This window comes from Heloderma suspectum, chromosome 15 (genome assembly GCF_057233095.1).
Source record: "Heloderma suspectum isolate Gila_16-S chromosome 15, 16-S_ref, whole genome shotgun sequence".
In the NCBI taxonomy this organism is placed as follows: Eukaryota; Metazoa; Chordata; class Lepidosauria; order Squamata; family Helodermatidae; genus Heloderma; species Heloderma suspectum.
In genome coordinates, this window is record NC_139472.1 from 18,665,413 (window position 1) to 18,779,837 (window position 114,425).

General features: G+C 47.3%; 5 protein-coding genes and 1 non-coding gene across 7 annotated transcripts; 2 read left to right on the forward strand and 4 right to left on the reverse strand.

Moving 5' to 3' along the window:
- Window positions 1–1,800: 1,800 nt before the first annotated feature.
- LOC146335441 (U1 spliceosomal RNA) lies at window positions 1,801–1,964 on the reverse strand. Its single transcript, XR_014786089.1, has one exon. It is a non-coding gene; the product is annotated as a U1 spliceosomal RNA (small nuclear RNA).
- An 856-nt stretch (window positions 1,965–2,820) lies between these two features.
- Window positions 2,821–26,333, reverse strand: LOC146335442 (group IIF secretory phospholipase A2-like). Of its 2 annotated transcripts, none has more exons than XM_084821894.1 (6): window positions 26,131–26,333; window positions 22,123–22,200; window positions 16,183–16,327; window positions 7,195–7,301; window positions 5,416–5,595; window positions 2,821–3,369 (listed from the first exon to the last, which is right to left on the reverse strand). In XM_084821894.1, exons 1-6 carry the CDS (start codon window positions 26,189–26,191, stop codon window positions 3,089–3,091), a joined length of 852 nt encoding a protein of 283 aa, XP_084678020.1. In that variant the 5' UTR covers window positions 26,192–26,333; the 3' UTR covers window positions 2,821–3,088. The 2 variants fall into 2 exon arrangements, with proteins under 2 accessions (XP_084678020.1, XP_084678019.1); XM_084821893.1 differs by having other exon boundaries at window positions 22,123–22,224; window positions 26,131–26,253.
- A 4,834-nt stretch (window positions 26,334–31,167) lies between these two features.
- Window positions 31,168–62,101, forward strand: LOC146335443 (uncharacterized). The gene is made up of 11 exons (XM_084821679.1): window positions 31,168–31,233; window positions 34,193–34,249; window positions 39,728–39,872; window positions 41,364–41,470; window positions 44,508–44,663; window positions 49,450–49,513; window positions 51,110–51,290; window positions 53,745–53,793; window positions 56,144–56,288; window positions 59,437–59,537; window positions 60,674–62,101. Exons 2-11 carry the CDS (start codon window positions 34,210–34,212, stop codon window positions 60,814–60,816), a joined length of 1,131 nt encoding a protein of 376 aa, XP_084677805.1. The 5' UTR covers window positions 31,168–31,233; window positions 34,193–34,209; the 3' UTR covers window positions 60,817–62,101.
- A 7,682-nt stretch (window positions 62,102–69,783) lies between these two features.
- Window positions 69,784–80,865, forward strand: LOC146335444 (basic phospholipase A2 homolog 2-like). The gene is made up of 4 exons (XM_084822329.1): window positions 69,784–69,923; window positions 70,685–70,832; window positions 73,836–73,942; window positions 80,320–80,865. The coding sequence occupies exons 1-4, from the start codon at window positions 69,884–69,886 to the stop codon at window positions 80,481–80,483; spliced, it is 459 nt and encodes a 152-aa protein (XP_084678455.1). The 5' UTR covers window positions 69,784–69,883; the 3' UTR covers window positions 80,484–80,865.
- A 2,485-nt stretch (window positions 80,866–83,350) lies between these two features.
- LOC146335445 (acidic phospholipase A2 BlatPLA2-like) lies at window positions 83,351–86,237 on the reverse strand. Its single transcript, XM_084821680.1, has 3 exons — window positions 86,216–86,237; window positions 84,194–84,326; window positions 83,351–83,465 (listed from the first exon to the last, which is right to left on the reverse strand). The coding sequence occupies exons 1-3, from the start codon at window positions 86,235–86,237 to the stop codon at window positions 83,351–83,353; spliced, it is 270 nt and encodes an 89-aa protein (XP_084677806.1).
- A 4,920-nt stretch (window positions 86,238–91,157) lies between these two features.
- OTUD3 (OTU deubiquitinase 3) lies at window positions 91,158–111,501 on the reverse strand. Its single transcript, XM_084822330.1, has 8 exons — window positions 111,255–111,501; window positions 104,869–105,017; window positions 103,487–103,599; window positions 102,340–102,462; window positions 99,462–99,596; window positions 97,606–97,702; window positions 95,973–96,151; window positions 91,158–93,379 (listed from the first exon to the last, which is right to left on the reverse strand). Exons 1-8 carry the CDS (start codon window positions 111,440–111,442, stop codon window positions 93,203–93,205), a joined length of 1,161 nt encoding a protein of 386 aa, XP_084678456.1. The 5' UTR covers window positions 111,443–111,501; the 3' UTR covers window positions 91,158–93,202.
- Window positions 111,502–114,425: the final 2,924 nt, after the last annotated feature.

Consider the following 114,425-nt stretch of genomic DNA (forward strand, 5'->3'; position numbering starts at 1 on the left):
TTACTTGCTTGCTTATTTATTTACTTATTACATTTCTGTGCAGCCCTGCAGCCGGAGCTATTTATTTGTTATTTACAGTTATTTTTACTTGCTTGCTTATTTATTTACTTATTACATTTCTGTGCAGCCCTGCAGCCGGAGCTATTTATTTGTTATTTACAGTTATTTTTACTTGCTTGCTTATTTATTTACTTATTACATTTCTGTGCAGCCCTGCAGCCGGAGCTATTTATTTGTTATTTACAGTTATTTTTACTTGCTTGCTTATTTACTTATTACATTTCTGTGCAGCCCTGCAGCCGAAGCTATTTATTTGTTATTTACATTTATTTTTACTTGCTTATTTATTTACTTATTACATTTCTGTGCAGCCCTGCAGCCGAAGCTATTTATTTGTTATTTACATTTATTTTTACTTGCTTATTTATTTACTTATTACATTTCTGTGCAGCCCTGCAGCCGAAGCTATTTATTTGTTATTTACATTTATTTTTACTTGCTTATTTATTTACTTATTACATTTCTGTGCAGCCCTGCAGCCGAAGCTATTTATTTGTTATTTACATTTATTTTTACTTGCTTATTTATTTACTTATTACATTTCTGTGCAGCCCTGCAGCCGAAGCTATTTATTTATTATTTACATTTATTTTTACTTGCTTATTTATTTACTTATTACATTTCTGTGCAGCCCTGCAGCCGAAGCTATTTATTTGTTATTTACATTTATTTTTACTTGCTTATTTATTTACTTATTACATTTCTGTGCAGCCCTGCAGCCGAAGCTATTTATTTGTTATTTACATTTATTTTTACTTGCTTATTTATTTACTTATTACATTTCTGTGCAGCCTTGCAGCCGAAGCTATTTATTTGTTATTTACATTTATTTTTACTTGCTTATTTATTTACTTATTACATTTCTATGCAGCCCTGCAGCCGAAGCTATTCATTCATTCATTCATTCATTTATTTATTACATTTCTATACAGCCCAATAGCCAAAGTTATTTATTTACTTATTTATTTACTTACTTATTTACTTATTTATTTATTTACTTACTTATTTATTTACACACATGCTCGCGCAGAAAAGTGTGTCTCTGAGCACATGCAAATTGTGATTTGCTTTTTAAACCAGCCCTGTGCTTGCACAGTAATCCACGCCTGGTCCAGCAGCCTTATTTAGGGGGTTGGCGGCTGTGAATCCACTCTGAGTTTCGGACGGAACCAGACAGAACTCTAAAGTTCAAAAGCAGAAAAGGAACTTCATTTTTCAGTTACAGGTTGCCATTCATGTGGTCCATTAACTTCTTTTTTTGCTACGGTAAGTGGCTTTCATTTTTTGTTCTGGCCGTACACGCTACAGCGAAAACGCAGCATGGGCTAATCGGGCTGCGATTTCCCCATCTTCTCTCTGAGGAACTGGGCTATAACTTGCCAAAACGTATGTGAAGTCATTCATGTCTTTAAGACTTTCGGCTAAATGCAGACCCCATGGCAGCCGACCCACAACCTGGGACAGCAGCTCCCAGCATTCCTAACTCCTGGCCTTAATAATGGCCTGGAGCTGATGAGGGCTGGAAGTCCAAAACCTCTGGGGAAGCTCCCTGGTTATTACAATATCGGTCACTTTCCTCCCTGCTCCCCTGCTGTTGTGCACTCCCTAGGTGGTTTGATTACAACATGGAGCTTGCACACAAGGTAGTTTTCTGTTGGGTTGGTTGCTGCAGAGAAGAACATCTACTTGATTCCCAAGAAAAAGAATATAATGTAGGTTCTGCCTTTGCCGCAAAATGCTCCAGGGAAAGTGCAAATGTAATCCCCCGCTGCCATAAATTATGCAGTTGAGCGTCCAGCATTTGGGGGAATTGCAGGGGTCAGCACACCGGGAGTACAACGGATGAGCCTCACCCTGGGACAACCACCTTCACGATCATGATGTCCTCCCTGCCAGGTAAGTATGAGTTGGAACCACACTGGCACCTCCTTAACCCTTGCTGGCCCTGCTATCCATGTCATGGTGACCACGCTCCAGCACTTCTCCTTTGCCCAGGGCGGCACAGCGGCCATGCATCCACGCTCCATTCGGCTGGCTGGGGTCTCGGGGTGCCCTGCAAGGCCCAAGCCTCAATCTGCGCTCCGGCTTGGGGCTCTCATAATGCTCCCATGTGCGAATATTTACATGTGCGCCTCCACCCCGCTGGCTTCCCATGGTGTCTGTCTTCCATCTCCCCTGCCCATCTCAGGCAGTGAAAATATCCCATTGTGGTCCATAGATTCCCTCGTTCCATCACAATTTCGCTCACCTTCTTGAACGGCTGTGATGCTCAGTGGATGTCTGAGTGGTAAAACCCTCCTTTCTTCCCAGACATAAACAAGCCAATACATATAGTATAGTGGCAGAAAAATACATGGAAACAGAAATGTCAAAATTAACCCTGCCCGACACTCACATCTGTCTTGCTTGACCATACAGAGCCAGTGTGGTGTAGTGGCTGGAGTGTTGGACTGGGAGTTGGGAGATCTGGGTTCCAGTCCCCACTTGGCTATGGAAGCTCACTGGGTGACTTTGGGCCCACAGACTCTCAGCCCAACCTACCTTACAGGGTTGTTGTGAGGATAAAATGGAGGAGGAAGAAGATAATGTAAGCTGCCTTGGGTTCCTTGCAAAAGGAAAAAAGGCAGGATATAAATGCAATAATAAATACATACAATAATACTGGAGACTCAATTATTTTTGCTTCCCAAGGTTTGAACGTCTGTTTGGGTTAGCCAGTTTGAGTGTCTCCTAGATAGTAAGATGGAGTAAAAATGTTTTAGATAAATAAATAAATGTTTATTTTACACGCGCACGCGCGCACACACACACAGAGTTTTGATCATGGATGATCATGGATTTAGTGATTGCAATGGGGAGAAACCCAAAGAACGTATTAATTTGGCAAATCGCTACTTCACCTGTAGTTGCTTCTTCCTTTTGATAAAAGTATCGCTTCAAGGACAACAGTGAAAACTTGAATTTTGAACAGCTTTAAAATTCAAACTGTTCAAACATTCATGAGGAAAAACGTGGCCAAATTTGGAATTCATGCAAAATCTCCTTTCAGCCGTAGCGTATTCCTAGACTTCTTTTCTGCTTGGGACCCCGCAAGCTCTCCTTCACTTAAGGGTTTTCTTGTTTGCTTGCTTGACAATCTGTTGTGCGGCTTTTTGTCTTGTGAGCATTTGGGAGTGGCTTCCTTGCACAAGACGGCAGGGTAATGATGGAGTTTTTTGTTGTATGTTTTGGCTCGTTTTCTGAAACACAGGGACACCTGCCGGTCGCATTCACACGCCAACATGGCACAGACTGACTTGTTTCTGTACTCTGCAGAAACAAAAAGTTTTTCTTAGAATAGCAGAATGAAAAGCAACATCCCCTGGTCATTCACTCTCATATAACTCCCTATTCTGCCCCGCCCCCTCATTATAATGTTGGGATTTTTCTTACTGCTAACTTTATTTTTCATACGACTTGGAGAATTCCAAATCTGGCTGTTCAATAGCAGGTGCTTTCACAGGAGGAAGAGGATTTTACACCACTTAAGCAGAGACTTTATTCTTTGAGGGATGTTCCCCTCCAACTACTAGGTAAAGCTATCCAATTTGGCTTCTTTTGACTCTTTTTTTAAAAACCTAGCACAGCATCTAAATTTATCTCCAGCTTCGTTACTATAAAGACTGCATAGTTGATCTAGATTTCTGTTTTCCAGTGACCAAGGGACCTGTCCAATTTGCCCAATGAAACAGTTTTTAGTTAACAACTTGTCACCCTCTAGATGTTTTGGCCCCCAATTCCCTACCCATACATTAGTATCAACATCTGAGGTCCTCCTCCGAGGGAGGGTCAGAATCATAGAATCATAGAAGGGTTGGAAGGGGCCTACAAGGCCATCGAGTCCAACCCCCTGCACTCTGGGATGATGGAGAAGAGATCCTGGCCTTCTTCTCTGTGATGACCTTTCAAGTCCTTGAAGAGCGCTCTCCTATCTCCCCTCAGTCTTCTCTTCTCAAGGCTAAACATGCCCAGTTCTTTCAGTCTCTCCTCACAGGGCTTTGTTTCCAGTCCCCTGATCATCTTCGTCGCCCTCCTCTGAACCCTCTCCAGCTTGTCTGCATCCTTCTTCAAGTGTGGTGCCCAGAACTGGACACAGTACTCCAGATGAGGCCTAACCAGTGCTGAGTAGAGGGGAACTATTTATTTATTTATTTATTTATTGCATTTATATCCCACCTTTTTTCCTCCAAGGAACTCAAGGCAGCGTACATGATCCTCCTCCTTCCTCCATTTTATCCTCACAACAACAACCCTGTGAGGTGGGTTGGGCTGAGAGTCTGTGACTGGCCCAAAGTCACCCAGTGAGCTTCCATGGCCGAGTGGGGACTAGAACCCGGATCTCCCGATTCCCAGTCCAGCACTCTAGCCACTACACCAAGGGTGAGGGCCTTCTCAGTGGTGGCCTCCTGACTGTGGAATGCTCTCTCCAGAGAGGCCCTCCTGGCACCAACATTGTCATCTTTTTGGCGCCAGGTTAAGACTTTCCTCTACTCCCAGGCATTTGATGGCATAGAACCAGGCTTTTGATCTAGTGAATTTACTGGGTCCTGGTTATTTTAATTGCTTTAAAACTTTGTATGTTTTAACCCTTGCTGTAAGAGACTTTGAGTCTTTCGGGGAGCAAGGTGGCTAATAAATGAAATAAAATGATCCCTCACCATTAGCTAGAGCTGATGGGAGTTGTCGTCCAAAACATCTGGAGGGCCACAAGTTGCCCACTCTGGCTCAATAGGTTTGGCTCCAGCCTCAGCCACAAGATCACTGGACAGGACAGCATGCCCGACTTCCTGAGATTTTCTCTTGTTTCTTTGTTTAAAAACTTTCATACTCTACCTCATGTCCAAGGAGTTCTAGGCAGCTTACAACATTAATTTTTCATTGATAAATTACCATTCATACATGAAAAACCTCCTTCCAATTCACAACATGAGCACAAAAACAGTGACCAACAAGGCAAAAGCAATCAAAATATTGAAAAAATAGAGACCGATTAAGGCATGAAATTATAATTATATAGTGGCAAGAGAACCGAGGGCCACGGGGGGCTGCACTTCCTGCCTCCCAGGATGAACATCGGTGCAGGGGGGAGACCAACCTGGTCCTATACTTCAGTCATTGGTGTATTTGCTTTCCTTCCCCTCCTTCCTCCCAATCCCTTTTCCTTTGGCATTGTGTCTTTTAGATTGTGAGCTCGAGGGCAGGGACTGTAATATTCATCTCTGTACGCCACTCTGGGAGCCTTTTTTGGCTGAAGAGTGGGGTAAAAACACCCCTAAATAAAATAGTGGATGCCTTCCTAAGAAGAGAGGTCTTTACCAACGTTCAGAAAGTCTTGAATGAGGAGGGAAGGGTGTTCCAGAGCCGATGAAGCACCTCGGATAGCTCCTTTAGAGTTCAGACTGCTCCCGACGAAGAGCCGGAGTGGATTCACAGCCCCACCAACTCCGAAGCCACCGGCCTCCGCTGTCCAAAACTCAACCCCTAACTTCCAGGTTGCTGGGCAAAATGTGACGGAAATGGCAAAGATGGATGAGAAGAGGCTTGTAGACCACGAGTCAACCGGAGGAGGAGACGGAGGTGGCGCACGGTGGTGCAGGGGAGCCAGCGTTGACAGGGCTCTTTAGCCGGGGTGATGATGCCATCTGCCACCCCACACACCCCTCAGGCTGGTGGGAAAATGCATTTCCCCAGCAACAATGGATTCATCTTAAGCTATCCCTGTTATAGCACAAAGTATCTGGGGGCGGCTTGGTCTCGAATGGGCAATGAAGAGCCATTTGCTTTACAAAGGACATATATAAATAGAAGGGGATGGAGCGACACAGCGGCCTGCGGTCTTTGGACTCCCTTTGGGGGCGTGGCTATGGGGCTGTCATGTTCAGTGCTTCTTCACAAGCATAGGATGGGAATCAGGACCACGTGCACTCACACCAGAGTAAATTAAAAGATAATGCAAAGATAACCCACAGATTGGAGATAGCAGCGGAGAGAAGGGGTGGTGGGACTCGCCATGCAGGTAAAAGGGGCCACTTTCCCCAGCGCAGGTGAGTCGTTCCCAGGCTTCCAGCATCCTGCTGTTATCTCCTATCTCAGATAGCAGCGGGGGATGCCCTCCGACGGCATGCCTCCAGGGAGTGTGGCTTGCAGTCTAAGCTCCACCCCTAGGAGGCACTGCCACATCATACTGCCTTTATACAAACCTATGGTGCGACCAGACTTGGAATACAGTGTACAGTTCTGATCACCGCACCCAAAAAAGGATATGATCGGGCAGGGAAAAGTGCAGAGTAGGGCAACTAAAATGATCAAGGGGCTGGAGCATTTGCCCTATGAGGGAAGGTCACAACAGCTTAGAGGGATGAGTGAGGGAAGGACATGATAGAGGTGTACAAAAATGATGCCTGGTGTGGAGACTGTGCATAGGGAGACATTTTTCTCCCTTTCTTAAAATGCTAGAACCCAGAGTCATCCCATGAAGCTGACTGGGGGGAAGATTCAGGACAGGTAAAAGGAAGGACTTCCTCACACAGCACAGAGTTAAAACTATGGAACTGGCTACCACAGGATGTAGTGATGGCCACCAAGTTGGATGGCTTTAAAGGCAGAGTGGACAAATTCCTGGAGGAGAAGGCTAACGATGGCTACTAGTCCTCATGGCTCTATGCTACCTCCAGGATCAGAGGCAGTTTGCCTATGTAGACCAACTGCTGGGGAACATGGGCGGGAAGGTGCTGTTGCACTCGTGTCCTGCTTGTGGGTTTCACATGGGCAGCTGGTTGGCCACTGTGTGAAGAAAATGCTGGACTGGATGGACCCTTGGTCTGATCCAGCAGGGCTCTTCTTAGGGTCTTACATTCTTAGGAGGCAGCACAGGCTGGACTGGGGTGCCCTGTGGGGCAGCAGTTCTGCATCCCTGTGTTAGATGATTAGTGCAAAGTGTCATTTGGCTCTTAGTGTCTGTGACTGATGACCCAGAACAGCCGTCTCCCCCACACACCACCACATGCACTCTGCCTCTTCTGAACCCTTTTGAAACCCTTTTCAAAAGGCTCCCAACATGCCCCTTTCAATGCCAGTGACGCAAGTGCAACTCACGGCAGAAAACGTCATTGTTGATGATCAGGTATCTGTAGTGATCGATGTACGGATGGCAGCCCTGGCTGTGTAAGCCCTCATAGCAGCAGTCATGGTTGTAGCAGCACCTTGAGGGAGACAAAAGCCAACTCATTCGATCTACAAGCCATACATGACCTGACAGAGAGCCTCTCCCAACCATGAACCTACCCCTACTCTGCGTTCAGCATCTAAGGCCCTCCCCTAAGGCTTGGAAGGTGACAACAAGGGAGAAGGCCTTCTTGGTGGCAGCCCCCCAATTTTGGAATCATCTCCCCAACAAGGCCCGCCTGGCTCCAACATGTTAAGACGTTTCTCTTTTCTCAGGCATTTGGCAGCACATGAAGAGTTTTAATCAGTTCCTGGATTTCTTTTATGGCTGATTGCTCACTTAAAGTTGTTTTTAGATATGTGTGTGGGGGGGTGTTGTCTGTTTGTGTATTTTGTATGTAAATGGTTTTTAAACTTTGTATACAGTATTATTAATGGTTTTTAATCTTTGCAAACTGCCCAGAGAGCTTCAGTCATGAAGAGATATAGAAATGTATAATTACCATTACCATTATTATTATTATTATTATTATTATTATTGAGGGAACATCTGAGCGGCAGCAGGTGCACCCTGCCCACCTGCAGCACATAATGTTATCTGCCTGGGCATCAATCTGATCCGGGCCAGGTGCTTCCAGGGTGGGGGCCAAGCTTAGGTGTAAGTTCTGCACCTAGGAAAAAGAAACCAAATGCACAGTTACAAGATGGGGGATACGTGGCTCAACAACACTACAAGTGAGAAGGATCTTGGAATTGTTGTCAATCACATGGTGAATATGAGCCAACCATGTGATGTGGCTGCAAAACAGGCAAATGCTATTTTGGGCTGCATTCATAGAAGCATAGCTTCCAAATCCCGGGAAGTGCTAGTTCCCCTCTACTGGCACTGGTTAGGCCTCATCTGGAGTACTGAGTCCAGTTCTGGGCATCACAGTTTAAGAAGAATGCAGACAAGCTGGAGAGGGTTCAGAGGAGGGCAACAAAGATGATCAGGGGACTGGAAACAAAGCCCTGTAAGGAGAGACTGAAAGAACTGGGCATGTTGACCCTTGAGAAGAGAAGACTGAGGGGAGCTAGGATAGCGCTCTTCAAGGACTTGAAAGGTCATCACAGAGAAGATGGATCTCTTCTCCATCATCCCAGAGTGCAGGACACGGAATCATGGGCTCAAGTGACAGGAAGCCGATTCCGGCTGAACATCAGGACAAACTTCCTGACTGTTAGAGCAGTACGACAATGGAACCCATGACCTAGGGAGGCGGTGGGCTCTCCCACACTGGAGGCATTCAAGACGAGGCTGGACAGCCATCTGTCAGGGATGCTTTGACCTGGATTCCTGCACTGAGCCAGGCTTGGACTCGATGATCTTGTAGGCCCCTTCCAACCCCACTATTCTATGATTCTATGAGCAAAGGCCAAGCCAGCACTGAAAGTGGCAAGGAAGGAGGGTGACTCCATCAAGGCCATCCAGTGTGAGGATGACAATGGCCATCAAGTCAGCCACCTGAGGAAAGAACAGTGTGACAGACTGCAGAAGCAGCTCTACACCCTTGGCTGGAAGATGTATTTATTGATCTGATTTATCCCCCACCTTCCTATCAAGGAAAAGGTACTCAAGGCAGCTGACAATAATAATAACCAAAATTTAAAATAAAACTCTGTTTAAACAGTCATAAAAGAAATACATTAAAACACACACACAACCGAAAACACAACACAGCTCTACCAAGCAGCTTAAAAATGCTTATGCCCTTCCAAAGCAACACCCAGAAGAAGTGAACATACAGAACAAAGGTGCAAATGACAGGTGATCCCAACAGAACAGATCAATACAGATTTGTCAATAAACACATCAGTAAATGTGTTTACACATCCCTGGACAGCCACCTGTCAGGGATGCTCTGACTTGGATTCCTGCATTGAGCAGGGGGTTGGACTCGATGGCCTTGTAGGCCCCTTCCAATCCTGTTGTCCAGTCGTTAAGTCTTGTCCAACTCTTCGTGACCCCATGGACTATAGCACGCCAGGCCTTGCTGTCCTCCGCTTTCTCCTGGAGCATGCTCAAGTTCATATTCATTGTATTGGTGATGCTATCTAGCCATCTCATCCTCTGCCGTCCCCTTCTCCTTTTGCCTTCAATCTTTTGCAGCATCCGGGTCTTTTCCAGGGAGTTTTCTCTTCGCATTAGGTGGCCAAAATATTTGAGCTTCAGCTTCAGCATCTGTCCTTCCAATGAGCACTCAGGGTTGATTTCCTTTAGGATGGACTGATTTGACCTCCTTGCAGTCCAGGGGACTCGTAAGAGTCTTCTCCAGAACCACAGTTCGAAAGCATCAATTCTTCAGCGCTCAGCCTTCCTTATAGTCCAGCTCTCACAGCCATACGTTGCTACTGGGAAAACCATAGCTTTGATTATACGGACCTTTGTTGGCAGGGTGATGTCTCTGCTTCTTACTATGCTGTCTAGGTGTGCCATAGCTTTCCTCCCAAGGAGCAAGCATCTTTTAATTTCATGGCTACAGTCACTGTCTGTGGTGATCTTGGAGCTCAAGAAAATAAAATCTGTCACTGCTTCCATTTCTTCCCCTTCTCTATGCCAGAACGTGATGGGGCCAGATGCCATGATCTTCGTTTTTTGAATGTTGAGTTTCAAACCAGCTTTTGCACTCTCCACTTTCACCCTCAACAAGAGGCTCTTTAGATCCTCTTCGCTTTCTGCCATTAGAGTGGTATCGTCTGCATATCGGAAGTTCTCCCGGCAATCTTAATTCCAAGCTGTGATTCATCCAACCCAGCATTTCTCATGATGTACTTTGCATATAAATTAAATAAGCAGGGCGACAATATGCAGCCTTGTCATACTCCTTTCCCAATTTTGAACCAATCGGTTGTTCCACGTCTGGTTCTTACTATTGCTTCTTGTCCCTCGTACAGGTTTCTCAGGAGACAAGTAAGGTGGTCTGGTACTCCCATCTCTTTAAAAATTTGCCAGAGTTTGTTGTGATCCACACAATCAAAGGCTTGAGCGTAGTCAATGAAGCAGAAATAGATGTTTTTCTGGAATTCTCTTGCTTTCTCCATGATCCAGCGAATGTTGGCGATTTGATCTCTAGTTCCTCTGCCTCTTCGAAACCCAGCTTGTACTTCCGGTAGTTCTCGGTTCACATGCTGCTGAAGCCTAGCTTGTAGGAATTTGAGCATAACCTTGCTGGCATGTGAAATGAGCGCAATTGTGCGGTAGTTTGAACACTCTTTGGCATTGCCCTTCTTTGGAATTGGAATGTAAACTGACCTTTTCCAGTCTTGTGGCCACTGTTGAGTGTTCCAACTTTGCTGGCATATTGAGTGCAGCACTTTAACAGCATCATCATTTAGGATTTTAAATAGCTCAGCTGGAATACTGTCATCTCCACTAGCTTTGTTGTTAGTAATGCTTCCCAAGGCCCACTTGACTTCACTCTCGAGGATGTCCAGCTCAAGTTCAGTGACCGTACTATCATGGCTATCAGGGACATTAGGATCTTTCCTGTATAGTTCTTCTGTGTATTCTTGCCACCTCTTCTTAATCTCATCTGCTTCTGTTAGGTCCCTGCCTTCTTTGTCCTTTATCATGCCCGTCTTTGCACAAAACGTTCCCTTGAGATCTCCAATTTTCTTGAAAAGATCTCTAGTCTTTCCCAGTCTATTGTTTTCCCTGATTTCTTTGCATTGTTCATTTAAGAAGGCCTTCTTGTCTCTCCTTGCTATTCTCTGGAACTCTGCATTCAGTTGGATATATCTTCCCCTTTCTCCCTTGCTTTTCGCTTCCCTTCTTTCCTCAGCTACTTGTAAAGCCTCATCAGACAGCCACTTGGCTTTCTTGCATTTCTTTTTCTTTGGGATGGACTGAGTTGCTGCCTCCTGAACAATGTTACAGACCTCCGTCCATAGTTCCTCAGGCACTCTGTCTATCAGATCTAATCCCTTAAATCTATTCCTCACCTCCACTGTATATTCATAAGGGATATGATTGAGGTCATACCTGAATGGTTTAGTGGTTTTCCCTGCGTTCTTCAATTTAAGCTGAAATTTTGCCACAAGAAGCTCATGATCTGAGCCACAGTCAGCTCCAGGTCTTGTTTTTACTGACTGTATGGAGCTTCTCCATCTTTGGCTGCAAAGGACATAATCAATCTGGTTTCGATATTGGCCATCTGGTGATGTCCATGTGTAGAGACGCCTCTTGTGCTGTTGGAAAAGAGGGTTTGCTATGATCAGCGTGTTCTCTTGGCAAAACGCTATCAGCCTTTGTCCTGCTTCATCCTGTACACCAAGACCATGCTTGCCTGTAATCCCGGTGATTTCTTGACTTCCTACTTTAGCATTCCAATCCCCTATGATGAAGAGGACATCTTGTTTTGGTGTTAGTTCTAGAAGGCGTTGTAGGTCTTCATAGAACCGATCAACCTCAGCTTCTTCAGCATCAGTGGTTGGGGCACAGACTTGAATTACTGTGATGTTGAATGGTTTGCCTTGGATTCGTACTGAGATCATTCTATCGTTTTTGAGATTGTACCCCAGTACTGCTTTTCCCACCCTTTTGTTGACTATGAGTGCTACTCCACTTCTACTGAGAGATTCTTGCCCACAGTCATAGATATAATGGTCACCTGAATTAAATTCGCCCATGCTTGTCCATTTTAGTTCGCTGCTTCCCAAGATGTCGATGTTCAATCTTGCCATCTCATGTTTGACCACCTCCAGCTTACCTTGATTCATTGATCTTACATTCCAGGTTCCTAAACAATATTGTTCTTTACAGCATCGGACTCTCTTTTCACCACCAGACACATCCACAGCTGAGTGTCCTTTCGGCTTTGGCCCAGCCACTTCACTGTTTCTGGCGCTACTTGGAAATTCCCTCTGCTCTTCCCCAGTAGTATATTGGACACCTTCCAACCTGAGGGGCTCATCTTCCGGCGTCATCTCTTTTAGCCTTGTGATACGTTCCATGGGGTTTTCTTGGCAAGAATACTGGAGTGGGTTGCCATTTCCTTCTCCAGTGGACCACATTTTGTCAGAACTCTCTGCCATGACCTGTCCGTCTTGGGTGGCCCTGCACGGCATAGCTTATGGCTTCACTGAGTTACGCAAGCCCCTTCGCCACAACAAGGCAGTGATCCATGAAGGGGCCTTCCAAGCCTACTTTTCTACGATTCTATGAAATATAATTCTAAGTAAAAGAAGCCGAGGAAAAGGAGAACAGAAAGAAAAAGCCCCTGTCATTACCTCTACAGTTGCTTTGCCACATTTCTTTTTGTTTCTCCCAGTCTGCATTGCTGTTATGAGCTGCTGTCCACACAAGTATCCAGATCTGTGTTTGCATCCAACAAACACAAAACTGCAAACAAATTAAAAACACTTACGTTCTCTGTCCCCAGGAGCTTACAATCTTAACTTTGACAGTGGGGAAAGGATAAATGAAGAAACACGGAGGCAAAGACACGTGGGTGAATAGATAGGCAGACACACATCCAACACAACAGAGATTCCTACATACATGCACTCACAAAGGAAGTGCGAGCGAATATGATTTCTCACATTGATTTGCTTATGTATGTAAGTATTTTTTTATATGTATACAACAACCCAGCGCAGTTTACAAAATCTGAAACTATAAGGGTAAAGATGAATAAAAGCACAACAGAAAAATGTGTACGAGGATCTCTTGCAGAGAGAAACTGGTGGTGGGGTCAGGGGATCAGGACATCCTTGAAGGGTGCAATTAAGTCCTTGGGGCCACATGCCATTGGTTGTGCACCCTTGCTCTAAATGTTTGGGACTATCCAGTCTGAAAAAACCAAGTGGAAAGCAAAATAGAGGGGTATAAAAGTTGTACAGCATAGGTTAGATGTGGGTGTCATAGGCGGGAGCACAGATAGGTGCAGGATTTTGATGTTGTTTCCTGTAAGCTGCTTTGAGAGCCTCGTGGAGGAAAAGGAGGATGCAAACAAAAAAAATGTTCAGTATAGAAAGCTACATCTCTCTGATTTCCTTTCCTTGCTCAAAAGCAAGTTTCTAGCCCTCATGGTTGCAAAGCTCTGCTTGAAAATGTGTGCAGTTATGCCTGCGGGAATCTTGAAAGCCAGAGCAGGGCGAAATAAGATTCTGAGTGGGGGGGGGGCCTTCCTTGGCCTGTTCTCCACTCCCCGCCTGCCAGGTGACAAGCAAAGCCAGAGAAAGCAAGGCAGCTCTGAGCAGCTGTGGATGGCAGAGTGGAAGGAACAAATTTCACATGCTGGCCTTCATTGTGAAATAAAGGAAGAGAGACTGGGTGGGGCGAAGATACGGGTGTAGGGGACTTTTCAGCCTTCTCGGGAAGAAAACAGTCATTTCATCTTTCTCAGAAATGGGGCTCTTTCTTACAGGTTGTTGCAAGGAATTGCCAGAAATCTCCCTGTTTGCAATGCTAGGCAAAGAAGAGTGAGCCCTTTCTTTCCAATACGTCTGCTTGATTGCTTTTGCTGAGAAATAGCTCAAGCAGTTGCACTCCTTCCCCGAGAAAAGGGGATAAACGTGGGGTGGGGGTCAGAAACCCCTCCCCTCCTGAGGTCCGCATTCCCTCCGAAGGGACCTGTCAGGGGTCGCATTGCAGCAGTGGCCGAGGCCAGCGCCCAAAGTGGGCATCATTATGGATGAGACCCTTACCCAGTGGAGGCTGGTGGCTCCGATGCCAGTGGGGTAGAGAATCTGCTCTGGGTTTCAGTCCAAACTCTAAAGGAGCTGGAGAGGCAAAGCACCTTGGATAGCAAAGTTAGAGTCCTGACTGAAACCCGGAACTGATTCGCTGCCCCACTGACATCGGAGCTACCAGCCTCCACTGCTCTTACCTTTGTTCAATACACAGTAGGGGGGGAAGACATTTGCACCCAGGCACTCTCCCTCCCTGACTTGTGCAAGGTTCCCTCCATCAGCTGGGGAACAGAGCAGGATGGAGGAAATGAGACCCATCACCCAGTGAAGGGCTGGGGAAGCAGCATGCCCTGGAGAGAATCTGGGGGTCCGCATGTGGCCCAGGGGCCGGAGCTTCGTCACGCCTGATATAGGGTGTCAGGCCAGCCCAACCTTGTATTCACGTCACCCTTTGGAGGCACCACGTGCCCACGGATGACACAGAGATGCCCTCTGGTTTGATCAGCGGAGGAGAGATGTGGACGTCTCACCATCTGCGTTGACAGTGATGTGTCGGCAAACCTTCGGAAGCAATTGGCTTCACTAGTCTAGCAGTAAGAGTTGTGTTCATGTGGGCGCAGGCATCAAGGGTAGGCATGGCTGGGCACCTGCCAGGGGCCCACATCGCAGCAGGGGCCCACCAACAAGAGCCCCCTGGAGTCGCTGCTCCTCTCTTCACCCTGGCGCCCTGCTTGTTCTCCTGCCTCTCGCTCCGGCCCAGACAACGGTGGTGGTGGTAAAGAGAAGGAGCAGGAGACGCCACGGCCCCCTTGTTCACTGGCTCTCTGGCTGCAAAGGAAGCAAGTGGTAACAATCAGGGGCAGTGTCAAGGGTAGGCACGGTCAGGCGCGTGCCAAGGGCCCACGCCCCAGCAGGGGCCCCCTGACAAGAGCCCGCTGGAGCCGCTCCTCCTCTTCACCACTGCAACCTGCTTGTTCACCTGCCTCTCGCTCTGGCCCAGACAATGGTGATGGAGGTGGTGGGGAGGGGGAGGAGGAGACGCCATGGCCAACTTGCTCTCTGCCTGTCAAGCAAGTGTAACAGATGCAGTTTATGAATTAACAGGAGTTAATTGGGAGTTAACATGGGTGTGCTCATTCTGACCAGGTGTGCCTTTAAGTGAAAGCCCAGAGGTAGAAGGGACAGTGGGGAGGAGGAAGAGGCATTTGTCGGGTTGTTGAGACTTCGTACTCAAGGAGTTTGTTGAAAGAAGATTCATGGACGGAGCGGGGGAGGCTTCGATAAGGAGTTTAAGACTACTCTTGTCGATCTGCCTGTTTTTGGGAGAAGAAGGATTGCTGGGCTGTTTCTGCTGAGACGAGAAGCTGTGCACAACTGGAAGCTCAGAGAAGGTTCCCTTCGCAGCGTGAGGACTCAGTCATTGCAAACCGGGGCCTGGTGGCTACTACAGTGGTGGAGCCTGGAGGCTGCTCTGTTTTCCCCCGGAGCCAAGGCAGAGAATGAGACTCTCTCTCTCTCTCTCTCTCTCTATATATATATATATATATATAGAGAGAGAGAGAGAGAGAGAGAGAGAGAATATATCTACACACACACACACACACACACACACACCCTGTGGGATTGCTACGGGACTCTGGGTTTGTAATTTTGGGATTAACCTGCCAATGGAGACAAGAGGACCTGGGCTATGCCTTATAGTTACATGTTGCTCTCCTGTTAAGGGCATATGGGGACGGGCTTTGATGTCTGTTGGGAATGCAGCAATTGTCTGGACTGCATTAATAAATCCCTCTGTTAACTGATTTGCCCTGGTCTGGGTGTGTGAGCGGGGTTGACTGCCTCGGGGTAAATGCTAAGACTCGGTTACACAAGAAATGGCAATCATGAGGAGAAAGAGGAGACAGAGCAAGGGCAGCTGGTGACCACGGCGGCGAGAAGGGAGACTCACTGAGGGAGGGGTCCCATGGAAGGTGTCTTGCCCAAGGGCCCTCCAGAACCTGGAGCCGACACTGTGTGGGTGAATCCCTGCTCTTCTTCACACGCTAGCAGCCCCTGAGTCCCTTACACTACCAACCTTGCCATCGTAGCTGCGTTGTAAACAGTGACTGGTTCTAGACCCAAGGTGCCAGGAATTTCTCCTGTGCACAGCTCGGCCTCTTACAAAAGGCCTCGCCCTTGCCGCCCGCCACGCTTCGGAGAACCCCGTGACGGTTCTGGGGCCCAGAGTTCCCATCCCACACTCACATGTCGGTCTCGTCCCTGGGCTTCCCTCGTCCGCCCTTTCCACAGTAGCACCCGTATCCGTTGAAATAGATGAGGGCGTTTTTCTGGGTGATCCTTTGAATCATCACCTTGAAGTTCAGGAGGCTGCAGCTGATGACCCAGAGAGCTGAAAGAGGGGCGGGAGGGCACAGGCCTGAGGGCACGTGGTTGCTGACCAGAGCGCCAACCTTAGATGTAAGAAGAGACGTGTAGAGCCTGCACCTTTCAGGGTCTAGCTGTGCCCAGGCACTAAATGTGAGGTCTCCTCAGAGGAGGAGGAGGAGGAGGAGGAGCTGGGGGAGTGACTGCAGAATTATGGAAGTTGTAGTCCAACACATCTGGAGGCCACCAGGTTGGAAACAGGCAATGAACCAGGTAGGACCCCTGGAGCTGCTGGGACACTCCTTGTTTTTGGAGATAGGGGGGCTTACCAGTGAAGTGAGGTTCATCATCATTGTTTTTTTTACAGGATATTTCCGGAGTGCCTCACGCAGCTGGAAGCAGGAGTACCTACCAGCCTGCATTCCAACCTTTCAGGATGGGGGGGAAAAGCTGCACAGAAGCCAGGAAACTACAAAATGGTTAGTGAACAGGGGAAGGGGATGGGATGAGGGGCAGGGGGCATGGCAATCTGGGGGACACCAGAGGACTGGACTGAGACAACAGGCAGGCCAGATTTGGCCCCCAGGCTGAAGGTTCTGCAGCCCTGTCCCAGAAATTTCCCACCAGCCCCACTTCAGGCTCCAGAAGGCATTGGGGTTGGGCATTTGCTGGGTGCTCCAGATTGGGGCAAATATTCACCAGTCCAGCTCCTGCCACCGTAGAACACAAAGATTGGAACCAATGTTATCTAGTCAGTTTGAGACGGTCTATGTCTTCCCAGTTGTGGAAACTGCTGGAGGAAGGTGGTGGCGGGAGGGAAGAATCACAGAAATGTTCAGAGCACTTCTTTCTCTTTGTTTATGTGTGTCCATGAATGTGCACCCTCACTCTGGCCTCTTTCTCTCTGGTTCCTCTTTCCTTGAGCCTTTCTACACAAGGCTTTTATTGGGCCCTTCTCACTCTGCCTTCTCTCTCTCTCTCTCTCTCTCTCTCTCTCTCTCTCTCTGGCTCCTTTTCCCTTGAGCCTTTCTACACAAGGCTTTTATTGTGCCCTTCTCACTCTGCCTTCTTTCTTTTTCTTTCTCTCTCTCTCTCTCTCTCTCTCTCTCTCTCTCTGGCTCCTTTTCCCTTGAGCCTTTCTACACAAGGCTTTTATTGTGCCCTTCTCACTCTGCCTTCTCTCTCTCTCTCTCTCTCTCTCTCTCTCTCTCTCTCTGGCTCCTTTTCCCTTGAGCCTTTCTACACAAGGCTTTTATTGTGCCCTTCTCACTCTGCCTTTTCTCTCTCTCTCTCTCTCTCTGGCTCCTTTTCCCTTGAGCCTTTCTACACAAGGCTTTTATTGTGCCCTTCTCACTCTGCCTTCTCTCTCTCTCTCTCTCTCTCTCTCTCTGGCTCCTTTTCCCTTGAGCCTTTCTACACAAGGCTTTTATTGTGCCCTTCTCACTCTGCCTTTTCTCTCTCTCTCTCTCTCTGGCTCCTTTTCCCTTGAGCCTTTCTACACAAGGCTTTTATTGTGCCCTTCTCACTCTGCCTTCTCTCTCTCTCTCTCTCTCTCTCTGGCTCCTTTTCCCTTGAGCCTTTCTACACAAGGCTTTTATTGTGCCCTTCTCACTCTGCCTTCTCTCTCTCTCTGGCTCCTCTTTCCTTGAGCCTTTCTACACAAGGCTCTTATTGTGCACTCTGTGATTCCTCAGTCATGGTAGTCTCCGGGTGCTTTACACAACATCGTCATCCTCCAGGTCCATTCCAGTGTTTTGCAACCATTTTAGTGTTGCTGTTTTTCCTGACTTGGACAGTCTGGTATATCTCTGAATGGCAGCATGAAACCTAGCGTATTTGCACAATTCCACTATACCACAGTGCCACCTAGTGGTTATATAATGGAACATCTAGAAAGGCAGAGGAAAAAAAACCCAGGGGGGAAAAAACATGTGTAAAGGGGCTGAGCTTAATCCCACAAAGTATCTGGAAGCAGGGGCCTTGGTAAAGCTGTGGGTTAAAAGCCTCGTGTAGAAAAAAGAAAACCCTTCTGTGTCTCTGGCTCTCTGGCTCTTTTGTTCTTTCCCTCTCTCCACCTCCCACTCGTATCTCCATGCAAGTGAATGGAGCAATTTCTCCATTCATTTGCAAAGGGCAAGGAGAAGCTGCCCTGCTGAAAATTGGCTGGAGGGTGGAAGCCCCCCACCCCTACCAAAAACCCTCTCATCCCCTTCCAGCCATTTTTTGGCAGGGCAGACTTTTCCCCTGAATCACTCCATTCACTTGAATGGGGAGGGGAAAGCCCCCATGCCAGAAACTGGCTGAAGTGGGGCAAAGGTCTGCCCCCTGGCAAGAACCTGTAGCCACAAGGGTTCTTGGCAGGGGGCGCCCTTCAAACCCCCTACAGACATATTTCAGCAGGACACCTTCCCCCACCGCCATGCAAGTGAACTGAGAAATCGCTCCATCCATTTGCAGAGGGGGGAAATAGCTTGGTGGGCACCTCAACATGGCCTTGGGGGTGCAGTGGCACCCGTAGGTGCCATGTTGGGGACCCCAGCCCCAAGCTTAACTTTGCTTTATTGTTGTTACTATCGATGTTTGTTTGAGCTACATTGCGTTCGATTTGGGGGGATAAAATGTTTCGGGTTTGCTTTCGTTTGGTTTTAAAGGAGGGCAGTGAGGAGAAACAATTCATCATGCTTGGCAATGGTAGGTGAAGCAGAAGAGGAAGTGAAGAAGAGGAGCAAGGCAGACCATGGAGAGGGCATGGAACTTCAGCGTATTAAATGAGAACATCAGCAGAGCCCAAGAAGGCTCCATCTAGTCCAGCAGTGCTTTCCCGGAAAGCAGGCCCAAAGGCAAGCGCCCTCTCCTGCTGTTGCTCCCAGCAGTGCATCTTCAGTGGTAGACTTCCCCTGACCCTAGAGGCTCTACCTTGGAGAGGCCCTTTAGAGTTCTGACCAGTTCTGGCTGAAACCTGGGGCGGATTCACCATCCCACTGACATTGGAGCCACCATCCAACCCCCTTGAAAACTACCCAAGCCAGTGGCTATTGTCACATCTTGTGGCAGTGAGTTCCGCAAGCTAATTATGTGTTGTGTGAAGACGGACTTCCTTTTTTGCCGGTCCAGAATCTACTGCCAAGTCATGTAACTGGGTCACCCCCTAAGACTAGGAGTTCTTTCTAGTATTATCTGCTTTCTCCATGCATAATTTGATTGGCCGCAGTCATTCCATCGGTCTGCAGCAGAGAAGGAAGGCAGGGCTATGTTCCGCTCTGCTGAGAAGCTCCCTCCTAGGGCATTGCTTCTCTCCGACTGTCAACCAGCAGCCAAAATTCCACCGGCCTGTAGAAGAGGAAGGGGCAGGAAATAGGGCCACCCCATCCGTCCCACTGAGAGGATGGCCATTTTTGGCTCCTCCCCTCTTTGAACTATTTCCATTCCAGCTGGTCATGATAAGAAGCCCGACGACACCCAACTGCACCACAACCATGGCATCTGCATTCCTCCTGGTCCTGATAAGATCTGTATAACATTAAGAATTGGTGCTGGGGTTTTCTTGTTTTCTTTTTCCCTCCACATGTCCTTTTCCTTCTGTGATGTGTCTTTTTGGGTTGTAAGCCTGAAGGCAGAGACTGTCTTGTATTTACTGAAATGTGTCCTGCTCTGAGAGCCTTTCCAGCTGAGGAGTGTGGTACCTATGCCTTATAAATGAAGACATTTTATAGACCTTATATTGTTTTATTTTATATTCCACCCTTCGTTATCATTTTCTAATAGGGATGGACGAAAGGGACTTACCTGGTCCCGCAGCTTGCTTCGCGGTGGGGGGGAGGTGCTTCGGTTCTCCCCCCGAAGTTGAGGCGAGGGGGGGGAGGTGCCCCGCCTCGCCCGGCTGAAATCCAGGCCGGTGGGGGAGGCGCCCCATCCCTCGCCGCCGAAATTCAGGCCGGGGAGGAGCGCCCCGTCTACCCAGCCGTGAAAAAAAAAAGTAAAGTAAAAAGAAACACACACACACCCGTGATAGGCTACGTAACGATTTACGTAGCCTATCATGGCTAGATTTCCAAAGTCAGCCGTGATAGGCTATGTAAATCGTCACGTAGCCTATCACGGGTGACTTTGAAAAAAAAAGGGAAAAAAAGCGCTATTTGCGTTGCCCTTATTTTCGCCGTAGACTAGACGTGCCAAACTAAGGAATGCAAATGGCGGCGCCCCATGGGCGCCGCCATTTGCGTACGCGCTTTCTTTTCTTTTTTCCAAAGTCACCCATGATAGGCTACATGACGATTTACATAGCCTATCACGGCTGACTTTGGAAATCTAGCTGTGATAGGCTACGTAAATCGTTACGTAGCCTATCACGGGTGTGTGTTGTTTTTTTACTTTACTTTTTTTTTTCGCGGCCGGGTAGACAGGGCGCTCCTCCCCGGCCTGAATTTCGGCGGCGAGGGATGGGGCGCCTCCCCCCCAGCCTGAATTTTGGCCGGGCGAGGCGGGGCACCTCCCCCCCTTGCCTGAACTTCGGGGGGATAACCGAAGCACCTCCCCCCCACCGCGAAGCAAGCTGCAGGACCAAGTAAGTCCCTTTCGTCCATCCCTATTAGAAAATGATAACGAAGGGTGGAATATAAAATAAAACAATATAAGGTCTATAAAATGTCTTCATTTATAAGGCATAGGTACCACACTCCTCAGCTGGCTGCCGGAAGACCAGCCGCCACCGCCGCCACCGCCGCCACCGCCGCCACCGCCGAAACGCTGCCGAAACGCCGCCGGGACCTGCCGCCGAGAGGCATTTGGCCTCCCGGAGATTCGTGGAGAAATTTTCTGCCAAATACTCCTAACGCTTTAGTCTTCCCTCATAGAGGAAGTTCTCCAACCCCTGATCATATGGAAGGGAGCTTGGGTGGGAGGAAACCAGGAGTGGGTTTTTGTGACTAGATGGTGAACACACTCTGGTACTGAAAACAACTTCCACGTGCTCAGAAGTACCCTTGTTCCTTAATTATAAAATCTTAGACTTGGAAGGGGCCTCAAAGATCACTTAGTCCAATCCCCTGCTCAATGATGGCTCTGTTAACCATGATGGCTAGGTAGAATAGCCTTGATAATAGCTACCCAGAACAGCCTTGCCTAGATGATGGCTGCCTAGATTATGGCTATCTAAAACAGTTATAGCTATCTAGATGATTATCAAGAACAGGTGTGGCTATCTAGATGATGGCTGTCTAGAACAGATGTGGCTATCAATCTAGATAGCTGTCTAGACGATGGCTACCTAGAACAGCCTTGCCCAACCTGGTGCCTTCCAGATGTGTTGTACTACAGCAAGTCCCATCATTCCCAGCTACCATTGGCCATGCTGGCTGGGGGTGATGGGAGTTGAGGTACAACACATCTGGAGGACACCAGATCAGGCAAGGCTGATCTAGACCCTACAGGTTCAGAGGCCACTGTATACCACTTAGGCATGGGAACAGGGAGATACTTCCCAGGGGCATCCATCCGGCAACTGTGAGAAACAGAGATGCTGGTCTGGATGGACTTTTGCTCTGATGTGCTTAAGGTGACAGTGGATTTCATTGGCATTGCAATCTGAACCGTTTCAAAGCTGATGCAGCTGAGATGACACCAAACACCTCTGAGGAAGACAACACGTCATTGCCAGTTATTCAGATAACTGTCAACCTATCACATTTTTTTGATGCCCCTGTACAGGTGGTATCTGGGACAGATGGCCCTATATCCTGACATTGCTCTTTCTCCTACTAGAGATTAGAAAGATGGGTGTCAGTGATGAAGAAGAGGGTGTGTCAGGTTTCCAGCACTTACCACTTGCCCCCAGGATAAAAACCAGAAGACGTCGTCTCATATCTGGGACAAACCTAGAGAAGGCAGAAGCAGAAGAAGCTGAAGGAGAAGGAGAAACAGAAGCTGAAGGAGAAGGAAGGAAGGAAGGAAGGAAGGAAGGAAAGAAAGAAAGAAAGAAAGAAAGAAAGAAAGAAAGAAAGAAAGAAAGAAAGAAAGAAAGAAAGAAAGAGAGGGGGGAATCTTATTGCCACTTCATCATGATACCCTAATAACATAAGAAAAGCCCTGCTGGATCAGACCAAAGTCCTACCTAGTCCAACATTCTGTTCACACCATGGCCAACCAGATGTCCCAATGCAGGACATGAAGTCCACAAGCAGGACATGAGTGCAATCTCACACCACCACCATCACCACACCCCATGCTCATGTTCCCCAGCAACTGGTATTGTGAGACACATACCGCTTTTTCCAAGTCGCGCAGATTCTGTGGACTTGCAGAACATTTTTTTTACCCAGGTGTTGTTGTCCAGTCATTAAGTCCTGTCCGACTCTTCGTGACCCCATGCACCATAGCACGCCAGGACTTCCTGTCCTGCACTCTCTCCCAGAGTGTGCTCAAGTCCATATTCATTGCATCGGTGATGCTATCTAGCCATCTCATCCTCTGCCGTCCCTTCTCCTTTTGCCTTCAGTCTTTCCCAGCATCAGGGTCTTTTCCAGGGAGTTTTCTCTTCGCATTAGGTGGCCAAAATATTTGAGCTTCAGCTTCAGTATCTGTCCTTCCAATGAGCAGTCAGGGTTGATTTCCTTTAGGATGGACTGATTTGACCTCCTTGCACTCCAGGGGACTCATAAGAATCTTCTCCAGCACCACAGTTTGAAGGCATCAATTCTTCGGCGCTCAGCCTTCCTTATAGTCCAGCTCTCACTAGGGATGTCAGAGAATTCCTCCACAGATCTCGGTGAGGCCGAATGCCAGTGCATTCGGCCCCCCGAACTCCATGGCGGAATGGCCTGCCACCCCCCCGCCACCCCCCCGCGGATCCCCCCTGGGACGAGACTTACCTGGGGCGGATGTTCCGGATGGTGGCGGCTCCAGTGGCGGCTTCGGCGGCAGCGGCTGGTCTTCCGACTGGCTGCCACCGCCACCATTTGCAGTCTTCCCCCCCCCCATTCGTGATAGGCTACATAAAGACTTACTTAGCCTATCATGTCTGGGTTAAAAAAAAAAAAACCCCAAACACATACGCAAATGGCGGCAGCTATCCGCCATTTGCATTCTCTATTTTTGGTTGTCTTAGTCTACGTAAATATTTACATAGACTAAGACGGCGAAACTAAGGGGGAATGCAAATAGCGTAGCGGATGGTGAAAATAAATAGCGTGAAAATAATAATAAATAAAATAGCGGACGGTGAAAATAAAGGGGAACGCAAATAGCATCCGCTACGCTATTTGTGTTCCCCCTTAGTTTCACCATCTTAGTGTACGTAAATATTTATGTAGACTAAGACAACCAAAAATAGGGAATGCAAATGGCAGCGGCCATAGCCACTGCCATTTGCATACATATTTTTGTTTTTGTTTTAACCCAGATATGATAGGCTACGTAACTCTTTATGTAGCCTATCATGACTAAATACAGGGATGCAAACGGCAGTGGCTACGGCCGCCGCCATTTGCGTCCCTGCTAGCCAGCGGCCGAATGTCCGGCTGCTGGCGGAGCCGGCCGGCGAGGATTCCGGGGGGAGGGATGGAGCGCCTCCCCCCCAGCGGAACCCGGCGGAGCCAGGTAAGGGGGGTTTCGTACATCCCTAGCTCTCACAGCCATACATTGCTACTGGGAAAACCATAGCTTTGATTAGACTGACCTTTGTCGGCAAGGTGATGTCTCTGCTTCTTGCTATGCTAGGTGTGCCATAGCTTTCCTCCCAAGGAGCAAGCATCTTTTAATTTCATGGCTACAGTCACTGTCTGCGGTGATCTTGGAGCCCAAGAAAATAAAATCTGTCACAAGTGCACACTTGTGCTAATGCACATTAATCCTAATGTGCACTTGCACAAGTAGAACGAAATTCTCGTACGTCCCTAAAACAATCCAATTCCATCAATGAGTAGATGACAGAACAAAAGACACTTGACAGTCCTTGAACCACAGATTTAACGAAAATCCATATGCCTAGTAGCCATTATCTTCCATGAATTTGACTAATCTACTTTTCGTTCCATCCAGGTTGGTTTAGGGATCAAGCTGGTAATCAGCCATGACACAGCAAGAGATGGCATAAAACCCACAGATTTCCCACCTTCCAAGTTATGGCAACGTGCCTGCTCTAAGGGGGCATTTCATAAACTCGGAATGGGTTTGTGGTATATCTTTTTGGCAACAATGTTGGCGTCTCTACATTGAAATTTCACTCACAGCCACTCACCCCAAATGCCCAATTCCGCATCCATGCCCCTAACATCACCACCTCAAATGTTATCCATGCGCCGAAGCCCTTTAGGTTTACTGGGACCCGTTGCGCATAAGGCTGCCTTTGAAGACTGTATGTAAATTGCTGTGGGTTTGAAACACAGCAACCAGATTATGATGGCACTCTTCAAATACCCGAAGGGCTGTCATCTAGAGGAGGCCAAAGACTTGTTCTCTAGATCTTATGTTCCGGGAGGTTGATTTAGCTGAACATCAGGAGAACCTTCTTAATGGGAAGAGCAGTTCAGCAATGGAACCGGGGGTGGGGGGTTCTGTCTTCTCCAACTCTTATCTATTAACATCTACCTCAAGGCCCTTCCCTGGCTGGATCCTTGCCATTGGGAGTGAAGTGGGTAGTGACTAAAGACAGGTCCTTTTCTGTGATGGCCCCCTGTCCCCAGGACACCCTCAGGGATAGCGTCAAGGGTAGATATGATCAGGCACCTGCCAAGGGCCCACACAACAGCTGGCACCCCCTGACAACAACCCCCTGGAGTCGCTCCTCCTCTTCACCACTGCAACCTGTATTGCCTACCTGCCTCTCACTCTGGCCCAGACAACGGTGGTGGTGAGAAGGAGCAGGAGATGCCACCGCCTGCATGTTAGGGACATACGGACTGTGTGAAATCTGCTCCATCTGTGTTTCGCAGATTGTCAGGCGCCTTCTGTTCCATCGTCCGCTCACATATGGATGAGAATATTTTTTTCGTCATGCAAAAAAATGCGCAAATAATTCCGTAAGAGGTTTCATAAGAAATTACATAATTTACCTTAGTACCTAACAAGTAGCGTGTTGTCCCCCATTCCATACAATTTTTCCTCAGCAGAAACTTGCATGTTTTCCTATGAATAAATATGCCTACATTTTGGAAAAGTTAAAAAAAAAAAATCTGAAAGTCCACAGACTCTGTGCAGTCTGAGGGGGCCGCTCCGCAGCAGATTCCATGGGTCGGATTCTTAGAAATTCAAGCTCATTTTAGGCTGTCTCGAATTTCTCCAGCATCCCTACTGCATGCTTACCGGCTCTTGAGCTTTCCAGCAAGCAAGTGGTAGAAATGAGGAGATGAGGAGGAAGAGGAGGGCAATAGCAGCTCATGACAATGGTGGTGAGAAGGTCTGCTCACCGAGGGAGGGGGCCTGTTGAGGGCGCCTTGCCCAGCGGCCCTCAAAAACCTAGAGCTGGCTCAGTCCCTCCTCCATGCGCAGAGACTCACACCGTGTCTCTCGTCTTTTTGATGCCAGGTGAAACCTAGTAACTTTCCCAGCACTTTTAGATCGGTTGTTCTTAACTCCGCTTTTACTGGCCACAATGCTGCCGCCTCTTAATTTATGGCATTGTTTTTCTTCACTTGTTTTAATCAGCTGCCTTGGTGGTCCTTTGGGCAGAAAAGTGGCCTATAAATTGACGCATATATAAACTTGAGCTTGCAACACACCACGTTGGGGACCCCTGTCTTAGCCCTTAAAATCTGGCTTTAAATCCCTGTGTATTCATGCACATTTGTGGTGCTGAAATAGAGTTACCACCTCTTTTTCTGACAGGCTCCTTACCTTTAACAGCATGACAAGCAGGTCCAATAAGATCCTTTCCATGCTGGGAAGAGCTGTGCATATGGAATTCGGGCAGCGTAGATGGGCGAGAACTTCATTTCTTCATAAGACTTACCCAAATCCACATCTTCCTTCATAAATGGGATGGAAAGTACTTGAGGTTGAAATGTACTTGAGGTTCAAATGAGGGCAAAAGCTAAACTGATAGATTCATCCGTCCCCGGAAGTAACATGTTCCCATTACTGCTGGGGAGGGGAAACTCTGAATTCAGTTTCAGAGAAGTTCTCAAGGGGGCAGCATTCCAGTAGTGGGCAGAGCTGGAGGCAAAGGGGGTGTAGCCAGTGGCAAAAGGGGTGGGACCAAAAATACCAAGCCCCCACCCAAATCAGCATATTGTAGCTTAAAGCTCATACTGCCAGGAACAAGACCTCAGGAGAAGCATTTCAACCATCTAGAATGGGGAAGAACAGCACACCAAACCCAGGAAACCACCCCAAAATCAGTGACTGGAGCAAGGAGGTGGGGGCAAGGGAAGGAAGCATGGCCTTCTGGGAAGGACAGATTTGAGACCTGGGCCTGAAGTCCCCCATCCCTGCTAAGCAACCTGGCTGCCACAGTCTGGGACCACTGAAGTTTGGCACTTTTCAAAAGCAGCATCCTGTAGAGCGCATTGCGGTAGTCTAGATGCAAAGTAAGTGTGGCATCTGGTACTGTGAGTAGTTTTGCAGTATCCAGGAACAGGTGTACCTGGCACCCCCAGCAGTTGCTGTCATGCCTGTTTGGGGACTATCCAAAAGCACTTGGCCCAGCCCCTGGGAAACAGGATGCTAAACTTAGTACCATGTGGAAAATTTCTCCCATGTTTTTTCCAACCATTCTCATTCAATTTGATACAAAGGAAATTCAAAGGAGAAGAAAATTTCGGAGAAATCTTCATGGGATGGGTTTGGGGTTCTTGCACTTACCTTACTTAGGAGGTGGCCAAGGAGTGTGTGTGAGTGTCCTGCCTTTCATTGTACAATCATCTCTCTGGCAGCCGGCAGCTTCCTTGACTTCCCACACATCAATTAATTTCATATGGTGGCCACCTTCCCTCTCTTCCCCCCAGATGCCTCGGAACAATTGTGAAGGATGTAAAATGGGGACCAGACTGCTGACGCAGTTGCTGCTGTTGCCACTTGTTGTGGCAGAGTACCCCCCTAAAAAAAAAACCCTTAGGATAGGAGAAATCATCTGTGCTACATCCCCTGCCAATGGTGAGCCCTACCTGTGAGAAAGTTTTGGAGAATTTCTCCTGCCCCTTGAGAATTTTGGTGAATATGTTTCCCCAGTTTCTCTGCCCACAAATAGGGTGGAGAATTTGTAGAGGCTGTTATGACACAGCTCTAGCTAAACTGGGTGGACCTCTGGCATCTGCCAGGGCCTTTCTTACTAGCCAAATTCATTGAGGAAAGGTATTAGCCATTGATAATTCAGTGAAATCTCCACTTTCACAGGTAGCATGCCTCTAAATATATACCAAGTAATTACCAACCCAGAGCTCTTTTTGTCATCCTCCTGCCTGTTTTCAGACCACATTGTGGCACGTTTTTGCTTTAAAGTGCAACTGCACGGCCATCATGTCCAGGGTTGACTGGCAAAGCACTGTTGACGCTTTTCAGGGCTACTGTGCCTTTGTTTAGAAGATTTCTCCTGGCAGTGACTGCCCCATTTTACTCTCTCTTGTTCAGCTTGGCAGCATTATTGATTTAATATCTTCTTGGACCTTAATTACAGAGTTCCTCTTCTGCATGGTGGCAGCAGGGCAGGGGGGATTAAGTACCAATTTCCTCTCATTTGTCTTTCTTTCCATTTTTAAAAGTGAAAAAGAGCACCATTTCCCAATTAGAAAAAGAAAAAGAATAAGGGCATTGGCAATTAACACACGCACACACATGCACACACACATTATTGAATTAAAGTACAGTTGAGAAGCTATTCATCACCATCTCCAAAACCATTCTGCACAGGAACTTTAAAAAGCTGACAGAAACTCCAAGGAGGAAGTTACTAATTAACTTTGTGAGGGACTTTCATTGAATGGAACTTACTTCTGCATAAACATTACAGTAAGATCGTGGCACTAAATTTAAGTGCTGTGTGAAATCCCTGTTTAAACCTCCTGGATGGTGGAAAAGCAATGTCTCAGCAAGGCTGCATTCCCCTAGAGTGGAATCAAACCTGATGTACACCAATAGATCTATCAAGCAGATGAGATGTGTTTGGTCAGGAGCTTGCTGGCCTCATGTTCGTTCTTTTCTCAGTGCCCCTAATGGCACAAACTGATCCCTGTGTCCCAGAAACAATGGGTGGGCACCTCCTGATGGTCAACTTCCAGCTGCTTCCTGTCCTGCAGAGTCGTTCATCTGAGAGGCACTTCTGACACCATGCGCCACAGCGCACAGAGTCAACAAGATGAAAGCCATATATTCCTGGTGTCTTGCTCACCACTCGCTGGTAGAGCACACCCTTTCCTCTGGAATCTCACTTGATTGTGATGGTCAGAGCCATGGAACCCATGGAGGAGGGGGAGGAAGAAGAGAAAGGGAAGGATGGGATCTGACTATACAGATGGAAACTGGCATGTGCTTGTAATGCTCCAGTTCTCACATCAACCATCACTCGCATCCATTACGTTGTCCTGATCGGTCCATACCAGGGGTGTCGAAACTCTTTCAGCCTGAGGTTCAAATTCAGTTTTGGAGACGCTCTGGGGAGCTGCACTGCAGTAGTGGGTGTGGTTGAAGGCCAAAGGGGTGGGACCCAAGGCAAAGGGGGCGGGGCAAAAAAGCAAACATATCAGCATATGCTAGCTTAAAGCTCTTACTGCAGTAAGTGAGCCTTCAGAGAAGCATTTCTGCTAGAATGGGAAAATCTGTACAAAAACTGGGAAACTGCCATATGATCGAATGTTGAGGGGGAAGGGGGTGAGCTGGGGGGAAAGACATGGCCCTCTAGGAAGCCACTGAGGGCCAGAGTTGGACTACACGTGGGCTGGATTTGCTTGTGGACTTACCGTTCCATACCCCTGATCTATACACTACAGGCTGGACTCATTTATTCTGCCAGGGTGTATCCTCTGTTCAGCTGAAAGCCAGGAGGCTCCCGCCTGTAACTTTGGGGTTTTCCATCTAAGCAGCATGACATTTCCAAGAAATCAATTGCTCCTTCATGACGTCAGACCTACAACATTTCAAACAGCTTAGACTTTGATCGATAGATGATTAAATAAAGCACACATCTTATAATCTTTCCATTGCCCTCAACTGGAGACCTTACTGGTTTTTCTCTCTTGCTGGTTTTTCCCTCTTTCACATCCTATTGGCATAACATTTTCAGGCATTTTACTACCCCTCCCAAGGATCAGACCTGCTGAATTTCAGACAGATTGGACAAAGCATCCCATTTTATATCTTTATTTATGATTATTACTACATTTATATTCCACCTTTTTTTCTTCTTGCAAGTTCAAAGGTTCATATAATCAAAGCTATGGTTTTCCCAGTAGCAACATATGGCTGTGAGAGCTGGGCTATAAGGAAGGCTGAGCGCCAAAGAATTGATGCCTTCGAACTGTGGTGCTGGAGAAGACTCTTACGAGTGCCCTGGACTGCAAGGAGGTCAAATCAGCCAATCCTAAAGGAAATCAACCCTGAGTGCTCATTGGAAGGACAGATACTGAAGCTGAAGCTCAATATTTTGGCCACCTAATGTGAAGAGAAAACTCCCTGAAAAAGACCCTGATGCTGGGAAGGATTGAAGGCAAAAGGAGAAGGGGAGGGCAGAGGATGAGATGGCTAGATACCATCACCGATGCAATGAATATGAACCTGAGCACACTCCAGGAGAGAGCGGAGGACAGGAAGGCCTGGTGTGCTCTGGTCCATGGGGTCACAAAGAGTTGGACACGACTGAACAACTGAACAACAACAACAAAAATTGGCTCCATTTGCAAAGCTGGATTCAAGGGAGTCACACAGGAAACAAAATCGGATAGCTGATCCATCCTCTTAAACAAAATAAATATATCATCGATATACCATAAATATACCATCACTTCATTGAAAAATTGATTAATAATCCTGTCCAGGATATAACATCCTTCAAAGTCTGACATGGCTAAGTTGTAACACTCGAGGCCAAAGATGATCCCATAGGAATGCTCTTAATTTGAAGAAAAAACAATCATCTACTCTGAAGTAGCCATTCTCCAAAATTATGTCAAATAAATTAAGAAGAAAATGAACTGCTCTGATATCAAGAGTATTTTGAACCAGCATTCTAGATATACCATGAGTAATATTGGAATGAAGGGAGGCTATAACTAAATTTACCCAAACTATTTGTGCATCTGTCTCAACCCTCAATTCTCTCAATAAATGACATAGTGACCCCATTCTCACATAACAGTGGCAAATCGTGGGTTAATTAATTAACCCATGATTCGCCATGGCACATGCCACTGCGATTTTGAATACTGGGCAAAAAACCCAACTCCTACAGTGACCAAGTTCAAAATTTGACTGGTGACCAGAACAAATTGTGACATTGTTAACAGGACATTTCTTAGAAAGCTGCAAAAGTGAAGTTATGGGTCATTACAGAGAAGGCCAAACTCAGACAAGGAGGGGGCAGTTGACTGATAGCCCTAGAGCAAGGGGGTAGAACTGTTTTCTGCTGCGGGGGGGGGATTGCTGATGCTGTCAGGGGGCACACTGAACTGACCAAGGTCAAATTTCGCCTTTAGGGCTGTTTGTTTAAATGTGACCTACCAAAAAGATGCAGGAAATGTTACAGCAAACTTTTAACCCAAGTGGGATGGGGGGGCGGTTGTTGCCTACCAAGAAAATGCAGAGTGGGGCATGTTTTCCCATGGTTTTTGTTTCCCTTATATGGCCTAAAAGAGAAAATGTGAGTCATTACAGGGAAGGTCAATTAACTTTGACTTCTGTTTATGACTTCCAAAAAGGATGGGTGGACCACTCTAGGTTTATATATAAGCTGGAAAAGCAAGCAGAGGTTGTCTTCTGCAGCTGAGATTTTCCATTCCATTCCCAGAAGAGGTAAGTGGGGAGTGGGGAGTAAGGGGGGGGGAGAAAGAGCTTAAGCAACTGTGGCCAGTTTACATTTTGCAGCTGCTTTGTAGAAGTGACTCCAGACTTTCCTGACACAGCAGGTGCCCTATAAGTTAAAGAGGGAGCCTCAAACCAAAGTGTTATCCTGATTCACAAGGTTGGGGGTTGGATGGCGGGTTGTCAACAGTGAGGTCAAATTGAAATGAAATGCAGGAAGCACAGGGAGTGGTGATCACTTATGCCATAATAAATGGGTTGGTTTTTAAGGCACCACAAGGCTCTTTGCTGTTTCTGCTGCTACAAAACTGATGTAGCCACCTCTCTGTTCAGGATGTATGAGCATTTCGTTCATGTTCAAAAATGATGAAAATGCCCTGCCAACCCCGAATGTGATTGCGGTTTTTTGCAATCGCATTTGTAAAATGCGTCCTTTGGGAAAAATGTGCACTTTGAAATGCACATATCCCCCAAAGGATGCATTTACGCAGTTTATTTAGTGGGGGAGGAAACACACATTTGGGTACACACTCGGAAAAGTGCACATTTTAAGTTAAAGTTAAGGAGAACAAGCAGGAGCCGTGTGGCATCTTAGGTTTCTTGTGGCATAAGACTGGGGGGATGTTACAGATGAGGTGAGTGCAAGACCATGGAAACATATATGGCACAATAACAGTGCAAGCCTAAACATGTCTAGAATAGTGGAATCATAGAATAGTAGGGTTGGAAGGGGCCTATAAGACCATCAAGTCTGACTCCCTGCTCAATGCAGGAATCCAAGTCAAAGCATCCCTGATATCTACTTTGTTTTCAAGTGGGGCTTGCTCCCAGGGAAGTGTGGAGAGGATTGCAACCCAACAGAGTAATCCTGTGGGGGCAGGTGGGGGAGAATCCATGGCCCTTGGCTTCCAAAACCCTGCCAGGTTCAGATCAGCAGGGTATGAAGCCCTCCAATCCCCCAACACAGCACAGAAATGCACCTTCCCACCCACCACCCACCAGCGGAACACTCATGGCAGAGGAGGGGGAGCAGCTAAGATTCCATCCACCACAATACGGACATAAGAACATAACAACATAAAAAGAGCCCTGCTGGACCAGACCAAGGGTCCATCTAGTCCAGCATTCTGTTCACACAGTGGCCAACCAGCTGTTGACCAGGATTGCTCATCAACATTTTTATTAATGACTAGGAGGAGGAGGTGCAGGGAATGCTGATCACATTTGCAGATGACACAAAATTGGGCAGGATAGCTAATACCTTGGAAGTCAGAAACAAAATTCAAAGTGATCTTGATAGGCTGCAGCGTTGGGCAGAAAACAACAGAATGAACTTTAATAGGGATAAATGGCAAGTTCTGCACCTAGGAAAAAGAAACCAAAGGCACAGTTACAAGATGGGGGAGACCTGGCTCAACAACACTACAAGCAAGAAGGATCTTGGAATTGTTGTCGATCACAAGCTGAATATGAGCCAACAATGTGATGTGGCTGCAAAAAAGACAAATGCTCTTTTGGGGTGCATTAATAGAAGCATAGCTCCCAAATCCTGGGAAGTACTAGTTCCCCTCTACTCAGCACTGGTTAGGCCTCACCTGGAGTACTGTGTCCAGTTCTGGGCACCGCACTTTAAGAAGGATGCAGACAAGCTGGAGAGGGCTCAGAGGAGGGCAACAAAGATGATCAGGGGACTGGAAACAAAGCCCTGTGAGGAGAGACTGAAAGAACTGGGCATGTTGACCCTTGAGAAGAGAACACTGAGGGGAGATAGGAAGTGGAAAGAAGGCCAAGTAACAAAGGAAGAGTATAGGCAGGTAGCACAGAATTGCAGGGATGGCATCAGGAAGGCTAAAGCTGAAAACGAGCTGAGGTTAGCGAGGGATGCTAAAAACAACAAAAAGGCTTTCTTCAGCTATGTGCATAGTAAAAGACAGAGGAAAGAAATGGTTGTTCAGCTATTAAATAAGGATGGCAAAATGATAACAGATGACAAAGAAAAGGCAGAAGTGCTCAATTCCTACTTTGGCTCAGTCTTCTCCCAAAAGAGGGTCTATGACTCCCCTGGAAAAGGCGAGATACAGGCTGAAGTGGCCGGATTGCAGCCTGAGATCGATAGGCATATGGTCAAGGAACACCTAATTACTTTGAATGAGTTCAAATCTCCAGGGCCAGATGAACTGCATCCTACAGTAATAAAGGAACTGGCAGAAGAGCTCTCAGAACCGCTGTCTATTCTCTTTGAGAAATCATGGAGGACGGGGGAAGTGCCAGATGATGGGAGGAGGGCTAATGTTGTCCCCATCTTCAAAAAGGGTAAAAAGGAGGAACCTGGGAACTACAGACCAGTCAGTCTGACATCAATCCCTGGGGAAATTCTGGAGTAGATGATCAAGCAAACCATCTGGAAGCACCTTGACAACAATGCCGTGATTACTCGAAGCCAACATGGATTTGTCAAGAACAAATCCTGCCAGACAAATCTGATCTCATTTTTTGATCAAGTAACCTCCCTTGTGGACTGTGGGAATGCTGTGGACATCATACACCTCGACTTCAGCAAAGCTTTCGACAAAGTGCCCCATGATATCTTGATGAGCAAACTAGCTCAAAGTGGGCTAGATGAAACTGCAGCGCACCTGAGGGAGCTTCAGAGCTTCACCTGAGGGAGCTTCAGAGCTTCACCTGAGGGAGCTTCAGAGCTTCACCTGAGGGAGCTTCAGAGCTTCACCTGAGGGAGCTTCAGAGCAGGCCATGGCACCAGAGTGGCTCTCTGGAATCACCTGATTCCCAACACCAAGAGGATTCTGGGCTGCCGTGCTAGGTATCCCCACTCCAACGGTCCCCCGTTGCCTCCTCAAACCTGCCACTTTGGTGGTGCACAAAAGCGGATGTTGGTTGCATACTTCCTGTAATGGAAACCCAGACTGAGGTATTTGAAATTCTCTTCCAGGGTCCTATATCGTAAAGATGACTCTGTCTGCAATGGTGGTGTTGCTGTTGACCTGCGGTAAGTTCAGAAATGTCATATACTCGTATCTTAGTCTCTCCCTTGAGTTGTTCTACTCAGGACAATGACAATCACAGCGGCCTAGAAGCATAGTTGCTGGGGAACATGGGCAGGAGGGTGCTGTTGCGCCCAGGCCCTGCTTGTGGGTTCGGCACACACTTGGCCGCTCCGCTGTGTGAACAGGATGCTGGATGAGATGGACCCTAGGTCTCATCCAGCAGGGTTCTTCTTATGTTCTTGTAGTGTCTTAGAGCACAATCCTACTCATGTTTAGACAGTAGAAGTCCTACAACTCCCAGCATTCCCCAGCCAGGGGAGTTGTAGGACTTTTTCCATTCTAAACATGCATAGGATTGCGCTTTTATACTGTCAGAGCTCTGGTTCATCTAGCACATTATTGATGACACTGATGGGTCTTTCCTAGCCCTACCTGGAGATTCTCGGGGTTTGCATGTAAATCAGATGCTCTACCAATGAGCTAGAACTCTAAGGAGAACATCAGAACATCAGAAGAGCCCTGCTGGATCAGACCAAGGGTCCATCTAGTTTAGCAGTCAGTTCACACAGTGGCCAATCAGCTGTCGACCAGGAACCTACAGGGAGGGCATGAGCACAACAACACCCTCCCACCCATGTTCCCCAGCAACTGGTGTACATAGGCTCACTGCCTCTGGTACTGGAGGTAGCACATAGACATCAAGACTAGTAGCCATTGATAGGCTTCTCCTCCAGGAATTTGTCCAACCTTCTTTTAAAGCCATCCCAATTGGTGGCCATCACTAAGTCTTTTGGTAGCGAATTCCATAGTTTAGCTATGCGCTGTGTGAAGAAGTGCCTTCTGAAAGAGGCATCTTTCAGAAATGGGAGACTTTGTAAGTCTTGCCCTAGAAGAAGATAACTTAGCCCTTTTTTCAGACAACCCATGGATGCACATGGAGAAAGGTCAGCATAGCACGTACTGTCCTTGCTCTGTGTGTTCTTTCGTCTGCTCTTCTAAACAGAGCCTCTGTACTGCGTCTACAAGTTGGCGTTCAGGACCAAGGACAGTGGCTACCATGCGTCCAAATGCAGGCACAAACAACCCTAGCCTACGCATATGCTGGCACATGGTGTGGAGACAGAACACATGTCCTCCCGCTCTTACCATCCTAGAACATCAAGGTGACCCAATTAATCGACGGGGAGTAGATTTAGAACAGAGGAGGCAAAATGAAGTTGTTCTTCTACACACAATGCATAGCTCACCTATAGTGTTCCATGTGATAATGTTCACCAGCCTCAATGGCTTTAAAAGGCGATTTGGAAAAATCCACAGAGGAAAGGCATATTAGACATCATGGCTACAGCAAACCTCCATGTTCAGAGATGGTACAACTCTGAATAACAGCCGCTAGGGACAAACAGCAGGGGACAATTGGAAACAAGATGCTAGACCTGATGATGCCTCGGTATGATACACCAGGGCTCTCCTTATGTTCTCGTTCTCCATTTGGTTCACCTCCCCTTTCATTCTCTTGATGATGAAGTAAGAAAAGGGAAGCACAGGTCATGGTGTCTTTGTAGACAACAAGGCCAATAGGGACCAGAAAAAACAACTGTAAGGCTGGAAGCCAAAATAAAAAAAGAAACCGCTGCACCAGTTGAATTCCCAACACATTTTAACACTTGGCCTTTATCAAGGGAAAAACCCTTGGAGGTTCTTTTGGAGGATTCCCTTTCCCTTGCTTCTTCCAAGGAAGACTGAAAAGTATTCTACTCTAAGGTACTCTAAGATTCCAAAAGAATCTCCAAGCGTTTTTCCCTCGATAAAGACCAAGTGTCGAAACGCATTGGGAATTCAACTGCTGCAGTGGTTTCTTTTTTGACTTTGTCTTTGTAGACATCCTAACCCTGTCTTCCTCACACCAGCACACTTGAGCCTTGGGAGAAGGAGAAGAAGTCGTTCTTTTTGGTTCTGGCCAGTTCCTCTGCTGCTACCACTATACTACTTCAACGGGGGAAACCCTTGAGTTTGTTCTTCCTCATGGCCTCTAGAAACCCAGTCAGCACTTCTGTGGCCCCTCCGCATGAGACTGCACTAGAAAGAGTGCAGAACGCATTGTTTGGGGTTCAGGTTGAGTTGCATGAAGCTTAGGGGCCTGATGAAAATGGGGAGAAGTCCTTGTTTTCCATATGTTCTTGGCTTATGGAAGAACTTCTGAAGCTATTGGATCAGGCTTCCATCAGAAGAATACTAGAACTCAGTGGGGTCATCCCATGAAGCTGACTGGTGGGAATTTCAGGACTGATAAAACAAAGTAGCTCTTCACACAAACTATGAAATTCATTATCACAAGATGTGGTGATGGCCACCAATTTCAATGGATTGAAAATGGGGATTAGATAAATTCCTGGAGGAGAAGGCTATCAATGGCTACTAGTCCTGATGGCTCTATGCTACCTCCAGGATCAGAGGCATTATGGCTATGTACACCAGTTGCTGGGGAACATGGGCAGGAGGGTGCTTTTGCAGTCCTGTCCTGCTTGTGGGTTTCCCTGGTTGACAGCTGGTCGGCCACTGTGTGAAGAGAATGCTGGACTGGATGGGCACTTGGTCTGATCCAGCAGGGCTCTTCTGATGTTCTTAAACAAAGGAAGGCTCCACTTTATCTCTTCCAAATTTCTCTTGTGGTAATAGCAATGTGACTTCCAAAATGGGACATCCATAAGCTGGTTCATGCCTTCATGGTTCGTCACTTGATTACTGCAACTTGGTTGCAATGTGCAAGTGTAAAATCAATGTGAAAGTGTAAAAAATGTGCAAGGTGTAAATGTGCAAAGTGTAAAAAATGTGCAAGTGTAAAATCAAGCACCTCCAGATAATGCTACAGATAGGACTCACACATCATCTGAAGCACAATAGTTTTGCACTGGCACCAGTTATCCGTAATCATGCGGTGTTTGTCTGCTGAGGTCGGATTTTATTCATTCATTTATTCTTACATTTCTATCCTGCCCGTCCTCCGAGGAGATTAGAGTAGCTTACATGGGACCCTGTCCTCGCTTTTATCTTCACAGAAACCCTGTGAGGTAGATTGTCCTGACAGATTTGAGGGGAGGGGATTTCCCTAATGGTGGATCCCCTTCTTTACAAAGGAATTTCCCTGTACAAGGATTCCCCACCACCACAAAAAAAATAATTATAATAGGCTGCAACCAGTCAGGTTAAACCTCCCGGCAAACTCCCATCTGTTCAGTGCTTGAGGAGTTTTTAAACTCTTCTCCAAAGAACCCCTCCCTCCAGCCCAGCTCAGTGGAGAGGGAATAACTTTATTTATTTATTTATTTATTTATTCAAAAAATCTATCACTTTTCAGTAAAAAATACATAAATCCCAAAGTGCAACACGAAGGAAAGGTATAACAAAATGCAATAAAACCAATCAGTCAGTGGAGGCTGGTGGCTCCGATGTCAGTGGGACGGTGAATCCACTCCAGGTTTCAGTCAAAACCAGTCAGCACTCTAAGGGAGCTACCCAAGGTGTAAAATAGGTCTTTAGTACTCAATGGAAACACTCCCCACTAAGAGTTCACCTGATCTTGATGGGGAGATCATTCCATGTGGTGAGGGCCACAACGGAGAAGGCCCTCATCGCACCACAATCAAGTGAACATCAGTAGGCCGTTGTATGGTAAGCAAGGCCTCCCCATCAGAATATAAAGACTGGGGTAAAGAGAAGACAGTCTGTTAGATAACCTGGAAGACAACCTCTTAGATAACCTCTTAAATAATGTTAGGGCCTTATAAACCAGCAATAATACCTCAAACTTTGGAAGGTGCTTTGTATTTCCTTGCCCAAAGCTCAAAGGCACAGAACATAATAAAACCTTGTAAATATCCTATTTAGACCACTCAGCAATAATTGCATGCACAGAATTCTAGATAGAAAGTAAAGTCAAACTAACTTAGCTAGTTACATGTTAAGGAGAAACTTAAGAAAAACTTATCCCACTTAAGGAGAAACTTGGGTTTCAGAGCATATATGCACAGTTCCTTACAGAGGGTGGTTGGAGAGAGATCGTCTTTGGATACCTGATTAGGTGTTTCCAAGAAGACAGACTAAGGATGAAGTCTCATTTATTTATGGAAACACCAGCCCCTTAGCTGAGAGGGATGGTTGTTTTGTCCATTGGTGTGGTAAGTTGCATTTCTGATGACAGTGGTCTAGACACCAACCAGAAAATTATTTGGGGTGTAATTCTATGTATATTTAGACAGAAAAAAGTCCTACAACTCCCAGCATGCTGGCTGGGGCATGCTGGGAGTTGTAGGACTTCTTTCTGTCTAAATATGTGTAGGATTGTCCCACCTCCCTAATGACTCTGAACTTACATGTCGAAAGAGTAAGCTGGCTCCAGCTAGTGGCAACACTGTGAAAAAGAGACAAGAAACCTTCTACCAAGTCAGACCCTTGGTCCATCTAGCCCAGTAATGTCCATGCTGACTGACAGCAGCATCTCTCCAGGGTTACAGACAAGATTCTTTCCTTGCCCTACCTGGAGATACCAGGAATTGCACCTGGGACCTTCTCAGCATGTAAAGCAGGTGATTTGCAGCCCCTCCCAAAGTTTAACTTCTAAGTGTATATTAGGGGTTGGGCAGAGGGGTATTGATGAAATCCGGGGGGGGGGGTAATGAAATCTAGATGCTGCAGGGGTCACTGTTGCTGACTCAGAATATAAGGATTTCATTTTATCACATTGTCCATGGGCATCATGGCTGCCTGGGGATGTGAATCCAGGTCTTCTGAGTCATAAACTGGCACGGCAATTACTACAGTTCATTCAAGGGCTCTTGCAGTGCCGGGTGATGATGGAGGAGAGAGAAGAGAGTGACGCTCCCTCCCTTTTGCCTCTCGTCACCACCATCTCTCTTTCTAAGAAAGTAAGGAGGAAAAGGAAATGAAGGAGGGGGTGTATCTGGGTGCTGCGTGGTAGCAGGGATGGCTTTGGAAGGGAGGGGGAACGGCACCCTCTGATTGCTCCATTTGGCTCTGGAAATGTTCCCATTTTTATCCAAGTTTTGGGGATAATCCTTGGAGTACCTCAGGTGTTTCCCCCATATGTAGCGGCAAACTCTACATATATGTTGCTGTACCAAATTCAGAAATAAAGAAGGGAATACCAAACACAGCGGTACCCAACCTTGGGTCTCCAGATCCCATTCAACTACAACTCCCATCATCAGCCGGCAAGACCACTGTGACTTGGGGATTATGGGAGGAGCTCATGTCCAACAACAGTTGAGGAACCAAGGCTGGGAGTCACTCACCTAATGCACATTGGAAACAAGAAGTAATTTGAAATGCCAAAGCCCAGCAAGAATTTCAGATGGGAAAGATTTTGGAAGCCTCCTTAAGCAAGCAAAGGGTTGGTGTTGTGTTTACCCAGTAACTTCTCCAATGGCTGAAATTCCCCCCTCCTGATGACCGTTTTCCAGGTGGCATTGTAATAGATGGAAATCTCTTGCAACTCTCTGTGATGATCAAAGACGTTACTGGGAGAAGTGTCATACCAGATTATTCCACCTATGGGTGTTACTGCGGCTTGGGAGGGAGAGGACAGCCCAAGGACGACACTGATCGGTAAGTTTATCAGTCGTCCGCATGAGCCATCAGGGGACACCATCAAACAAAGCCAGTGGAAGCTGGAGGATTCTGATGTCAGTGGGGCGGTGAATCCACTCCAAGTTTTAGTCAGAACCAGCCAGAACTCTAAAGGAGCTCTCCAAGGTGTGGAAGAATGGTCCCCCCCCCCAATTCCAACAGGCTGAAATGCCTCTTCTAAGGCTTAGTTCCTGGCGGTGAGAGCGGAAGCCCCTTGGAGAGCTCCTTTGGAGTTCTGGCTGGTTCTGACTGAAACCTGGAGCGCATTCACCGCCCCACTGACATTGGAACACACAGGCCGAAATCATGTAGCTCAGGACGAGGTCTGTTGCTCTCTTTGATGCTCTCAAAGAGCATCTGGGTTGGAAACCTTTGTTCAGCTTTGAACTCTCTTGATGGCCCTGGACAAAGCGTGAAGAGCATGAGAACAGATGACGAGCCATGCTGGATCAGACCGAGGGTTCTGTTCACACAGTGGCCAACCAGCTACCTGCAGGGAGCTGACAAGCAGAACACGAGTGCAAAAGCCGCACCCTCCCGCCCATGTTCCCCAGGAACTGGTGTACACAGGCATCCAGATTAGACCCACAAATAGAAAAGAACCACCTCAGGATGCCGAAACAAAGATTTCATCTCTAAAAACGAAAAAAGAAAGGAGCCCAGTGTGTCTGTTTGTATTTTAAGGCCTTCTTCAGGGGCTGAAGAATAATATGGGGCAACACATTACTAAAATAGCAGATAATTTTTAGTGTTAAAAAACATATAGAACATTGCACACTGCCTGTGCAGACTTACTTGTGCAGAACCCCTTGTCCCACCGCCCTTCCCCCAACGGCTTTTGGACAGTTTTTCCCCGATTGTGAAAGGCTGAAATGCCTCTCTCAAGGCTAGTTCCTGGCAGTGAGAGCTTTCAGCTACAATATGCGGGTATTTTTGTATTTTGCCCCGGCCCTCTTTGCCACTGGCCACACACAGCACTGGAATGCGGCCCCCGAGAGCTTCTCTGAAACGGAATTTGGCCTTCAGCCTGAAAGAGGTTCCCTACCCCGGCTTAAAGCTTGGCTACAGTTATGAACTAAGATTCAGAGGGGTGACCAAAACTAAGGCAGAAACGTTGGATTAAGAGGGGATTTGAAAAAGCTAGGGTTCTTTGTCTCGTTTGGACAGTCCATGGGGCTATGAGAGGTCAGGGCTACAAACTGCCCTGGGAGTGTTTTCAGGACGCTACGGGGAAAGTTTGTCATCTGTATCTACAGTGAATGCAATGCGCCGTGCATGAACTTGGTCGCTTTTGTTGAACACTCCATACAGCAGCTTTCCCCAAACTGGTCCCCTCCGGATGAGTTGGACTTTCTTATTGGAGTGTACATAATCTCAATGCAGATCTCTCTTCTGCATTGCCTTCCAGAGAGGGATCTGGTGGCTCAGGTTTCCTTACGCTGCCTTGCCCCATGTTTCCGTTTCTCTCAGGTGCTGCCAAGAGCATGACTGCTGCTATGACAGAGCGAACGAAGAGGGATGTCAGTCCAAAACCAAAGTCTATTTCTACAGCTCCAACTCAGGGAATGTTAAATGCGGTGAGTCAGCTTTTGGACCTGGGTTCCACTGCAGCCCCATAATCTCCAGGCGGGATTGTGGAGGAGGCCCACACTGATCCCACCAGCTGAAGTTCCCAAGTGGAATGGGGCCCATGTGTAAACCAAAGAGTGGGGTGTGGCGTTCCTGTCTGTTTACCACAGTGAATACCTTTTCCGTAAGGCCTTTCCCACAGCAGGCAACACCTTCCCCCGCACACAGTAATCCTGCCACCACCAGGACCTTTACCTCAGGTCCAACACCTTTGTGAGAACGTGAGGACACCGTGGCTGTATTCTGACCTACATTATTCTCTTTATTACTTTACCTTTTTGTACCCACAAGCCGTAGGCGCAGGATCTTATAAAACATAGAAATATTTGTCATTTATAGCATTAAGATGTTGAACAATAAATAAGTCACTTAAAAAACTTCTCTGCATGCATATGCGTGTGTGTGTGTGTATTCTCTCTCACACACACATGCTTAATTACTACTTTAATCCTATACACACAAATCCTAGTCACTATCTGTCTCTTCACAAGCCCTATCCAAACTCTTCCCTATCTAAACTCTCCCCTATCTGTTATCCGTTCCCTATCTAAGCTACACAAGCACAGCTCCCAGTTTATATATCACACCCCTCGCTCAGACGATCATCTCACATAAGCAAATACATCATACCTCCTGTCACTCACACCACTCTCACTTAGGGATGTTGGAGAATTCCGCCATGGACTCCAGTGAGGCTGGATTCTTTAGAATCCAGCCCTCCGGAGTCCATGGCGGAATGGGGCAATCCCCCCCACCACCCCACAGAATCCCCCCGGGATGGAGCCTCCCTGGCGGCGGCGGCAGCTCAGGGTCGTCTTCCGGCTGCTGCTGGGCTGCGGCCACAAATGGCAGCTGCTACACCGGCCACCATTTGCGTCCCTGCCAAGCCGTGATAGGCTAATAAATATCTACGTAGCCTATCACAGCAAAAGGCAGGGACGCAAATGGCGGCCGCTACGCCATTTGCATCCCTGCCTTTTGCCGTGATAGGCTACGTAGATACTTATGTAGCCTATCACGGCTTGGCAGGGATGCAAATGGCGTAACAGCCACCATTTGCATTCCTGAGGAGGCCGTGATAGGCTATGTATATATTTATGTAGCCTATCACAGCAAAAGGCAGGGATGCAAATGGTGTAGCGCCTGCCATTTGCATTCCTGCCTTTTGCCGTGATAGGCTATGTAAATATATACGTAGCCTATCACGGCCTCTGCAATGATGCAAATGGTGGCTGCTATGGCGGCCGCCATTTGCAGCCGGCGCAGCCCAGCAGCGGATGGAAGTCCAGCTGTGGGCAGCCCCAGACAGCGGCTCTGCAGAGTCACCACAGAGCACAGCCAGCCAGGGAGGATTCCAGGGGAAGGGATGGAGCGCCTCCCCCGCTCCAGTGGACGCTGCCACCGGAACGAGGTAAGGGATTCGTACATCCCTACTCTCACTCTAGATCTACTTACCAGAAAACACAGAGTCATAACATTAATACAAATATATAAACCAGAGTCATAACGTATGCACATGTGACATCACACAGGGTCATACAACTGGCCACATGCCCAGGGCATCCACACTTTGAGCACAGAACCCTTACACATGGAACACTCGTGCAATCAGGGCTTGCAATCTCAAGGATTCCCCATCCATGCGTTGCCGTTGGGGTCACCGAGGGAAATTAAAATGATGTCTACATCACTGGAGGCTGGTGACTCTGATGTCAGTGGGGATGTGAATCCACCCTAGGTTTCAGTTGGAACCAGTCAGAACTCTAACAGAGCTTTCCACGTTTAGGGATTGGGTTCAGCACCTTGGAGAGCTCCTTTAGAGGTCTGACGGGTTCTGGCTGAAACCCAGAGCAGATTCACAGCCCCACTGGCATCGCAGCCCCCAGCCTCCTCTGGCCTAGACCAAGCTCCCCAGCACGGTTCAGAGTGCCACTGCCAGATATGCCCAGCAGGACCCACTGGTGGACAAAGGGGCCCAACAGATGGCACTTTGCCCAGGGACCCCTCAAACCTGGAGCTGGCCTTGGAGGCCAGGCCAGGACAGGCCAGCCCTACCATAAGGCAGACAGAAGCAGTTGCCCCAGAGGGCAGATGCTCAGTGGTGACAGCTATGGATGGATGGAACACTTACCTTCTGTTCCATTCTGTTTCTGCTGAATCTGCTCCGTCCCTCCCCCCGGAATCCTCGATGAGGGGGGAGGCGATCCGGTCCTTCCCCCAGAATTCTGCCTGGTCGGCTCCGCTCCACAGCCGGCCGGCTCCGGCCACCCACAGCCGGACATCCAGCCACTGGGCAGCCCTGTAGGGATGCAAATGGCGGCTGTCATAGCCGCCGCCATTTGCGTCCCTGTAGTTGGCCTGATAGGCGTCCCTGTATTTGAGTCCGTGATAGGCTACGTAAATATGTATTTACACCGCCATTTGCGTACGCTGGTTTTTTTTCCCCCTGCCGTGATAGGCTACGTAAATACGCAAATGATGTCCCTGTGTTAGCCATGATAGGCTACATAAGTATTTACGTAGCCTATCACGGCTATGAAGAGGAAGCGAATGGTGGCTGCAGGACGGCCGCCATTCGCAAAGCAGCGTGGACGGGAGCAGGTAAGTGCTCCATTTCGCGTGCCTTTCGTGGGTTGGGGGGCGGGGACTTCGTTCCGCGACAGATTTCGGGAGGCCGAATGCATTGGCATTTGGCCTCACCGAGATCCGTCACGGAATTCTCTGACATCCCTAGTGGCAGCAAGGTATTGAAGGAGACAATTGTGTGCCTGACTTGGGCCCCCTAAGCCAGCTTGCTGCCTTCAGGTCAGTGGAGGACACTGCAACAGTGCTGAAGAAAAATTTCAACTGCCAGTTCACTCAGCTTTTGTATATGGACTGGGGAGCGGGGTGCTATCTTGTTCATCACCCCTCCATGTCCACGTGATTCCAGTGTCTATCTGCGATATGTGATTATCCTTAACTCTTCTGTTGTATTATTTTCAGGTGCTGAGCCGTGGTGGTGGACAGCATTGATGGAAGATGGACTTTGGTGTCAGCGAAAAGTCTGTGAATGTGACCGAAAATTTGTGCTGTGCCTGAAGAAGCACTCAGCGAGCTACAAGAAAGTTTACCGCTACTATCCAAACTTCCTCTGTTCTGGTCGGTCCCCTCAGTGTTAGTCCTGCGCCAAAGTATGGGGGGGTCGCATTGTGCAAACCCTCTGCGAAAAGCTCCCTCTTTGGGGTGAGGTGTGTACATCCGCAAAAAATGTTCACCTCTTTTCGAAGTGGCAATTGTTGCTTTAAAGGAGGGGACCTGTAGCAATATCAGCACCCCCTCCCCATTTTGGCAAGGAATTTAAAATGGAAGTTGGGGGAGAGAGAGATCCGGATCTTGCTGTATTGCCTCAGCTCCTTGAAAGTGGCCTTCCCAAAGATGGGGTGTCCACAGTATCCCAAATGCAGCCACCGCTTAGATTTCTGGAATGGCCATTGCAACACTGGGGAAAAAAATATTTTCAGTCCCTTTGCTAATCATCCCTCTGCTATGTGCTGCAAGAACCTGAATTGCTGCAAAGTGGAAAAGCATGACCAACCGAAGTGTTGACTGTTCCTATTTCCCCGGGAGTTCCTTGTTTTCTGTCCCTGTTTACCTGGGATGTATTGCTGGTAAATCACTGTCTGTCTTTTGTCCCCATCAGTGGAGGATGGTGGCTCTGACATCAGTGGGGCAGTGAATCCAGTCTGGGTTTCCGTCAGAACCAGTGCTCTGCACCTTCGATAGCTCCTTTAGAGTTCTGACTGGTTCTGGCAGAAACCCGGAGTGGATTCACTGCCCCACTGATATTGGAACCACCAGCCTCCACAGTCCCCATTTGTGCTTTTTGAAGTTGGGTGGGGATGCCCTGGTGAAAAGTTGCTCATCTGAGTTGCTAACATCATCATTCTTCAAGCCTCAGCAACCTCTACCAGGCCTCTAGAAGTTCAATCACCATGTGGGTGGATAGATGTGGTGGACAGTGAGGAGGGCCCATAGCTCAGTGTGAGAGAGCCCCTGCTTGGCATGCAGAAGGTCCCAGGTTCGATCCCCAGCTTCTCCAGGTCAGGCAAAGAAAGAATCCTGCCTGAAACCCTCGAGAGCTGCTGCCAGCCAGTGCCGACAATACTGGGCTAGATGGACCAATGGTCTGGCTCTGTCAGGAGCGCCCTTACTGCCTTCTGAAATCCTCAAGTAGCCCAGAATCAACACGCAGACAAAAGGGCTCTTTTCCAAGGCTTTATTTCCGTTCAACCTAATGACGCTTACAGATGCTAATTGCCTGAGCCTAAGAGGAAAACTTAAGAGGGAGCAGTCTACCAGGGGATTCTAGCCTTAGGGAGTCAGTTGGTCTCCGTTTGGAGGGAAAGGGCGGGAAGCCTCTGAACTTAAGGGATAGGAGGAGAGAGTCCACCCCTTTCCCATGGGCATCGGGGCGCAGCTGTTATCATCGCACCAAGCAGGCTGAGCACCTCCTCTCGGTGCCTGCAACCTCTCACTTGTCCCTGCGCTGGCACCTCACGTCCAGAAGCTCCTGTTGTCCCTCCCTTTCCCTGCCAGGGTCACTGTCACTCTCAGGAATATGAGCAGGGAGGGACTCTCCCTCCAGCTGCGCTTCTGAAGAGCGAGCAGGTTCCTCTCCCACGGTTTCTATCTCTTCCTCAGAATCAGAACTGCTTTGTGGCTCTATGGGCTCTGATCCAACCCTGACAGGCTCAGTCTAAGGCAGCTTCCTATGTTGCTATGTGCCTATGAACTACCATCTCCCCTCGCTGCTGCTTTTACCAACTGGGCTGAGCCCCCTTTCCCCTTCCTTTTCAGTTACAACTGCCCTGTGAGGAAGAGCAGCAGGACCACCTGCTTGGGGGTGGGGGTGGTATCAGCTGGGCTCCCCCAGCCCTACCCACACTCACAGAAGTTACCAGCACTAGCTGCATTACAGCCAATCCGAGGAAGGTTGGGTCACCAGGCTGTTTCTCGGAGGCCCAATGAGGCCTGTTTTTGAACTGTAAGCAAGCCATTTCCATCCGTTGGTTGTTATAAGAACCGTACATCATGACGACCTGGTGCCTGAATGTTCTCGGGGTCCTTTCCCCTCCACCTCCTCTTTTCCTTTTGTGTCATATCCCTGCGACAGGCAGGGACACTCTTGCATTTATTGATCTGTATTGATCTCTGGAAGCCTTTGCAGCTGAAAAGTGGCCAGTGTAAATCCTTCAAATAAACAAATAAATAAATAAAATATTGTCTCTAGCACACAATCTCACTAAAATACTGTACAGTACAGATGGACTAACCAGACTGCAATCATATCAGCTTATTTGGGAATAAGTCTCATTTCGCAGCCTTATGCAGGCTGACCTTGTCAGCTGGAATCCGGATCGCACTGGGCTCCAACTCGGGATGTCAGAGAAATCCGCAACAGAATGAAATGAGTTTGGATTTCTATGGATCCGAACCACACATTCCACAGCGGACCAGCTTTTCCTAAGTCACACAGATTTCACAGACTTGCAGATTTATTTATTTTTAACTTTCCAGAATTGTATGCACATTTAGTCATAGAAAAATATGTACAATAAAAAACACCAGCTGAAAAATGTGCATTTGCCCCATAGGCTGAAGCATGAAAATGCCCAGGGGGGGGGGGAATTTGCGCATCTTGGGGGGGTGCACATTTTCACAAGTGCGAATTTGCAGAATTTGCAAAACTTGCAAAACTTGCAGAATTTGTGGAATTTGCGAATTTGCAGAAGTACGAATTTGCGGAATTTTCCGATTCTCAGCACTGGGAATTGGAGAAATCAATGAGCAGACAACGGAACAAAAGGGACCTGACAATCCACAAAATGCAGACGAAACGGATTTTACAAAATCCATATATCCCTAGTTCCAACTCATAGAGACAGCATGAGCCAGCTTTCCCCAATTTGGTGCCCTCCAGATTTGTCTGTGGGATACTGAGAGTTGCACTCTAACACATCTGGAGAGCACAAGGTTGGGAAAGGCTGGCAGCAGGACTCCCTTCTAAAGCTATGCCCCCAAACCATGGGCAGCATAGGGGTGGGCTCGCAGTGGACATGATATCATGTGGCCCTACTCTCTACACCAATCAAATGGAGAAATAACAACTGAATAGGGCTACTGGCTTCCCATGTTTCTTGCACAATTTGGTGACGATATCATTTTAAGACAAACTTTCACACTCAGCCACTGGTATAGTGGTAAATTCTGAAGATGTGTAGGCTCTCATCGTGGCCATGCCCCTGAGGAGAAGCCCCAAATGCCAGCAGCTAGGTTGAGCCATATCAACAAATCATTGTTGGCAATTTTCATTTCTACATGGAGAAGGTCTTTTGTCAAGCTACTGAGTCTTAATTGCCCATTCCAAGCCAGCCCAAAATACTTCACCTTACAATAGGGATAGCTCACAAAAATATGTCATTGCTGAGAAGATTCATTCCCCCTGCCCCCAGCTACTGATCGCAGCTAAGCTCAGAGGGAACAGAGAAGTCTGAGGGGGTTAGCGGATGATGTCAGCACCCACGCGAATCAAAAAGTGTCTGTGCTACATCACTACGAGCCACGGCACCCAGCTGGAAAAAGCCACCATTAGGATTGTGAAACATGTCCAGAGGTGCCAAACCACCTTTCCCACTAGAGCATTCTTCAAGAACAAGATCATATAGGCACTGAAAAACAAAGGTCGGGTTTCTTATTAGATGGGGAAAGAAATGCCTAGGGAGGCTTTGACATGGCAGTCCAGTCGAGAAGAAAACTTGCTATTCCACTTGGTAACTGGAATGGTGAAATGGGGGCTCCCCCTTACTTTCCGTAAAGCACAGCCAACTATAAATTCCAGTTGCCACACTGTTGAGGGGAGAGACTAAAGCGGGAAAGAGCCAAGCTTGTCAACAAGAGTGGACAGGTGTGATTTCAACTTCCAAGAAGTCTTATGAGGCTGAAAGAAGTGAGTACCGTATCAACTGACTGATGAGATCAGATAGATAGATAGATAGATAGATAGATAGATAGATAGATGACAGATGACAGATAGATAGATGATAGATAGGATGGACAGACAGATGATGGATGGATAATAGATAGATAGATAGATAGATAGATAGATAGATAGATAGATAGATAGATAGATAGATGAGAGATGACAGATAGATGATAGATAGGATGGACAGACAGATGATGGATGGATGGATGATAGATAGATAGATAGATAGATAGATAGATAGATAGATAGATAGATAGATGAGAGATGACAGATAGATAGATGATAGATAGGATGGACAGACAGATGACGGATGGATAATAGATAGATAGATAGATAGATAGATAGATAGATAGATAGATAGATGAGAGATGACAGATAGATGATAGATAGGATGGACAGACAGATGATGGATGGATGGATGGATGGATGAGAGAGAGAGAGAGAGAGAGAGATGATAGATGACAGATGACAGATAGATAGATGATAGATAGGATGGACAGACAGATGATGGATGGATAATAGATAGATGATAGGTAGATAGATAGATAGATAGATAGATAGATAGATAGATAGATAGATAGACAGACAGACAGACAGACAGACAGACAGACAGACAGATAGATAGATAGATAGATAGATAGATAGATGAGAGATGAGAGATGACAGATAGATAGATGATAGATAGGATGGACAGACAGATGATGGATGGATGGATGATAGATAGATAGATAGATAGATAGATAGATAGATAGATAGATGATGACGATAATAGATAGATAGATAGATAGATAGATAGATAGATAGACAGACAGACAGACAGACAGATGACTGATAGATATGCATATGTATCAAGATTTCCTGTGTATAATAATGTCAAAAATCCATTTTGTTTTGTTCCAAAAGCCCACTTGCATCAAAAACAGGTTTTTAAAATCACTCTCAAGCAGGAGAGGCTGATGGCTCTGATGTCAGTGGGGCGGTGAATCCTCTCCGGGTTTCAGTCAGAACCAGCCAGAACTCTAAAGGAGCTCTCCAGGGGGTGAAGCCACCAGCCTCCCCCAAGCACTGTAATTCTTTAGCGTACATGGCTAGACAAGGCGTTTTGTTTTATTTCAGCTTTACCACTTCCTTCTTTTTTTCCGAAGTGAGATGGGAAAGAGGAACTGCTTTGTGGTCACTTCTGTGCTCAGGATTACTCAAGAGAAGAGAGAAAGGGGCATCTTTCAACCTTGTTTTCTATTTGAACCAAATGCATATAGTCCATACATAAGAACTGGTATGATAAATTCACCCTGTGAGTGTGTGTATGTAACTCGTGTTCCTGCCTGCTCAGACTTAAAGATGGGCAAATCTTTCCTTTTCAGTTCCATTCCGTTTCTCTTTTTCTGAGCCTAAGCTTGGTTCAGCCCAATTCTGTACCAATGTACAAATTTTATTTTTAAAGGTCCGCATGGAAATTCATGTGCATTTCATGTTCAGTTCTCCTGATACATGCATTACTGTGTGAACACTTTCTTTTTGCTAATGTACACAGTTTTTGCAAGCTATTTTTCCTATCATTATGTGTTTCTGTGCATTATTTTCACAGTTGAGTGCATTTTGGTGCTCACCTTTCTGTAGCATATGGATTTGTCTGTGCCTGTTCCCCTGATGTATACATTTTTTGTGTACATTATTTTGTAGTGCTAAACTCAGGGAAGTGCAAACTTTGTCACACAACTCTGTCCTGGCATGCTCATTGGTTTGGCAAGTGCAAACTTCGTACACAAATTCAGACAGAACCATTTTTCATCCATCCCTAGTCGATCTGCTGTCCAGATGCTGTTGATGGGCATTTGAAGGCCCCTGGGCTCTCCCTTCATAGGACTGTTTATCTGGACTGGACAGCTCTTCAAATAGAGGACGGCCCTCTGTAAAGTAACCTCCCTATGGTTTGCACAAAGCCCCAACATGTTTCTTTCCAACATGAGCTTTATCCCAGAGAGATTTTAAACATTGGCAACCAGTTCCTCTGTATATGCTCAGAGGCACTGTTGTTGTTTAGAAATCTCTGCTATATCTTACATCCAGGAGGCTGCATTGATTTTGCAGATACAAATATCAGTGGAATATATGCTGATGAGCACAGAAATTAGAGAGTGTACTTTAAAATAATGCCTTGATTGGCCTTTTTAAAATTCAGCCTGAGAATGAGGACTTGTTCATACAGGGACTATTTCCTGTGCATTCTCTTTAAGAATTTTCTTTTATGAAGTCCAGATGACAGATAATAATACTATACCAGTACAACTTTGTTCAAACACTCCCAATTTGTAGTGTTAGGGAGTCCCTCCTTATGGGCTCAACCCATAATTTAGGGGTTTTTAGGAGATCTTTAATGGCTTTGTTTAAATTAGTTCTATCCTGGACTGACTTATGCTTGTTCTATAGCAAGAATGGGGAACCCCTGACTTGCTGGAAATAATCACAGCAGCATCACAAAAGAAGGAACTGGGTTTAGCTGAATTAAATCCCACTTTTGCTCACAGTACCCAAATAATTCACAATGACCTTCCTGTGTCAGTCTGTTGTATGGTTTTCTTTCTTTCACTCCACTTCCCTCTTTCTTCATTAGATATAAGGCAGGAGGAGTAAGGTGGCAAAACTGGGCTGCCGCTCATCCTTCCTTCCTTTTTTCTACTTTTTCATTCTGCCTGCTTCTTATAAGAAAGCAACTTGCATTTCTCGTAGCTGAATCTCTACAGGTAAGCAACCACACTCTTCTTCTTTTAAAAAAAATATATATTCTTCTATTTTTTAGCTCATTCTAAATTTATAAAATTCACTAGCACCCCAGTTACCCAACTGACAATGACTTTTTGATACTCCCTCCGGCCCCAACTCTCTCATTACATGAAGAACATGTAATGGGAGAGTTGGGGCCACATTACCTTACTGGGAAATTAACGTTATCTTAGCAGCACAGATGTTTCTGTGAGGTGACCCGAAAGCCAAATGCAGATTCTCTATGCCGGCCTATCCCAACCTGGCGCCCACCAGATGCATTGGATTCCAAGTCCCATGTCCAAGTTGGCTGGGGACTATAAGAGTTGTAGTCCAAAACATCTGGAGGGCACACCGGAGAGCCAGTGTGGTGTAGTGGCTAGAGTGTTGGGCTGGGAGCTGGGAGATCCAAGTTCTAGTCCCCACTCAGCCATGGAAGCTTGCTGGGTGACTTTGGGCCAGTCATAGACTCCCAGTTCAACCCACCTCACAGGGTTGCTGTTGTGAGGATAAAATGTATGTATGCCACCTTGGGTTCCTCAAAGAGGAGAAAAGGCGGGATATAAATGTAATAAATAAATAAATAAATAAGTTATTTATTTATACCCCTGTAGCATAAATTCCTCTGTGTGAGCCTTATTTTGTCTTCCTTGTTTCCCAAATTGCCTCTACCCACGTTCATCGGGGCTTTTTTATGTGGTCCTGTCATCTGGGCAGCCAGCTTGCCTGAATAGCTTTTCATCCTAATTACCCCTTCTGTGTTGGCCAGGTAGAAAGTTCACAAGGGCTTTGCCTTGCATCCTAAAGCCATCCTTCAAAGCTGCCTGGACGTGTTTTGTGTCGCCATTTCAGGCTCAGGCTCTTCCGTTGCTGTGCCTGTGTTATCCCAGTCATTAGCGCCAAGGCTTGTCTTCTTACTGTGTACATTTGCGACAATTCCTCTTCCGCCTTTGGCCTTTCTTCATATAAACTCCCGATGGTTTAACAAAAGCAAGACACGTTATTTTGGCACCTCGTGCAGACAAGCACTTCTCCCACCTCCTGGCACTAAAAGTACAACACAAATAAATGAAATAATGAAGAGTTGGATGCCCTTTCAGGACACCCAAAAGCAGCAGCCTCGCTCTGCTTAATGGTAGGCCAGCCCTGCTGCCCTCGGGTTTTTAATGGTACTTAAAATCCTTTTACTTTGCTTTTTTAGGGCGCAATCCTATGGGGAAGGCCGGAAGCCTCCTAACTCAGAGGCTCACAGCTATCCAATGCAGAGCAGGCACAAAAACTGAGGCGATCTTTGCCTCCACGCTCCCCCTGTATTGCATTTTAGCTAGGCTTGCGTTTTCACCTGTTTAGCTGAGGTGTCAGGGAGGGGGAGGGAAGGAGGCTCAGGGAGGCTGGGGATATAAGCAGCCCATATTCCTGCTTCCCCAGTCCCCTCCCCACCCATGGGAACACCCCCTTTCTGTCCTCTCCAAGGCTGTCTTTGCAACCTCAGAAAGGCAGCTGGTACAGTTCTCTCTGCTCCAGCCGCGAGGGACCAGGAGTGGGGAGCTTGGACTCCTGGGTCTGAGGTCAGACCGCTGTCTCCAACCTCAGATCCAGGAATATGAAACATCCTATGGCCCACCAGACACTGTCTGGGGGCCATAAGATTGCTCTCTTAGCTGCTGTTCTCTGGGTGTGCTTTTTAAAATCTGTTCTGTTGCGAAATATGGATTTCAATTTACCCAGGACCACTCAGTTGATCAGGCTGAGAGGTTTGGGATCTTATGAGGTGGAGAAGAACACGCACACAACCAATGTAGATGAAAGAAAAGGGAGATTTATTGAAATAAAAGAAATAAGCAAAAGTAGAACCTCCCCGGAGAGTTGCACACTCTCTGAGGCTGAAGAGGTTACACACCTCTCAGGCACAAACTTAATTGCAAAATAATCTCAAAGAGTTTCAGGCTCTCTGGATCTCAAGACTGAAGAGGTTACACGCCTCTTAGGTATGAACTCAATTACAAAGAAATCTCAAAGCGTTTCAAGCCCTCTGAATCTCAAGAGGTTGCATGCCTCTTAGATAAGAGCCCAAAACCAACAATCCTCGAGAAGTTGCATCCTTCTCTGAGGCGTAAAAGGTTGCACGCCTCTTAGGTAGAAACTTAGTTACCCAAACGTGGTGCATTAAATGACTAAATATACAGTTAGCCTCATACGTGGATATGAGGAGACATTAAAAAGACAACTTGAAGAAAAATAGGAAAAATAAAATCACACTGTGTCACTGTCTCCTGCATTTACTTCGCGGGCTTTAACATTTAATTCCGACACGGTGTTTTCATATTTCCAGGATGAATTATTTCTGAGCTGTCCTGAGGGCATCTGCATCAAAAGGTAGGGTATAATAAATTCTACAAATAAATACGCCATCATTCTTTTTTCCACTTCCTTAGCAGAGGAAGATGAAGATCCTGTGCGGACTGATGGCTCTCCTGGCTTGCGGTGAGTAAAGCCAAAAAACCCCAACTGGCCAATACACCAGTGTCCCACAAGGATTTTATGGATCAGGGGCTGTGCTGGGGAACAAGAGAAACAGAAAAGGGGTCTAATAAAGCAGAGCATCAAGTGTGGACATGGGTGGTTTGGAACCAAGTCCCTGTTCAGTCATAATCATTTTGCCTCTTTGAGAGGCTTGGCTAGTACATGGGAGGGGGCAAGCTGGATTTTTCCCCCTTGCATCCCCACAAAGACGGTCAAAAACTTACAAAAACAGTTGGATTTTTTAATTAAAAACTTTAGAAAGAAAGGGATGCAAGCTACTAACATGCTGGTTGCTCACCAGGCCACTGGAGAGACCTTAAGTCCCCGCAGGGCCAGCATCAAGGGTAGGCATGGTTGGACACACACCAAGGGCCCACACCCCAGGAGGGGCCCCCTGACAAGAGCCCCCAGGACTTGCTCCTCCTCTTCACCCTTGCCACCTGCCTGTTCACCTGCCTCTCGCTCTGGCCCAGACGACAGTGGTGGGGAGAAGGAACAGCAGGAGACACCACGGCCTCCTTGCTCCCGGGCTCTCTGCCTGCCGAGAAAGCAAGTGGTAGCCATGATGAGAAAGAGGATGAGCAGAAATAGCAGCTGTGGACAACGGTGTTGAGAAGCCAGACTCACAGAGGGAGGGGGCCCATTGGGGGTGTCTTTCCCAAGGGCCCTCCGAAACCTGGAGGTGGCACTGATTCCCTGACCAAAAAGCACCAGTTGACAAAAGGAATAGATGAGGAAGCCTTAAAAGTCAAGGCTGGCTCCAGGGTGAAGGGGGCACATGTCCTCGGGTTGGAAGGGTTGGTGGGAGTTGTGGGCCAGGGATCTGAAGGGCCTCAAGTGGCCCACCGCTGATTATAGACAGCAGCACGCAGCACATACTTAATATATGGATCTCACTGTCTCACGATGTAGCGGTGGCCATGGGCTTAGAAGGGAAATTGGACACATTTATGGAGGAGGATAGATTTAGCAATGATTTGATGCCAGAATGGAGCCTGGCAGCCATATATTCCACCTTACAGAAAACAGTCCGCTATGTGAAGGCGTCCTCTGTCCAAAGGGCTCCCCAGCCCAAGTCAGGTTTAAAGATAAGAACCATAAGAAAGGAGATACAGGGGCCTTGAAGTGGCCCACCAGCAGTTGGCAGTGGAGTCTGGGGGCTCTGATGTCAGTGGGACGGTGAATCCGCTCCGGGTTTCAGTCAGAACCAGTCAGAACTCTAAAGGAGCTCTCCAAGGTGAGAAGCACCTTGGAGAGCTCCCTTAGAGTTCTGACTGAAACCCGGGGTTTCCTGACAACCTGACAACAGACTGTGCAGACAGAAAGAGAGGTCACACTCTTCCCCACTATGGTGAGATGAAATGTATTTCTCTTTGAATCAATAGGAACTCTTTTTAAATTTGCATCTTTTACTATACATTAGCTATGCAAATGTTATGCAAGTCTGTCCCATCATTTGTCCTCTTTTTTGATGATGCATTTGCTCTTTTTTTCTTCTTTTTTTGGGTGATGGATAAGCGGCTCACCCAGGTCCAACTGTCCTGATTTGCGAGGAGTTGCTTTGCTTTTCTGGGACTGTCCCTGGCAAAACACTTGCCCCTATGTTATTTATTTGAAAGACCTTCATCCCATGTTTCAAGCCAGAGATGTCCAAGGTGGATAACAACAAGGAAACATAAAAACAACTGCAAAGTTAAAAAGGACAACATCACAGAGTTAGGATACGTAAGCTTGCTTTTAGCTGGTGCCTAAGAACTAACAGGGTAGGCACCACTTTGGTGCCCTGGAACAAAGAATTTCCTCCGGGGTGCCACTACAGAGAAAGCCCTGAATGCACTGGTCGTCACCTACCTAACCTTGAAGGTTGAGGAGCAAAGCATCTGAAGAACATCTGAAGAGATACTTCCTCTTTCACCTCCTCTGTCACTGCAAGACTATGCTCACTTACTCGTGAGTAAACAGGCATGCAATTACACTGCAAGCATTCATGCTGTTAAATCTTAGGTTTTATGGACAGTTTATTGAGCATCGGGCTATTCTTGTGGTGACTGCGGTATGCAGGAAATGGAGAAAAGACTTCAGCCCTGTGTAATGAACTCAGGAGGGGGTCTTTGGTGGCCCTGGCAGCATTCCTTCATGTGAACATAGGCATCTTACAAGTACACACAGTTGTCTTTATTTTTATCTGCAAAATGTTGGAGGATACGGAATATGCACCATCACACACTTGGCAATGAGGTTCTTCACACACGGAGATGAGGAAATAGCTCCCCCCACCCCAGTATCTAACACACTGCAACTTTTTTTGTAGGAGTTTTGGAGGCAAAAGGCAGCCTTCTGGAGTTTGGAGATATGATCAAACACCTCACCGGGAAAAGCGCTTTCCCACACTACACTACGTACGGATGTTATTGTGGGCTTGGCGGCAAAGGACAAGCGCGGGATGCCACTGACAGGTAAATCAATGACTCCTGAACGTCGCGCTTACTTCATTGCAAAGTGATTCTGTTCTGGTGAGGAGCTGTTTTTGTGAGATCATTCAGTACAGCTAGTCCAACAATAACATTGCTAGGTTGCCTTGCTGGCTTTTCAAGGATATCCCCGAAGGCACTCGGTCACCTTCCGGAGCCTCACAGGATGGTCAAAATGTTTGGGGATCGCAGGTTTGGAAAAGGGAAGTCAAATGCCAAATCAAAGTGAATGTGTGCTTTGGATCATTATGACTTTTACAGATGAATGGATTTCCCCTGTTCTGTTCCTTTATCATGTAACGGGCCTGGCTTTGCACAGGTTGGAATAGCCTGGCGCCAACATGCAGCATGACTGGGCAAGTGCCAGGGTCACAGAGGGCTGGATGCGCCCGATCTTGGAAGCTAAGCAGGGTCAGCCCTGGTTAGTCCTTGGATGGGAAACCGCCTGGGAATCAGGCTTCCTGCATTGAGCAGGGGATTGGACTCGATGGTCTTGTAGGCCCCTTCCCACCCTATGATTCTATGACATCGAGCAAAGGGCTGGATGTGCCTGATCTTGTCTGATCTCGGAAGCTAAGGAGGGTCAGCTCTGGTTAGTCCTTGGATGAGAGACCGCCTGGGAATCAGGCTTCCTGCATTGAGCAGGGGGGTGGACTCGATGGTCTTGTAAGCCCCTTCCCAGCCTATGATTCTGTGATCTATGATCCCCTATAGACTAGACGGTTTAGTCCCTTGGGGCAGAGTCCTCACTCAGAAAGAGGGCTAAGAGAAAAAAATAACAGATTTGTTTTGCTGGGAAGCTGAATGCTAGAGGACGGATTTATCCTATGTATCTATCTATGTATCTATCTATCTATCTATCTATCTATCTATCTATCTATATACACATACCGCCCAATAGCCGAAGCTCTCTGGGTGGTTCACAAAAATCTTATCCCTTTGTAAGGGCTAAGACCTTGAACTATAATGTATAAGTTACTAATGGTATAGACTGTCCTGTGGTCTTAAGTGAAGAAATCTACAAAAGGACAACTGAAGTACCCGGCATCTTGAGAAAACCAAAGACACTTTGGGACTGGCCTACTGCAAAGTTGCAAGCAAGAACTCCATATTTTTGTTGGACTCAGCAGGACTAATTCTTGCATTTATCCATACTGGGAAATGGTTGCATGTTTTGTATAATTTTAATTCTTACTAAAGACGTGTGTGTTCAATTATATCTTTGCAAGTTTTATTCGAATTAAGTCCCATCGGACCTACGCAAGCAGAACTTATACAAGCACCGTTTTATTTTATTTTTAAAACATTTGCTGAGGCCCAGCACTGAGTGGAGAAGCCCTGGACTGGACAACGGCAGCAGCTGCCCTCGCTTTTGCCCCAGCACCTCGGGGCCCCACTCCCAATGTATGCCAAGGCCCAGAGGCCTTTGGGGAAAAGGTGGAGGTTCCTCCACTCAGCACTGGGCCCCACTTCAAAAAGGGGAAAGAAAAGTGCTCCCAATGGCCCTTGCCCCTACCCCTGTTGAGCTTTGGGTGCTGATGCAGCTGCCTGCAGGGTTGTCGTTTTTCCCCGTTTGCATCTGGGCCAAGCTCTGCGAGGAGAAGCACTGAGCCAGGTGGTTGCAGCAGCCGCTAACTCCTTTCCTTCAAATTGATGGGGATTCTTTGGTCTTGCTACCTCCTGTTAAAAAAGGCAGTTAGCAGAGGAAGAACCAAAGGCAGAACAGAAGGAGCATTTACCAGTCCCACATGTACGCAAAAGGCTAAAAAAGAGATCACACCTTTCTTTAGTGAGGAAACAGCTTTACTCACAGGTTTTCTTGCACATACAAATGCAGGCACAGCGTAGGGTTTCAAGAGAGTTTGTTCAGCCCATTTTGTGTTCCATCACACAGGCAGGAGCAAGAGAGCAAGCCATGTGCTCCCAGCAATGGATGCGGTCAGAGAGAGAGGGGGGGGGCTGGGTGGGAACAGGAGGAGCAGGAAACCACACCGTAGGCTACAGAGACCCTACGGCTAGCTCTGCCCATGCATTCACTAACTGAAGGCAACACTGCCCCCTTCCTGTAACTTGCAGATGAGGCTGCAGCATTCCCAGATGAGAACCTCTGGTTTTTATTGGTCAGGATATTATCCTCATTGCTCAATCTCAGGTTGTGATATTCCCCACACAAATGTCCCCACATATTGTGGCAGTGTGGGGCAAGGCCCAGAGGCATTTGGGGAGAGGATAAAGGGGCGGCTGTGGCAGCGCTCAGCTTCCGAAGGAAAAAAGTGAGCACTTCTGCCCCGCCATCTAGCACCATGGTGGGGGGCATCTTTCAGCTCGACAGCTGGATTCCATTTTCAAGAAGCATGACTAACTTAAATCCCATTCATTTCATTGGGTCTATCTAAGTAGAGCTTATGTTGGATTTTACCCCAGGTTGGGGATGACTGTAGTAACTTCATGGGCAGTAAATTTAAGGGGGCAAGGAGCATCTTTCCCAGGGACTCCCACAGACTTGATAACCAGCCCAGTCTGTGAAGCAAACTGACTTTGAACTGAATCCCAGATAAAGAAGCTACTGCTCCATGAGAACTAGTAGCCTTGATATGATTCACAAACTGGCAGAGCAACCAAAACCCTTTGGATTTTAGCTGACATAAACTGGCATCTCAGATTGGAGACAGGGGCTAGTTTTTGCGACAGTTGCAAGGGGATGGTGAGAGGCCTTGTTTTCAACAGTGTGCACGCAGATTTCCTTGGTGTTTGGCCTCCAGCAGTCAAACAGCCTCTGAAACAATACAACAACCAGCAGGACTGGCTGTTTGACCAGAGGCAATCCCTGTTCCAAACTACCTTTAGCACTGGGGTGGGAAGAATCATTCTTTCTCCAGCCCCAGATGATAGATTTGTTTTAAGGCACAATCCTATGCATGTTTAGACAGAAAAAGTCCTACAACTCCCAGCATTCTCCAGCCAGCCATGGTGCCTGGGGAATGCTAGAAGTTGTAGGACTTTTTTCTGTCTAAACATGCATAGGCTTGTAGGACTTTTTCTGTCTAAACATGCATAGGATTGTAGGACCTTTTTCTGTCTAAACATGCCTAAGATTGCGCCCTGAAGCAGAGTTCTCCTTACTCTACCACAGCTGCTGTTTCGCCCATGACTGCTGCTATGAAAAGCTATGCAACTGTAAAACCAAAACGGACAGATATAAATTCACCATTCAGAATGGAGTCATTACATGTGGTGAGTTACCTCAGGTGGCCGGTTGCACATGGCCAAATGGGGGACAAGAGAGGAGACATGATGTGCATGAAACCTGCACAGGCGAATGTATATGTCTGGATGCAAATTTAGAAATCATGGCTATCATTTAAACAGAAATGCAGGACATCTCACACAGTGCAGCTGTGTGCCTCCCACTCACTCTGCTGTCCAGATGTTGCTACCTGTGGATAGGAATGTCAGAGAAATCCATCCGGGGGCTGGCACTTGACAAGCTCCCATTGATTCGGTTCCCTGGACTTCGGTCTGTTTTTATCCTGCAGAGCCCAACCCACTCTGCAGTGAGTCGAGCAGGTTCAGGGTTTTCTGTATTTTTAATTTATACAAATTGCAACCGCAACTTCTGCAAATTTGCGCAAACTGTGCAAACTGTGGCTGAAATTTGTGCAGATTGCGCATATTGGGGCCGTAATGAGCACAACTTGCGCAAATTTGTGCACAGTCCGGCCACAAATCTCTCTTTGTGCACATTACGACTGGCTCGATGGAGTTCGGGGGGAAAGCCACGGCTGGGTCCACAAATGCAAGCCGAGCCAGGCACCGCACGGAATTCCGTCAAGCCAAAAGTGAGACAGGTTCAAAGCAATGGACATCCCATCCTGTGGATGGGCAACTTCAAGTCCCCTGCTCTGCTCTTCTTAGGGTTCTTTATTTTTAAACCAGACTTGGACCTGACAGCCCTTCCACTAGAGGACTGTCCTCTATAAGTAGGACACATGACCACTCTCGAAGTTGCCTGGGAGTCCAGAGTTAGAATCCTTGCTCTCAGGGCCGCCCCTACCATCGGGCAGAGGGGCAGGCAGCTGAGCTGAGGTGCCATAACAGGGGACGGAGAGGGGAGCTTGTGGGATCTTCTGCTGGAGGTGCTATAATAAGCTGACCAGCCTCAGATACGATGCACCTTGATAGATGGGGCTTGGAGTGTGTTATTTGCTGTTCCGTCCCAGGCAGCAAAATGCCCTGTGCCAACCCTGCCTAATAATCTACCTCGCAGGGTTGTTATGAAGACAAGGGCAAGAACCACATAGGCTGAGCTGAATGCCTTGGAGGAAGGACAGGGTAAAAACATGATAGGGTTCCATCCGTTCTCTCAACAGGTAAAGGGAGCTGGTGCGAGGAGGAAATTTGTGCTTGTGACAAGGCTGCGGCAACCTGCTTCCGAGACAGCCTGAGCTCCTACAATAAGAAGTATCGCTTTTACTTTGACAATCAATGCACAGAACAACCAATGCAGTGTTGAACTAAGCTTCTGTGGATACGGTATAACTTCTCTTCCAAAAAATTAAGTACCCTTTTCTTTTCTTTCAAATGAAATAAATCCAATTCACAATTATGGTTTGATACGAAGGAAAACTAGAGGGTTCATACGGTGATCCAAAATGCAAACATAAGCGCAGACTGATATTTTGTCTTCTACCACAGATCCGCTGCTATATATTTGTGTTACAATTAATGCCAGTAATTCATAAACAAATTCCGGCTTTGTACGAACTATCTAACTGCCTAATAATTTCTTCCACTGTCTTTCAATAGTCTTGGGTTTTTTCTCAATCCCACCTTTGGGTGTCCAATCGAGGTTTCAAGTACACGTCACGTTCACATGGATTTTCCCCACAAGTCCATTCCATCCTGTTTCCACGTTAATCTGTGAATTAATTTTTTTAATCTGTTCAAATACTCTCATTAAATATGTATTTTTCAATGTATTTCATCTCAAAATACTCATTTCTAATCACACTTTGACACATATTTGCTGAGTCGAGAACTGCGTCAGAACATTCCGGAAGGGCGAATGACGTTCCGATCTGTTCTGATCTGTGCGTCAATCTGTGAGGTGAGGATCTGGTCCATTTGCACTGGAATCTACAAAGATCACATTCCTCAAGGGCTCAGAGCAAGGCATCAAAGGAGAGGTAGGTGCTTTGGCTGTTGCCAATGGGGGGTGGCGGAGGAAAAGTGGGGTAGCAGCTGCCATGGCTACCACCATCATCATCATTGGGGGGGGACTGAAGAGAGGGTGGGATTCTGTGATTCTAAGTGGCGGGAGGTCTTGCTCTGGCCCTGTGCAGACTGGAACCAAAACAGGATCACTGAGAAACAAGGGGAAAGCAGTGAGTTGCTCCAGAGAACACCGAGTTTTGCAGAAATACAACTCTTAAAAAATAAATGAAAAGGCCAAAAACACCAGTGACCCAATGAGAACTGAGCATGCTCAGTAACAATACAATGTTGTGTATCAGTTGAAAAAGAAAAAATGGGAAAACTTGTGGGGGGGGGGGATATAATGTCCTGCTTGAGTTCCCAAGAGCTTACAGTATCCCAGAGGAGGGAAGGGCAGGTAACCTGGCTGGAAAACCTAAACAGGAACACTTCTGCTCAGAGGTGGGGCTGCACATCAACATGTCGTTGCAGGTTCTATTTGTTCCTTCTAATAGCAAACTTAGGTGGTGGAGTGCCTATCAATTTCAAAGCAAAATGGAGCTTCCCAAAATTAAGGTTGTGGTTTCTACATATTCACTTGTGTATCAGTTGAAAAAGAAAAATGAGAAAACTTGTGGAGTGTGAGATGTGTGTGTGTGAGTGAGAAAGAGAGAGAGAGAGAGATTTCTGAAAAATATACGTTTGTAAATTAAAAGAAAAATGTGTGTGTGTTTTTGTTGTTTTTTAAATGTTCTGACAAGGTGTATTGCCCCAGCCGTGGGCTAGATTTGACAGTGCTAAGATAGCGATAAGCCAGATCCAGGTTTGCTTACAAGGAGATTTCATTGAGTACTTACAGCACACAGGCGTACCCCGTGGTTGGATCAGACAGCTTCTCTGAACACAGAGCCATGGGGCAAGATGGGTCTTATACCATACATGTCAGCAGTGAGGCAGCACGGCAGAAGCAAGCGTTAATTAGCGTTCATCTGCAACTTTCCCAGCACAGACTAACAGTGCTTGGTCAGGAGGAAAACAATCAGAACTTTCCCAGCACAGCCACCTGTAGCTCAGCATAAACAGAGCCTCACTTCTCAAGTGCATCCTATTTTATTTATTTATTTACAATATTTATATACTGCTCCTCATCTGAAGATTTCAGAGCGGTGAATAACATGATAAGAATAAAACAATGGTTAAAAGAGTTTAAAAAGTTAAAACATTTTTTAAAAAAGACAAATCCCAACGAAGTGGCCTTGATAAGAGACTAGCCTTCATTAGCATGGAATGTGCTAAGGCCGTGCTGTCGACCTTTGACTCATCTCACATGCTCAGAGGCCCACTAGCAAGGGCATTGGACTTAAAATGAACCTAAGCCAAGCATTATGGATCTCTAGGTCCCTCTAAAACTACGGGTAACTTGGTTATGCTCCTGGGGCCATTACACAAGGGCCTGTAACTTAAGCTTCCAAGACATGCGGGCTGCTGAGGTGGGAATTGAGAGGAAAAAAATCCCCCCCCTCTCAGAGGTTTGAACAGCACAAAGTTCTTGTTCCAAGCTGGCTGGAGCCCTGAACAGGAGCACTTCTCTCAGGGGCTGGAGATATACGGCAACATTAACTTTTACTGTAAATTGCCCAAAGAACGTCCATCATTGGGAGGCATAAAAATATCATAAGCAAACAACTAAACATTATGTGGCTGTTCCCATTTGTAACTCCCTTTGCAAAATAAAATAAAATCTACTTTTCAGTCAATAAATAGCACTGCATGTCAGCTATAAAATATTTTCAAGTGCTACATATTTCAAAATAAATTCATTTCAGATCTCTTGCCAGCACGAGCAGTCCAATTATCACAGGGAAATCATTGTTCTTTTCAATAATAATATTAATTGAGGAACCATTTAAAACCAAGCTGACTTCTAAGTGAAGCACGGCCTGTCCAGATCTGGTGGGAGTATTCCAAGAAGAAGAGACATCTCAAGCATTTGCCCTCCTATCCAAAAGGGACACTTTGTTCTTGGGAGAGAGGGAAGCACAGCTGGTCATTTGGCTGAACTCAAACAGAATCGGGAAGTTGTTTTTACTGCCACAGAAATTGGGCCAGGCACTCCCAGGAAAAGTTCTATTTGGGGGCCAAGACGGCTCAATTTCTGGACCACGTTTTGTTGGTGTGTCTATGTGTGCCAAGTTCCAGGTCACACTGGACTCTTCTGTTTTCCTGATGGTGAGTTCTATATGACTTGAAAGCCTGCATGCCTTTGGCAATGGAATCATAGAGATAAGGAGGGGCCGTAGCTCAGTGGTAGAGCCCCTGCTTTGCATGCAGAAGGTCTCTGGTTCAATCCCCGGCTTCTCCTGGTAGGGAGAACAAAGAATCCTGCCTGAATCCCTGGAGAGCCGTTGCTGCCAGTCAGTGTTGACGGTACTGGACTAGATGGACCAAGGGTTTGACTCAGCAGATGGCAGCTCCCTATGTTTCTATGTTCCTTCAAGGCCAACTAGATTCTAGTCCAACTCCCCAACCCAGTGCAGGATTGACAATGCAGGGGGCAGCTAAAGCACTCATGTAAGATGGCTGCACAGACAGCTTTCGCACCTCCAATGAGGGAGATCCCACCATTTCCCGAGGCCATCTGTTCCTCTGCCTCACAGGAATGGATCCAGTAAAGCAGAGGTGGGCAGAGATGGGCTCTAATTCCATGTGGCCCTCATCCTAATTTCAAAAGCCCTCTGAAAGCGATCCGTTCAGGGCTCTGGCAAGACTGATCTGTTCCAACCCTGGCAGCTCACTGCGTGGAAAGGAAGAGAGAAAGGGGGTGGGAAAAGAGAGAGGAAGAGGAGTAGCAGAAAGAGAGAGAAAGAAAGGGTGGCCTTACCTATTTTTTGCTCAGCCCCCACCGCCCACACACAGATGATTCCCAAAGGAATGCATGATGGGATTATTTAGTTATGATTTCATTTCATTTCATTTCTTATATTTCTATACCACCCCATAGCCGAAGCTCTCTGGGTGGTTCACAAATTTTTTTTTAAAAAAGCATCAAAATACATTATATAAAGTATCGAGCCATTCATGTAATGGCATAGAACAAACAGCACAAATAACAACAACAGATATCTAAAACAATCTGCCAGAAACAATGGAAGAGACTCCTTATACGCTGCCAAATGCCCGAGAGAAGAGGGCAGTTTTCACCTGGCGCTGAAAAGATGACAATGTTGGCACCAGGCAGGACTCGTCGGGGAGATTATTCCATGAAATGGGGAGCCACCACTGAGAAGGCCCTCTTCCTTGTTGCTGCCCTCTGAGCCTCTCTCAGAGGAGGCTCCCAGAGCGGGGGGGTGGGGGGGCTTAGATGCAGAGAGTAGTATACGGGTCAGTTCATGCAGAGAAAGGCGTTCTGTCAGGTACTGTGGTCCCAAGCTGTGTAAGGCTTTATAGGTCAAAACCAGCACTCTGAATTGGGCTTGGAAGCATACAGGCAGCCAGTACAAGCAAGCCGGAATCGGTCTTATGCGTTCGGACCTCCTGATCCCCGTTACCACTCTGGCTGCTGCATTTTGCACAAGCTGCAGGTTCTGATGCAACATCTGGTGATTCCTCCTGTTAGAAAGGCAAGTTAGCAGAGAAAAACAAAAAGGCAACGCAGCACGAGCGTTTACGAGGCCCACATGCACACAAGGCTATGTTAGAATGAAAAGGAGAGCACACTCTTCTTTAGCGAAGAGAAGGTAAAATACTTTATTCATAATATTCTTGTATACCAAATGCAGGTACCGCGTAGGGTTTCAAAAAGGCACTCAGTCCATTTTGTGCTCTGCCAGGCCGGCAGGAGCAAGAGAGCCAGCATAAATGTGCTCCCAGCAATGGTGGAAGTCAGAGGTGGGCGGGGGGAGGAAGGGGGGAGCAAAATCACAAGAAACCACACTGTACGCTATAGAGATCCTAAGGCCAGCTGCAGCCTAAATTCCCATGAACTGACACTGCCCCTTTCCATCAGCTTGCAGACGAGGCTGCAATATTCCCAACAATGCAGCCCTCAGCAGCAAGAAATGTTCCCCACCCGCTTGCCTAGTTTAGATACTCATTTAAGAAAGACGCGTGTGGTGCTCCAGGGTGTCAGACAGAGCCTGACTTGGAGATGCCGGAAATCGAATCTGGGACCTTCACCATGCAAAGCGTGGGCTCTACCGAGGCCAGCCCAAGGTATTTTGCTGCCTGAGTTGAAGAACAAACTGGAGCCCCTTCCCATTCCATGTACAAAAGCTGGCTAGACTGGCAATTAAAGCTTTCTTCCACACTGGTGATAGGACAGCATCCTCCGCCACACCTGAAGACAGCAGACCAGCTCTCTCCTCCAACACCTTGCTGCCGCCTCTTAGCATATGCCGCCTGAGGCAACTGCCTCACTGTGCCTAATGGTAGGGCTGGTCCTGAGCTCTACTACTACTGAGCTACAGATGATGCTAAAGAACATAGGAAGCTGCTTTGTACCACGTCTGACTTGGTACATTGTAAGTCCATTTAGCCTTGTACTGTCGACACGGACTGCCAGCGTCTCTCCAGAGTTTGAGAAGGGGCCTTTTTCAGCCTTACCAGGAGATGCTGAGGATTGAACCCGGGGCCTTCCACATGCAAAGCAGGGGCTCTAGCATTGATCCACAGCCTCTTCTCCCTCATCCTTCACGTAGGCAGCGGTACATGAAGCATGTGGAATTCTTGCAAGCAGAGGAGGGAGAATGTAAATTGTACGAACAGCCTGTCTGAGTCAGATGCCGTTTCAGCCCACAAGGTTTTCTCTCCGATCCAGAGGAGGTGAGCGCTTTATTCACAAAACTCATCTCAAGACCAAACTTGTTCTTACATTAGAGGAGACTGGGCACCGTCATTTTTCATCCAGGGTCATCAGGGTCTGCTTCAGTGCTGCTCCTGTAATATTAAGAGAGATCACATGGCAAGACCAGTTAAAGTCCGCTTTGTGGAATCAACATTTAAAAATCATCTTGTCAGCAACTATTGTGCAGGTGAGCTGGGTGAGGACCTGCTAGTTTGTGGCCCACAATGGCACCAAAATGGGGGCTGAGCTAAAAGTGGGTAAGATCATCCTTTTTCTCTCTCTCTTTCTGCTGCCCCCTTTTCTCTCTCTCTTTTCTGACACCCTCTTTCCCTCTCTCTTTCCCTCTCTCCCTGTTGCCATTTTAAACCCAGGATTAATGATGGGGTATATTAAGCATTTTCACCAAAACCTGCAAAATGACTCGTTCTGTTCTGAGCCCAGTTATGAACTGAATTGAACCCTGTTGTGCCCCCCAACGTCCTCAGGTGTCTGCGTTCCCCCAGTGGAAGCAGGAGGCCCCAATGTCAGTGGGGCAGTGAATTCGCTCCGGGTTTTAGTCAGAACTCTAAAGACGCTATCCAAGGTGCTTCACACAGCAATCCAAGGGCTGTGTGAAGCTCCACATTCACCTCACAGAGAGCTCCTTTAGAGTTCTGACTGGTTCTGACAGAAACCTGGAGCGGATTCACCGCCCCGCTGACATCGGAGCCGGCAGCCTCCACTGGCCACCACCTCCTCTGTCTCAGACACTGTACGAAACGGGCTCTTAAATGTTGCAGGTGTAAATCCACCCCGACAGACTTTCAGGACGTGGAAGCTCCCTCAGCCCTGAGTGTGACCCTACCCAGGAGGAGACGCTCTATTGATCCACACAGCCAAGCGACGTTTGCTCATGTGTTGCTGCGTTATCCTGTTGAGATCCACACGGCCCAGCGGCACCCACCTCATCACCTGCACTAGTCAGCACGCGCAGCGTTCCTGAGCCCAATCAAGGCTTTGCTCTCTGTATGCCATTGTAAGTAACCATAGCAGGACACCCTTGGAAAAAAGAAGGGTAAGGGGAGACATGAGAGCAGTGTACAAAATGATGCCTAGTGTGGAGAATGTGGGGAGGGAGGCATTTTTCTCCCTCTCTCACAATACTAGAAACCAGTGGGGGCATCCCATGAAGCTGGTTGGTGTGAGATTCAGGAATGATAAAAATCCTTCTTCACACAGCGCAGAGTTAAACTATGGAATTCACTACCACAGGATGTGGTGATGGCCACCAATTTGGATGGCTTTAAAAGGGGGTTGGACAAATTCCTGGAGGAGAAGGCTATCAATGGTACTAGTTCTGATGGCTCTATGCTACTTCCAGTGTCAGAGGCAGTAGGCCTATGTACACCAATTGCTGGGGAACATGGGTGGGAGGGTGCTGCTGTGCTCATGCCCTGCTTGTGGGTTAGAATCATAGAATAGTTGGGTTGGAAGGGGCCAATAAGACCACCCAGTCCAACCCCCTGCTCAATGCAGGAATCCAAGTCTGTCCAGCTTCCTCTTGAATGCCTCCAATGTGGGAGAGCCCACTACCTCCCTAGGTCATGGGTTCCATTGTCATCTTGTTCTAGCAGTCAGGAAGTTTCTCCTGATGTTCAGCCGGAATCTGGCTTCCTGTCGCTTGAGCCTATGAATCCGTGTCTTGCATTCTGGGATGATCGAGAAGAGATCCTGGCCTTCCTCTTTGGGACAACCGTTCATAGAATCATAGAATAGTAGGGTTGGAAGGGGCCTACAAGGCCATCGAGTCCAACCCCCTGCTCAATGTGAGAATCCAAGTCAGAGCATCCCTGACAGATGGCGGTCCAGCCTCGTCTTGAATGCCTCCAGTGTGGGAGAGTCCACCGCCTCCCTAGGTAGTGGGTTCCGTTGTCATATTGCTCTAACAGTCAGGAATTTTTTCCTGATGTTCAGCCGGAATCTGACTTCCTGTGACTTGAGCCCATGATTCCATGTCCTGCACTCTGGGATGATGGAGAAGAGATCCTGGAGAACATGGGTGTGAGGGTGCTGTTGCGCTCATGTCCTGCTTGTAGGTTCCTGGTCAACAGCTGTTAGTGTTTGGCCACTGTGTGGACAGAATGCTGGACTAGATGGACCTTTGGTCTGATCCAGCAGGGCTCTTCTTATTTTCCTATGTTCTTCTTACCCTTGTGTGAAACTCTGTTTATAGTGTGCCTCCGGGAAGTGGGAGTCCCTTTTGTGCCCACAGAGCTGAGCATTGTGCCTTGAGCCCGGTCAGGACATCCAGAGCTCACATAGTTACCTGCACAGTTCCCTCCCTCATTGACCTGGGAGCACAATCCCTTTTGAAGCCTTCTTTATTCCTGCAAGGTGCGTTCCGACACCAATCATGGGGGGACAGAGGGCAGGGTGGGGGGTCTCAAGGATGTTTCCACCTGATCAAGAGCTGTTTCCCAAATGATCCATTGAATGAATGAACAAATGCAGCTAGAGCAAACTTTACTAACCCAACCGCATGTCGGCTGAATGATGCCATCAGCTTCCGAAATATAGTTAGCACATTTCTATTCCACCGCTGCTTCAAAGAGCCCAAGGGGGTGTATTGCGCTCCCCCTCCCATTTAATCCTAACAACAACCCTGTGAGGTAGATTAGGCTGAGATAGAGCGATTGGCCAAAGGTCACCGAGTGAGTTTTATGTCAATTGAAAACTGCATTCCTCCAGTTCTACTCCAACACTCTGACCCAACCTTCTCCAATGCAGTGCCCTCCAGATGTTTGGACTGCAATGCCTATCAGCCCCAGCCAGCAAGACCAATGGTCAGTGATGATGGGAGTTGTAGTCCAACCCTTCTGAAGGGTTGGGGAAGGCTGCTGTAACCATGACATGACAAATGTTGATGCTAAATACTAAATATTCACCAAAGATCCACCAAATAGCTAGAGGATATTTGCCATCGACATTTACAGGAGAGGATTTTGAGAAGAATTGGATGGGGTGGGGGCGTTCATTTCAGTTTCCCTCTTCCTAGTCAGATGGCACATCCTACAAACTGAAAGTGGAACTACAAAATGGCTACCCTGTGCCCAGTTCTTCTCCAACTGTAACGTGTAGTGCAACAACCCATCCCTCTGTCCTGGCACCATTGTACTGTGTGTTTCCCTTTGAGAACGGCTGCAGCTCAGTGGTAGGGCACCGGCTTTTTTTGCAGAAGGTTGCAGGTTCGATCCATGTCATCTCCAGTTAGGGCTAGGAAAGACCCCTGCCTGAAACCCTGGAGCTGCTGCTGCTGTCCCCTAGCATCTGTTGCCTGAGGCAGTTGCCTCACTCTCCCTCAAGGTAGGGCCGGCCCTGTTACCTGAGATGCCCAGTTTGACGATTCTATCAGCGATGACACCTCCAGGTCAAAGCTGGCAGCCGTAGTGAGCAAGAAACCTGCAGTTCCAGCTCCACAAGCCGTGGAAGATCTGAGCCATCCTGTCTTCGCTCTTGGATCGGGAGGTCATCGAGAGCCCTAGAGTGATCCTTTAAGCTATCAGGAATGAAGAAACTCCTCTCACTTGCTCTGCTGGTCACCTCTTGTAAGTACAGCAGATGGCAGGATTCAAACCAGAGAACTTCTGCATCCAAAGCATTTGCTCTATTACAGAACTATAGACCCTGGAGGTGCCAGTTAAAGAATCAACCTGGGGCGTTCTGCATGCAATATATGGGGTCTACCCAGTACTGGCTCCAGGCTTTGGAGGACCCTTGGGTCCTCCAAAATACTGCGCTGTAGTATTGTCTGAATCAGGCACAGGAAAGCTCCAGCAATATGCTCAGGGCCAAACACAAAGACCAAGACATTGCTCTATCCAGTGCAGAGACCGTGGATAGATTGAAGGCCCCCCACCATCCCTTTCCCATAGTACTAGGATTCAGCTTCACCCAATTAAACTGTTGCTCAGGAGAGTCATTCAGGGCAGAGAAAAGGAAATACTTCTTCATGCTTACTATATAATTAATGCGTGGAATTTGCTGCCGATAGATGTGTCGGTAGCCCAATAGTTTCAATGGCTTTCCACGGGAATTCGTTTTTTTAAAAGGAAAGAACAGGGATACTCTTATTAGCCTGGATAGCTAAAGAAAACATCCACATTCAAAAGCAAATGCAGGGGAGAACCTCTGCAAGAGTTTTGCCTTTGGGCTCTAATTGTGGGTTTCTCCAGAGACATCCGATTGGTGTCTGTGACTCGGTGTAAATCTTCTGCTCGCGTTATAACCGTCGTCCCCCCAGCCATCCAGAGCAAAATCCAGCTGATACACACTTTAGCAAGCACTCCTCTCTCTGTGTGTCTTCTAGACGTTCTTGCTGCTCGTGGGAAGGAAGAAGACCGTGAAAGAATGGTGATGGATATGGTTAAAATAAACGAGAGCCTGTTTCGGTCCTACGGCTGCTACTGCGGAGTCGAAGGGATCGAGAATGGTGAACCGAAGGATTATATTGATGTGTACATTGGTGATTTTTTGTATTTAGTTCAATGTTTTGAATCAGACATCGAGGGAGCAACCCTGTGTCCCCTAGATGGTGTCTGGGGGACATAGGATTTTTCCGTTTCCTGGCTCTGCGCTGGAAGACAGGGCTCAGAGCTCAGAGCCAGGAAACCATGCTCCTTGCCCCCTCCACCTCGTAACCAGCGCAGAGTGAACCACACTGGCTGCCTTTCTGTGCTCGGTAAACGGAGCGTGGAGACGGGGGCAGAGGAGGCGTTCCTGGGGGCGCAGAGGGGAGGAGGCTGGGGCGGCTGGCTTATGCCTTTTCCCATTGCCACCCCAGCCTTCTGAAGCCTCTGCTAGACAGGCGAAATCACCTGTCTAGCTAAAATGCAGCGTGGGAGACACAAGCCACCGCCCTCTCTGCGCAGGATATTTGCAAGCCTCCGATTCGGGGCCTCACAAGTACCCAGGACGCAACCAATAGGATTGTGCTCTTTTTTGTTTGCTTATAACATTTCCATACCAGCCATTAGCCGATGCTCTCTGGGTGGTTTATAAGACAAAGCTTTAAACCATCAAATACAATAACACAGTAAAACGTGATATAAAACCATATTTTATATTACATAAACGTAATATAAAACAGCATGAAACCAAAGTCATAACCCAAATAAAAGCCAGCAGCAGTGTGAAGGCCTAAAAACAGATTTGCATCATTTTTTTTAAACTGGAGGGCTAAAAAGCCTGGGAAAATAAAACTGTCTGCACCTGGCACCAAAAAGACCATGACATAGGCACCAGGTGAGCCTCTCTGGGAAGCTCATTCCACAACAGGGGTGCCACCACTGAAAAGGCCTTCTGCTTAGTAGCCCTCCACCTCACCTCATTCACAGGGGCAACCAGAGAAGGACCTCTGGGGACAATCTTTGGGGACAATCTTTGGGTCCAGGCAGGTATATATCAAAGGATGCGATCCTTCAGGTAACCTGGTCCCAAGCCCTTTAGGCTTTGTGGGTTAATCCCAGCACTTTGAATTTGGCCCAGAAATGGCCTGGCAGCCAGTGCAGATCATAAAGCACTGGTGTAATATGATCTCGTTGGCCAGTTCTTGTTAACAGCCTCGCTGCCCTATTTTGGACCAGCTGAAGTATGTGGATCGTTTTCAAAGGCAGCCCCACGTATAACGCACTGCAGTAATCCAGCCGACAGCTTACCAGAGCAAGGATAACTGTAGCTAGGCTGTCTCAGTTCAGATAGACAGATAGAGCTGTTTCACCTTAGGTAGAGGTGTAGACCGCAGTCCTGGGGGCCAAATCTGGCCTACCTGCAGTCCCAATCCAGCTTTGCCCTAACCGCTGGTCGTTTGGGGGTTTCCTAGCTTTTGTGTGGTTTCTTCCCCATTCTAAAAAGTTGAAATGCCTCTCCTGAAGCTGGGTTACTGGCAGTGAGATCTTAAGCTGAAACATGGCAATGTTTTTTGTATTTTTGGCCCTGTATCAGGAATGAATCAGAGTGTGTGGAGATCTCTGGCAGCTCAGATTCAGTTTCAGAAGGGGAACAGCCAGGACAGGGGGAGGCACCCTCCCTAGTGAGCCCAGATATGGCGAGACTTTCTTCCCAAGGCCTCAACACACAGATGGCCCAGCCAGAATGGCTCACCGCTTCCTCCACCACGAGAACTGAAGTTTTGGAGGAGGAGGAGAAGGGCGAGGGGCATGACTTGAGGATGTTAGGGTCCATCACAAAGCGAAGTGGAAAAAGTTAGGGGCAGAGTTCAGATGCTCCGCCAGGATGGCCACTCAAGGAAGCCAATGTAGGAGGGAGCCACCCTGAGGGACGGGCATCCCTGCAAAGCACGTCTGGCCGAGAAGTTCTTGCCCAGACCGCTGGCAACTTCTCTAACTTCCACCTCGGCTCCTCTGTTGATATTCGTAGATGTGCGGACTAGATGGTTCTCTGCAGTCTGAGAGTTTCCTAGAATCTGCATTTGAAAAGAAGCGAGTCCTTGACTAATAAAGTAGAGTTAGCCTGAAGCCTTCTTTCCTGGAGTGTGTTGATCGCAAAGGGGGAGGACGAAGGAATGTGACACCCTGCCCCATTTGCTGCAGAGAAATAATAGACAGCTTCTGCAGAGGCCCTGCCCCTGTACCCACCTCGGACATCTGAGCTCCTCCCCCAGACTCACTCTGGGTCTTGCCTTGGTTCCATTCAGCAGACTTTCTCCGGCATGTCTGTACTTCAAGAACTGGCTACAGCAGCGGTGCACAACGTGCAGGCAGAGGCTGCATGAGGTCCCCAGTCTCTCCCAGTGTGGCCCACAAAGCCAGGGGCTGCCCACCCACTTTTCCTTGTAGCCCAACTGATCTGCTGGACTGGGGTGGGGCAGAGGGATGACATTGTTCTGACCTCGCTTCTGAGATTGCTGTTTTCCCACCACTGGTACCTGCAGAGAAACCACGATCTCGGTGCCGGATGTCAAGAACAGGAGAGGCTTTCACCTCCACACACACGTGCGGCAATCCCTAGATCTCGGGGGGGGGGGGGGGTTAAACCAGAGGCTGGAGATTATGAGAACTGTAGTGCCCAATGGAGCATCTTTCCCAGTATCTGAGGCCCCCTCCAAGTGCCTCCTCTGAGAGAGGCTGGAGGATGGCAACAAGGGAAAGGGCCTTTTCAGTGGTGGTCCCTGAATGTAGAATGTTCTCCCCAGAAGTGCCCACCTGGTGCCAACATTGTCATCTTTTCAGCATCAAGCCCAATGTGACCATATTATGCCAGTACTTCTCCATCTGCACTGGCTGCCAGTCCATGTCTGGGCCCGATTCAAAGTGTTGGTATTAACATTCAAAGCCAGAGAGCTTTGGCTATTGGGCAAGATAGAAATGTAATGAATGAACGAACTAATGTAGTCTAACAAAACTGGAGGGTGCCAAGTCTCTGAAAGCACCTTTTGCATACTTGGTTGACGAGGCCAAGTGGAGTCCCTGACTTCCCTCTCATTTTCTTTCTTCCTTTAGCTGCTGCCAGATCCTTAACTGTTGTTATGAGGCTCTAACGAATTCTAGGTGCGATGCCAAAACAAGCAGCTACAAGTACACCTACGACGGTGAAAACATTGAATGCTGTGAGTTCGCCCTTTCTTCTTCCACTGAGAACCAAAAAATGATGCAACATTTTTTAAAGGTCTGGTTGAATTGCTTTGAATCGCATCTCATCTGCTCTGGCACGTGCCTGTGCCAGTTTGTTGTTTGTTTGTCTTTAAGTAAAAGCACCTGATATTTTTTTAAAATGCAAGATTGAGAGCTGCTCCAGATTAACAAGACATCAATACAAAGGTGCAAACGGGGCCGGCCCTACTGTTAGGCAGAGTGAAACAGGCATCCCCATCTCCTAGATCAAGCTCAGAAAAACTGTGGTTCGGCAATGTTTCTAGCATAGCAAGTGGGAGACGCGACAATGGCAGGTACCTATTGGCTAGTGCCCATAATAATGACTGTAGCTACGTACAGTCAGGGCCAGAAATATTGGAACAAGGATAGCTGTTTTGGCAGTTGGCCTCTGTACACCACCACACTGAAGTTGAAAGGAAACACACCCAGATGGGAGCGAAGTCAGGACTTCCAGCTGTAATTCAAGGGGTTGACAAAAGTGGGGCACTAACCATTCAGGAAGGACAGCCAGTGGCATACACACACACCCATCGTTGGTGGCTCAGAAGTAACGGAACGAATGACCAACAAGCAGCTGCATGGCCAGGTGTGGCTGGTTTCCTGGGTGCCCCCTGACCAATCAAGCAGATAAAAGGCCTGGGGGTGGTTCTGAGTGTTACATTTGCATTTGGTAGCTGTTCACTGGAACTCCCAACGTGAGGTCCAAAGAGGTGTCCATGCAAGTGAAGGAGACCATCATTAGGCTGAGGAAACAAAATAATCCCATCAAAGAGACAGCAAAAACAGTGGGGGTGGCCAGTACAACAGTTTGGAACATCCTGAAAAAGAAGGAATTAATTAACTGGCAAGCTCAGCAACAGCAAAAGGCCTGGAAGACCACGGAAGACAACTAAAGTGGATGACCACTAGGGATGTACGAAAGTCACTTACCTGTTCCCGAAAGCTGATTCGGGGTGGGGGAGAGGCGCCCCGTCCCTCCCCCTGAAATTCTGGCTGGGGGGGATGCGCCCCGTCCCTTCCCCCCCGAAATTCTGGCCGGGCGGGAGGCACCCTGTCCCTCCCACCGCGAATCCCGGCCGGCCGGGAATGCAAATGGCGGCGGCCGTAGTCGCCGCCATTTGCTTTCCTGCAGTCAGCCGTGATAGGCTATGTAAATGTTTACATAGCCTATCACAGCTGAGTGAGGAAAAAAAAACGCGTGTACGCAAATGGCGGCGCCCATGGGCAGGGTTTTGTGTTTTTTTTACTCAGCCGTTTTTTAAAAATCTAGCGTTTTTTAAAAATCTAGCCATGATAGGCTACGTAAATCTTTACATAGCATATCACGTGTTTTGTTTTGTTTTTTTAAACTTGGAAATGGTGGCGGCAGCAGCAGCCGGTCAGAAGACCGGCCGCCGCAGCCGCCGCAGCCGCCGCAGCCGCCGAACCGCTACCGCCAAGGACATTCACACAAGGTCCCGTCCCGGGGGTGGGGGCGGGGGCATGTCAGAGAATTTCACCACCAATTTTGGGGGGCCAAATGTGCTGGCAATTGGCCTCCCCGAGATTCGTGGAGAAATTCTCTGACATCCCTACCACAGAATTCTGCTCATGGTGAAGAGGAACGCTTTCACAACATCTAGCCAGGTCAAGAACGCTCTTGAGGAGGTAGGCATGTCATTGTCGACATCTACAGTCAAGAGACGGCTTTATGAATGTAAATACAGAGGCTTCACAACAAGGTGCAAACCACTGGTAACGCTCAAGAACAGACAGGCCAGATCAGCCTTTGCCAGCAAACTCCTAAAAAAGCCTGCCCGGTTTTCGAATAAGTTTCTTTGGACTGATGAAACCAAGATTAACTTGTACCAGAATGATGGGAAGAGAAAAGTATGGAGAAGGAAAGGAACAGCTCATGATCCAAAGCATACTGCATCATCTGTCAAACATGGTGGAGGCAGTGTTATGGCATAGGTGTGTATGGCTGCCAATGGAACCGGGTCACTGGTGTTTCTTGATGACCTGACTGCTGATAAAAGCAGCAGGATGAATTCTGAAGTGTATAGGGCTATACTTTCTGCTCAGATCCAGCCGAATGCTGCCAAACTGATAGGACGCCGCTTCATATTGCAGATGGATAATGACCCAAAACATACAGCAAAAGCTGCCCAAGAGTTTCTCCAGGCAAAGAAGTGGGATGTTCTTCAATGGCCAAGTCAGTCACCTGATCTCAGCCCAATAGAGCATGCTTCTCACTCACTGAAGACAAGACTGAAGGCAGAAAGACCCACAAACAAGCAGCAGCTGAAGGCAGCTGCAGTAAAGGCCTGGCAAAGCATCTCGAGGGAGGAAACTCAGCATTGGGTCATGTCCATGGGTTCCAGACTTCAGGCAGTCATTGGCTGCAAAGGATTTTCATCCAGGTATTAAAGGCGATCCTTAAGTTTGGAATGATGTTGGTTTGTTCCATTACTTATGAGCCACCAACGATGGGTGTGTGTGTGTGTGCCACTGGCTGTCCTTCCTGAATGGCTAGTGCCCCACTTTTGTCAAACCCCTTGAATTACAGCTGAACGTCCTGACTTTGCTCCCATCTGGGTGTGTTTCCTTTCAACTTCAATGTGGTGGTGTACAGAGACCAACTGCCAAAACAGTTATCCTTGTTCCAATATTCCTGGCCCTGACTGTATATGGCTCTTCCCCCACAATCCCTGGGCGCGGAGTTTTGCAATAGTTTTTAAAGAGTGAATTAGTTGTGGATTTCTCCTGCAAGGTGATGGATGGACATACAAACGTGCCTGTGCCAGTTTGTTGTTTGTTTTTAAGTAAAAGCACCTGATATTCTCACTCTTAGATTGAGAGCTGCTCCAGATTAACAAGACATCAGTACATGCAGTACAAAGCTGCAAACAGGGCCGGCCCTGCTGTTAGGCAGAGTGAAGCAGTCGCCTCAAACAGCAGAGGCTAGGAGGCGGGAGCTTACCCATTAGTTGCCAGTCCATATCCACAAACTGGATCAGGCTGCCGCATGATAAGGAGAGAAGTGAAAGCAAGAAGGCCATTGAATATGCCAGCAGGACCGAAATTGGGGTCAGCTTGCAGCCTGATTGCTGTGGGGGGGGGACGGACGACCCTGTTCTCCAGACAGCGGCCAGTAGGGAGGTGCAGGAGTGTGTTTTGCTTTGCCCAGGCAAAGAAAGGTGTGTGTCCCCCGCTTCCCTAGTGTAGACAATAAGATGTGCCAGTGATCTAACATTATAAGGCAGCTTCCTATGTTCCTGTGTTTGAGGAACCATAGTAAAGTTGGTTTACTGGGGGAGAGGCAGAGGGCTATATTACCATAAGAGAAGGGAAAATAAACCAGTTTAGGGATGTACGAATCCCCTTACCTGGATTCCGCGGGGGGGTCCGTGGCAGGGGAGGCGATCCGTTCCTCCCTCCCCAGAATCCTCGTGGGCCAGCTCTGCTCCGCAGTGAGTCCGTGGAGCTGCCGGCCGGCTCCGCTCCGCGAGCAATACGGCCGCCATTGCCGTGCCGTATCGCTGCTGAGCAGAAACAGGAAGTGATCTGGACGCAAGTGGCGTCTGCTACGCCGTTTGCGTCCCTGTTTCTTCTCGCGTAGATACTTACGTAGCCTATCGCATGAAAGAGCAGGGACGCAAATGGCCTATCGTGAGGAAAAACAGGGACACAAATGGCATCGTGGACGCCACTTGCGTCCGGATCACTTCCCAAATGGAGCCGCCAGGAGGGAGGATTCGGTCCGCGTGGGTCCGGGAGGCGGAGGTGAGTACATCCGTTCCGCCACAGACTCCAGGGGGCTGAATTCAATGGAATTCGGCCTCATTTGAGTTCGTGGTGGATTCCGCGGACATCCCCACCAGTGGTTACTGATGTATAACATCAATTTTGTGAGTTTGATGCCCTTACAGAGGCCTCCAAAATTCAGTTCTCTGTGTCCCTGATTCTGGGCTTCTCCACACGGGGCTTTTTTCCTGCAATCGAGACTGCTTACTCACGGAAGTTTGCGGGTCCTTGACATGACATCCTCCTCCTCCAGGGCCTCTCCCGCTCTTTGTAACCATTATCACATTTTTTTCATGAGGAGGAAAGTCTAGTATTTTCTCTCTATCCCGCTATATCCGGCCAGAGAAGCTGTGTGAAAATGCGGAATTCCGCTATACCGTAGCACCATCTAAGGGCTGTATAATGAAACATACAGAACGTGCCGAGAAAGAAAATCACCCCAAAACAGCCTGTGTCAGCCTATGTAAAGGAGCCAATCTTAATCCTGCAAAGAATCTGAAAGCAGATGCCCCAGGATTTTACCCTCATGTAGAGATAGCCTCTGTGTCACTCTCCAAAACCAACAGCAAGCTTGCCCCATCCCACTGGCTAGAGTAGGGAATATGCATGAGTCATCTTCTCCAACCATCTCCTAGCCTTCTTGAGCCATTTACCTGTATCAAAAAGCAATTGTTTATAACCTAGCACTTTGAAGAGAACCGGTGTCATGTTGCAGTTGGAGTGTTGGACTGGGGCTTGGGAGATCCGAGTTCTAGTCCCCACTCGGCCATGTAGCTCACTGGGTGACTTTGGGCCAGCCACTGACTCTCAGCCTAACCTACCTCGCAGGGCTGTTGTGAGGGTAAAATGAAAAGGAGAACCACCTTGAGTTCCTTGGAAGAGGAAGAAAGGCAGAAAGGCAGCACCAGACAGGCCGCTTAACAAGATCAGCCTTGGATGGCCTTCTCTCTGTCCCATCAGCCAGGACAGTTAGACTGGTGGGGCCGAGGGAGAGGGCCTTCTCTGTGGTGGCCCCCACTCTGTGGAACTCCCTCACTAGGGAACTCCGCCATGCCCCCTCTTTAATGAGCTTCCGCCATGCATTAAAAATGTGGTTGTTCAGGTAGGCATTTGGGGTGGGTTAGGGTGTTTTTAGAAATACTATGTTTTTAAATGTAGAATTTTATTGTTTTAAATTGTTTTTATTATTGTACATCACCCAGAGTGGCTGGGTGACCAGCCAGATGGGCGATTAATAAAATTAATTAATTAATTAATTAATTAATGTGATGATAAAAAAAGAGAGAAGTATGTCTTTCACTCCTTCCACTCCTTAGAGAGGTGGACCATGTAAGCCACCCTGGGTTCCTTGAAAGAGGAAAAAAGGTGGGATATAAACGTAATAATAAAAATAATAACATTTGCTCCCAGGGCAACACATCACTGGAATATCCTGGGCTATTAACACTCCTTTGTCAAGTCCATGACTCTGTCTTGGTACTCAGGCTTGGCAGATCAACTTTGTTTCCTACTGGAACCGCACGACCCACAACCAGAGGCGCATGCAAAATTGATTCCGGGGGGGGGGGGGGAGCCTTCTGTACACTTAGAACTAAGGACCAGGGTGACCCTGACCACATGCTCAGCCCAAGAACCAGTGGAGGCTGGTGGCTCCGATGTCAGAGGGGCAGTGAATCCACTCCGGGTTTCCCTGGAGAGCTTCTTTAGAATTCCGACTGGTTCTGACTGACCCACGGAGTGGATTCACTGCCCCACTGGCATTAAAGCCATGAACTTCCACTGCCAAGAAGTTGTTTTCAGAACCAGAACTGTCCTTTCACATACAACCCCCCTTCTGGTTTCTCCTCCACACCCCAGTTTTCTTTGTTTCAATCTAATTTTTGTTAAGCCCTTTTGTGGCTGTTTGGGGGAAATCATTTGGAATGAGAGACTCCTGCCAACCGAGTGCAAAAATCAGCCTGACATCTCTCCGAAGATCCCACACTACCTTCTGCCCAACCAGGCTTAAGGACCAGATCTACGCCTCGTATCATATAGATACGATCCCATCATGGTAACGCTATATCCCTATTGTGCATTTACACCTCGTAGCATGCACAGTGGCATCTGTTGCCATATTTTGGATGATACAGAATAAAAAGCAGGAAATAATGCTAGAAAAGCGGGATGTGGAGTGTGTAACGTGCCCCAACAGTTATCAGTGCCCTTCAATACCGATAAAAAACATTAGTGTCAATTTAGCCAAGGTAACCCACAGACATCACCCTGTTCACAGACACCAGAGAGAAACCCCATTATGATACGTTAAAGCAGCCTTTCGCATTCCCCATATGGCTAGGAATGATGGGAGTTGCAGTCCAACACATCTGGAGGGCATCAGGTTGGGGAAGACCTCATTTGGGGGGGGTATTTTTTTCTTGGTCCTTTTGCCTATGGGAAGAGAAGCATACAGAGATGTGTTATTCCATTGAATTACGTCATCAGTGTCTTAACCTGTCCTAACACTTCTCTTTCTCTTCTTTGTTCTCTTCATCTCTCTCAACAGATATGGCAAACAGCGCCTTGTGGTGTGAATCAAATATCTGTACCTGCGATAGATATTATTCCATTTGCCTGACTGATTCCCATCGTTTATTCAACGAAGACTTCATTCCCTCTGGGCCAAGGGACTGCCCGGGGACTGCCCCAAATGAATGCTCCATCAGCTAAAGAATTTTCCTTTGTTGCCTGGACCTGGTTCCTTGTGAGCCTTGCTCCCCACAGGATGGATGCACAAGTGTGCTGTGTGGGATGAGCTAGTCCCAAAAATGCATTCCTAGGGACCACTTTTCCAGTTATCTAGCAGACTGGATTGATGCTATAGTCTTAAGTGCTCCAGAGAGGAGCATGTTGCATTCAAATTACAGCTGTGTTTAAATTGCCCTGATCTGTTGCCTTAAATTGCTTTTTGTTTCTTTTAGTCAATCATTTTTGATATAGTTTCATTTCCATGTCTCTGTTTGCCACCTTGGATAGATCTTTTTGTTTTTTAGTGAAAGGCAGAAACAAAAGTGTTGGCGATCGATCATGAAAAATAAATAAAATGATTTTTAAAGAGCAGATTTGGTCATGACGCATTCACGATCACACCTGCCTTCTAGGCATGTATCATGTGCTCGTGACTGGTCACTCATGGAAGTTCACGGATCCTATACATGACGTCGTCATCCTCCAGGGCGCCTCTTGCTCTTTGCAAGCTTTATTGCGTTTTTTTCATGACGACGAAAGTCCAAGATTTTCCCTCCTCCCGCTATGAATTGTGGTAAATCTATGGTGTACTGTTGCAGTGGCACTTTATCACAGCAGTAGCACAGCACCATCTAGTGGCTTTATAATGAAACATATAGAACTTGCCCAGAATGAAAGAAAAAGGAAAACACCATGTGGAAAGGAGCCGATAGTAATCCCGCAAGGAATCTGGAAGCAGAAGCTCCAGTAAAGTTGAGGGATTTTAGCTTCATGTAGAGAGAGCCACAGTTGCATTCATTACTAGTTTCTGTTATTGCACCTGGTGCATCACAACCATATATTTTTATGTATCCAGAAATCTTGTCCTCATTGGGTTAGAAGGGTTCTTACTGTAATTTTATCCATCCTACATTCATAACAACGTAAGAAGAGCCATACTGGATCAGACAAAAGTTGCAGTCCAACACATCTGGAAGGTACCAAGTTCCCAGGTGTGCTGTACCAGCTCAAAAGTAAGAGCTTTGAGTAAGAGCTTTGAGGCATAATCCTATATAAGTCTTCGAAACAGGATGTTGCCCTGCTTCTCTTTCATAGGTCCTTTCCATTGTTTACACCTCAAATGTTTTGTGTGTTTCCCACAATATTTCGTATTCATTTATTTGCGTCATGGACACATAGATTGTCCAGCAGTTATTCTTCCTTTCCCCAACTTCCTTATCTGAAACACATTTTGCTGTTTTCTTGAGTTTTAACTGGGAACATTTTCTGTCTTGCTTTTCTCATGTTAGCAAGCTTCTAGGGCAGTGAAGGTTTCAGTCAAAAGTCACAGCATGTCAGCACAAATGTTTCTGTCAGAATGCTTCTGTTAGAATCAAGCTGATTCAACTTTCGTATGATATGACATTTTAATATATCATTTATTTCTCTAGGAAAATTGTAAACCTGAGAGAGAGAGACTTATAAGAAAAATGTGAAAGGCCAAATAACGTTTTATTTTGGATAAATCTTTGCAAAGGAGCCTGTTATGCAGGATGGGGCAGGATTCTTGCAAGATGCAAAGGCTTCTGGGCCAAATATTTATCACAAAGTGATAAGTAATGCATAATAGTGCCTCCTTTGGGAAAGATGAAGCACTATAACTTCAGGCAGCTGACAAACCCGCATTCCATTCTTGCAAGGTGGGGTGGCACCATTGCAGAAGACGTTTGGGTAGAAAGCATTTTTTAATTGATAAGCGGCTGAATAGAAACACAGGCTTTATCACTGTCTCAGGCCATCCACTGGCACATGGTTTCCCACCTGGGAAACAAAAGAGCCAAGAGTTGGGATAAATCCACACATCACATGGCCGGAATATTTGTTACATCTACACCAGTGCACCCGGGGTAAACACCATAAAATGTGGGAAGGAAAGGTGTTTGTAAGCAGTGCGGACACATAACATGATGCTCTCTGGGGCATATGACAACCACTTGACCTCACCTGTTTACAAACACACAACTTTGCTCCTAGTTTTGTACTCGTTTTATCTGATAGCTATAGATACTGGAGAATTTCATTCAGTGTGCATTTTTAAACAAACCAATCTAATTCCTGGACTTATCCTTTGGATTGCGCACTTCCCTGAATTTTGCAGTACAATTCTTTAGGGGCCAAGGCATACAAAAATGTGCATTTTAGGGGGAAATGCATACAATTTAAATGCAAAATTCAATATTTGGGGGGGATCTCAGAAAATGGGACAGAATAGACTTACAATTGAATACTCGCAAAACTGACACAGACTGGTATGTCTATTTCACCCCATCTCTCTCCCTCCCTCAACTCTTCTCTATTCTTCAGTGTTTGAGCCTGTGTAGGGATGGGTGAGAAATTAATTTCAGTTCTTTTCTGACCAGAATGTTTCCAATTCACACCTCCCGGATTCAAACATAGACCCAAATGCAATCTGTGCTCTGAAGTCTTCTAATGTGACTTGTGTAACAACAAAAATGCATTCGAAAAATGTATACATTTTAAAAATGTGCATGAAAAACACATACATTTGAAAAATGTGCACAAACATGTTTTTGGCAACAGGAGAAAATGGCGTACATTTGAAAAATGTGCACAGTTGACGTATACATTTAGGGAAATGCGTCCAAAACTACAAACACATTTTCATGCAGGAAAAAAAAAAGGAATCCAATATGGGCACGAGTCAGAATGAGCTCTGAGGTGGAAATGGGATAATCTCATCAAGCGTATGTTTTGCTGATTTGCATGTGCATGTGTATCTTGCATGTATTTAGCTACTCATCCAGGGGTTTCCAAATACCCCCAGCTACCCCGGTATGTACTCTTTGTTCTCACATACTACAAACTATGGTGCCATCCTGGAAAGAGCAGGAATAAAGTTCATGTTTGGGGTTGCAGCCATGCGATGACATCTTTCCATAGCAATAATCATGGACGTGGCAGCACCTGGCAACAGATAGACCATTTCAGAGAGAAAGAAAACAAAGAATTAAAGAGGAGTCTGTTCTGCTTGTCTTCCAAAAGGAACTACAGGTGGCGGTGGCGGGAATCAAGACAGTGGTCTGCTGAACTGCAGACCGGAAGGACAGCAGTTCGAGACCCGAGTGCCGCGTGATGGAGTGAGCTCCTGTCTTCAGTCCCAGCTCCTGCCAACCTAGCAGTTCGAAAGCAAGAAATTGCAAGTAGATAAATAGGTGCCGCCTCGGCGGGAAAGGTAACAGCGTTCCGTGCACCTCGGTGTTCAGTCATGCCGGCCACATGACTACGGAAGCGTCTTCGGACAGCGCTGGCTCTTCGGCTTAGAAATGGAGATGAGTACCACACCCTAGAGTCGGACACGACTGGCTGGGGACACCTTTTTTTTTATACATCTAATGACAGCTCATCAAGTGGCATTTTTTAAAAAAGATGGTCTTGAAAAAGACACAGTAGGATGGTACATAATCCAAGATTTACAAAAGTACAGATGGAACATGGCAATGGGAAAATATAGGGTTGCACTCAATAGTGTCTGTTCACTGCTGGCGGTAGAGACCCCATTGCAGCTTCCCATGCACCCAGATCTGCTTTGGAGGGTTGGGGACCTTTGGAACAGATTTGGGAGAGAGCAAGGGGCTTCAAAGGAAGGAGGAGAAGGGAAAGTCCCATTGTGCAAGCGAAAGCATCCAACTTACCAGTCCGTTTCATCAGAAGGCTGCTTGGATCCTCCCACTACACAGTAGCAGCTGTAATACTGGTAAAACAGAATTGCAAGCTTGCCAGTTGGCCGCCAGATTATATCTGCGAACTGGAGCAGACTGCAGATTACTATGGGGAGAACGGAGAGCAAAAAAGCCCTTGAATATACCAGCAGGACCCAAATTGGGGACAACTCGCTTCTGCATTGCTGGGCTCCAGCCCCTGGATCATTTTAGTTGCCCGGTGTGCAGCTGCTGTAAAAAAGGCAAACTCCATGTTAGGCATAATCAGGAAAGGAATTGGGGATAAAACTACCATACTACATTTATACAAATCTCTGCTGTGACCATACTTGGAATACCATGTACAGTTCTAGTCCCCACACCTAAAAAAGATATTGTGGAGCTGGAAAAAGTGCAGAAAAGGGCAACTAAAATGGTTTAGTTTTAACTAAACTTAACACAAACTTAATTTAATACAACCCAGTCAGGACTTGGAGGTGGAGAGGGAAGCACCAGCCAGGTTCAGAGCATCAGCAACAGCAATGGGGGCACACAGACAGGGAGGCAACAGATTGCTCTGTTCCAGGTCTAGAATCATAGAATAGTAGGGTTGGAAGGGGCCTACAAGGCCATCGAGTCCAACCCCCTGCTGAATGCAGGAATCCAAGTCAGAGCATCCCTGACAGATGGCTGTCCAGCCTCGTCTTGAACGCCTCCAGTGTGGGAGAGCCCAGTCTGAGGGCTGCCTCTTTAAAGCTCTCCACTCCTCAGCCAAGGAGGTGGACCCTGGAGGGATAGGGAGAGCCAAGAGGTACATAGGGACTCAGATGGAGCCCAGACTTTGTTGGAAGAAGTGATCAGCTCCTAGTGACCTGCCCAGGGTCCTGAATGCTCTGTATCTGAGCACCCTTGGTCTTGGACTATGCACCTCCCTCATCTTCCAATGTGGCATATGCCATTATCTGCCAACAATGCCCTTCTGCATTCTATAAAGCTCAAATAAGTCAGCCTCTATGCAAAACAGGGAGAAATAGACACACATCTGACACCAGAAATGGAGACCAGTAGGATAATATTTCAGTCTCCCAGGACACTATGTTGCTGACCTTAAGGTGGATCTTCTTGGACAAAGGAATTTCCAAGGGATCCAGAGTAAAATGGTTGAATTAATAGTTATCAAGAAGTTCAGTTCTAAGACCTGTGCCTTGAATCAAGATCACAGTTTTTTATCACACTGGTGGTGTTAATTAACTGAGGGCGCAATCCTACGCATGTTTAGACAGAAAAAAGTTCTACAATTCCCAGCATGCCCCAGCCAGCCATGCTGGGAGTTGTAGGACTTTTTTCTGTCTAAACATGCATAGGATTGTTCCCTTAGTGGTGTTTGTGCTCTGGGATCTGGATCACCAATTGGACTCTGCCTCCCCTACCAGTCCCTGCATTTTTCATCGTATCATTGACCATACTGTCTCCTCTGGGCTTCCTTGGATCAGAACATCCCCTAATTAACCCAGAATCCAGGAGGTGTGGAGAGCAGGCCAGAGCAAACCAGAGGAACAATAGAAGAATGAAACAGGGGGAATTCCTCTTATCTCTAATAATAATATATTCAACAATGAAATACTTATCCTTGATTTCTTGTACTGATCCATCACCAAAGCCTTTCCCTTTAACAGAACTCAACCACTGCATTTTATTCCTTAAAGTTGAAAGCACAGTTGTTGTAAGTACTACCACACAAAACGACTATTTCATATCCAAATTCACACTACTCCACCCATATACTGAAACACCTTGTTTGTCCTGTACATAGATTCAGTCGCCCTAGCCTTAACCTAACTTAAGGGGATGCCCATGGCTCAGTGATAGCAGACGTTCTTTGCACGCAGAAGTTCACCAACCACTGGCATGTCCAGTAGGGATGAGGAAGACTCCTGTTTGAAGGCCTACTGTTCTCAAAGACTGCGCCCAATTCTGAAGAAGCAAGACAGAAATATTTTTTTCCTTGGAGCTTACATAGCTGCTGAGAAATGGTCATTGACGCAGTCCAATTGTCTCAAAACCTCCTTCCTAAGTTCTCTAGCAGTGGTGTCGTGGAGGCAGGGCTCGCAGGGACGCAGCCCCGGCCCTTTTTCATCAGCAGGGACTCTGATGTCATCTGCCACCCCCCTCAGGATTCCCTGTTCCCTCTGAGCTTAGCTGTGATCCTCACTGTCGCTGTGGGGGGAATGAATTTTCCAAGCAACAATATATTGTTCCATGTTGGAAAGCAAAGTATTTGGGATGACTTGGTCTAGAATGGGCAATTAAGACCTATTCGCTTTACCAAAGATGTGCTCCTGGTGGAGATGAAAACTCCTAGACTTGGCTTGTTGATATGGATCGACACAGCGGCCTGAAATGTTTGGACTGCCCTTGGAGACTGTCACAATTTCCAAATTTACCACTACACCACTGTTCTCCAATAATAGTTTATTATGGTCACAAGACCAGAAAAGTGAAATAGCACTATAAATACAATAATAAGAAAGCAATAAGAATTAGTTAAAATGCAAATAAATAAGAATTACACCTAACCCACTCATAATAGTAAAATATTTAACCAATTAAAACATGATCAAACAACTGACCTCATCCCACACCGACAAACAATTGCAGCAGTGCAGAATCTGGCCACCTTAGAGGTTACCTGAGAATTCTGGTCAGCCAGAAGATAATCTGTATAACACACAGCAGGTCTCCCAGGTATTCTTTGTAAAATAGGAGCAATAAAAATATGTCGAAAAACATGATAGAGGGAACAATGCAGCAGTACATGGCCCACAGTCTCCAGCATGCCAGCCTCACAGGGGCATAAACGCTCTGAGTATAAGGTACCATTATATCTATCCTCCAAAAGTACAGAAGGTAGCACATTGAACTTTGCCAGCGTGAACGCTCTCCTGTATTTTGGAATGGTTAGAGTAGTTAAATAGGTTGCAGGTAAGAAAGCACGCCCCCATCTCTGAATTCGGAATATGGAGTAGCTACTCTTATACGATCTTGTAACTCATTATCGCTGGCATATGTCCCCTTTGGCTTTTATATGGCCCGGGGTGAGGATGGCATTTTGAGAGAAACTCAAATTATGAAGTTTCTCATCCATAGCCCTTTTCCATTTTGACTTAAATGCATCGGTCAAAGTCAGAGGGGCAAAAGTCAGTTTTAACCAAAAATTTAACTTCTACTTCCAAACTCTGGATTCAACTGAGATTTGGCCTGTAGATGCAGGAGCACACAATTCCCAAGTTCTCTGGTACCAAGCTAAGGTATAAGTAATATTATTATTATTATTATTATTATTATTAGCTTTAGGCTCTTGTGGGTTATCTTCGCCTCCCTATTTTGCTTCTTCAGAACTGGGTGTGGTGTTTGAGCAGAATACAGTCTGACTATGTATTGATTACACATAAACAATAATTTGATTCTTCTGATGAAGCACAGAAACGGCATTACATTCCCAAGTTGTTGTCAGATCGCTTACTATCACTATTTTTATCATTTGTTCAAAAATGATATTTATGAAGCCATTCTTGCATGAGCATTTTTACTGTTGTTGACTGTTATCGAGACACTTTTATTGTAACTGTACTTGCGGGGTAGACATAAATTACTTATGTTTACTGTCATTGTTATTGTTAAAATGACACCCTTTGAACTGTACTCATTTCTGTATGTTTTGCATTCCTGAAGATTGCTAATTGCATATTATCATTTGAGACTGTCTTTGCAGCATTGCTATGTCTATGTTCTATCCATCCTTGTTACATAGAGTTTCTTGCATTCTGTCAGGGTGGACACTGAGCCCATAGAATCCCAGAGTAGTTCTGATTCTGAGGAAGAGGCGTCGCTCCTGGGAGAGGAGCGCGCTCCTCTTTCCCAGGGCCCACAGCTGACGGAGATTCCTCCCACCAGCATTCCTAGCTTAGATAGCAGTCCTGGGAGTGACCGAGCGCGGGAAGCAGACTTGATGGACGCGCGACGCCGACGCAGAGAGCGGCGCCAAATAGAGGGCGCAGAAAGGAGGCGTAGTGCCCGGTTGGCGCACAAACAATGGCTGCGCCCAGAGGATCCAAGGGAAAAGGGGAGGGACTCTCCCTAGTCCTTAAGTTCAGGGGTCTGCCAGTAATTCCCGTTCAAACAGGGACCAACTGTTCCAACTTAGGGCATAGGTACTCTGTTGCTCATTTCTAGTTGCTAACAGTAGAGTTGTTAAGTTGTAAAAGAGGAATAAAGCTTTGAAAAGAATCCCTTTGTCTGTGTCTGGACTTGGCTACTGGATTAGACTGAGAGAGGCCTCCAAGGAGCCCTTGACACATTCTTTATTGGATCTTATCACACCTGGTTGTACTTTCAAGACACGAATGGTCCTATATCAACTTGAGACCTTGTGCTTTCACTTGCCACAGCAAGTTTAGTTTGATGTACATGCACCTTACTTTTTAGTATATAAAGCGTATTCTTATTCGGAGTTTCATCTGCTTTTTGCTGCAGCTGTGGGTCTGTTGTTTTGTTTGGTGATTATATTGAGGGTTCCCCTCCTTCTTGCTTCTGACTCAATATAAGTCAGCTTCATATGTTAATCAGGAACATCCATAGGTCAGTAGAGCACCTGTTTTGCATGCAGAAAGTCCCAGGTTTGGTTCCAGGTACCTTTAGGTAGGGCTGGGAAAAGACCCCGGTCTTACACCATAAATAGCCACTCCCAGTTAGTGTAAACCAGCCTGCCTCAGCCTGGTGCCCTCCAGATATGTTGGACTGCACCTCCCATCATTCCCAGCCAGCATGACTAATAGTGATGGGAGTTGTCGTCCAACACATCTGGAGGGCACCAGGTTGGGGAGAACTGATGTATGCCCTGAAAAATTAATCCATTTTCGAATTCAGCAGCCAGATAGATAGCGAGGTCTAGAAGGTCCAAACATGTAACACAAAATGTGGCCCGCTTGCACTGGCTGCCGGCATATTTCCAAGCTGATTCAAGGTTCTGGTTTGACCTATAAAGACTTATATGGTTCAGGAGTGCAATACCCCCCAATATGAACCTATGTGTACACTGCGATCAACATCTGAGGCCCTCCTCCAAGGGAGAGTCAGAGGGTAGCAAGAAAGAAGAGGGCCTCCTTGGTGATAGCTCCCCAATGCTCTCCCCATTGAAGCCCACTTAGCACCAAGACATTGTCATCTTTTCAGCACCAGGCTAAAACTTCCCTCTGCTCCCAGGCATTTGGCAGCATAGGATGGGGCATTTTAGTTTTTTTTTTATCATGTCCTGGTAGTTTTATTGTGGTTTTGATCTCTCTTAAATTGTTTTAATTTTTCTACGTTAAAAGGTTTTATCTTATGGGTTTTTAAATGTTGTATTTTGGGGTTTAATTGTTGTGAGCTGCCCAGAGAACTTTGGCTGTTGGGTGGTATAGAAATGGAATGAGTAAATGAACGTATCCATGACCAGTAGACCCAGGCAAGCTGCGTTCAGCCAGCCCTCCTCTCTCTGCCAATACGCAGACCTCATCTGGAGCACAAGGGCCTCAGGAGATTCCCTGATGCACCTCCTGCTAGAGCCGAGTCAGTGGGCAGGAGATGCCTGAGGCACCACCACTGCCCAAAAAGCACGGCCCCAGTCCTGAGGGCTGACCGGGCAAAGGGAAGGCCAGGGTGCAGAGAGACAGCAGGAAATGGGCTAATCCCACCGTCACAGAGCTGGTGCCTCACCCTGAATTGTTCTGGCAGCTGATTGAGAAGACAGAAGTCTTTTTTTCTGCAAGGGCGCAGAGCATCATCTGTCAGAATGCCACTTTGCCTGGGGCACAGCGACATGCAGGGCTGTGTACAGGGCTTTGTCCTTGGCGCACATCTCTGAAATGTCTGCTGCCGCTGCTGTGAACTGTGAAAAGCAAACAAGACTCTGTTCTGCATTGCCAATGGATGGAAGGGCCTCCCCCACAGGAGAGTGGGCATGAAGCAAGCAAAAGCCCTGTGGGGCCACGCCGAAGGCCAATTTAGTTCAGTGCCGTGTCCCACGATGCCCAACCAAATGTCTCTAGGAAACCCCAAAGCAAGCCTTGAAGGGAACTGCTCTTCCCACTCATTTTATCCCACAGCAACAGGTATTCTGAGGTACACTGCCTCTGAAAATGGAGGTTTTGTTCTACTAATGTGGCAAATAGTCACTGATAGAATCCTCCTCCTTTGGGGATTGGTGTAATTCCCTTTTCGAGCTTCCCAAGACAGGAGCCGCAATGCCATACATTAAGCCTGCATTCTATAAAAAACTTCCTTTTGTCCTGAATCTACTGACAATTCCTGTACCATCATTTCACCCCACATTAGTCAAGGAACAGCCTGGACCAAAACAAGAATCCAAAGAGGGCCCAAAAGAAATGGAACAAACGTGAGAGCAAAGAAGGCTGTTCGCTCCAGGCTCTTGAGGGAGCTTTTGCATTAACATTGCCTGGATACAGCTCCAGCTGAGAATCGCCCTCCCTCCTGCTACCAGCTGTCACTGCTGAAGACTCAGAGGACACAGCAGCCCTCCCACTCTATTTAGATCCGTTCCATGACCTGCTGATCTTTGCAACTAAGATTCTATTGCTTGAATTCGCTTTTTTCCTCCTCTCTCCCAATCCCATTTCTTTTTGTGTCATGCCTTTTAGACTGGACACTTGAGGCCAGGGACAATCTTATTTCTTACCTTTGTAAACCAATCTGAAAACCTTCTGGCTGAAGGACGGGATAAAAATATAATAAATATTTTAAAATGGCACGTTTCTCCTAGGTTTGGCTTCTCTCATTACTACAACAGCACGATGGGGAAAGCCCCAGGGACAGTTGTTGTTCTCAGGCTGTGAATGTGAGGCCACTGTGTACATCCTAGGGATCAACACAGCACTGAAAAAACAACACTGTAAAGACTTCAGTGGTTTAGCTGGTCAACAACCTCAATGAGGACATGTTTATTGAGACGCCCACAAAGATAAAGAACTGTTTCTCTCTCTCTTAGTCCATTCGTAATTATATCTATATAGCCTCTAACGGGCTTATACTTGGCTCTCTGCTATGCCTCCTTTTATCAGAATTTTGAGGATTATCAGTGACTGCTTATGTTTGACATTACACCAAAAGAAACGATTGGTGGCGTCGCTGAACAGCAGGCCAGATTCTTGGTGTTGTGAAAAAGTCAGGGGAACCCCAACCAAGCTGGCCTGTCAACTTGAGGGCACAAAAAAGGGCACGTGCCACAGCCACAGCCTCAGTTCCAGTCCTGAAGGCAGGTGACATCACTTCCTCGAGCGGTTTTCACCACCAGGGAGCATGAAGCTCCCACCTCCCCAGAGGCCAAATCCAACCTTCCTCTTTTTCTATGAATGGCATTTTTTTTAGCATGAATCAGGTAAATCCACCATTTGGCTAATAGATAGTAGTGACAAAATCCTATTCCGAAACCATCGTCAGACGGGTGCTACATTTTCTCACTGTTGCAGCACTAGGAGAAAAGCTGCACTTACCAAAATTCTCCCTTCTAACCAACCAGTAAAGGCACATAAGATCCACTCTGTATGGCAACTCTAGGGTACACGCTATTTATACATTTTAAAAGAAAACACTCAATGAGTATCACTCCCTGATTTCCATCCAGTGAGTTCTGATAACTGCTGCAATTTTTGAAAAAAACAACAACAATAAACCCTCTCTGGAGGAAAATGTTTTTTTCAGGGAGCAAAAGGAGGAAATAGTGCAACTAGGACTTTTGTTGACATAATTGAGTCTATAAATTTAATGTGAAGATTAAGAAGTGCTCAAGTTCCTAGTGTCTTTGGATGAAGGCCTGTAATGTGCCAAAATAAAAGGAACTGCAGATGTTCAAAATAAAAAAGTACATTTTGGACAGCCTTGTTCGTATGGTATTCTACTGACCTCACGGTGCAAGGGAAGCTTGGTCATTTTGTCCTTGGTTAAGTGGCAACACTTTAGAAGCTGACTTTGGAAGCCTTCCTTGGCACTCCATGCCTAGCCGTCTCACCCACCCCCAGCCAGCTCCTTTTCAGGAGACACCTTTACCAAGTAAGAGGGGCAGGACCAAAATCTCAGAGGGGCGGGCCCTTCCCAAGATCTGGGCTTTCCTCCCAAACGCAGCCATAAAGATTGGCAGCTGCCCGCCCAGAGCTGTGCCAAGCTGAAGGCGGCATCACTGAATCCTCTCTGCCACTCCTCATTACAGGTAGGTTAGGAACAACCCAAACTACCACACAGAGGAGTTAGAGAGAGGCAGGCCTCCCCGCTATTCTTTCTGGGGATACAGATGTGGAATTTAACCCCCTGCTAACCCAGACTATAGGTTGGTTGTGTGGAAGTAAGTTTCCTGTTCATAGAGAATTTGCTACTTGACTTCCCCTTCACTCAAGAGCCAGCTTCAGTTGCATCAGCTGAGGTGGAAAGGTTGATCATTGTGAAGAATATAAGAGAACTGCAATTAAGAAAAAAGAAAAGCAGCAGCCCAACAGGCTCACTACAACCTTTGGCAGGTAAGTTTCACTTTGGGATATGATTCAGGAACAGTTTTTCTATTTGCTTTGCAAAAGACACGGGCACAGTCCTGAGTAAAGAAACTTCAGCGCTGCTGTGGGGCACTGCAGTAAATTAGACAAACTGGAGGCAGTGACGAAAGATCCGGAAGTGAGCTGCACAAGGCCTGCAGCGCCACCAGGGGATTCTGCCGCCAGGCTCCTACCGCTGTTTGCACTCCAGCGCTGTGGCTGCTCACCCTTCCCATGCCAGCTTTCACGCACATGGCCGACGGTCAATCAGTTCAACAGCCCAGCAGACACCCCTGCTTACAAAGCCAGACAGGAGGGAGGCATTTGCTCTGAAGAGGGCGGGTTTGCCATGCAAACTAAAGTGCCCATAATTCCGTCTTCCCCCCATGTGTGTGTATTAAAAAAAAAAAAGGCAAATGGAATTAAGTCAGATGTTCAGCGCCGCAAAGGTCTTCACCAGGGTAACCTGCAACTCAGAGCCCATCTCGTGCTTATTATTGTCCGAGCTGTTGCTCTTGCCGGCCAGGGCTTTCTGCCGGCGCCGGTCCTCCTGCCTCCGCTTCTTCTCTAGCCGTTGCTGCTCCTTCTTTTGCTTGTTGGATACCTGCCAGCAGAGGGAAAGAAGGAAGGTGATCTAGAGGAATCCCTCTGGGAGCAGAGTTCTGGACGTGGGTGTTGGAATGAAGCAGAAGGACAGCTGGTGGCCAGGAGACTGCATAGTCAAGGCAGGAAGTGACAAGGACCTTAGCAGTGGGGAAAGCAAGAAAGGGATGGAGCTCCCAGCATTATGGGGGGCGTTAGCAGCTCACAGTCAGAGAAGAAACCCAGGGCATGTGTGCCCAGCTGATGCAGTAGAGCAGCCTTCCCCAACCTGGTGCATGCCAGATGTACTGAAGTACAACTCCCCGCATCCCCCAGGTTGCAGTACACACCAATATCACTAGTGGAGATAAAACAAACGACAGGTGGAGAAAGGACGGGGCAGGGGGAGAATGAGGAATTCGATCAAGTCGAACATCAATATTTTTTGAAGCTGAGTCAGAGCTGGTCCATCCAGCCCAGTACCTTCCACGACTGGCAGTGGCTCTCCAGGATCTCAGGCAGAGAGATCTTTCCAGCCTCGCCCATTAGGTATGGACTGTAGATGCCGACCTGGGAATGCCTATGTGCCAAGCAGGCACTCTGCCAACGAGCTCTGCTCTGCGGAGCTGCTGGGAAGACACCCATCCCAGCACATGTGAAAGGCCCTTGGCAATGCTGGATTAGACAGCAGAGCAAAGGTCACGCTCACACAGTGTGAAGCCGGCACATGAGGCTTTGCAGACAATCAGCGCTTCGTGCAGCAAATCCAAACTTTGCCTCATGGGATGCAGGCACTTTCCCTCAAGGGAAAGCTTCTGTCTTGGGGAGCCTCCTTTGCCCCCGCACCCAAATGTAACACACCGGTGTGGGGAAAACTCTGCCTTTCCTCGTGAAGCAAAGCCATGGCGTTGCGGAGCACTGTCTAGATCCCAGGTGCACCGCCATTGTTGACAAGCAACGAACCGCCCTCTTCCCACAGGCATATGCTGTGCTGTCACCTTAATAAACAGCACTCAGCCCCTAAAGACAGGGAGAGGCCTTAGCTCAGTGGTACAGCCCTTGCTTTGCGCGGAGAAGGTCCCAAGTTCGATCACTGGCATCTCCAAATAGGGCAGGAAAAACTCCTGCCCAAAACTCTGGAGAAACATTACTGCTGGGCAGGGTGGACAGTCCTGGGGGAGATGGGCCAAGGGTTCTGTGTAAGGCAGCTCCCTATGCTCCTCTGTGGCTCCCACAGGATCCAAATTTGACTCTTCTAAAAAGCAGACATTGTGGGAGCCCCTTGACAGTTTTCTTCTCTAGACAGCAAGTGTTTGGACTGCGTCCGGACGTACAGAGAATTTGGCAGTGAGCTCACCGTGGAAGCATACCACATCTGCAACGCGCATTCAGACTTTGACCAGGTTTGGGCTCGGGGGCAACTTCTTCTGTTTTTCGTTTGAAAAGAAATTGGATTTGTACCGCGCTGATTGGTCAGTCTGTGTTTATCGTAAGGCTGCCATAAGGCAATTTTCCTTCCTTCTGAAAGCAGGGCTGGTTGGCTGACCCTTGTGTCAGTCACCACCTCCCTGCATTCCTGTCCCCAAGAAGACATTTTAAATATTATCATATGGTACTGAACAAACTTTTTAAATGGGTACACGCTATTTATACATTTAAAAAAACCCCACTCAACGAGTATCACTCCCTGATTTCCATCCAGTGAGTTCTGATAACTGCTGGAATTTTTGAAAAAAAAACAATAAACCCTCTCTGGAGGAAAATGTTTTTTTCAGGGAGCAAAAGGAGGAAATAGTGCAACTAGGACTTGGGAAAACAAGAACAGCCAAAGTACAGAAGGTGGGGCAACCATCAGCTTTCATTTCAGAGTGAGGTATGTGTGTCAATATAAGAGCAAAGGACGGGAGAGGCAGGATTCGAACCCCTGCACCCAACTCCTGTTGGCAGGTACTTCTGTAAACAGTCAGAAAGACCTGAGATTGAAAGACCCCAGTTGGGGAGGTAGAGTTGGGACCAGAGAAGGAGAAACCTGACAAAAGATGTAAACTGGGCGCAAAGGGTGAAAGGAAGTCAAGGGAAAGAAATGAAGATCCAGTGATGACACAAGAGCACACGCTGGAGAATTATTCTAGCTGCAGAGTACACAACAATGGCGAGGAGAGTCAATAGCAAAGCCAAGGAATGACAGAGGACTGGAGCTGCAATCATTTGTGGGAACCAGAGCAAGGGCAGCAGGAAGAGAGGAGAAGACAGATTTTTGGCAAGCCAATAGTTCTGGATGAACAAGAGGCAGAGCTGGAGGAGGAATTAAAAGAATGACCAGAGGGCAGAAACGTGAATGAGCATCTGTCTGGACAAGAAGTTGGATGGCAATGCTATGAGAAGCGATGAGGAACAAGTGGAAAGAGAAAGACTCAGTCTTTCTGCTCAGGCCATGCTCTGAAGCAGCCTTCCCCTATCTGGTGCCCTCCTGATATGTTACACATCTGGAGACCACCAAGTTGGGGAAGGTTGCTCTGAAGTCATCCAGACAGATGGAACTCTCTCCCCAAACCCAAAGTACCAACACAGGAACTCCAAGACTTCCAAACTCCCTCTCTCCCTCTTTTCAATACCTTTGGGGCCGGCTGCTTTTTGCTGGCTTGCTTTCCTTCCACTGGGCTTGCTTGTGACTTGTTGTTTTCTATGTCCCGGTTTCCAAAAATCCTGGCACCACTTCCATTCTCTTCCCACAGGGCTGGCCTGGGATGCAGTTTGTGCCTGTTCCCCTGAGCCTCCTGGGCTTCCTCGGCATCTGTGAGAAGAAGGGGGATTCCTCAGAAACAAAATGCATTCTGTTTCTTGGCCTTGCCACCTGGGCACATACAGTACCCAGAAGGAAACACGGGAGCCAGGAGGCAACATAAAAGAGGCGGAGGCTTGCGTCATTAATGCAGGAGTAGGGGAACTGCAGGGGAGAACCAGCAGGCAGAAAGGCTGCTTGGCCCTTCTCCCATCCACCAATTCTCCACTTCAAGCCCTCTCCTAAGCAGTTTTGCCCCTGTTATTTTTGGTCTTTGTGGGGTGGGTTGTTTGCGAGAGGAAACTGGCAGGCAGAAGGGTTAAGCACCTCCCTCGTGTCACCCACATCTCTCCAGCAGATGCCCCCATCTCTGAAGTAACAAAGTACATTTGGAAGTGGGAAGCCTTTATCCATCTTGTAACACATATTTCTGCCCTCACTAGGACTGATTGGGAGGCTTGGTGCACCGAATGGCTATTTTTCTTAGTAGGAGTAAATGTATATCCCACCTTTAAAAAAAAAACTTTCTTACAAGGTGGCTTCCAATTACAGTAACATATAAGTTAAACATGTTTATAATATAAAAGGCATTAAAGTTAAAACTAGAAACATACGATCACAATAAAATCAAACAGTAGCCAGCAATAACTTGAAAGCACTAAAAATGTACTCAGCCCAATAAAACCAAGATCACAAAATGAAGTGACACCACAAAATAAAGCAATACCGCAATCACAGCAGCCCAACCAAAATCCTTAAAATTATGAAAAGGCAGTGGTAAACAAGTTAGGTTTTCATTGCCCATTTGCACTGCAATCCTGTGCATGTCTACTAAGAACTGAGCCCCGCTGAGTTAAACAGGGCTTACTCCCAGGTGTGTATTGGGTTGCAGCCCTGAAGGCCCAGAATGATAAAAACTGGTCTGCGCACCCTGAATTTAGACATCCCACCCTATCCCTTTTCCTTGCAGGTCAAGTCTTTTAGACTATAAGCCCATGGGCAAGAACTGTCTTGTTTCCGGTCTTTGTAAGCTGCTTGGGGGGCTTTTTGGCTAAAGAGTGGCATAAAAAAGGCTTTAAGGAAATAAAAAAACTTCAGCCTGCAAAAGGAGTCCTGCTCTCTCGTTCACTCCTTACTCCTTTCCGTTACTTCACTCCCCCATTAAAAAACTCTAAATTCTTCAGCAGACCCCCAGCCGCCACCCCAAAATCTGGCACATAAAAATCAAGTACAAAAAGGTGTCTGGCCTTACAACAGTGACCTCCTGGAGCTTTGGAGATTTCCCTCTGGACTCATTCAGCAGGTGTGGGGAAAAAGGCCACTTCCTCTTGAAAATTGAAAAGCGGGGGGAGAGGAACATGAGAAGCAAAGCAAGCAAATCTGATGCTCCTTTGCTTGCTGCTATACTCAATAGTGCTGTGCAGGCTTCAACGAAAGCAGCAGGCAAAGTGCGTTCCAGTACTTACGGAGCCTTTTCACCTCATTCATTTGAAAAACAGCAAATATTGCAGACTCGATATTGTAGTCCTCAGTTTCAAGGATCTGGACAATTAAATTGGCATCCTGCAAAGAAAACGAGACACGCTGGATCAATTTTGGAAACCTGTGTGGGCAGGTGACAATCATCACACGGAGCCAAAGAGCTTCACATGAGCTCTTAGAAATCTTTACAACCCCCTGGAAGGTAGGTCAGCATTATTCATCCCTAAGGTACAAGCCAAACACATGCTACTGCATTCCAGTGTTCAAAGCCACACATTCCACCTGGCCGCATCAGGGGGGTGGTAAAACAGTGAAGTCCCGTCCATCAACCTGCCTGAGGCCATTCAGCTCCCCCTCCCACAACAGCCTCCTGCAGCGATCACTCCTCCACTTGGTCATTGCACAATTTCATTAATGAACACTACAAAAGTATTGCAACCAGAACGCTGCCGATTTTCTTCTATTCTTCCCTATTTGTTCCTTTTGTATAATGTCTCACAGATCAGGGGTAGGCAGACTTCAGGCTTGCAGGACCTACTTTGGTGGGTTTTTTTCAACAAGAACCTTGAGATCCACCAACCAGAGCCATGTGCAAAGGATTAGCTCAGGCGGGTGGACTAAGAATTCAGGAGCATGTGCTCAGCCCAGAAATGTGGCTGCTACTAGAACCAAGTTCACAAGTTCTTCCGCACAAAAATCCACTCCTGCTTCCCCCCCGAAAATGTTTTTTCAGCAATCTCACTGGGGTGGGGGGTTAGTTGTTAGGTAACTGGGAGTCAGACAAGCTTGCTGAGCTACTGTAGTTCGGCCAGAGATCTACCAGTAAATCCTGATCCACCTTCTGCCCAGCCCTCTTATATTGTAAGCCATTATTGCGATCTGCCCAAGGGTCTCAGCAAAAGGTATAATAAATGTGATAAACTTTTAAAAAAATTGCAGGGCTGAGAAAGAGTGACTTGCCTAAGGGCAGTGAGTGGGTTTGCAGCTGAGGCGAGATTTGAACCAGAGACCCTTGCACCCTTTCCTGAGACAACAGAACCGGAAAGGGAATATCAGAGCCTTGGGTGGGTTGAAGGACTTGATGCCTGTCAGGCTGCAAGAGGGCTCATAGGTTCTTTGCTTTTCCCCCCTCACAAAGCACTCTGGCAAGATTTCAATTGTAAGGTCTGGGGGAGGGGGGGAATCACGGCTGTTCAATCAGCTTCTATGGATAGCATGGATGTATTCAGAGAAGTCTAACGGCATTTGATTTTCTGATGTGGAGATTAACAATGTGGCCTGAAGAGAATCCTCCCAAAGTTACTCAAGGCAGAGAGAATAGCCCGGTTCACACATAACGGCAGCAAATCATGGATTAATTCATCTATGATTTGATGGGTTGCATGCTGCACAGGAGCTGCTTCTGTTTTACATAATCAACCTCCGATCAGCCCAATCATAGGTTGCTGTGTGACATGTGAACCCAGATATTTTGGGTGGTTTGTGGGTTGAATAACCCAAAATTAACTTATGATTAGTTCTTAGGTTAACTTGGAGTTGTTTAACCCACAAACAACCCAAAGTCTCCACGTCTGTATGTCACACAACCTACCATTGGGCCAATCGGAGGCTGATTATGCAAAGTGGGAGCAGCTCGCACACCACACACAACCAAGCAAATCCTGGGTTAATTAGCCCAAGTTTTTCCACCATCATGTGTGAATGGGCCCAGTAACTGACAGATATGCGACGGCGGGAGTGCACTGAGACAGCTTGGCGGAATGAGCACTTCATCATAACCCGCCGGGCCAAGAGTCACCTCTACAAGCAAGTCCCACACCAAGGAATCAGAAAAGCTAACCAGGCAGCCGGTGGCATTCCGAACTTTCTGGACTGCGTCCGCCATTTCATCTTGTGTCTCCTCAGCAGAGCTCTCCACCTCCTCCTCCCCCAGGTGGATTTTCTCTTTTTTATTGGACTCATTTTTGCACAGCATCTGGAGCGACACAAAAAGCAAGCAGGTAAACTCAGCAAGATGCAACACTGAGCAGGGGGATGCTGCCAAAAACGGCATCCGTGCACGCCATTCCTCCTTCACTCCCTGTAACCTTTAGGAACAGAAATGCCTAACGGGACATCCTTGTGCTGTGCTCTAACCAGCACCTCACCCCCAGCCCCCTCTGTGGCAGCCAGGAATGCCTCCTCCTGGGGCCAGGGAAAAGCTCGACGTGGTGCCACGTCTAAATGCTGCAGGACAAGAAAGAACAACTGGGCAGAGTTGCCACCTTGGTTCACACCTAGGTCGGCCCTTACAATGCACTGGGATGGAACGTTTGCAGATTTCCACTGGCAACTTAAGATTTACGGCATGAGAGAAACACATGCTGCAGTTAGCCTAATTAACTCAGAATGGTCAGGTATAAGGCCTCTTCTCACTTCACCCACATCCAGCGGCGTGGGAAGCACTGCCAGGGTGTCACCCTATGTCACTGAGGTTCATGAGTGAATTTATTTATTTATTATTGCATTTATAGCCCGCCTTTTTTCCTCTTGCAAGGAATCACAGAATCATAGAATAGTAGGGTTGGAAGGGGCCTACAAGGCCATCGAGTCCAGCTCCCTGCTCAGTGCAGGAATCCAAGTCAGACCATCCCTGATAGATGGCTGTCCAGCCTCCCCTTGAATACCTCCAGTGTGGGGGAGCCCACCACCTCCCTAGGTCATGGGTTCCATTGTCGGATTGCTCTAACAGTCAGGAAGCTTTTCCTGATGTTCAGCCGGAATCTGGCTTCCTGTCACTTGAGCCCATTCTTCCATGTCCTGCACTCTGGGATGATTGAGAAGAGGCCCTGGCCTTCCTCTCTGTGACAACCTTGCAAGGACTTGAAGAGCGCTATCCTATCTCCCCTCAGTCTTCTCTTCTCAAGGCTAAACAGGCCCAGTTCTTTCAGTCGCTCTTCATAGGGCTTTGTTTCCAGTCCCCTGGCTTACATTATCCTCCTCCTCTCCGTTTTATCCTCACAACAAACCTATGAGGTAGGTTGGGCTGAGAGTCTGTGATGGGCCCATAGTCACCCAGTGTGCTTCCACGGCTGAGTGGGGACTAGAACCCGGATCTCCCGGCTCCCAGTCCACCACTCGAACCACTACACCACGCTGGCTCTCAAGTGGCCGGTGGCCACATGAGCACAGCCTATCATGTGTGCCTTGTCCACCAAATCAGCACATCTCCAGGAGGAAGGAAACAGCCACACATCGTTGCTTAAGCCACACATGTTGCTCAGAGGCACTTTGGGCATGCGACGTGTGGGTGTGCATGAGAGAGAAGGAGAGCGCAACAGAAGGGGCCGTTGTGCGATTTCAAACCCAAAATTATGCCCAACCGTTCCAGAGGCAGATGTCTGTACTGGACAGCACAATCACCAGGAAACAGGCTAGATGCAGAGGTGGAGGTGGTAGTCCTGTGTGAAACCGAGTGAAGGCCTCCTCCGGAGTAGTGTGTCCAGTTCTGGGCACCGCACTTGAAGAAGGATGCAGGTGAGCTGGAGAGGGTTCAGAGGGCGGCAACGAAGATGATCAGGGGACTTGAAACGAAGCCCTGTGAGGAGAGACGGAACGAACTGGGCCTGTTTAGCCTTGAGAAGAGAAGACGGAGGGGAGATAGGATAGCGCTCTTCAAGTCCTTGGAAGGTTGTCACAGGGAGGAAGGCCAGGACCTCTTCTTGATCATCCCAGATGTAGGACATGGAATAATGGGCTCAAGTGACGGGAAGCCAGATTCCGGCTGAACATCAGGAAACACTTCCTGACTGTTAGAGTAATGCGACAATGGAACCCATTACCTGGGGGGGGTGCTCTCCCATGCTGGAGGCATTCAAGAGGAGGCTGGACAGCCATCTGCCAGGGATGCTCTGACTTGGATTCCTGCCTTGAGCAGGGGGTTGGACATGACGGTCTTATAGGTCCCTTCCAACCCTACTATTCTATGATTCTAAGTCCCCGTCCCCCCAACCCCTTTAGGGAGATTTTCAGTTACTTTCGCTTGCCTGGCGGGACTCCCTATTTTGGAGTTCTCTTGAACCTTTAGACAGGGCTCTTGAACAGAGGCCTCTTGAAGAGAACCATTTGCTTGCTTTCTTCATCATATGTTCCATTTTGCTTTCTGAGCCCAGTTCCTCCCTCCCTGCCCCTCATTCAGATATTGTCTACAGCACACATGGAATCAAAGGAGATTTTGTGATGTGCTCCGCTGTGCTTAGCAGTATGACTGTTTCATAAGGGCTTGCACTTTTCCCAGCACCTGCTATAAGAGATCCTTTTTAACTGAGGACTCCAGGAATTGAACCTGGGGCCTTTTGCATGCAAAGCGGGAGCCCTACAACTGAGCAAGGGGTCCCTCCTACCCCGCTATCCGGCACAGCTTTATTTTATTCTGGAGATGAATAACGCATCCTTATTTATTCATCAAGAAATTCGTATCCTGCCTTCAAAGAATTTTTCTAAGCCAGCTTAGCCTTTCCCCTCTGTAGAATTAAGTTCTAGATTCCCACCCTATGCTTGACCCAGGCAGGTAAGTTTTAATAGGGAAGCAGTCTGTTAAATGCAAGACTTTGCTTTTCAACCGTACTATTTTGCAAAGCTAAAAATCAACTACCCAACAAGCGGGGCGAACCCCACCCCAGGAAGAACCGTGGAGTGTTTCCAGCACTCCAGAAAAGTCACAACTTAACAAAACCAACCTCTGTCTGTAGCCAGGCAGGAGCCTCTGAGTTGTCATTAACCTTTCGGACGCTGTCATAGTGCTCTCCGTACCGATACGCGATGTGCAGCTCTCGGGCATTGCTTTTGTCTGTTCCACGGATCTGGGAGAGAAGGAGCGACGCACACACGAGGCTTTATTTTATTTATTTATTTATTCATTTATTAGATTTATTAGCCGCCCATCTGGCTGGCCACTCTAGGCAGCGTACAATACTAATAACAAATTTACATAATCAACTGAACAAAACAACACTACTCTAAAAAACTCTAACCCACCCCAAATGCCCTCCTGAACAGTCAGGTTTTTAAAGCCCAGTGGAAGCTCATCAAAGAAATCTGGATGCTTTCAAGAGTGTGAGACATTCTCAGAATTAAGCTGGGCTTTCACTCAGCCAGACACTTTCCATTTCCTGCCAGGATTCATGGGATTAATCATTTTCAGTACACCGCCCCCCCCGCCCCCCCCCCCCCCCCCGGCATCGAGCTCTAGCTCAGGACTCTTTCTCTCCCTTCCCCCAGTGCATGCAGCAGGGGGAGCTGAGTGAGGAAGGGTCCTGCAGTTTAGGGAACTCAGGCTCCAATCCTTAATCTCACTTAACTGGAAGTAAATCCCACTGAATGCCCTGCGATTTACATCTGAACAAGCACAGGACCTCATTCTTTTTCAATTTTGTATGTTAAAGATTTTATATTATGTTTTTATTATGTTGTATTTGGGGATTGTAATTCTTGTGAACAGACTATTGAGAGGTATAGAAATGAAATAAATGAAATGGCCAGCAAAAACTAAAAACTTCTGCTGTGCACACTGATCTTTCCCACAAGCATCCCTCAACTGAGGCAGGAGAGTCAAGCACCAACCGCTTTCCCCAGCCTCACATGTCTGGGTGACATTAAGGGTTTCAGCCTTCTACTTTGTGTTACACAGACCTACATGCCAACTGCCCCTGACTCTGTGAATCATCTACAATTCAAGGGTTACTGATGCTCAGGAGCTCCCCAGAAGTTGGAATATTCTTTTACTAGCAGCCATACTGGAGCAGCAGGAAAGGTCTGTGCAAGTGATGCAGTAGTATGTTATTATTCAGATGGCAAGCAATTTTCCATGGTGGTTTTGAGGCTTACCTGCCACAGAGGAGCGTTGAGCTGGTGGATGACAACGTTCACTTGATTGTTCCTTGCAAAAGCTACAATAGCATCATTACCAGCAAAAGTCCCTGGCTGGGTTAAATTGGCAACTGGAAGAAATGAGGTGAGAGGGAAATGTATGCTGAGGAATGAAAAAAAGAAATAGAGGAAAAGATGCCACACAGATAAAGCAATTGTCTTATTTCTTATCTTGTTAAGCCACTCTGAGCCTTTTTGGCGGAAGGGTGGGATAAATATTTATTAAAAATGCTATTAAAAATGGTGACAGCGCGGAATAATTAGCCCATTGACAAGACACAGTGAAACTCAAGAAAGGGGAAAAAATCACTTGGAATAACAACACGCAACCAACAATTTCAGGATCCAGCCCAGTTCCTGAAGATGGACAGGGAGCTTTTTCATCAGACTGCCACCTACAAACTTTGCCCCCAAGTGATATGAGCAAAACCAGAAACCAGTTCACAGCACTGCCATCCACCAGCCTAGATTCCCAATTCTAAAAAAAAATCATGTGTGGGGAAAGCACGGATTCTCCCGCAGTGATACCATGGGCAAGTGTGGGTGTATATGGAGACCCCTTCTGATACAATTAAACTGTACCATACATAACGTTTTCCCAGTATAAAGTCCCATGTCAGTTTTAAAATATTGCCCTGGGACACACGAAACAGTGCAGATAAGCAGACACCTTCACACATAAGCACAAAGGGATGCAAATAAGGCTCTTCTTTGGCCAGCTGGACTGAGAGCAGCCCATTCCACATCTATTTGGAAGATTTCGGCTCTGGCCTTCAATACTGCTGCTCTCAGGGTGGCTTACAGAGTATAAAAACAATTAAAACAATAAAACCAAAATAGTGAAAATATTCAACAGTGAAACAGCAGAAAATAAAAGCATAAACACAGGACAGCAGAATAAAAATATACTAATGAACATTTTAAAAGGTCTGGGAAAATAAAAAGGTCTTTGCCTGGCGCCAAAAAGACAAACAATAGGCAAGCCACCTGTGGGGTGGCAGGTATTCTAAAGGTAGGGCTCCATAACCAACAAGACCTTCCTTAACCCCTGGATAGCCACTCACTTTATTTTGAAGGTGACCTCAGTGTACAGACCCTGATGCCAAGCCATAAAGGGCTTTACAAGCACCAACACCTTGATTTGAGCTTGGAAATGGACCGAAAGCCAATGAAGCTTTTGCAGACACAGTGAGATTTGTTTTCCCATTGGCCAGTCCCAGTTATCAGCTTGGCAGCTATATTTGGGACTGCTGGAAGTTTCTGAGCCATCCTCAATGGTAGCGCCACATACAATAACGTTGTAGGAGACGCAACCTCCCCACTTCCCACAGCACACCCACCATGCTTCTCAAAAGGGACATCGTCCTCTACGAAAGGCTCAAAGTCTTCCCGTTGTTTTATCATGTAGTCCACTGTTTCCTGGCGGTGTTTGAGGTGGTCCCGGGAGTGCCCTTCGAGCTGGTCCCCAAGAGCCCGGAACAAGCAGTTCCTGGGAAAGGAAAGATACTCAGCTTAATTTGTCTGAAGGAGATTTGTCAATACAGGGGAAAAACATTGGATTAACATCACAAGCAATGACTGACTAACAAGACAGGACTGACCAACAACCCAACAAATTAGCTGGTTTGACCTCTCCTGCTGAAAAAGAAGAACACATGGTTTTCCGTCTGGTACGATCAATACTATTTCCCTCCTAAGTAAATGTATGCTCCAAGTCATGGGCACCACAGTTGTAAACATTTATCCTCCTCATACCCAATTCATTTCCTTTTTTTTCTTTTGGTAAGGATCCCAAAACACCAAGGACAGCACTTTGAGGAAAGCACAAGGCCAGCTAGAGACAGCACCGCTAAGGTGCACTAGCTTACCCAGCCAAACCCATTTTGATTACAGTCTTTGTCAGGGGCCCAGTAGAACAAAGAAGCACCATGTTTTCTATGTGCTACTGCTACAAAGTGATAGAGCAGGGATGGAAAACGTGTGGCCCGACAGATGTTTTAGCATACAACTGCCATCATCTCTCACTGTTGGTTACACTGGCTCAGGATGATGGGAGTTGTAGACCAAAACATCCAGAGAGCCACAATTTGCCCACCCCTGTGAGAGGAATCACTTTGCAACAGAAGCAGAGTACATAGACAACATAAGAGTGTTGTTCTGTTTTACTGTGCCCCTGAGGAAGCATATAATTAAAATGCATTGGACTGAGTAACTGAAAATGCAATGTACTTTCTCACTTTTCATTCCTGTTTTGGTGCCTTCCTTCCTTTGTGCCAAAATGTTTTGCTACATCTCCCTTTGAAGATTCAGCTCCTGCCCCCTGGGAAGAAATCTGTCTCCTGCGGAAAACCCATACACCCTGCCTTGGTTTACAGAGGGAGGTGGTGGTGCTGGGTCCCCCCGCCATATTACTAATGCCTGTAAGTATCTGTAAGTATCCAGGTTTACAAATGCTACAGGAAGATAACCCCACAGCAGTCTTCCCCATAAGGCAGCAGCTTAACGCAAGTTATATTTGCCTCAGTGGCTGGGGAAGGCAAAAGAAAAAAAGTCCCACAGCTATACTTCAGTACTTGGCACCCAGATGGGCTCAGCCCAGGAGTGGGAAGCCCAAGGTAACAGCTTAGAAGAACCAGCTGCAGGGCGGCATCTGCGTGGAGAGACGCAGAAGCCCCCAAAAGAAAAGGGAGTATGGGGAAAAGGGACAGGCCTAAGGAGGAGGGAAATAAAGAGTTTTGCTTCCTTACTTGACATTTAAGTGGAGATGCCAGCTGGGATTGGACCTGCATGCAAAGCAGATGCTCTGCCACCGAGCTATGGCCTTGCTCCTCTAGCACAGCTGAAGAACAGGTAGAAATTCAGCAGGTGTTCTTCCCCCTACTAGGGTGGAGATGACGTGATAGAGAAAGCTTTACCTGCTGGACCTCTGCCTGTCCAGAGCCTGTTTAAGGAAGAGGAACCTTGAATAAGGAACCAGAAGAAAAAGCTGGCAACCCTAAAAGGAGAGATACTAAAAATGGTGTGTACATTGGTCCAACTGGCGTGTAAATTGGCTTCATTTTGGTGCCAAGTTAAAACATGGCTTTTTACCAAAGCGTTTGAGGGCTAAATGCATTCCTTAAGGTTGCGCACCGTTTTAACTGTTTTATTGTTTTAGATTTTAATTGGTATTAGCTTGCTTAATGGTTGAATAGGTTTTTAGCTGTTTAAATGATTTATTGTTTTATACTGTTTAAATTGATGTTATCTGTACGCCGCCTTGAGATCTTAATGACAGAGGGTGGGAAACATTTGTATCCCACCCTCTGTCATTAAGATCTCAAGGCGGCATACAGATAACATCAATTTAAATTTATTTATTAAAAAAAATTATTAAATTTATTCATCAAAATAAAATGAATAAAATAAATAAAAACGGGGAGCATAAAACCAACAAGCCAGGCTTGATTGGAGGGTGGAAGGAATATCTCAGCTGCAGCCACCTCTGCCTCTTTCCCCTGCCCCTTGCAAGGAGGCTGGGCAGGGCATGCTGGCTGGGAGTGGTGATGGGAGTTGTAGTCAGCTCGGGTCAAGGTTATCTGAAAGACCATATTCTCCCCTATGAGCCTCTCATGCCCTGAGATCTTCAGGGGAGGCCCTTCTTGCTGTCCCGCCACCATCACAGGCACGTCTGGTGGGAATGCGAGACAGGGCCTTCTCAGAGGCTGCCCCAAGGCTCTGGAACTCCTTTCCTAGGGAGGCAAGAGTGGCACCCTTCTCGATATGCTTTCCCAGGCATGTAAAAGCCGTTTTGTTTCAGCAGGCCTCTGGGGATAGCTAGTCTGGACCTGTGAGAATGACGGATGGATACTACAGTTAAATTTCTTATCTTTTAATATTGACATTTTATGCAATTTTAATATTATTGATTTAATTATATTTTTAATTCCTAACTTTTGATGATTTAATTATATTTTTAATCCCTAGCTTTTGCATACTTATTATAGGGCTTCCCCTTCATGGATCACTGCCTTGTTGTGGCGAAGGGGCTTGCATAACTCAGTGAAGCCATAAGCTATGCCGTGCAGGGCCACCCAAGACGGACAGGTCATGGCAGAGAGTTCTGACAAAATGTGGTCCACTGGAGAAGGAAATGGCAACCCACTCCAGTATTCTTGCCAAGAAAACCCCATGGAACGTATCACAAGGCTAAAAGAGAAGACGCCGGAAGATGAGCCCCTCAGGTCGGAAGGTGTCCACTATACTACTGGGGAAGAGCAGAGGGAATTTCCAAGTAGCGCCAGAAACAGTGAAGCGGCTGGGCCAAAGCCAAAAGGACACTCAGCTGTGGATGTGTCTGGTGGTGAAAAGAAAGTCTGATGCTCTAAAGAACATTGTTTAGGAACCTGGAATGTAAGATCAATGAATCAAGGTAAGCCGGAGGTGGTCAAACATGAGATGGCAAGATTGAACATCGACATCTTGGGAATCAGTGAACTAAAATGGACAAGCATGGGCGAATTTAATTCAGGTGACCATTATATCTACTACTGTGGCCAAGAATCCCTCAGAAGAAATGGAGTAGCACTCATAGTCAACAAAAGGGTGAGAAAAGCAGTACTGGAGTACAATCTCAAAAACAATAGAATGATCTCAGTATGAATCCAAGGCAAACCATTCAACATCACAGTAATTCAAGTCTATGCCCCAACCACTGAGGCCGAAGAAGCTGAGGCTGATCGGTTCTATGAAGACCTAAAACGCCTTCTAGAACTAACACCAAAACAAGATGTCCTTTTCATCATAGGGGATTGGAACGCTAAAGTAGGAAGTCAAGAAATCACCGGGATAACAGGCAAGCATGGCCTTGGTGTACAAAATGAAGCAGGACAAAGGCTAATAGCGTTTTGCCAAGAGAACATGCTGATCATAGCAAACCCTCTTTTCCAACAGCACAAGAGACGACTCTACACATGGACATCACCAGATGGCCAATATCGAAACCAGATTGATTATGTCCTTTGCAGCCAAAGATGGAGAAGCTCCATACAGTCAGTAAAAACAAGACCTGGAGCTGACTGTGGCTCACATCATGAGCTGCTTCTTGCAAAATTTCGGCTTAAATTGAAGAATGTAGGGAAAACCACTAAACCATTCAGGTATGACCTCAATCATATCCCTTATGAATATACAGCGGAGGTGAGGAATAGATTTAAGGGATTAGATCTGATAGACAGAGTGCCTGAGGAACTATGGACGGAGGTCCGTAACATAGTTCAGGAGGCAGCAACTCAATCCATCCCAAAGAAAAAGAAATGCCAGAAAGCAAAATGGCTGTCTGATGAGGCTTTACAAGTAGCTGAGGAAAGAAGGGAAGCGAAAAGCAAGGGAGAAAGGGGAAGATATATCCAACTGAATGCAGAGTTCCAGAGAATAGCAAGGAGAGACAAGAAGGCCTTCTTAAATGAACAATGCAAAGAAATCGAGGAAAATAACAGAATGGGAAAGACTAGCGATCTCTTCAAGAAAATCGGAGGTCTCAAGGGAACGTTTTGTGCAAAGACGGGCATGATAAAGGATAAAAAAGGCAGGGACCTAACAGAAGCAGATGAGATTAAGAAAAGGTGGAAAGAATACACAGAAGAACTATACAGGAAAGTTCTTAATGTCCCTGATAGCCATGATAGTGCAGTCACTGAACTTGAGCCGGACATCCTCGAGAGTGAAGTCAAGTGGGCCTTAGGAAGCATTACTAACAACATAGCTAGCGGATATGACAGTATTCCAGCTGAGCTATTTAAAATCCTAAAAAATGATGCTGTTAAAGTGCTGCACTCAATATGCCAACAAATTTGGAACACTCAACAATGGCCACAAGACTGGAAAAGGTCAGTTTACATTCCAGTTCCAAAGAAGGGCAACGCCAAAGAGTGTTCAAACTACCATACAATTGCGCTCATTTCACATGCCAGCAAGGTGATGCTCAAAATCCTACAAGCTAGGCTTCAGCAGCATGTGAACCGAGAACTACCGGAAGTACAAGCTGGGTTTCAAAGAGGCAGAGGAACTAGTGATCAAATCGCCAACATTCTCTGGATCATGGAGAAAGCAAGAGAATTCCAGAAAAATGTCTATTTCTGCTTCATTGACTACGCTAAAGCCTTTGATTGTGTGGATCACAACAAACTCTGGCAAATTCTTAAAGAGATGGGAGTACTAGACCACCTTACCTGTCTCCTGAGAAAACTGTACGAGGGTCAAGAAGCAACAGGAAGAACTGGACATGGAACAATTGGTTCAAAATTGGGAAAGGAGTACGACAAGGCTGCATATTGTCGCCCTGCTTATTTAATTTATATGCAGAGTACATCATGAGAAATGCCAGGTTGGATGAATCACAGGTCAGAATTAAGATTGCCGGGAGAATTATCAACAACCTCAGATACGCAGACGATACCACCCTGATGGTGGAAAGCAAAGAGGATCTAAAGAGCCTCTTGTTGAGGGTGAAAGTGGAGAGTGCAAAAGCTGGTTTGAAACTCAACATTCAAAAAACAAAAGATCATGGCATTTGGCCCCATCACTTCCTGGCATATAGAAGGGGAAGAAATGGAAGCAGTGACAGATCTTATTTTCTTGGGCTCCAAGATCACAGCAGACAGTGACTGTAGCCATGAAATTAAAAGACACTTGCTCCTTGGGAGGAAAGCTATGGCAAACCTAGACAGCATAGTAAGAAGCAGAGACATCACCTTGCCAACAAAGGTCCGTATAATCAAAGCTATGGTTTTCCCGGTGGGAACGTATGGCTGAGAGAGCTGGACTATAAGGAAGGCTGAGCGCCGAAGAATTGATGCTTTCGAACTGTGGTGCTGGAGAAGACTCTTGCGAGTCCCCTGGGCTGCAAGGAGGTCAAATCAGTCCATCCTAAAGGAAATCAACCCTGACTGCTCATTGGAAGGACAGATACTGAAGCTGAAGCTCAAATAATTTGGCCACCTAAAGCGAAGAGAAAACTCCCTGGAAAAGACCCTGATGCTGGGAAAGATCGAAGGCAAAAGGAGAAGGGGACAGCAGAGGATGGGATGGCTGGATAGCATCACCGATGCAATGAATATGAACTTGAGCACACTCCAGGAGAGAGCGCAGAACAGGAAGGCCTGGCATGCTATGGTCCACGGGGTCACGAAGAGTCGGACACAACTTAATGACTGAACAACAACAAAGTTATAGGGCTTAACTGTACTGCTTTAACATTGTAAAGCCGCCTTGAGTCCCAATAAAAAGGAAAAAGGCGGGATATAAATAAATACAATACAATAACAGTAAAAGTAAAAGTAAACCAGACAGGCCGCTCAACAAGATCAGCCTCGGATGGCCTTCTCGCCGTCCCATCAGCCAGGACAGCTGGGCTGGTGAGGGGAGGGAGAGGGCCTTCCCTGTGGCGGCCCCCACTCTGTGGAGCTCCCTCCCTAGGGAACTCCGCCACGCCCCCTCTTTCACGAGCTTCCGCCACGCATGAAAAACGTGGCTAGGGCATTTTTAGAAACACGATGTTTTAAGGCAGCATTGTATTGTTTTAAACTGTTGCTATTCTCGCGCGTCGCCCGGAGCGGCAGGCTGCCCGGAGGCGTGACAGCGGCGGGGGGGGCTGTGGGCGGAGCCCGTGACGAAGGGGTGGGGCGGGGCTCGGGCCCGCGGGCGGGGCGGGGCGGGGCTCCCTCGCGGAGGGCGGGGCTCGGCTCACCCGTCGCCCGGCACCTCCCTGAGGCGCAGCCCGAGCGCCTGCAGCTGCCCGGCCAGGCCGCCCTCGCCCTCGGCCGGGGGCCGGTTCCGCCTCTCGCGGGCCAGCGCCCTCCGCGCCGCCCGCTCGTCCCGCCTCCGCTCCGTCTCCGCCTTCCCCGGCCGCGCCTTCGCCGCCTGCTTGCGGGACATCGCCGCGGCCCGAGCCGGCTCCCGTCAGCCGGCCGCGCGCATGCGCCGCGCTGTTCCGGCCGCGCGCCTTCCCGTCACGTGACGGCGGCAGCCGTAGAGAGGCGGGCCGGAAAGGGCGGCAGCCATAGAGAGGCGGGCCAGAGCGGGCTGCTCCGATTCCAGCCTGGGCTGGGTGGGAAATGTCCGAAATAACCGGGGGTGGGGGGTGGATAATATTCAGTGTGGAATTTAGAGGGGGGTTGAGGCACCGTGTGAACTGAGTTTCTAATCTTGCCTTCCATCCAGGTGGTGGCTGGGGCGCCCCCTTTTTTTCCTCTCACAACAATCCTGTGAGGGAGGCCCGGCAGAGAGTTTGTTTATTTATTTATTTATTTATTGCATTTATACCCCGCCTTTTTTCCTCTCGCAAGGAACCCAAGGCGGCTTACATGATCCTCCTCCTCTCCGTTTTATCCCCACAACAACAACCCTGTGAGGCGGGTTGGGCTGAGAGTCTGTGACTGGCCCAAAGTCACCCGGTGAGCTCCCATGGCCCAGTGGGGGCTAGAACCCGGATCTCCCGGCTCCCAGTCCAGCGCTCTCGCCACTACGCCACGCCGGCTCTGCGTGAAATACTGATCATTCCTTGGGAGGGTTTTTTCGGGGGGGTTCTTATCTCCTCGCCTCCTTCCCAGTGCAGGAATTCCCTCCAGCACTGTCACTACTGGAAACACACGCACCGTTTTTACTCCTCCTGGGGAAATTTCCATGGGTCCTGGGATATTATCCCCCCACCCCACCCCGGTGGTGATAAAAAGCTTCAGGGAGTCGGGTTAGTTAGTGGGGAAACGCTGCAAAGAGTTAAGAAGCTCCTCACGCCTGTGTTCCCTGCCAAATTGCGGCCCCGGCAACGCCTTTGTTGCCGCTGTTTTTTGAAAATCAGCGGAAGGGGGAGAGAAATATGGAACTGGATATAATGCCGCTCTGCCCTGAGAGAGAATTGCCGCTCCAGAGATCAGCTGTCGCCTACTGGGGGGTAGGGGGGCCATTTGGCCGGGGCCCTCACATTCACAGAGGGCCTCAAATGTAGACTTGACATTGTCTCCGAATGAGGTTATACATACAGACACAGGGATAAACGGGCAGGATTGAAAGAAGAAGCCGTTCATCAACTGGATTGTAAGCCAAAGAAATTGCTTCAAGAAATATACCAACTTGGACTTGCTGGTCTTTTTCCTAATCTCACCGTTGCATTGAGGATTTTTCTCCACCTACCTGCATCAGTAGCTTCAGGTGAACAGTCTTTCAATGTGCTGAAACAGGTCGAGAATTACCACCATTCAACTATGGGACAAGATCGTTTGAATGGCCTTGCTATGCATAATGGAAACTGTGACATTGCCAGAAAACTATTTTTTTCCAGAATAACTGGTGCATTTGCACAGAAAAAGGACTATGAAAGAACTTGTTTTTAAAAGCACTGACTAAAAAAGGAACATTTATTACAAATTCTTGCATTGTAAATTTTGTTGTGTTAAAAAAGTGGTAATTCGTTAAATGTAAACATTTAAAATATACCACAGTTTTTGTAACCCTGTTTTGGCATTTCTTCATCTTTCACTGTACTGGGAGCATCAAAAAATGGAATTGGCTCAGGCCTCTCTCCACCTCTGAGAGGAACTGGTCTCGCATGTGCAATTTAAGAATTATTTTACTTACTATGTTTATATACTGTGTTTCTCTCGATGCACCCAATGTACTGTGTGATTTAAAACAATTACTTTCACTCTTCATAAGCATAACACAAAACAGGAAAAGTGACGGGGAGAGAAGAGGCATATAAGTCAATTCAGGTACCAATGTTTTCACAGTGTAACGTAATGAAACTACCTGGTGGAAGGGCCATGATGAAGATCGGGGAGTGAAGAAGCCAAATGGCAGTTGGCCCTGGCGGGGCTCACTCAGTCATCTCAGAATTATAGAGTTGGGAGATACCTCTGAGGTCATCTAGTCCATCCCCCATGCAAATACAGGAAATCTTCAGCTGCAGCATCCCTGATTGATGGGCCATCCAGCCTCAGCTTTGAAAGACTTCTAACAAAGGAGAGTCCACCTTCCAAGCCAGTCTATTCTACTGTCAAATAGCTCATCGTGCCATCAGCAAGTTCTTTCCAATGTTGAGTCAAAATCACCTTTCTTGATATGTGGACTTATTGGTTCAAATTTGCTCCCTCATCTAGAGGACAGCCCTTTAGATATTTGAAGATGGCTATCATCTCACCTCTTAAGTGCCTCTAAAATGATCCAGGGGCTGGAGCAACTCCCCTATGAGGGAAGGTTGCAAGAGCTGGGATTGCGTAGCTTGGAAAAAAGGTGAGTTAGGGGAGACATGATAGAGGTGTACAAAATGATTCATTGTGTGGAGAAAGTGGAGAGGGAGACATTTTCTCCCTCTCAGTACTAGAACCCAGTGGGGGTATCCCATGAAGCTGAATGGTGGGAGATTCAAGACAGATAAAAGGAAGTCTTCACATAGTGCATAGTTCCCTACCACAAGGCATAGTGATGGCCACCAGTTTGGATGGCTTTAAAAGGGTTAGACAAATTCCTGGAGGAAAAGGCTATTGATGGCTACTAGTCCTGATGCTTCTATGCTACCTCCAGTATCAGAGGCAGTATGCTTATGTACACCAATTGCTGGGGAACATGGGTGGGAGAGTGTTGTTGCACTTGTGTCCTGCTTGTGGGTTTCCCATGGACAGCTGGTTGGCCACTGTGAACGGAATGCTGGACTAGATGGACCCTTGGTCTGATCCAGCATGGCTCTTGTTATGTTCTCTTTTCCAAGCTAAACATGTCCAACTCCTAGCAGAACCACAGAAGATCAGAGTTGGAAGGGACCTTGGAGACCTACTCTAATCTCCTGCTGAATGCATCCCTGACAGATGACCATCCAGCCACTGCTCCAGTGAAGGAGATGCCCCCACTGCCTAAGACAGCCTGT

Excerpts from the sequence above, each read along its gene's own strand:
- LOC146335442 (XM_084821893.1), bottom strand. The coding sequence starts at position 26,191 with ATGCACAGCTCTTCCCAGCATGGAAAGGATCTTATTGGACCTGCTTGT. Across the intron at positions 22,225-26,130 it reads TGCTTGTCATGCTGTTAAAG|CTTCTGTTTCTCCTTCTCCT; the intron begins GTAAGGAGCCTG and ends CTTCTCCTTCAG. Across the intron at positions 3,370-5,415 it reads TCAAGACTTTCTGAACGTTG|AGTACAGAAACAAGTCAGTC; the intron begins GTAAAGACCTCT and ends TTGTTTCTGCAG.
- LOC146335443 (XM_084821679.1), top strand. The coding sequence starts at position 34,210 with ATGACTCTGTCTGCAATGGTGGTGTTGCTGTTGACCTGCG. Across the intron at positions 44,664-49,449 it reads TCCAAACTTCCTCTGTTCTG|CCCACTTGCATCAAAAACAG; the intron begins GTCGGTCCCCTC and ends TTGTTCCAAAAG. Across the intron at positions 51,291-53,744 it reads TCGTAGCTGAATCTCTACAG|CAGAGGAAGATGAAGATCCT; the intron begins GTAAGCAACCAC and ends CCACTTCCTTAG.
- LOC146335444 (XM_084822329.1), top strand. The coding sequence starts at position 69,884 with ATGAAGAAACTCCTCTCACTTGCTCTGCTGGTCACCTCTT. Across the intron at positions 69,924-70,684 it reads TGCTCTGCTGGTCACCTCTT|ACGTTCTTGCTGCTCGTGGG; the intron begins GTAAGTACAGCA and ends TGTGTCTTCTAG. Across the intron at positions 73,943-80,319 it reads CGGTGAAAACATTGAATGCT|ATATGGCAAACAGCGCCTTG; the intron begins GTGAGTTCGCCC and ends CTCTCTCAACAG.
- LOC146335445 (XM_084821680.1), bottom strand. The coding sequence starts at position 86,237 with ATGACCATTTCTCAGCAGCTAT. Across the intron at positions 84,327-86,215 it reads GACCATTTCTCAGCAGCTAT|TAATCTGCAGTCTGCTCCAG; the intron begins GTAAGCTCCAAG and ends TTCTCCCCATAG. Across the intron at positions 83,466-84,193 it reads CCTTCTGATGAAACGGACTG|GTGCTGCCACGTCCATGATT; the intron begins GTAAGTTGGATG and ends ATCTGTTGCCAG.
- OTUD3 (XM_084822330.1), bottom strand. The coding sequence starts at position 111,442 with ATGTCCCGCAAGCAGGCGGCGAAGGCGCGGCCGGGGAAGGCGGAGACG. Across the intron at positions 103,600-104,868 it reads TGTCCCTTTTGAGAAGCATG|TTGCCAATTTAACCCAGCCA; the intron begins GTGGGTGTGCTG and ends CATTTCTTCCAG. Across the intron at positions 99,597-102,339 it reads CTGCCTGGCTACAGACAGAG|ATGCTGTGCAAAAATGAGTC; the intron begins GTTGGTTTTGTT and ends GTGTCGCTCCAG.